This window comes from Equus caballus, chromosome 5, assembly GCF_041296265.1.
Source record: "Equus caballus isolate H_3958 breed thoroughbred chromosome 5, TB-T2T, whole genome shotgun sequence".
Taxonomy (NCBI): domain Eukaryota; kingdom Metazoa; phylum Chordata; class Mammalia; order Perissodactyla; family Equidae; genus Equus; species Equus caballus.
In genome coordinates this window covers 86,325,800-86,469,978 of record NC_091688.1, presented here as the reverse complement: position 1 = coordinate 86,469,978, position 144,179 = coordinate 86,325,800, and positions in this window count along the sequence as shown.

Below are 144,179 nucleotides of genomic sequence, written 5' to 3'. Positions count from 1 at the left end.
CAACATAGTCTGTTATGTTGAATAATATGAAATTGCCACACTAGACACCATATTCTCAAAGAAACTTTCCCTAAAACCCAGGTTTGACCGTGCATATCCTGGACTGCCGTCTATATTCATGAGTTCAAAACTTGTAGGGTCTCAAAACCATCACTACTTGTTCTATCTCATTCTCAAAGTTGCTTCAGCATAGGAAGCTTGTTTTGTTTCATTTCTAGCATTGCTCAAAGAAAATAGGGACTGTTTTCTTATAAAGCATACGACAATAGAAAATATATATCTAGGGGGCCGGCCTGGTAGCGCAGTGGTTAAGTTCACATGTTCTGCTTCGGCGGCCCAGGGTTCATCTGTTCGGATCCCGAGTGCAGACATGGCACCACTTGGCAAGCCATGCTGTGGTAGGCATCCCACATATAAAGTAGAGGAAGATGGGCACGGATGTGAGCTCAGGGCCAGTCTTCCTCAGCAAAAAGAGGAGGATTGGCAGCAGATGTTAGCTCAGGGTTAATCTTCCTAAGGAAAAAAAGAACATACCTAGAAGACCTTTTATTCTTGCAATTTTATTGTATAATTACAAAATCTAAAGATGGATGAAAGCCTTAAAAGATATGTTTTAGTTTTTACCTGCCCTATGACAATTCTATGATTAAGGCCCAAGTAGGATGGACAAGAATTTGAAAAGGAGGATCTCCTTAATTATTTTTCATACACCGCCATCCACCTCTAGTCTGGATGATTTATCTTCTATTGCATACACTCAGTCCCCCACTGAGTTTGATGTAATATCAGTGCAACTTCTCATGGAGCAGTGTGTGGTTTTTGTGGGTCCCTAGAACCAACCATTGACTTGTAAGTCTCCATAAAGCTCTACAAAGCGTCAGCTACTCTTGAACAAAAGGCATTGTACCTCCGGTGTCCCTGGAGAATGACTGCATAAACAAGCCTCTCCTGGAGATCAGCATGCCATTGAAATACAATTTGTACCTGGTGGCAAAAGTTGCAAAAAGTCAATACTTGATGAAGGAGAACTTTTAAAATCCTTGAAACAGCAGAGTGGCTCAAGGCTATTTGTGTATTTGCAATGGAAGTGTAATCCAGCGGAAATTGCAGGTACTTACCGACTAGAGGAAGCCAGCTGTGATACTATTGAACAAATCCCTCTCTCCCACCAAATGAGCTGTTAAGAGAACAAACAGAACTGGTAAAAGACTAATAAGAACTTTGAAAAAAATCTTCAAAAAAGGTTACGCATCAGAGTTATTCTGGAAGGTGTAACAATTACAGAAAACTTGGTGATTCTACAATGTACATTTCAGACGCTTCATTCTAGGTTTGGGAGATGCCTGAAGAGCAAAAGCTGTTTGTGTGCTGAAAGAAACTTTGGTGGGGAAACATTAAACTATACAAAACTTATTTATTTAAAAAAATTGGAAACAAGCATGTTTGTTAGAAATACTGCATTTTGTGTTTTTATAAACCTTATGTTACTACCATCTGTAACATTCTACTTTTCTGGAATGTAGCTGGTTTAATTTGGAGTTGATGTTAGTTCACTGCACAAATTTTACATGTAACGCTCTTTTATGTGTAGTTCTGTCGGGCTTCGGGCTAATATTTCATGATTCCACGCAAACAACAGAAAAGACATCTTGTCCCTTAAAATGTCCAGGACACTCAGAGGTAGGATATATTCAAGGAGTCTGAAAAGATTAGAAATGTATCAATATCTAAAAATATAAAGAAACACTTAAGTTTTAAATTTACATGTTGATTTTTTTTAATTTGGTAAAGGGATAACGATTCAAATAAAAATTTTAAAAATATTCTAGCTCCTCTGGTGTGTTAATTTCTGCTTCTAAATAAAATCTCAAGGCAGTGAAAACATCCTTTGATTGTATCGCGAATGTACAGCAGAACCATTTTAAACACTTAAATTGCAAATTGTTTTTGTCTTAGCTAATTGGTCACTGGTTAATTTTTTTCTTTAAATTTGACTGCTTTTATTGAATTGTGTGGTATTTATTGAAATAAAAATTGAATACGGGAGTTCTGGAATTCAAAAATACTTTGATACAGGAAGTATAAATCAGAAAAGGCTCAAGGCACAGATCCCTAATAATTTGGACATGGTTTCTCTGGCAAAGTCAGAACAGTTGAGAAGTAGAGTTGGTTTGGATGGGGGATAATAACCTCAATGAGGGCATGTTGAGCTTGAGATTTGGGAGGGATTTTCAAGTCTAAATGTCTCAAAGGAGCTGGAAATACGAACGTCGAAATTAGTAGAGGGAACCGAAGCGGCAATCAGAGTTGCTATTTGTTAGTACAGACCTGAAGTCAGAATCTTGCGGAAAAAAGAGCTCCCTCTGTTGGATAGGGATTCATTTAAAAAAGAGAAAGTAATAGAGAATGTGCACATTTAAAGGAGATGAGGAGGAAAGAGAAAAATAAGAAACATTAGAGAGAGAACAGTTGGTGGTTGCTGTGAAAACCATGAGGAAGAAAAGATTCAATGAAAGGAGGGCCATGATCACAGTCCAAAGGTGAACTTAGTGGAATGAAGATAGAAAGAAATTGGAATAATAATGAGTTGTTTATGATCCTCAAGAATCTTTCAGTAAAATGGTGGTGTTTCCTTTCTCTCAAACTGCTAAGTAGAAGTCATGGATTTATTAGGAGCAGACGTCTTTCTGTAGAAGAAATACAGAGAGGAATGCCACTTTTTATAATTCTGTCTTGTCTTGTTAAAAGGAGTATACTTTTTGACATTTATTGGTAAATCGTTTCTAATATGAGATAAGTCTTATAGTTATTGAGTTGTTTACTTTCACACACAAGGATAGCTACCTGGTTCAAATGCTATTTGAAAGTAAGCTACGACTTTTTAAGCATTTTTTTATTTAAAAAATTGAAAGTGAGTGATAAAATTGGTATCACGAGTACATAGACATGATTTTGTGAGTTGAATTTGCCCGGTCTTTCAAAGGAGTAATTTAATTTAAGATTTTACTCAGAAAAGTAGTGAATGGGTAGTTGAATTTATATTAAAAAAAATTTCAAGAAGGCATGGCTTCAGATAATATGTCTAAATTTCTTAAAATGAGACCAAGTGATGACATTTTATAGATGATACATATTTTCTTCTAAAATTTTCCATCAGCTTCTCTTCATGTCATATTGGCTGTTATATCATTGTTCATTACTTTTAATGCATGGAATACGTAGCTGGTGCTAACATTTTTTTGCTATAATTTTAGAAAGAAATAAGAAATCTTAACATTAGTCGTGGTTCCATAAGGTAAGGCTGAGAGATACAATAGGAGTGATTTTTTCCACCACAATTCCCTTTTATATATCTTTTCCAAAGAAGACATAAGTTCTTATTTAAATTAGTGCTTTATAATGTAGATGAGGATGTATGTTTTATTCTACTATTTTAATTTTTAAACACTCTGAGGTTGTTCTTCCAATATAATGTTATAGAAAAGCCTCAATAATTTTCAAAGAACTACCCAAAAATTTTGCTTCCATGATAATTGACGCATACCTTAATCATTCCACTTGACCATCAGCCCCTTGAGAAATGCCATGTCTTTCACTTATACAAGCTCAAAGGCATACCCAGTATCTATTTGCTATCCAATAGATACTCAATATTTGCTAAGCCAATCAATGAAATGCTAGATGTTTGTATGTTATGAACATATAGACATATAGAGATATAGACAGATAGCCCACTACCACAGTAGAATTTCAATAAATGTTTATTGAATTTAAACAATCCATTTTAAAAGTATCACACAAAGCCACTTTCCCTTCCTACTTCTTTACCAAAATCCCTGCTCCCATCCCTACAATACGTTTTCCTAGTTTACTTCTCAACCATTATTTTATTTATTAAGATGATATTCTATTTAATTTGTTAATTCACCATATCTGAAGCAATTTTTAAATACTGACTATAATCTTTATTGAACTCTGAAGATAAGCCAAACCTGAAGAGTAGAGAGGCGTTAATAAAGGATTAGACAGGGAATCTCACACTTGGGCCATGGTCTCTGATCTGCTAGGAAGGATGTTTCTCTTCATTGGTCCTCGGTTTCCCCAGCTGCAGACATGAGAAGATTGTATGGGGCCTTATTACCTATTATTGCATCAAGTTTTAAGAAATAATAATAACGATGATGACAATGAAACAGTGAATTCTCAGTAGAACTTTTGCCAATAAAGTTTAATAAAAATTGATTTTAACTCTACCCTGTAATTCGTAGGCCAAATATTTTATTTTCTTTTAATTTTTTCTCATTGAGTGGAAAAGTTTTGGACACAATTTCTTCTAAAATGCTCTTGATAATTTAGCCAGCATGTATTTGATAAATGACTTATGTTTCCAATACTAATTATGGCCGGAGACAACATTATAGGTAAGTGTTTCAGATCTGAAAACAAATCAAATAGAATGTAATTTCTAAATAGGTTTATCTTCCAAAAAGAATGAATTACTTTTTACAGTTCTGTCCTTTGCTTGTATTGGAATGTGTTGATTTATATTTGGTCTTATCTTTCTAAATAGAAGTCTCATAATACAAGTTAGCATCATGTTCAGAGAGAATTACAAATCTCATATAGCTGTCTAGCACTTTCAACTTTCTTAATGTGCTTTCACACTTATTAAGTCATTTCATTTTCTCCAAAAGACATGAGAAGTAAATAGAGCAAGTATTAATTCTGTTGTTCATAAAACGGGGAGAAGGAGGCACAGTACCCATGAATAATTGCTCTGAATAAAGCAGGGAGTAGAGTCTCTCTTGACCTAGAGACTCTCAGTCCCGGGTCCTCGGCATTAACTCCAACTGAAACTGTTAGAGTCTGTTTGCTCACAAAACTGGTGTAGTTGGAGTGGTCAGAGAGACGAATATATGCAGGTGTTGGAGAACATGAGACTCTGGGGAATTTCCAGGTATAAGAGAGGTCCAGCAGTCATCTGGGAGGCACCAAAGGTCATCGTGCTGTGAGCATTAATATTTGAGGTCCCTCATTTGTACACATAGATGAGAAAGGCCTGGGAATATTGTTGGTGACAATTGCAGGCCTGGATTTTTGCTTATGGCAAATCTCCCTGTCTTCAATTAATGGTCTCACCATAAGAGAAGTTCTCTTTTGTATAGCTATAAGAGTCTTTTTATTGTAGAATTTTAAAGAAGAAAATAATAAACACATTTATCCTGAGTACTCTCTGCTTTTCTTTACAAAGATGATATAACCAGTTTAACCAAAGTTGACAGCAGCACAGTGGGTCTTGGCCATCCAAAATTTTAGAGTTGGCTATTGAATCAGTTCCTAGAGGTTGCTTATGTAAAGCTCATGGCAACAGCAGCCCATGAACTTTACACCTCATTGTGCAAAAGCCTATTTGGAAATGTTAAGCCTTTGGCAAGATATAGAATCACTAAATCATCCTTGCATGCTTTAGAAATTCTTGTTCATGAACAGAACCAATAACAACACTGTGTGCCATATTTTCATCGTTGAGACTGTGTTCGTTAAAGGAAATAGCCATGTCCATATCCTGCAGGGAACTATCTTTAAGTTTCTATTAAATAAAATGGAATGTTGAGAGTTTCAACAATTTTACTGATGAAATAGCTAGAATGAGGAATGAGCAATTAGCATTATCAAAATTCAGAAAAGAGATTCTGATCACACAGTATTTTCTTTTATTAGCAGTATGATAATTAGAATTGGCTTTTAAATGTTTATAAATGTATATGATACATGTTGTGACAAATATCCCTGTTTCATATACAACCATCTGGAGGGGTGAAAAAAACAACGGTCTTTGGGATCACACATCCTGGGCTTTTGACCATGGTTTAAGTCATCTTTACTCAGGTCAGATTTGTTGAATGCCTACTGTTTCAACAGGCACTTTTTCAGCTACCCAAATTACAGCAATGTGCACAGAGACACTGTTTAGCTGGGGCAATATATGCTTAACAAAATAATCCCAGAAATAATTTTATAATTAAAATATAAGAAATGATTTGAAGTATGAGTACATGCCACTATATATAGGAGACCTAAAGGATACAGAAATTTAGATGATGGGGAAAATTTGCCAGATAAAATACAGGACTTCTGGTTAACTTAGAATTTCAGATAAATAATAAATAAATTTTAGTATAAATGTGTCCCAAATATTACATGAGATACAGATACTAAAAATTACATATCATATATATTGTTATATATTAAAGTTATGTATGTATTTCCATATATTCCCTCTCAAATTTGCCAGCCCTAGGAAGGGAGTGCTGATCTCTAACCCTATGCACATGTAGGGAGAGTCAGGAAGGACCTCTTAGAGAAAGAGACATGTAAACCAACCCTAAGGGATCCATGACACTTGGCACAGAAACAAGGGAGGGAGAAGAATATTCCAAAGATATGAAGTGTCAGATGGAAAAACGCTCAAAGTCCAGAAGCACATGTTATGTTCTGTGGGTGAAGAGAAGACAGAGCATGGAAGCATAGTGTGCTAGAGGAGAAAGCTGGTGGACAGGGGGACTGTAAAGACCAATGTGGCCAGGTCATCCAGGCCTTTCCTAACCTGGACTGACTCGCCTCACTCCTCTTAGCCTCCGTTTTCACATATGCGTTCTAAGAGTAATGGCCCAGGAAGGAGTTGTATGCATGAGAGTGGGCGTAGAGCTGACACCAAGTCCAACACTTGTTGACTATTTCTCATAATGTGCATGCTTGCTGTAACTCATCTTACTACCTATGGAGACCTTTGTTTTTTTGCTTTATGTAGGATGATTTCCACTAGCTTTAATTTTTCCCTAGCTTAAGGACTGACTTTTAAAGGTATCTACTCTTGCTTTTGTAATTCAGTTGCCTGCTGTATTACTCTATTAAATCTGAAGTTAGGAGCAATTTTGCCAGTGGGTATATACGTATCCTGCAAATGATTATTTTTGGGTTCTCTACTTTCTCTCAGGAACATATCTCATTCCCTAATAGCAGCCCCAAATATTTTTCTCCTCTTTTTCTATTATATGGAGAATTTTAAATTCATTCTTATTTAGTGGTTATTTTGTAGAGCACTTTGAAATATTTTCTATGGTTTTAGGCTAAAATGGCATCATCTTGAGGGAAAAAAAAGTCTCCTTTCCTAATATCTTGGCCTCCTCCCTCAACTGCTCACCACCCCAGAGACAACTTCTGTCTAGTGCTCCGACATGCTGATTTTGAGTGAGCACGTCGGCCTGGGAGTGGCAGCACTGGGCCAGAACTCTCAGTGATGAATGTCAGCCCAGCAGCCGTGGTCCATCTGCCAGACAGAAGGCTAACAGGCAAGTGGCAGGGAGTTCACAGGCTTGGAGGGGCTTGTTAGCCAGAGTTCAGAATTCTCATGAACATCTCTCTGCCACTCCACAGAACAGCTGCAGCCTCAACAGTGGGAGTCATCACATTGATTTTTCAAAAAGGTCCCCCTCCAGAATTTAATGTCATATTGCACTGTTAAACGCCCTGCATCACAGTATATTATTATCCATCATACTCCATGCTCACCATTTGTTGCAAAGTTGCTAATTTGGCCAGAGAATATTTCACTTATTAGAATGAGTTTTTTCTCATTCTCTTCTTTTCTCAGAATTTGTCAGTTTTCCACTTATAACTTTCCTTTATGACTCAAACACAGTCTTTGCTTTACGCCAATGAAGTTATTAGTCCATTTAAATTATACTGAGAAATAAGTGATCTCTTGGGGAAAAAAGATTCTAAGAATTTAGATTAGACAAGAGAGATCTGCTTATAATATATTTGATCCACTGGATAAGGGGAACATGTATGCATTCATTCAACAAGTACATTTTGAAGATCTAGCACGTGTCTGTTCTTGGCACTGGAGCTAAAACGGTGAACATGACAGTCCCTGCCCTTACATAGCTTGCTTTCTGCTGGAGAGACAAACCAGAGCTTTATAAATAAATAAGACGCATAGCATAATTTCAGGTAGTGGTAATTGCTATGAATTAAAATAAAAGCAGGGTAAAGGAACTCTGACAGGGGCAGTGGAGGGGGCAGCTATTTCTGATAGGGTAGCCAGGAAGGCCCTCCAAGGAAGTGATATTTGAATTGAGATCCAGAGGCATTAATGTGCCAGGAGCACATACAAATTTGGGATGTTTGGAGGATTAACATAAAGAATGTATGCATAATTCTGGGTGCACAGCTGACAGTAGATAAACATTTGTTGACTATTTCTCATAATGTTCATGCTAACTATATAAGGGTGAATGGTATTCTATGTATAAATACAGCAAATATAAAGAATTGTGCAAGTTGAGTTCTCTAGGAAATAGAAGGAGAAAGAAATAAGTGTGCAAAAGTTTTATTAGGAGTATTCTTGAGATCAATGCCAGTAGAAGAGAAGAAAAAGAAGCAGGTTTGGACAGAGGGAGAAGTTGGGCGCAACGAAGCCTGGATGGGAGCTCCAGCTAACCTTACAGGGAGCTCTAAAGATGCAGGCATCCTCAGAGCTGTTGTGCCTTAGAGCAAGAGGTCTAGACATTTATCTCTCCAGGCGGATCAGTCATTCGATGTGGACTATCTCAGGAAGGGATGTGACCCTCTTGGGCAAAGTGGCTCTCTTTAGCCTAGACAATTCCCTAGAAGGGCTGATTGAGGCTGGTTGACCAGTAGCACTCCCAGCAACTGGGTGCTAGGAGATAATTCTCCATGGATTTCTCACCTTCTTTAGGAGCAGACGCACTGCATTCCTGTAAGTCCTTCAGGATCTGATCAGTGCAATACAGATTCCACCCTGAGGAGTAAGTAAATAAATATCATTTTGGGAACTCCTGGATTCCTTCATATCAGACATTCAAATTCTATATAATCAATTGATTTTATGTAATCAATCTCTTCACCTCCTTGGCATAATAATATGAAGATCTTAATCTACCAGATGTGAACCGTTGTGTAAGTGCTTCATTAATTCACTTAAGCAAATGTTTTTTGAAATGCTTGAAAAAGTGTGTGCCTTCAAAGAGCTTAACCTCTACTAGAAGAAGCATATATAAAGCCAACTTACTATGATCTATAATGCAAGATCCAGTGAACTAAGAGGTAAACAATAAAGTATTTTGAAATATAAAGCATAAAATATCTTTTAAAATGAAAGGCATTGTAATTAAATAGAGGAAATGTTGAAATGTAGAGGATACTCAAATTTTCCACTTAAAGTAGAATTTTGGTGCATTAGAATGGGCAGAAGTCTTCCAATTTGAGGCAAACAGGAGAGCTGACCTGTAAACATGAACTACGGTGGTAAGTAGGCTGGATGGCTGGGGAGAAAGATTGTGAAGGGATGTGGTGAGAGGTAAGATGGAAAAGATAATTTATATTTAGACTGTTGCAAGCCTTGAATGTACTACTGAAAAATTTAAACTTGATTCTCCAGGCTGGTGTCTCAAAATGCAGTTCACAGGGCGCCTGCATTAGGACTTCATGAGATGCTTGTTAAAAAACTCAGACTCTCACATTCCATCTCATACCTTCTGAAACAGAATCTCTGAGACTAGTGCCCTGAAATCTGTAGGTTTCTTAAGCTCCCCATGATAGTAGAGCACCTCTGCTTTAGATAATGGGAAACCACAGGAAACTCAGTTATCTTCCTGCATTACTCTATAAGATTTGTGTGGGATTTTTCTCACATGTTAAGCGTTAAACTGAAACATTCCAGGAATTATGACCTCAAAGCATTTCATTTGAAACAATAAATTAGTAATTTAATATACTCATATTACTTTTGCCCATTTCCATTAATGCAGAACAGCCCAAGAACTTTCTCCTTTTGCCAGGGAGTACTCAGTTTTATAAGATGCTCAGAGATTGCTGTCAGTCTCATAGACGCTATTCGCAAGTTCTTAGTGGGATGTTTTCCTTTCTTCTAAGAATCATTTTACACTAGAATACAAGAAGCATCCTTGGGGCCCTTGGAGACTTTGTTTTCTGAGTTGTAGTTATAGCAGTGAGGTTTTTTTTTTGTTTATGATCTGTAAATTCCCTCCCAAATCTCTGATAGGTTTCAGATCCCTTAGCAGCCAGTCTAATCTTTTATTTTCCATTTATAAGTCAACCCAATAATTTAAATTTTTTTCCTAGGAACTTCTTTCTCTTGTTTCAGCCACAAGCACTTGTTTTCCACCTGCTTCGGTTTAGAAATCCCTTGTTAATATTTTCTTTTATCTCAGCCTTCTTTTCCTTAGGAACTTGTGTCAAGGCCAAGCACACTAATGGTGATGTGATGTATTTTATAAAGCATATCAGATTCCTCACCCTTCTTATTTATTAGTAGTAGAATTGTCACAGCAGTAATGCAAATGGTATAAATAACAGTGCCTCCCTTCCTCATTTTTTCTCCCTCAAATTATATCTGACTGTTTTTAGATCTATTCTCATGTTTTATTTCCCAAGATTTCCTCTGCAGCAGAAGAGGAAATTATTACTTTCCTTTAGCAAAACAGTCCTACCTGGATGCTAGTAAGATTGAGGAATTTCCCTTAAAGCCGTGCAGTAAGGAGTTGGGTGAATGGGGAGAAGTCATCTTCTATGGCTGTAAAGGTATGGTAGGTCCAAAATTAATAAATGGATATTTCTAGTTTTTTCCCCAGCTTCTAAAGGAGGTTCCACCTTTATCAGATCCAACACGCTAAAAAAATTAAAAACAAAACAGTTTGGAAATAACCAACAGAAGGGAAATCAAAAGTGAGAGTTATGAAATTAAGAATGTGGATACAGGGCCGGCCCGGTGGCGCAGTGGTTAAGTGCACACGTTCCGGTTCTAGCAGCCCGGGGACTGCCAGTTCTGATCCTGGGTTTGGACATGGCACCTCTTGGCACACCATGCTGTGCTAGGCATCCCACATATAAGTAGAGGAAGATGGGCATGGATGTTAGTTCAGGGCCTGCCTTCCTCAGCAAAAAGAGGAGGATTGGCAGCAGTCAGCTCAGGGTTAATCTTCCTCAAAAAAAAAAAAAAAGAATGTGGATAAAAAATGTGAGAGATGTTGGTTGGTTTCTTTTTTATGTTTTTTAAGGAAAATTTAGAATAGAGAAGTAATGGATCCTCTATGCCTGTGAGGGATATGGATGGAGGGAAATGATATTTTTTAAATGTTGCGTGATATATTTCCCCTTTATTGTGTGTCAAAATTCAATTAAAAGACTTTGAAAACAATTGATTGCTGGTGGTGGATGTGTGAGATTGTGATTCTGCTCTGAATCTGGGCCACATGGGTCTCTGGATTCACAGCTGTTAAAAAGTGAAACTTATGGGGCTGGCCCCGTGGCCAAGTGGTTAAGTTCGTGCGCTCCGCTGCAGGTGGCCCAGTGTTTCATTGATTCGAATCCTGGGCGCGGACAGGGCACTGCTCATCAAACCACGCTGAGGCAGCATCCCACATGCCACAACTAGAAGGACCCACAACGAAGAATATACAACTATGTACCGGGGGGCTTTGGGGAGAAAAAGGAAAAAAATAAAATCTTTAAAAAAAAAAAAAAGTGAAACTTATGAGGTAGTTCTAAGCAAACAGGCCTTGCACATTAGGAGAAGACAAAAAACTGTCTGCATCTATGTCCCCAGAAGAGGCAGAGAAGTGGTTCATCCCTGAAGCATGAGGAATGACTCTTCCCAAGGATGGCTGTTCTAGACTCAGACTAGAGCGTGACGATTAGGGCCACAGGGACAAGTCAGTTGTGCTGGAGGTGGTGATGGGACCAAATGATCAGAGATATGGGATGCAGCCATCAACAGTATTAACAGTACAGAATGGCCTGTCTGCCTGAGTTACATGACTCTTCTGGGCATAGAGGAATAGGGAAGTACTATGGCAGGTTGGTGGGAGGTGGGCAGGTCAGAATTCTAGCTATTATATTCTTAGAGAGTTAGTCATAGACTATTGGTTCTGTTGCCACCATAGATGTTATTCACGAGCCCTCAGTTGTACTTTCTCAGGCATTACCTATAACACAGAGAGCAATCTATACTGCCAAGCAAAACAAACTTCTGTGATTCTCTGGAATCTTTCTGTTAACCTTATGTCTCTGTTCCCCTTGATAGGCAAATTTCAATGAAGCATTCTCTGTGGATGTTGACTCCACTTCCTTGACTCCTCTCTCCCTAACCCTCTATAGCCAAACCCACCAGCAAGTGCTGATGATTTTGTCATGAGACTCCACATGAAATATATTCACTACTGCTGCCACCACAATTCACTCCGATGTGGGCTACTGCAGAGCCTGAGACTGCTCTTCGGGTGAATGATGTAAGTAGCCATCTAGTTTGCTTGCAAGGAGAAAAAGCATAATAGTGGAAAACCTGAGTGCCAGCTCCCTTGAGAGTTGTGTTTGTCGTTGTAAAAGCATGAAAATGTAATTCTTGTTTTATACGTCAACCTTGCAAGCTTGGTTAATGTGAATTTGCCTTCAAAGGTCTATCCATTCCTAGTGAACAAAAAATAAAACAGATTTTTAAGCCTGAAAGATTTAAGGTGAGGTCCTGGACTGAGTGACTCACTAACACATTGTCAACAGGGGCATCAGCTAGTCTGCCTTCCCCCAGGGAGCGCTGTCCCATGGCTCCCTCTTGTAAGTTCTGCAGTTACAACTATGACTTCACCCTCTATTTTACTTATTTGACCAGGTAATTTTGCATGATAGGTGTTCAAATCACTTGATTGCTTCTCTGTTTACTTCAAAGAGCTCTTGCAAATCACTTCTTTCTTTTCAAAGATAATTGGTTGAATTTCAATAATGTTAAGATGTTATTAGACTAGACTTTGTGGAATATTCAAGAGTTTTGAATATTTCCCATTTCTGATTTAGTGAGGCTGATAATCGAGTCAGTTGCAGTGAAAACTACATCTTTATCTGAACTTAATATTCCTTAATATTGTGAAGGAACCAATCATTTGTAATGGCTAATATTTTCATCAAGTCTCAAAGTTTTCAAATCAATATGTGGGTGTTCATCAACCGCTATCACAATCTCATTATCCTTATTTTACTTGATAGTGTTTTTCCTCTCTTTCTTTTTTCTTTATTTGAATTTGCTTTTCTTAATTGAGGTGTTCCATATAGCACTTTAAGAATTTCTTAAACCACTCTGATTTTTAGTCATTACATTTTGAAAATATGTTAGTGCTCATTCTAACCAATGAGAAAATGCTGTTTCTCTTAAAATACAAAATTATGTCTGTGGATTTCCTAGAATTACTATTAAATGATTTTCCTGTAATATACTTTAGCAGAATGAAAATAAAAAACTTGAAGACTTCCCTCATTTTGTTTTTAGCTATTTCACGTATTCTTGATGTACAATATAATGTATGTAACTAAATGTTTCTTATCTGTATTGTTTTAGTGTATTTGTTTACTCAGGAGTTTGATAAAACTCTTCATTAAACTACATAATAACTCATTGAATTAATTGGATGTATATCTTACATACCATGGAGTAAAATGGCTTTCTAATAGAGCCATGGCATTAAGGAGACCCAGCTAAGGGTGACTTTTGAGCATAAGCAATCATCAACTTTTAAATTTCTTTACCTTTGAAATATTTTCAAAAGATTAATTAGCTCAATAATCCAACCATTTAAATTGACTGTAAGGTTCATATTACCTTGCCTATTTACTTATGGAAATCTTCTAGGTATAAATACTATTCTTCCACTATCACTTTCTACAATATTAAAATAATACTAAGTTAGTAACTTTAATTTATGCAAAACATTCTCTCTAAAAAATTAGAACTATTTTATAGTATCTTATTAATTCTTTTAACACTGCCATGAAATTTGGGATAAAATTAGTGACATTTATTGTCATCTTTATTTTATAGTTAAAAAAGCCAGATGAAAAAGGTAACTTAGTTTTTCCGAAATTAAAATATCAAACTGGTTGGGTGACAGGCAGAGAGAATACTGGGCTTTGAGTTCCCAAATCTTCAACCAGTATATAAGTTACAGCTTTGTTAAAGTCACTAAAGGTTTTTGCAAGTGGACAAATATAATACAAATACATTTTTTATTATCATGCATATGTGTATATATATCATGTATGTATACATATATGTCCTGTTCCATTGCTTTGTATTGCAAAATTTGTGAAAACGATAATGTTCAGGAAGCTTAACACTGTTACGAAAAATAAGCATTTCTCTATCTGTCATCTATCTGTGTGTGTATGTATTATTAATGTATGTATCCCTCTGGCTTAACTGTAAGTTCTTGGAAACTCTACAACTCAGTGAAAAGCCACTAAAAGAAAAAAGATTTTCACTCATTTTAATAGGGAAATTATGATGCATTCCATCTGCACAAAATTCCCAAATAATTTTTGCAGATGTAAAAATACATTGAATGAAAAATAAAAACAAATAATAAACAACAATTTGGAAGTAAATTCAGTCTGTGCATAATATAGAATATAGTGAAGGTTGATTATACTTGTTCTGTTTCTCCTTTCTGTACTATTTTCATCATAAGTATTTCAACTTTTGGACAGTTCATAGTTATGCATTTCAAGATATAATTGTTGCCCAGAAAAACATTTTTAGGTAAAACTAAAGACTAGGCATGAGAAGGCTTTTAAACACTGAAATTGTGGACACTCAACAGCTAAAGTAACCATAAAATACACAAGGCAACACAATTTGGGTTCAGCCAAAGATGGTATGTCATTCAAATTTATCTCCTTTTGAATACAAATTGTTGTTTCAAGTAAATTGATGAATGTATTTTTGGCTGAATTCAAAATGTCAAACAATCACTTATTATAGCATGTTTATTTCCTGTTGTGCGTGTGTTTGAAAAGTCATAATAATCCCCCAAATAAGTATTTTGAAGAATAGTATAACTTTTCACGAGCCAGTTTATCGAAAAGTTATCACTTGAATGCTCGCTATGTGAAGTCAGTCAATATTTCTCATATTCAGCCAATAGACCTTATCATTCTAATTAACTCAGAAATCAAACTCGTCTTAATTGATTAAGGTGGGACTCTAGGAGAAGAAAACATAGCATCCCATGGCATGAATCCTGGCTGTATTGTTTAGAAGAAGCAGGGTGGGACTAAAATGCAAAATGCCCAGTGTATAAAGGGAAAGTGATTCAGCCAGAATGGCTCTAGTTGGAAAGGCATAGCATTTAACACAGTTTGATGTCAGTGTTCATTTATGCTGCTAAGTTATTGAAAGTCATCATTCTAGACTAGTGATAATCAGCTTTGACTGACCCACAGTTTCCAAGGTTGGAAAGTGATAGTCTGAGTAAATAGATGTTTTCTTCAAATTTATGAAAGAGAATATGGCTCAGAGCACAAATCCAATCATATTTCAATGTAAGCAGTGACTCTCTATGAGAAAGAGACTTCCAGTTTTCCTTAGCGAGTAAGGTCAGGCAGTGATGCAAAGGATTTAATAGAAGTTATTCAATAATAATCTGAAGAGTTTGTGCAGCTGACCCAAAGAGGCAGTCATCCAAATAACTATTTGGTGCAGACAAAGAAGGGTGCAGGTTAAACAAACCAAATTTCAACTATTAGACTTTGTTACAGGGAGTGCGCAAGACTATTAAAGAGTCATTTACTCAACTGCCCAGGAACTTTTGCTTAGAGCAATTGTCAGGTTAAGTAAGTTACTGCTGGAAAGCTTTGCACGGGCACAGCTAAGCACATTAAGGCAGAGGACTGCTAGACTTTTTATTTCTGGGTTTCTTCTGTTGGGTAATCATGGGCCTAAACCAAAAACATTGTTTTCATTTTATTTAATAGAAGTCAACAAACTTTCTTCCATGTTGCTGCACAGTATGATTTGTTTGAAGATATGTAGAATTTTTACCTTCTAAATATGTTATTGAAATCCCTGTTTTATCTTGTTCTTTTTTTAACCATAAAATATTATTTACATAGGGACTTTTTCTTTTTTCTTAAAAAAAAAAAAGCTTCTACTATATACTTCCCTCAAAAGTGCCTCTCAATTAACACTAAGTTTAATCATTTAAAATTATTATAATGGGGGCTGGCCCGGTGGTATAGTGGTTAAGTTCACATGCTCTGCTTCGCTGGCCCAGGGTTTGTGGGTTCAGATCCCGGGCACAGACCTATACGTTGCTCATCTAGACATGCTGTGGCAGTGTCCAACACACAAATTAGAGGGAGATTGGCACAGATGTTAGCTCAGGGACAATCTTCCTCACACACACACACAAAATTATTATAATGAACTTTGGCATTATAATAAACATTAGTATTTACTATATAATTAATGTCCAATATGTAAAGAGTTTCTTAATACAATATTGAGTAGTAGACTCAAATGTCGTCTCAGAGTTAGGTTGACTGACCTTCTATTTGTATCCATCTCCTCACTGAGTGGTCTTGGAGATGTTCCTTAACCATCCCATGCTTCAGATTTCTCATCTACAAAATGGAGATTATAATAATACCTCCATTATAGAGTTACATCAGACTTAAGTGAGTTAATCAATGTAAAGGTATTATCAAAGTTTCTGGTGAATAGTAAAAGCTCAATAAATTTAACTATTACTAGCATAGCATGGATGAATGTATTTCCACAATTCAACTGTGGAAGAAATACTAAATTTTTAAATTTTCTTAGATCCATTTAATTTTACACTCTGAGTCCTCATTCCACCGGAAAATGGAAAATTTAGCTTCATTCAATCATGAGGATTCTCTCCACTTATGAATTGTGCCAAGATGCCAAGATTCTAGGATGATTGGTAATATTGGGAATGAATTAGGGATACTTGGCTCATTATCCATCATCTGTCCACATACCAATGAGCCACCACTGTCCCATCCAGTAGCATCCATTCCTCTCCACTATTCTGCTGTGACCTGTTTTGGGCAGAGGAATCTTTGGCAAGTCTGGGATACCCAGGCCTAGTTCACTCCCTGATGAACCTTTCAGGGTGAATGCTTTCTTTGAGTTCCTAAGACATATTTCACCCAGTGGGACTTATAGATCTCACTCCCTCTTCTTCTCTAGTCTTGGAAAGTCCTTAAAACAAACACCTCCCCCCCACCAAAAAAAAAAAAAAACAAGCTATTACCAGCTTGAAAGAAGAAATGAAAAAAAATTCAGAGAAAAGCATAGATTGGACATATCTAGAATGTCTTTCAACATTATTTTAAAATAAAATTAAATAATCATTACTTTTAAGAAACTCTACCCTTTGACCACGTTCTCATCTACCCAGCACTCCTTATTCTCTCCTTATAGTTAGAAATTTACCAATGAATTTTTCACATGGCGTAACAAATGACGTCAAGAAGTCATCCATTAGTGAACGTTACGTGACATTTTTTGTTACTGTTCTTGCCTTAGCTCCTACTCTGCTCCTTGCCTCCCATTCTACCACCTCCTGTTGAAGAAGAATAGGTAGAATGGCTATTTGTTCTAATACAACTAAATCTAGTATTCTTCATCTCCTTATTCTCTATTGCCAGAGCCCCAATGGTGCTGGAGTAGAATGAGCTGGCTTCATATCAGATACAGCAAATGAGAGAGAGTTGTGCCTGCTGTAATAAAAAATGTTGACTATATTGCATAAAGAGAAACTTAAAATGCATTCAAATAAGCTGACATTGGGATACATTTATGATTGATACCTGTTAAAACCTGTTTCCAGAATATAACTTAAACTTTCCTAATTTTAGAAAAAGTTTTCAGTACTGGGTTGTAGAGCATTACCTCTCAAAAAGAGTTCATCTCAATTCCACCATGGGAAAGGGGTGTCGAAGTCCCTAGAGAAAGACACATCAAATGTGATTGTGCTCCCAAAATGAAAAAAGTGTAAAATTTCATATAAAAGTCTTTTTTCTGTCATTGGAAGAATTTTACCTTTGAGTTGACTGAATACATTAATAATAAAAGAGTTTGCTTTATGTTTATATAGGGGCTCAATATTCCCAAATTTTTTCTAACTCCTATCATTTGATCTTTGTAACACCTCAATGAGCTAGGCAGAGAAGGTATTAAAATAATCAATTTTCAGATGAGGAAATCCAGGCTCAGAGAAGCTCAACCAGAGATCTGCCCAAGGTTATAGAGATCATAAGTGCTGGGCCCAGAACCTCAAATCTGGCCTTTTGATTCAAGCCCAATACTCTTTTCCTTTATAACCTGAAGACAGGTTATAAATCTGGGGTGGCAAACAGCATCTTCTTTGCATGCCAACCCTGCTAAATTGGAAAGTATGCTTGAGATGAGACTTGAAGGACACAAAGAAGATAGCCAGGTGAGGGTAGGGCATTTCAGGTGGAGACAACCAGATATATAAAGACCCAGTGCTATAGCACTACATATGGCATTCAAAGATCTCCGAGTATTTCTCTTTAAACTAAAAATGCTTCTTTATTTTAAAATGATTTGCTTTGCCTTCCGACTCTCTACTGGAAAATCCTCCTGTGATTATGCCAGGCTCCTTTGAGCCTCACCATGGCTCCCTACAGCTGGGTCTCCACAGTCTTGTCAGGCCTCTGGATCATTTATTCAGAGTTACTGCCAGGTTAACCTGATGGCAGTTACCCAGTGATGTGTCTTTCTAGAAGTTTGTTCTGGATAATTAGAGAAAAGCTTCATCATGTCTAGTGACTGACTATGAAATATTTTCTGGTTTTATACCAAAATCATGAACAGGATGAATAAACCTCCTTGGTAATGAAATTCAAAATGGTGCTATTTAATTAAAATATTTTGGAGATAGTCCCATATTTTCAATTAGTAATTTATGATAGTGTGTCTCTGATGAAAATTTACAAAATGATAATTTTTATTCTTATCTTGGCCAACATTATTTTGCCCTTGCTTTGTTTCATGAACTTTTTAAAAAATGTACATGAATTACCTATATTACTTATAATCTTTATGATACCACACATTATCATTTTATAAATGAGGTAAATTAAGACTAGAGATAGGAAATGATAAAGTCACAGAGCTATCAAGAGATGGAACAAAGGCTTACAAACCCATGTCTTTCTGTCCTTGGATATGAGGACTCTTAACCACTATCTCTTGCAGCGCGGTTACTTGACTTTGAAGGTAAAATGAGGAAAGCAGGATGAAAAAGAGTTTGCATATACACAGCAGTGCCACCAACACTTTCCATAGAGAAAAATCACCTAAGAACGGAGGAAAATAGAAAGTCTTTGCTCAATACATATCACATGTATTAGCATATGTGAACAGTGAAGTTGGTTGCATTATATTCATCCCATTTCTCCAATATTTCTTCTGCTAACTTTGTTTGTAATGCTTCTATTTCATATTCTGACCCAAGAATTGTTTTAAATCCTGCTCCCAAGTTAGTCCTTTAGATAATATTTGCTACAAGAACATGGTGGAACTTCGATGAGAACTTTGATGAGAAAAAAACTGCCCCCATCAACCTGTCTTGATTTCAGTAAAGAAGACTAGACAGCAGAAGCTTATGTATTCAGACTCTTTTTGACTTTTTCTAAAGGCTTGGTGTTGTTTTCCCGCAACTCGCTATTGATCTGGTTTCCTTTGATTTCCAAAATATTGCCTGACAGAAGATTACCAATATGACAAATTTTCAGGTCAGCATTCAGATTTCTTCCTCTGGTGAAGATCTTCTACCGTGTGCGGGGCTATACTGATTCAGAGGGATCGTCCAAGAGCTATAATGATTCAGAATCGCTCACACAGCTGCTTCTGCCAAGACAGAAAACAGGGTTTTCAACGGATGATCACCAGATGATTATCTGAGGGATTCCGGCTATGTTCTAACCCTGATGAGCAGAATGGTGCTCAAGAAAACGTAATCTGTTTGCCCTAAAGTTCAGTATTTGTTGTCTTGAACTGAACATACTGATCGCTTTGGAGTGTCAGATTAGTAAGTGAAGTACTTAACAGAGAACTTATCACAAAGTATATGATCAAAATTTCACCCCGTTCCCTTCTGTTATTTCTTTAATTAAACCACTTGAGAGGCCAGCCCCATGGCCTCGTGGTGAAGTTCACATGCTCCGCCTACGTGGCCTGGAGTTCGTAGGTTCAGATCCAGGGCGCTGACATACACACAGTTCATCTGGCCATGCTGTGGCAGCACCCCACATAGAAAAACTAGAAGGACTTACAACTAGGATATACAAGTATGTACTGGGGATTTGGGGAGAGAAAAAAAAGAGGACGATTGGCAACAAATGTTAGCTCAGAGCCAATCTTCCTCACCAAAAAGCATACCTTGAAAAAAGAAAAAAACCACTTAAATATTTACTTTTTGGGGAAATTTACGTGGTGTCTTCTCTATAGAAACTATTAAAAGTATGCTTGCTTTTGATTGGCCCCTTGATATAACTGTAAAAATAAACTACTTCTCTGTTTTAATCCTCTGAGCCTTTGGAAATGACTGGGTCGTGAGTTCCGTCAACTTTAAACACTATCACGCAATTTTAATAAACCGTACTTTGGAGCCAAAATTAAGTGCTTCCTGAAAATAGGTTATTATAAGGTAGATGAATTCGCTCTGTAGAGATGTTGGCTTCCTCTTGACCTGAGAATCCCTTCGTGTCTTAATTAAGAGCAGCTCCATAAGCACTAAGAAAGGCTCTCACAAAGCAAAGGAGAATGCATTCCTTCAGGATTGCTAGTTTTTGGTCTAGGGCTTATCCAACAAACCATTTTCCAAGTGTTTATTAAATCAAGCAAAACAGTGTTTTTCACACGTTGTAGTGCCTCTAGAATCAAATCAATTCAAAATAGATGAGGAAGGGAAGTGTGTAAATCACAATTTACATCGAGAAATTGATTCCTTTCCCCAAATGAAACCATGCTCGCTGTCAGAGTGCAGGGACATCAAAGCAACTATGAACAATGAGAGTGAAAACTGGGGTTTTGAAATGGAAATTGAACTTTATTGCTTCGCTTATGGTGTGTAGGATGTCACTATGGGTTAAGAACAGTCTCCCTTTCTGATTTTTCGCATCAGAATAAATTAGTAATTTTATTAATTCTCATTGCTCTTTAACTATCTTTATATTTTCTTATCATGTGATCTTTCAAAAATCTTTGAGGCTTCTAAGAGAAAATCAAGAAGCTTTAAATTAGTGCTGGTTTTTGTTTTGTCATTTTGTTTCGATGTTTTATAATAAAAATCCTTCATTCTATGGGGTCATAGACTCACTGAGTCTAGCCAGCTTCAGGCCCTGTTATACAATCTATGCAGCCCTGAAGAGTCAAGTGTGGTCTTCTTCAGGGCTATACGTTTTTGACATGGCCCAGTGATGTGCAATTTATAAATAAGTTGTGTAATCTATATTCCAAATCCATTTGCAGACATTTTTAGAACTGTAATTTTTGTAATTTAAAGATTATAAAAGATATCTTATGAAATCTAGTCATGAAAAGTGATTCAAGTATTTGTGTTTTGAATAAATAGTAGTGCCTTATTTATCTCAGCATCTGAAAAAGAATTTGTTGCCATATTTCATTTTGGTGAAATAGGGTCTTCCATGAGGTCTGACAGCAAGGGTAAAAGATAACTGTGTTTTGAAGTTCATGTTACAAATTTGGTCACATTTGCTGTCAATCCACATAGCAAATAAAAAATGTAGTCACTAGCTGAGTGGCTTTTAAGAAAATGCACATGTAATATACAAATTGCATTTTGTAATTATATTTGCATACTATTTTTAAATTGACATGTTTAAGTGTGAGTATCAAATATATGGCAGAAGAAATTTTCAAGAGTAAGTTGGCATTTGAAAATATATCATAAAAAAAGAATAATATTTGCTCATGATAATCTAGATAGGTATATGGTATTTTGTATAGTTTTACTATTTTTATTGCAGCTATGATTTGTCAAGGACAATCATATATGGTTCTGCATGCTGTTTGTACATCTTCTATTTTTACCTCAAACACACCCTCACCCAGCTCTGTGCCCAGTAAGACTGACTGTATCGCCTACATCAAACTGGCTTATCCCCTTGTATGGCCTACCTTACCCACTGATTTCCTGTTTGGTTAAGTAAATGAGAGTCTTCAGCCAGAGATCAGATGGAAGGAGCAAGAAGTGGGTCCGTTTCTTCTCTGTGGCTGCATCCTTTGACCACAGGTAGAAACTCCGGACAGACAGCTCTCTCCTCACACCTCCCTCTCCATTTCTATTAGTGTAGGCTCTCTTCTCCGCATGAGGGCTACATATGATGACTGCATCCAGTGCTCTGAGACCCAGGGTATTGCAATATCTGTTGTGCTTTCCCTACATCCTACCCATACCTTTGTAAATGGTCCCTTTATTATACTTTCCACAAATTATACAACTTGAGTGTGTCACATATTTCCTGCCAGTACCCAGACAGATACACATTCTCACACAGAAGGTGATAGAATACACTTGAGTCTCCCCTAATCTGTGTCTCCATGGACTGCACAGTTCTTTGATTCTAGGAAACTGTGGATATCCGTATCCATTTTGGGATTCCCTCCGTCAGCTCCATGGCCCCTCCCTCTGAGGCACTGATGATCTCTCCTAGAAGCTCTAGTTTCATGGCTGTTGCTTTGCTTCAGGCCTTTATCAATGAATTAAGTCCAGTTCAAATGCATCCTCTTCCATAAAGCCTTACTGGCTATTCTCCCACTCAGTGCTCCTAGACGGAATTACATTCCTCTCCTTGGTCTTATGTTTGTAGCTGTGTGTTTAAAACACCAAGAAGCAGCAGTCGCATGCCCTAGAGTGTTAGAGCTATGTCCTTACATGTAGGTTTCTTGAAACCAAAGACTTTCAGCAAACACGTATTGAATATCAGACAAGAGGCTATGCTAGATGCATGGGGACAAGAAGAAAGGTGGTAATTTGAAGATTCACAGTTCCTACCAACTTTCTCTAAAAAAGAAGCCTGTCAGTACCCATCACTTAGATCCTTTGATAGTAGTTTTCTCCCTATGCAACTGTAATCATATTACTATATTACTCCTGTGGCCACTAGTCCCCACCCCCACCAAATAAAACTCACAAACAACTGCTGATGTGTGACTTAAACTTTAATTTCCTTAGTATCATTTGGGAATACTCAAAGAAAGGGACTCCAGTCAAGCCAGGTTTAGTTTTCAGTCCACCATTATCACTTCGTCTAACGCCTCATCCCATTGGACTACTCAGCATTCTGTTCCATGCCCTGTGCCTCTCCAGTTGCACCCATTTCTTTTTTCTTATCTCGCCCTTTGCCATCATTTCCATTTGTAAGAGGAAGGGTGTTCCTGTCAAGGTCCAATGCAAATGCCAACTCTCCCACCAAATCTTCCAACTCCAATAAAAGATAATCCATTACTGGAGTTTTCCTTTTATCCGGGTTAATGGCATGCCTATAGTCTTCCCAATTAGACTCTATCCTCCTTAGGTGAAAGGATCAAACCTCTTCAGACTTGCAGACTGATGGTGTCTAGTAGAGGGCCTCCTTTGCACATATATTTTGAGCTCAGTAAATATTTCTAAAGTGAAATGACTTACTAATGCTATAATTAAACTTAGCGTGACCTTTCTTCGGAAGGCAGAAGTAAGTTAGCTCTCCAGCACGAGGGGTAAACATAAAGTTAGGTGAGTTTGCAAATTTTAACCTTATTAGTTTTCATTTACATTGAAAACCGCGTTACTTTAGTTTCTGCCTCTGACAGCAGACTCTGTTTAGCTGCCATTTCTTCTCTTGCCAAGTAGAATTACTCTCAGAATCTGCAAAAGACAAGTTACACGGGGTTATCTCTTTTACTCCTTTGAAATTTTTCTTTCATTTTCAAAAAATAAAGGTTCCAAAATTTGTTGTCCTGCTTTTGAAAATAATTATGTATTTTAGCAAAATCTGAAAAAAAAATGTACTTGAATGGGATGGAAATATCCACAATTCATAAAAAAAGGATTAGCTTTGGCCCAATTATTAAATTTTAAAAGTATTAAAAGGGCTTTTTTTAAACATCTAAGGATGTACTTTTTTTTTCAAAAATAAATCTCCAAAGCTACCCATGGATTTATTGAAATATTTATGATAAAACGAAATCCAGAAGCTTTATGTTGGTGGCATCAGAAAGAGGTTGAGTGATAGGCATGATCTGATTCTTAGGGTGAATTATTAAAAATATATTCTTCTTTACAGATCAAGAATTGAAAGATCAAGCAGCACAGTTCAAAAGTTGAAAGAGATTAGATAAAAGATGGGTTGTGCAGAAGAACCCAAGGAAGAGATGAAACAACTAGTGAGGTGGTCACTGAATTTCATTGCACCACATATGTGTGAGTGAAAGCTGACTTTTTAAAAAAAGAACTATTCCTGTGTGTGATTAGTAACAAATATTAAGTTTATAATTGTCTTGTATAAACAAAACAGGAATCACTTAAAATACTACTACTTTTACTAACAAAATAAATATCTAATATTTTTGAACGTTTATCAAAGGTCACATATTTCATTTAATCCCTATAAGATCTCCAAGAGGAAAACACTATTATTGCCCCTATTTTATAAAAGAAAACATAGACAAAGATTTTGTAATTTGCCTAAAGTGCTGTAAACATTTGGTATGGGGTGGCAGGATACTTCCTCCTGGTGAACCAGTCTTTCCTACACCTAATGGATGTTGGAACTGAAAACTGGCAAGTCTGGAAAATAGGCGAGGGATCATGACAGTTTCCTTAGCCGCCTGATCACCCAATTTTGACTTCTTTTGATTATTTAGCTTGAGACTACTTTTGTTGGCTGTGATGTGGGGTCAGTGAGCCGAGGGTCAAAAGAAAGATTTCTTAGACTCTTAAGATCTGGCAGTAGTGCTCTTTTATTTAGAGAATAGAATAGCATGGGGAGAGGACCCATGGGCAGTCAGAGCTTCTGCTGCCGCTGCTTCTGCTGCCCCCGCTGGCATGGGGACAGGGCCCATGGGCAGGCAGAGCAGCTGCTGCTGCCCCCGCTGGCATGGGGCCAGGACCCGTGGGCAGGCAGAGCTGGTGTGTGGGGACAGGACCCACGGGCAGTCAGAGCTCCTGCTGCTGCCCTGAGTTGAGGGTTAGGGCTAATTTTATAAGGCATGGGCACGTGACTTATTTTTACCGGAAAAAAGAAAAGATGATGTAAAAAGTCATTAAATGATTTCAGTGCAGATGGGGTCTGGTTATTGTGTGGTTATATAACTTTAGATATGACTCCGGCCATATAGATAGGCATGTAGGTGAGGATGCCCTGGGCTTCTCTCCCTGGGGCAGTCCTAATTCATACCATAAAAAAAGTCCACTGGGTCATATAGTTCGGCATGTAGGCCAGGTCACCTTGGGCTTCTCTAGCTGGGGCAGCCTTAATCCACATCAGCTGCTCATCTTCATTGCCCTTGCATGCCTTATATTCTATAAACCATTTCCGTAGCTGTCTGTGAGTCAGCACTGCCAGCCCCCTACCCCGCCTCTACCACTTCAAACTGCTGCTCATTAGGATAACTGTACTCATCTTGCTCTGACAGTTAAGCATTCCTCCCTAGCCGCTATTATTATTATTTTGCATGCTATCATCCCTATTATTATCACAAAGCCCAGTTCTTCAATAGCATCTCCTATAATCAGTCCTGGTCTAGAGACAACAACTACCACTGAGATTCCTGGAACACTCCTTAATAATTTGATGAATGGAGTGTCCTCTTGGACCTCTTGTGGAAAATAGTTGGCTGGTGGTATTTCCAGCCTTAAATGTATAACTCTTCTGGGATACTCACTTCTCTGAGCTTTCTGACCACTTCCTCCATTATTTTTCATGCTAATTCCTGCATTTCTACTTCACTTTGTATTGGTCATGACTTTCTCACAGTTTCTAAGAGCCATTCCAGCAGGGATTTTGCACCATCTCCTGGGGATCTTACCAAGGAGTTAAATGCTGTGTCAGAGGAAAGTGCTCCCATATTGATAAACTCTCTCTTACCAAATTTACGTTCCACCACCGCCTCTCTGGACCCAGAACTCACCTGATCTAAAAGCAACCATACTTCCCCGGCCTCTGCAGGTATATCTCGGCTAAGTGCTTTAGCTCTTTTTGGGTGTAGTCTCTTTCCTCCCTCAGTAGCTGCATCACATCCCCAGCTGAGTTATATTGTACCTTGGTCTTATTTATTAGTCTGGTGATCAGGAGAGGAGGTGAGAGTAAATCCTGGGGAGTATGCACATTGTCTTGCAAGACAGAGTCCTTTGACTTGTCTTCAACTGACTGTTAGTACTAGCCTTTAAGAGGAAAACAACATGCCGTTTCTGGTGGCCCAGATGGTTCAGCAGAATCTGAGAATTAAAATTTTTGAGTGTGTTGATCCAGATGTTCCCATCTCAAAATGTCAAGTTCCACTGTTTCTTAATCAGGGCCCTGACTTTGGCATAACAGACATGCAGAGTCAAAATTCAACCTTCTCTGGGGCTCATCTACCCCTATAATTAAGCTCTGGGCCTACTCCTCAACCTTTTCATTCTTCCATCTACAGGAGATGAGATTCTTTTTATATGCTACTTATGGCAATGCCTGGGGAGGGACTCAGCTGTGAGCCATCAGCAGTAAGTGCTGCTGGCAACTAACAGAATGAATGTTTAGGTTCGGAAGATGGTAATTTGAGCGATTAGTCACAGCATCCACCCGAAGGGAGGGTTTCTTTTTTTTAGGATAGTGAATATTTAAGCATTTTAAGTATTGATGAAAAGGGTCATAGTTGAAATTACAGACAGTAGAAGGAAAAGCATACAATGCAGTTTTCCGAAGGATGGAATAAATGGGATCCAAAGTTTATGCAATAGCTTTGGCCTTAGATTGAAGAAAGGACACCTAATGTGTTGAAACTAGAGGTAATGAGGAAAGATGAGTGTAGATGCAGGAATGTTCTAAGGCTTATTAGCAAGCAGCAGGGTGACTCTTATCTGACGGAAATGAAGAAGGAGTCAGAATTATCTTTTAAGAAAGAGCCACTCACCAATGGTGATTTTAGGAGAGTGGAGAAGCCTTGGAAAGCTTTTATCCACTGATTTTTTCTTTTTAATTGTGTTCCTGCTATGTGTTATTGTGGATAGTAGGGAAATGGTTTCTCCAGAGAAACATGGTAAAACTGATAGCTACTGTTGAAGGCCCGGATGAAATTGGTGGTTAAGAATATTTTGTTGAAGAATTCTCCCCTCTTTGTGGCTTTCTCCAATAGTGCTCAGCTGACCCAGAGTGGCATGGAAAAAATGCACACTTGTGTGAATTCAGGGTTGAAATTTTGCCATGTTAGTTTAATGAAAGTAGAGTTGCCTGGGTATTGGCCAGAATGTTATAAAACTGAATTAGAAAAAGATAAAACAAAATAAGATCCTAATGGATTGATGCATAATATAGAGTCACAATTACATGTTAGAATGGCTGCACTAGGAAGAGTTTAACACATGACCTGGAAATAGAAGAGGTCACTTTTGAAAAGTGATTTGGGGGCATGGGTGGATTTGGTCACAAGATCTAAGGTGACTCTTGGAGTAGATGGTAGAGAAGAAGTAGGGAAGTCATCCAGTTGAGGAAGTTAGAGAATTCCTTGCCATGTAATCAGATTCACACTATTTTCTGCCATGACTGGTCTCTTAGCAGTATTCAACACTGTTAATACATTTTTCTTGAAACATACTCTAACCTTGGTTTCTGTGTCATCACATACAACTGGTTTCTAGAAGACCTCTCTTTTCTATTCTCTCTCATCTTTGTTATTTCTTCCTAAAACTGGCTTTCAATGACGTTAATAAGCTCTTGCCATTCAGTCCTCTTCTCATGCTATCCTCTCTCACAAGGTGATCTCATCGACACATATGGATTCAAGTACATCTATATGCTGATGATTCTCAAATTTATTTCTCTTGTCTAGTCATTTCCTGTGAGCTCCAGACACATATATCTAATTAGGTCATCCGCATCTACACATAGATGCCTCGTCCTCTCTTCAGCATCTTCAAAACTGAATTCCTGATCTTCCCCATGAAATTGGTCCTCTTCCAGACTCATCTATTTAATTAGGTCATCCACATCTACACTTGGATGATTCGTCTTCACCTTCAACATTTTCAAAACTGAATTCATGATCTTTCCCACAAAGCTGGTCCTCTTCTAATTTTCCCTTTCAAAGCAAACAGTACTAGCATTCACTGAACTGCACAACCTGGACATCTAAAGTCGTTCTTGACCCCACCCCCCTAGTTCCCCATGTCCATTCAATCACCAATTTCTGTAAATTATACCACCTACTCTCTCTTAGAAGTCTTCACATCTATCTCTATCCCCTGCCACCAGCCCATTCTAGTCTTTCTCGTGAAAAACTGCAATAACCTCTTAACTGATATTCCCTATTTATCTTACTTAGGTCCATTGTGATCATGCAAATTTGATCATGTCTCACCTCTGCTGGAAACCTTTTAATGACTTCTCATTACTTTTAAGAAGTAGACTCAGGCCCTAGGCATCTGGCCTCTGACTTTCTGGTCATCATCTTATGCTTTGTGTTTTGGTCATTGTGAACCAGTCTTTTTTTTTTCTTCTGTGTTATCCCGGCTGGACTTTATTACCATTTCCCATCCTATCTTGGGTACATTTCATAAACTTTTATTCTGCCTGGAGTTTACCTAGTTAAGTTTTAACTAAGCCTTTCACGGCAACTGAAATATCACTTCAGGTGAACCTTCCTTGTAATAACGGAATAGGTGGGAGCCCCCAGTTATAAACACTTAGTTTATAACTAACTCTCTTGTTCAAGCACTTTTCACAATTTTAAGTTAGTAATTAGTTATTGCTAAGATAAGTCTCCCTTTTAGACCCTGAGTTTCATGACAACAAGGCCGTGAGTACCTTTTCTTGTTTCTATACCCCAGTGTCTTATACAAGGATTTATATTTAGTAGGTGCTCAACAAATACAGACTGATAAAATGAATGGACAAACAAATAAACTGTCTAAAGCTCGGAAGAGTGGCCTGAGCCTAAGCTCAGTAACCAGCAATTATACCAGAGGTTCTCATGCTTTTTCCTACCGTGACACAGTTGATAAATTTCAGGATATTCACATCAGCCAAAGTGGCTAACTGTACCTGTACATTTCAAAAGAGGAGTGCGGCATATTGAAATGCTTTTCCTGATTCTTCTCCTTTTCTTGTATTCATACCCTGCACCTAGTGACTTTGCAATTCCCCCCACTAGCATGGCGTGTGCTTCCCTACCCCTTGATTCTGGACTGAGCATGTGACTTGCTTTGACCAATGGGATATTAGACAATATATTACAAGCAGAGGTGTAAAATGTGTTGTCATGGTCATGTTTGTCCTTTTGAATTTATGCCATCTTTACAAGAAGAACAAACCCCAAGTAACCTGCTAGCTTCAGAAAGATGAGATACACATGGAATAAACCTGTCCAATCAACCCCCAGACCTCCAGTTGGAAGGAGAACTGCCCTGCCAACTTGCATACTCAGGAGTATGAGAATCAACGTCTTAAGTCACTGAGTTCTAGTTTAGTGGTTTGTTACTCAGCATCATTATAGCAATAGCTAACTGCTACAATCAGCATGTAAGAATTTTGGGTACAGAGAAGGCCAAGGAAGATTAATTTGCAGAGGCATCCCAGATGCTTCGATGTACCTTCTACTTGTAGTAGGTGTTATGTAACCATCACCTCTTCCCTGACAACTAACCTACTAGTGCCCTAGGTTTGAAAACAGACATGATGCCAATTGAGTTCATGGAGTAAATATAATTATTCCAAAAGAATAAGAAAAGAAGATACATAAAGTAAATTTCAAGGCACACCAATATTTAAGTTTGGTCAGAGTCAGAGAAATTTTTCAAGAAGGATAGAGGAAGGATAGTAACTAGAGAATAAAAGGAAAACTGAGGCTCTGGTTCTTCCTAGAAGATGGTCAAATAGTAAAATGGAGAAAGTATATAGAGAGGTTTTTCATAACCAAGTGTTAAAATTATGTTCTAGGACACCACCAACATTAGCAAGAGAAAGTAGATTTTCTTGCTGTTTCAAAGTGTGTTTTAAGAATGTACAGGATGTGAAGAATCTAATACCTACTCTCCAGAATGAAGCCAGGATCCTGGGAGAAGGATAATATTATTGAAAAAGTCTGAGGGAACTGAGGCAAAGAAGACCATGTAGGAGACTAGAGGGAACAATGACCCCAGCATGGGGGTCCATGGGGCTCATTGCATTGGTGAGAGGAAGTGTGGCACAGCAGTAAGGCTGGGCACACAGCTTGGGTTTCTGTCCTGGTTCCACCACTTCACAGGCTATGTGAGTTTTATTACCTATTAATTTATGACATGGAAGTACCTACTTCTTACAGCAGTTTGAATATTATGTGAGCTAAGACAAGTAAAGTGTTTAGATTTGAGACATATAACGAATGTTCAATTGTTGCTAGCCTGTTATTACTATGGGCCTGTTAAAAGTGTCAGAGACTGGTGATTTTTAGCCAATAAGCATTTCCTTTTTCACTGGATGCAGAATTAGTTTTCATTTCCAAAAGCTTCTCACAGTTAGGTGTGGAAGTGTGTACAGTTCTCGCCAAAAGAGTGCATAGAAATGATGCGTCCAACTTAAAGCAAGGCTTTGAAGAAGTAGGTTGGCCTACTGCATATTCTCTTTGCTTGTCCATCATTGGATTACAGATGACAATGAGACCCTAGGGGACAGAAGACTTACATGAAAGGAGAAGCTCAAGCTCCTGAATCACCACGTGTTGAAGAGATACCAGCCATCCAGGAACATCCACCATGTACTGTTATGAGTAAGAAATAAAATTTTATTATATTTCATCAGTTATATATTTTGGAGAGTATTACTGTAGCCTATCCTTACCTAAGAAAATGTAGTGAGAAGAAATAACAAAAAGCTTTATACCATGTTCCAGATTCTGATAACTCACATATTCTCTAGATATTATGGACCTAAAAGGGTTGGCATAATTCTAAGCAATTCACACATCATTTGTCACATGGAAACAGAGAGGACACTGCCCCTCAATTTGCTAATATACACATGCACCCACATTGGATATTTATAATGCACAGAAGCATGAAAACTTCAGTAAAGAAAACTACAGTGTCTTTCAAATTTATTTGACCAAAGAAAACCCTTTTGGTAGCACTTGTATAAACATTTTTGAAGACATGTTTTGCAGGTATCAGTTTGGATGATGTGGGGAATAGCCATTTTCAAGCACGCTGGGTAAGAGCGTAAACCGACAAAGTCTTTTTGGAAGGTAGTTTGGTAGTGTCTATAAAAATGTTTAAATTGGTAATTCCACTTCTTAGAATCTCTCTTAAAAATTAAAAACTCTTAAGAACATGAGTATAAGGGCTGTCAGTGCTAATATGTTAGCAACAACATGAAAACCATCTACATTTCTGACATTAGAGTACTGGTAAAAGATCTTAGGTTAGATTCATACTCTATGATATACTGTAGAATTAGAAATTAGTAAGCTATACATCAAAGAGAATGTAAGCTTTAAGTGGGCAGGAATTTCTATTCCCTGATGTATCCCCAGCTAATTGAAAAAGGCATAGTACATTTTAGCTATTTAGGAAGTATGTGGTAAATAAATAAATTTAATATGTATTTTTACGAAGACTTATCTATGATATATTGCTAAGAAAAAAACAATTAAATTCCAGGATAATTCATGGGGAAAGATCTAACTTATGTTCAAGAAACAAACGTAAAGAACCAGAATTATACGTTAAACTGCGACCAGAGGTTACCTCTGAGGTGTGAAATAGGAAGGGTGGAGATTAAGGGGAAAGCTTCGGTTATATTTCATATGCTTAGTTAGCTATTGCTTGCCTCTTTTAGAACAAGCATATATTCATGCATCACTTAAAAAGTCATCATGGTAATTTAAAAACCATTTGAAATGATAACCTAAAGGAGGACATTTATATTTTGAAGAAGGAATAGTAATATTAGCTAAAAATCTACTGAGTGTTGCTCATGTGCCAAACACAGTTTAAATACTCTAGGTGTATTAACTCACCTATTCCTGGCTCATTTAATCCCATTAGAGAAGTGTAAGTAATATCGCCATTTTACAGATAAGGATACTGAGGATAAGGTACTTGTCTGAAGCTGCATAACTATGGAGTAGTGAACTCAAAATGCAAACCCAGGCAATCATGCTTCGGAATCCACCATCTTAACCATCCCATTAATGCTTTGTTTAAATAAAGTCAATATTCTGAGCCAATAAGGACCTGATTGGAAGAATGATAAAGAAGAGAGTGATGATAGGTCTACGAAGGTTGATAGCAACTCTTGAAATCAAATGCTGAAGTGTTTGGATTTTTTTTTTTTTTCAGCAGAACAATATGACTATGAGCTCCTTTAAGGATGCTGATGGTGTTTTTGCAAAGAGAATAAGTGTGGAGTGCCTAGAAGACAGCAAATAAGGTCAGGTGATCCTGACTAATGTATAAGTGGAGCAAATGGATAGAAAAAAATATTCCAAAACCCATTATTGAAAACAAAGGTGGCCACGTTTGGCAGTAGATGATCTTAGTGCTGATGGATAGAAATATCCAAACTGACTGAATTGTGTATTTGCAGTAATGTTGCTATTAATAACAATGGCAAGGTTCAGAAAAGATTGTTTCTTCAGTAAAGCTGAGGTCATTGGGTCCTCTAGCCAGGCCTAATTCACATTCCAGGTACAACATGAACTTGAACACCTCTGAAGCATTGCTCCTTGTCTTGGCTGGGAATTCCCCTTCCCCTCCCAAACTGGCATATTCCTACTTATTTTTCAAGGTCAAATTCAAGAGCTATCTCTTCTACAGAACCTCCCTTGAATATCCCCCAAGGAAAAGATGAGCCGTTCCCTCCTCTATGTCTCTTTGTTCCTTTAATCATCTTTCTCCTATCACACCTATTATGTTGCCTTCTTGCGGATTATTCACATGGGCATCTCCCTGGATAGACACTATATGTTCTTCAAAAGTTAGAGCCTTGTTTTTATTGGATCTTTGTTTGCCAAAGACCAGCACAGGGTCAGGGAGAGTAGGTGTTTATGAAGTAGTAACTGAAAGAATGCATGCGTTTTAATATATTTATTTAATTATACCCTCAGCTTATTAAAAATAATTAAGATGTCTTACAAATTTAATAATGAAATAAAAAACATGCTTGCTAAGCATTGAACACTTTATGGTGGGCATTCTGCTAAATTATATGTGTGTGTGTCTGTGAGTGTATACGTATACACACACTATCTCATTTCACTGTCAACCCATCTAACTTTACCGTTTTATAACTGAAGAAACTAAGGCTAAGAGAGGATAACTTGACCAAGGTCAAACAAGCAACAACCCCCAAAGTCAAGCTTCACTCTTAGGTTTGACTCTAAAGCTTATGATTTTATTAGGAGAATATCAGAAGCCATGAGAAAGACAAGTGAAGGTAAGCGTAAGAAGAAAAAGTCTACTGATTAAAGCAATGTGATCTCTACCACTGGTCTAGCAAAACACTGATGACTCTGGCACACACAGTGTGCTAGTTCAAACTTCCATGCCAATATTTCTCTAGAAACCAGGAATAAACCAAAGACTGTTGGTTATAGCAACACTATCTTATTCTTTATGTTTATGTTAATTTTAGACTCATTTCATTCATTTCAAGATTTTATTTCTTATATGATTCAGAAACTTGCCTTTATTTTGTCCAAGAGTAGACATAGTGCTAAAATAACTTTAGACATCTTATTTCCAGATTGCAAAAATAGAAACTCTAGCTGTAACTCATCAGGAAAAATAATATTCTGTGACTATTAACCATTACCTTTGAATTTAGAAATGCATCCTAAGAATCAGTCATTTGAAGCTGATACATTCCAGGCAACTTCCTATGTATAATTTGTCAATGATTTTGTAGGAGAAAATATTCTTAAGAAGAAATGACTGATATGAATTCCTTTTAAAGATCAGTGACAGCCAAGATCAGATTGTCTAACCTCCTAATATTTCATATTTAGATAGATATTCTATTTGGATAATGAATAGGATGAAGAAAAATTTTCTAGAACTCGGAGTCTTTAATCATCCTCTTCTAACATATTCTAAGTTATTCAGGGAAGTATTTAGGAGATGACTATTATTAATTTGCTTAGTTGATGACTGAAGTAGCATGGATCCTGCATAATAGAGTTTTTCTTTAACTACCACAAACTTAGCTAGAGATGCATCAAGCAATTTGAGGTGACTCCTCCCCAGATTGGTTGGGGTGGGGGGGGCATGTGTATTCTTATATTTACGTAAGAATTGATCACGAACAGCTGATGTTCCATCTGCCTCTCATAGAATGTGCTTTAAAAAAGATAGCAGAGGGGCTGGCCCCGTGGCAGAGTGGTTAAGTTAGGGCGCTCTGCTGCAGGCCAGCCGGTGTTTCATCCGTTCGGATCCTGGGCGTGGACATGGCGCCGCTCATGCAGCCATGCTGAGGCAGCATCCCACATGCCACAAGTGGAAGGACCCACAACTAAGAATACACAACTACGTACCCGGGGGCTTTGGGGAGAAAAAGGAAAAAATAAAATCTTTAAAAAAAAAGATAGCAAAAACTAAACAATCTGCTTACTGGATAAGGAAGTGGCTGACCTGATGCAACAATAAAAATTGATCCTGGTTATTTTGCCAAGCATTAAACATTTTGCAAGTCTTTCTGCTGAGTTGCAAAAAAAAAAGAAAAGAAAAAAAAACGATTTTATATTAAATTTTGCCTTTGGGCATTATTACTTTGAAAGTAATCCAGATATTCTGTTTATACTGGAAGGGTTCAGTGAGACATAGTTAACTGTGAATAGAATTCAAAACAATAACTCTGGAAAAGCACCGTTCCCTTTGGTCAGAGGCTGTTGTTTCAGCGGTTATGCCGAGTCAATCAAAAAGAAGAGAGAGAGAGAGAGAACACCAACTGTGAGAATGGAGCTGTCAAGCTGATTGACTAGACAGCAATACAAAATTTGAAATGTTCTATATCGTAAGGTAAATACTCAATTTTTATCTCAGTGTTGGCAGAAACTAAATACAACAACTTGAAAATCTTATGGAAGTGCCGTTATTGAGAAATATAAAATAACTAAATTACCTTTCCATAAAATTGAAAACAACAGAAATTATTTGTCTAATGGCACTGTTCCATACTGTAGAAACCTTTTAAGAAGAGTGTACGACTAAATTGCAGAACTGCATACACGCTCATACCAACTGCTTTTTCTACAAATTTATTAAACAAGTGACTTGTCAAATCCACAGATTTTGTTTCAGTTACAAAACAAAATTGTGTTTTCTGTGAATTACACGAACTTTACAGAAACGTTTTAAACTATAAAAGTGAAGCAGGAGACAAAGCTTTCCCCCATTGACTTGAAGAATAAAATTGAAAACAACAGAAAATACAATTTGCGTTTTATTTATTTATGTTGCAAAGTACTGTTAAACTTCTTGTGAACTGGCCTCAGCTAACTTTTCTCGTGATGCCAAGAAATAAAGCATTAGAGGCATGGGGCTGGTGGGCCTCTGATGATTTTCATCCTTCACCAGTAGTGCTGCCCAGCGCAATTAGTCAACAAAAAGTTCAGTGAACTATTTTCCTATTGTTAGTATTCCTTCTTATTCTTCTCTTCATATCTTGGCTTACCATCCATTTTCCATTTTTTTTATTTGGCCAATCTAGATTTTGATTAGCTTATGTTTTGAGAATTTAATTAAAATGGGTTATCTCATTACACTGTCCATCACTTTCTCTGCTTACTGATAGATTTCATTGTCAAGTCAAAATGTTTTCCTTACTGTATTAAACATTTTTCATTTACTCTTTTAAATTAAATATAAAATAATCTTCATTTGGCTTTTTCTGTTCTCCTGGCTCATTTCCTATCTCTTCAGTTTGAGTTCTTTATATAAAATTACAATTTTGGTTTCAAGTTAATTCGTATATAGAATATACATCTTTTTTCCCACTTTTTATTTCATCCATATGTGTCAAATGTCACCTGAAAACACATTTTGTTCTGTTTCTTGTTTTACAGGTTCCTGTTTATATTTCAGTATGATTGTAAAAATATTTTAAAGAGCATATATATCCTTCTTTTTTCCATTTTGTGGTTCAGTATGTTATTTACTCTTTAAAGTATTTCTCAAGAAAACATGCTTGTTATTGTTATATCATTACCCCAATTGATGTCTATGTGGCCACTGAACATGTCAATCCAGTGCTCAGTCAACCACATTAGAAAGAAGCTGAAAAAACAAGTCTCTACAATTCACATTCGCTGTTGAAAGAATTGTAACTGAACATTTGAAAAGATCTCTTTGGCAAGGATAGAAGTTAAGAGATAATACTTTATCATTTAAAATGCATTTTTTTATTCACTTGTAGAATACCATGTTTTCTCAAATTCATTCCTTGCATATTTTCTTGGAGAACTATGAAAGTTTTAAACTGGCAATCACTTAGTATCTTGTAGAAATTTAACTATTTATTGCAACTCTGCAGTCTTTCTTTCAATGCATGGAACACTGTACCTTATTAAATACATATCATTTATTATAATAATTGCATTATATGTAAGTATATGTAGTTATTAAATATAATATAATTGATTTCAGTAGTTACTCACTAAATAAAATCTGCAACGCCATTTTCAATACCCTGTAAGTTAACTCGCAAGAACTGAATTTCCTATGGAAAGCCTTGCCAACTCCCCTGTTCTTTGGCTGTGGTATGGTGTCTTGAAAGTCCTGGGAATGAAAAAAGCCTGTCTCTGCTATTTAGCTTCGTGATCTTGAACGAAATATTTGTTCTCTCTGGTCTCAGTTTCCCATTTTATAAAAGAAAAGATTGGATTAAATTATTTGAAAGCTCTTGATACCTCTAAAACTTTGGTGACCTTGCAGTTCTATCTCCCTTTTTAGAGATTCCTGATAAAACAACAATTTTGGGGGGAATCTTAAAAACATGTCTATTAAAACGTGCACAAAGAATTCCCAGTGTATGGGAGAGAGGCATAAGCAAATAATTTTACAAAGTTATCATGCTTTACTTGTCAACCGTGGCATTTCAAATTAGTACTTTATATTAAACTGATAAATATAGTTATTTTCGTCTGTGCTTTTCATGTGATAATCCATGATTCTTTCAATTTTGTGAAGACTTTAAAGTTTGTAGTGTGAAACTATGATTAACCAAATAATGTCACCAAATTATTCTCTGTCTTTGCTCTGAAAACTCATGTTGGCTGCTCTTGATTAGAAATGGAGATAAAATTAATTGCCTGATTTTTGATAGCGATTTTAAAAGCTTAGCAGATTTTATTAGCTCTCCAAACAATGCCTGTGTGAGGCAGTTTGCCTCTTCTTTCCTCCTTCTCCCTGTCTCCCTCCCTCTTTATAAACTGGATCTGGAACAGTGGATTGACAGGTGAACACTGGAGCCAGAGGAGCTGGTGATTTTTCTTTCACAGAGTCCGTGTTCTTTTTAGCTTGGCTTATATTCTAATAACAAGGAAAAAAGTCAGCATTTCACATCCCAAGAGCTTGAACTTCCTGCCCCGCTTTGACTCAGGAAAGAACATCTCCAGGCCAAGTGTCCTCTGGTGGCGTATAAGCATCCTTACAATTTTGATCACATGGTTTGCCCTGCAGCCCCTTCTCCATTACCATTCCATGATTAGTAAATGCACAATGTAAAAGAAACCTGCCAGTGCCTTGAAGTGAAATCTCAGAACATCATAACAGATCACGCTGAAAGCAATGTAATAGAAACAAGTATTCAGGTCTGAGGAAATAAGAGAAGTCAAACACCACGAAGACTGGGACAAGGATCCTTAGTTCAACGCTTCAGCAGCCAGCTCTGGTATGTGGGAATGTAAAAGAGGGTGGTATACCTTTTGCTTTGAATGTTTCACCAACTGATTCCCCTGGCTGCCTTCCCAGAGTCTAGGAGTATCATAGTCCCCTAATGAAGGCTTCGTTGCATTCTTTTGAACTGATTCCTGCCAATATCAAAGAAGCACAGCAGAAACAAAAACACTGCTGTAATGTTAGAAATCACAATTGTTAACTTTGAAAGGAAATCTTACTATGTAGGTTAGAACAATATCCATGTGGTTCAAGTAGTAGACTGATGAATTCACTGGGAAGGCTCTCTAATCAATGAAGTGGCTGGGAAAGAATACTACTCTTTGTCCAGCTACTTATTTAGAAATCTAGAGGTCAATTTGAATACCATGATGCCATGTTAAGTATTTTAAAGCATTTCTTTCTTGCAGGAGACTTTATAGAGGAATGGAAATGCAAAAATGTAAAAAAGAAGCTAGCAATTTTTATTGTGTCCTTTAAATAAAGTTGAAGTATATGAAACACATAAAGAAAAGAATGAAAAATTCTAACAAGGTCGTGCCATTTCTTGAGAAAGATAACTTAAACCGAACAATCTCGTTTTGAAGATTTGTCACATCTGGTAGTCAATAGTTATTGTAATATCTCAAAAAAAATGCTGACATTAAACTTGATGTTTCTGGATTTGAAATGGCCTTAAGAAGCTAGGAACAGCTTCTTAGAGTACATTCTTATTCTAGATTTCTCCCTCAGAGGCTAATTGTTGATGTTATTAATAGTTGCCTCTCCCATTTTTAAGACTTCTTTCAATCTATTTTAGAGTCTATAACTAAATTATCTTATCATGTCCATCGTTTACTGATAAACCTGCCATACTCAATACTTTTTAAATGTATTATACTTGGTGGAAGTTCTCATTCTATAGAAATTACCAAATTTACAAAGTAGTCGCAGATTTCTAGATCTGCTGTGGTGTGAAACAGATCACTGCTCAGTGCCTCGGTTTCTTCACCTTCACACATTGAAGCAGGTCATCTAAATCACTTTATAATGACCAGAATTAATGCCAACTTGGTCTCAAATAAAGCACAACAGCTTTACTTTTAGGGTGAACGTATGAGCAGGCAAAGTTAGTCCTCTGCCCTCCGCTCTGAATATGACTGCCTTTCTTTAGCAAACGCTCCTCAAGGAGACTTTGCAGCATTGAGTGTATCTCTCCAAACCAATCCTCCTTGGTAATGACCTGTTAAGTGCTTATCTTCTCCACATTAGCCTTGAGCTCCATAATGAGAAGGACCATGACTCTCTCTCGTTCTTTCTTTATTTGTAGCCCCTCATACCATCCCTGATACATTATGGATTCTCAATAAGTGCTTGTTAAGTACATGAATGAATAACTGAATGCATGCAATGATGCTTAGAATGACACAGAGAAAATATGCAAACGCCAAACTTGTTTCAGTAGGCTGCTTCCTTCTCTTTCCTTGACAACTGTGTTTATATTAAGCTTCAGCTCATCATAAAACCAGAGTGCAAATCATCACACTCAACAAGATGACAAAGGTGCATCTATTTTGAAAATAAAAAACAAGGAAATTGGGACAGAAAAGCTTTCTTAGGTGTGTGTAGGGCTATTTCGAAAAGAAAATAACATTGCTATTATTGCAGACTTATTAATGTTTGCAGTAGTCCTGATTATTCTAACGCAAACCAAATGGCATTTAATTTGGGAGAAATTGCTCAGGACAAGCAATCTAAAGAGGCGAGAAATGGAACAGACTTTCTTTATGCAGTGTTTGGGATGTGGTTAAATTATTTTAGGATGTTCAACAGTGTAGTGCAAATTCAAATCCTGTGGGCAAAGCTAAACAAGCAATCCTAGGCAGCTTAGCCACTTAATCTTTTGGTGTTCAGTCTGTTGGGTCTGAGCTGTGAAATGGCTCCTGTGGCTTTCATGTGGAAAATGAGAATGTTCTGTAACGGCTGATGTGGGAATAAAGAAGTAAATACAAGGAAACTCTTACAAGCTCTTAATATTAACGGCACTAAGTAAGTGTAACTAACTGCATTAAGTTATTGATTTATCAGGGCTTGACCAAATACTATTTCCCTTTGTCCTTTTTGGGGACAAGGACAAAAAGGACAACAAAGTTAAATGAGCCAGTCGTTAACTGAGTTACTGGTGAATGTACTAATTCTTCTTCCAACTGTCTTACGAGAATGTCCAGGGGTCCATTTATAATAGCTGGAAAACTAAGGCTTATTGATCTTGATCATCTAATTATTAAACTATCAATAAATATATCTTTCTAAGGAATTTTGTATAGTTCTACCTACCTAATTAAGGAAATACTATAGGACCATCTGGGCTGAAACCCCAAATTTCAAAAAGGTGCACTATTACATTTTATTTTCCCTTTTAAAATATCACTAAGTTACTTTAACTCTAGTTTATAATGATGGAAAAGAAGCATAGACTTTCCCATGGCTAAATGAAATAAACTATTAACTGGTAAATAAACAGTAGATTGGTGTTTAGGGATGAAGTTGAACACGATATATTTAGGACGTGCAAACGACACTTTGATTTTGGTCGCATTTGGGTGGGTTCCAGACCCTATTAAAACGGACAATGAAAGCAACTTTATTTACTTAGCGATGTGAAGGGTGTTCTAGGGGTCTTCTCGGTAACTGCCAGACTCAGAGGAGCTGCAGGATCGTCTCTCGAGCTGGTGATTAGACTTTTGGACCATTTTAAAGGATGCAGAGGGAGTTTCTTTCTAAGTTTCTAAGGCTTTTAAGCACAAATCCCAATTGTGAGCTTCAACACACTTGAATTCTGATTACCTTTTCAGTCCCTAATTACCCAAGAATCAGGTTATAGGCAAGCACTGTTAACAACAGCAAAACCAGAAAATAGAGTATATGGTTTCCTGTCTGAATAATGAGCTGCCATCAGCATATGGTCGTCGCAAACACAAATTATTAAATTATTTAGTGTGTCGGAAATACTCAAACCTCCCCCCACTCCAAAATAAAGCAAAAAACACAACAAAAAAGCACACAAACGAGTTCATCTCCCTAACCCTGCTCTCTTCGTAAGACTTCGACATATTTAGGCAGAAAAAGTCAAGTCTTTCTAAGTGTCAGATGCTAACATTAACAGGAAGGTTACTCATAATGCACGTTTGTAAAACAGGCCTTTGAATGGCTTGTTTAAAGTGCTCCATTCCTAGTATAATCCCTTAAAGCAAACAGACATTCCTATCATATCATTGTTTTTTCTAATAATCATACTGAAAGAATTTCCCCAACTGGATTTTCTTGAAGGTGGGGACTGTGTCTTATAATTTTGTATATCCTTCACAGAATATAGGAGAAAGTCAATGATAATTTGCTAGTTGATCTAAAATAAATGTATGTCTGAGTATTATTTATCCACAACTCTGATTATCCTCTTAAAGATCACAATGTAAAATGTTAGGTTTTGAGATGATAGTTTACAAATTACAACCAGGGGTAGAATTTTCTCTCCCAGAGGGAGGTTTATAAAAGAGTGTAAGTAAGACTTCTTTTTGCTGTTTTATTATTATGGAATATTGATATTTCCCCCAAAATATACTTATTCATTCCCATAAAAAAAATTCCATTTTGTCAGCCTATGTACGTTCTCACTTCAGTTTTTCTTATCTTTTCCCATTGTGGCGGTCTTGGCATATGCAATGTTTCCCAGACTTTAGCTCACTGAATACAAAGGCTTTAAATATATGTTGTAAAAGTCTAATATATTTTAAGACATTGATTGAAAAATTTTGGAGGAATATTATATAGAAGGATTGAATAATTATCACATTAATAATTTTTAAAAATAATTAATATTTTAAAATTATATTCTTACGGTTGGACAATTATCTTCAGCCATTTTCTTGATAAAGCATTGCTTATTTTCTCAATAACAACAATGAATAAAATAAATTTATTCTCTTTCTCTACTGGCTGTTTCTCAATAGCACACAACTATACTGTTAAATCTTGCAATTAAAAAAAAAGAACAAAATTTTCGCCCTAGTTATCCTTTGAATTACCACCTATTTCTTATCTTCCATTTTTTGTTTGCAAAATTCCTAGGAAAATGTGTATTGTGGCTGCTCCAATTCCCCTCCTTCCATTCTCTCTTGATCCCATTCCATTCAGACTTTGGCCTCCATCACCACAACCAACTGCTCATTTCATGGTCAACACCATCCTCTATAATGCAACAGCCAATGTCATTTCTGATCAGGTTACCTCTGTCTCTGACATGCTTTCTTCACTTGGCTTCTGGGGCACCATGCTCTCCAAGTTTCATCTTAACTTTCTGGCTGATTCTTCTTGGTCTCTCTTGCAGATTCCTCCTCATCCCCAAGCTCTTAAGCTTTGTCTTTCGATAGCTTCTCTTTTCCATCAACACTTATATCTTTATTGAACTCACTGAGTGTCATGGATGGGTGTAAATACTATCTATATGCTCTGGATTCTCAAGTATTGCTGCAGCCTTTACCTCTTCTGTGAACTCCAGACTCACATATTCTGTGACCTATTTGACATCTTCTCATGTGTACTCAGCATCTCACACTTACCATGTGCAAAGCTGAAATCTTACTCTTCTCCCACACGCCTGCTCTTTCAGCAATCATTCCCGTCCAGTTAATGGCATCTCTACTCTAGGAGCTTAGGCCAAAACCTGTGAATGCATCCTTCACTTTCTTCATATCTCACACCCCTCATTCAAAATTTGAGCAAACTGTGATGGCACAACCCTTAAAAATATCCAGAGTCTGACCTTTCCTACCACCTCTGCTATTACGATCCTGGACCGGACCACCGTGATCATCCTCCTTGGATTACTGTGAGGACCTGCTTGCCTGACTCCCTGCTTGTGCCCTTGTCTCCTATTTTAGGTTTGGTTCCCTCTCAGGAACAGATCTTGAAAGACTATTTGAGTACTAGTACTCTATTTGGGAGATGATAACAGGAAACACCCACAGAGGAGTACAGAAATGAGAAAGAGAAAAAAAGAAGAAAATGAATAAATGTTTATTATTGAGCAGGTTACCACAGTGGGCCACAGGGGTTCCATCCCTCTGGTGAACTCTGAGAGACATGCAGCCTGTCCCATTGGCTATTCTGCAGGGCAAGGCAGGGTCCACTTTACATTTCCCTTCAGTCTCACAAGGATTTGAGGGGGCTGTGAGGCTCAAAGAAGGTCCTCAAGCAGAGTCAGAGGCAGGATCAGCTGCACAATTTGCAGGGCCAAGTGCGAAATGAAAATGTGGGCCCACTTGTTAGAAAATGGTTAAGAATTTCAAGGAGGTGACAGCGGAGCATTTAACTGGCTCTTCTGAGGACAGTGCCCTATGTAACTGCACAGGTTGCACACCCATGAAATCACAGGTGCTGGCAGTGGGATGCGTTGGGAGAGGGTGCATGGGAATGATGAGTTCCCAGGTGATATGAGTGGGTTGCACTTAAATTTCATCTACAGTTCTGATTATTTCTTTCAACTGGACATCTAGAAATAGAATTATTAAGTAAAAACATATGAATGTGTTTATGTCTCCTGACATCAATTGCCAAACTCTTTCCAGGAAGATTATACAAATATTTCGAATAGTAGCTGTTTACTATACTCTTACTAACGTTAGATGTTATTCCTCTTTATTTATATAAATTCAGTGGTATCAAAACGGTATTTCAAAATAATTTTTACTGTGCATTGTTTTTGCTTCAAAATGATGTAGAAAAATATTTTCACATATGTTTGGCTATTTGTATTTTGTATCTAAAATTTGTACGGAAATGCAAGGGAGCCAGAAAAACCAATTTTAACAAAGAGAATAACATTTTTGTACTTATACTCTTTGATTTTAATACTTACTATAAAGCCACAGTAATCAAGACTGTGTGGTATTGGTATAAAGATGACATCAATGGAAACAATGAACATTCAGAGATAGACCCACATGCATACGGTAAACAAAGTTTTGGCAAAAGAGCCAAGACAAAATAATGGAAAAAGATAATCCTTTCAACATATGGTGCTGGAACAATTGAATATCCATATACAAAGCAACAGCAACAACAAAATTTGACCCTTAGCTTAGACCATATAGAAAAACTTACTCAAAAATAGATCACTGAGTTAAAATAAGACTGAAAACTATAAAACATCCAGAAGAAAACATAGGAAATTTTTAGAGATCTTGGGTTAGGCAAAGATTTCTTAATAGAATATAGAAAGCACAAACTATAAAATAAAAAATGAATAACTTAGACTTCATCAAAATTAGTATAACCTTTAACCTTCCGAAAATAATTCCAAGCAAATTAAAAGAAACATTGGAGAGTAGGAGAAAATATCTGTGAAGTGTGTATGTCATAAGAGATTTTTTTTCAGGCATGAAAATTTTACAACAGAATAGTAGAAAGACAAGCTATCTAATAAAAAACAGGATTTTACAAGACATTGTCAAAGATGTATGGATTACAAATAAGCAAAATAAAGATGCTCAACATCTTTAGTCATAAGACAAATGCAAATTAAAATCACAGTGAAATACCACTACACACCTGCTATTATGTCTCAAATTAAAAAGATTAACAAAACCAAGTGTTGGCAGAGATGTGGAGCAAATGGAACTCGCATATATTGCTGGTGAGAAGGTAAAATTGTATAGCCACTTTAGACAATGTTACCACAATTTCTTAGAAAGCTAACCATACCATTATCACATGACCCAGAAATTCCTCCTGAAGAATTTATTGAAGACAAATAAAAGCACATGCTCACACACAGACTGGACCTCAAATGCTCATAGGAGCTTTTTCATAATAGTAAAAAAACTAAAAACAATCCAAACGTCCTTGATCAATTACTGAGTGACTAAACAATTTGTGGTATATCCACTCAATGATATGCTACTCATCATTAAAAAGGATACTGATAAAGATGCAACATGGATGAATCTCAAAGCAACATGCTAAATGAAAGAAAGTAGACACAAAAGATTATATACTGTATGATTTTAAATACGTAACCAATTATTTTAGCAGCAGTATCTTTTCCATTCATTTATGTTTGTGTTATGTTTATTTCAAGACTCTTGTTATCTGTTTTATTGATCTCTGTCAGTTTGTGTGCCAGTAACACTTCTTTAATTACGTAATTTTGTTTAGGTTTTAATACCTTTTGCATCAAATCCTCTCACGAGATTCTTCTTTTAAAACTTTTCTGAGTCATCGCGAACAGCTTTGGCTTTCAGATGAAAGTAAGACAATTTTACCAAGTTAAAAACAAAAAGATGACAACAACAAACAAACAAACAACTTCCCTCAAATGATTCATTAGTTGAAGTTGTGATAAATTGCAGATTACTTTAGAGGAATGAAGATCTTTAAAGCAGTGAGTCTTTCAATTATGTTGTATAGTATGTTTCTCTACTTAACCAGGTATATTTTTAGGCTTTTTAGGTAACATTAGTTAGTATATATGTGTACACTAATTTACATATATGTAAATTTCAATGCTATACATTGCATAGTTTTCATATATACATATGTGTATATACCACATATTTTAAATTGAGATCAACCATATTGATTTTGTAAATTTTGTTGAATTTTTCCTATTACATTTTCCAAATGATTATTTGAACTATATAGAAAAATTTTTGGCTTTTGTATATTTATTGTAGCCCTAGTTAATCCAAAATATTCTCTAATTAATTCTAAATAATATATTTGTTGTTTCTTTTGATGTATGTCATTTTATCTAAAAATGGTAACAATTTTTATTTCTTCCTTTCTAATCATTATAAGTCTCGTTTCTGTTACCGAAGTTATTGCATCGGCAAAACATTCAGAACTTTGGTCTTATTCATGATTTTAATAGTATTACTCATGATCTGCATTTTTCTGAAGGTTAGAGAAGATGTAAAGAAGACTCTGTATCATGCTAAGAAAGTGTTAAGAATGGGTGATAGTTTTTATCCAACATCATGTTCTCAATGAGCTAGAAGGGTTTGTCCAGGCCTTGGCACTGACAAAAATGATGCTATAGACATGGAGAGATTTCCTTCACTTTGGTTTTCTACTGAAGAAGAAAAGAAGCAGTACAAAGAATGCACAGCACTTGGAGGGAACGTGTGAGTGGACGTAGCACTGCAAGGTCTTCCCAGGTCATCAGAGTGAAGAGTTGGTGGCCTTGGAGGAGCTCAAAACTAGAGGCTTCTAAGTTGGGGGTGAAATGAAGCTGGGACAGGGAGAAAGCAGGCATGTATGTGCTCAGTTCATCCTATTACCACGTAAAGAAGATTCTCTAGGCGTTATCAATATATAGTTCCAAATTCTAGTTCTTTTGGGTCACTGCTCTTCCATGAGTTTTCAGCACAGTAGATCTGGCCATAGCCTGCCACAAGAAACTATTAAAATGCTCATATTCTTTTTAACCTATTTCTATAATGTATTATATTAATGTATTTCCTTAAAACTAAATGAGATTTTCATTTTTGATATTGTCCTTACATGGTTAGGGTGGATACTGTTTAATTTGTAATCTAAATATTTTATCAAGGATTTTGACATCTGAAGCATTTTTACTTTAAGATTGCTAAACTTTATCTTGTTTTGGTTAAAGTTTATTTTGGCAAGGATGCAAGGATCAGCATTAGGGTTTTTCTAGCTTCTGAAATGAATTTGTGGTTTTTCATTTATTTGATGCTGTGGAATAGATGGTAGGATATGGGGAAATACCTATTTCTTAGAACACTGAAACTGGCTGAGCCGGGAACAGTTTTGTAGATATTTCTTTGATAATGTTCTCAGTTTCTTGCATGGCTATTTATCTTTTTAAGTAGTTTGCTTTTCTTGAATAGACACGTATTTCATAGAAAATTAATCTGATTATTGAAATTTTCAAATTTTTAACATATGTTTTGAAAAACAAAATGTATGATATAAAATGATTTCCCCCTCTATGTTGCTATATTTTCTTATTTATAACTTACCGGGTTATGTTTTATCTTTTCTAGGTCACTAATATGTTTTCCTCTTTATTATTAGCTCTGTCTTATTTTTCCTTGCAATTTTGTTGTCCTACTCTTATTCCTCATGTCTTTAATTGAATTCTAAACATTGACTTGAATTATATTGTTTAATAAGTAAAATATTAAATGGAGTGTTTTGCCTGTTAAGAAAAGTCAATAACATCCCAGACCTTTTGTTGTCAAAGTGGTTTATTTTCATTATTTTCCGCATAGCTTACAATTATATTTTTAATTTAAAAAAGCTTTTTTTTTTTTACTCAATGCTATTAGGAAAGTTGTTAGCCTCCCTTTTATTTATTTGTGTATTTGTTTCCATTTTTGTTTTAATGACGTGGCAGTTATAAAATATGGTCTGTACTTTTCTATCTTGTAGAATTTTCCTCCTGGTCTAGCCTACGGCCAATTACTATAAATGGTCCATGGAGCCTTCTAATGAAGATATAATCTCCACATTCCTTAAAGCTGAAAAATTTGTCAATTCATTAGAGCACTTTTCTACCTAAAATTCTATTTTTCTAACATTATAATCCAGGATTAAATTATTTTTTCCCTAATATCATTCATATCTTGTCTGCTGCCATGTTAACCATAAATCTGCTGATTATCAATTATAAACAGGGACTGTACATGGATCTGAGCCTGGACCTTCAGGAAAGTCTGTATCCAAAGGGTTAATCTATTGGATGTTTTTCCTATCCCTTTATCATTCAAATAATAAAGGGCACAGAAACAAAGGAAAAAGGTCAGAAATCAAGATTATCTGTAATTATCTTCAGTTCGTCTACAGCATCTATGTTCAGGTGCAGAAATAGAATACCGGATATTATTTGATATGAAAGGTAACATCTTAGAGTTTTAGAAATTTCTATAAGAACTCAATTCTGAAAAACATTCCTTCACAATGCTCTGCAAACAAAAAGTGGAATAGACTAGAGTGTATTAATGAGACATAGCTTCATCCTTTCAGTGGGTCAATTCAGTCTCATAGAGACGTTAGAAAGTTCACAGTCTCGACAGAGTGTTTTTATCTTACATCATCTCATTTGCAAAATAGATCTCATTAATTACATAGAACGATAACAACAAGAACAAAACAGTAAATAAAAAAGGAAGCTCTTCTTTTGTTTTAAGTTGTCTTGGGCAATCAGCTATTTCCAGTGACTGGTTATGTAGTAACAGCTACTACCGGCATCAATGATGAGACAGTGCAAACCCAAATTTAGAACATTCACGCTGGAGCTCAGTGATGAGACAGTACCTGTCCAGCATAATTTTCATATCTACCCAGACAGGGGTTTGTTTTTTTAGTTTTTATGTTGGAGAACAATCGTGAAACTGTTATAAAAAGCTCCTGCTGCTACTTCCGAGGTAGCTGTGTTGTAGTAAAAAAAAATAAAGCTTTCGAACTAAAAGGCAGGTTTAAGATTTAGTTCTGATGCTACTAACAGTTTGACATTGAGAAAGTCGTTTAACCTTTAAGTTCTTGTTATGTTATTTGTAATATGAGAAACTTTTGGAAAGAGACACTGAAACTTAATGAGAACCTCTTCTTTTCTAGACACAATATAAGGAGCTTTGCATACTTTGTCCTATGTAATCTACATCCTAATCCAAGTATTATGTGATTGTTTCCAGTTTGGAGATTCATAAATTAATGTTTCCGGAAGTCAAGAATGAAGCCTGAGGTCACACAGCTACTAAGAATTTAGTTACAATCTGTGGTCTGTCTCTGAAACCATGCTCTTTTTCTCTAAAAGGTGTGATAAACATGTCTGAGTTTATGATCATTATTTCAGCAATGAAACTCTTTGTATAGGATTCAAAGCGCACTAATCTTTCTTCAAATTCTTTTCTCATATGATTCTATTCTCTGGTATTCTGGAACATAGATAGTTGAAAATCTCTGAGGAAAAGCACTAAATAAATCTAAAATATTGGCAATACTATTACTTTATAACATTCATGTACCATAGAAAATTATAGTAACAGTTGTCAAAGTGAGACTTTATTGACTGTAAATGGTTTGGACCTGTTAAACTTCTGGTGTGTAAGATATTTCCTGGACTGTGGAGCTCCAAAGAGACTGTGATATCTTATTTCAATTCCCTACAGGTTCAACCCAAGACTTAGAGACTTGGAATTTAAATGCTATAGTGTTTGGAGGCTGCTTCCTCAATTGTCCTATGCAGATTATAGCTGATCTAAGAGTGTCAAATGATGTGCAACTCCTCTAAGATATCAGTCTTAAAACTTTCAAACCAAAATAAATCATCTGTGAGCTTCTTTTCCTCAGAACAATAGAGTAACAGGTACTGCATTTACCATCCTTCTGTAAATAGCTAGAAAAGATAAACAGATATATGGAGAAAGAGTGGTAGAATTTATAAACATGTTGGCAAATAGGAAAGAGTATTTTTCATGTATGTTTTCTTCTTTTATCAGATAATTGACCTCTGAAAGCAAAAACATTAACGCACTGTGATACTTCTGACAATTTTAGAAAAAGATGTGTGACAAAAAAGGAACAAAGACTAAGAGCGTAAAAACAGAAGCATATGATTGTGAGGTTCTTATATACATGTGAGGTGGTTTAATATTGTTTGAGAGAAGGCTGTAAAAGGTAAAGATACATATTATAAATTGTAAAACAACCACTAGAATTTTAAAAAAAAGATAATGAATCAATAGAATAAAAAATATGCTCAATTAAGCCAGAAGAAGTCAAGAATGGAGTAATAAAAGGAAAAGTAATAACAGATAAGATAAATAGAAACAAATATTAAAAAGGAATACTTAAAATCAACTTTATTGAAATTTAAGACCATTAAGTGTAAATGGTCTAAACACTTGAATTGAAAGCCAGAGATTTTCAAACTGGGTAAAAAACAAGACTCAGAAATTACTCCAAATATGAAGATAGAGAAAAGTAAAGGAAGGAAAATCATATATCATATAAATATTAATTTAAAAAAGTTGGAATGACTATTTTTTCTTTCTTCTTTTTTCTTTTTGAGGAAGATTGACCCTGAGCTAATATCTGCTGCCAATCCTCCTCTTTCTTCTGAGGAAGATTGGCCCTGAGCTAACATCTGCACTCATCTTCTTCTACTTTATATGTGGGATGCCTGCCACAGCATGGCTTGATAAGTGATGTTAGGTCTGCACCCAGGATCCCAAACCGGTGAATCCTGGGCCACTGATGCAGAGTGCATCAACTTAACTGCTACACCACTGGGCTGGCCCCATGACTATTTGAATATCAGACAAAATATATTTAATACAAAAAATATTACAGAGAATAAGTATTACAAAGGCTCAAAAAGATACATCTCATAATAATAAAGTGGCCCATTTATCAAGAAGACAAAATCCTAAATGTGTATGTAACTAGCAACAGAATTCCAAAATAATAAAGCAAAACTTACAGAATTCAAAGGGAAATAGACACAAATATAGTAGGAGATTACAATAATATCTTTTAGCAATTTCTAAAACAAATAGAATGAAGACCAGTAGGATTATAGCAGCCTTGAACAACATCATCGATCTCTTCTACCAAATTGAAAGTTATACAGCAGTATATCCAATAAGTGCCAAAGATTCAAATTTTTTCAAGTATACATAGAATGTTCACCAAAGTAGACAATTTTTTGGAACGTAAAACAAGTCTTAAGAAATGTAAAAGCTTTGACACAATACAGCCTATAATCTCTGTCCACAACTGTATTAAATTAGAAATTATAAGCAGTAAGATACTATATTTGGAAATTGAACAACACAGTTTTTTTGGGTTTTTTTGAGGAAGATTAGCCTTGAGCTAACATCTGCCACCACTCCTCTTCTTTTTTGCTGAGGAAGACTGGCCCTGAGCTAACATCCATGCTCATTTATATGTGGGACTCCTGCCACAGCATGACTTGACAAGCGGTGAGTAGGTCCACACCTGGGATCAGAACTGGCAAACCCCGGGCCCCTGAAGTGGAATGTGTGAACTTAACCACTGCACCACTGGGCTGGCCCTAAACAATCCCGTTTTAAATAACTCATAGGAAAGAAAAAATCTGAAAGGAAATTAGAAAATATTCCAAACTGAACGAAATGAAAATACAGTATATCAAAGTTTGTGAGATACAACTAAAACAGTGCTTAGAAATTTAGAATTTTTAATAATTACACAAAAAGAAAGTTTAAAATCAGTGTTTAAGCTTTCACTTAGGAGGGTGAAAATGAAAAGCAAATTAAATCCAAGCTAAGTAGAAGAAAAAAGTAATAAAGATAAGGGCAGAAATCAATGAAATAAAAAATGGACAAATAAAAGAGAAAATCAGTGAAACAAAAAGCTGATTTATTAAAAAGATCAATAAAAGGATAAACTCTTATAGATAGAGAGAGAACACAGTAACGAATGAGAAACCATAACTATTGCTACATTTAAAAGTGAACATGAGAAATGAACTTACGCTAATACATTTTACGACATACAAGAAATGGGTAATTTCCTTGAAAAACACAAATTATCAAAACAAACATGAGAGGAAATAGAAAATCAGCATAGCTTTATATTTATTACAGACATTCTATTTGTAGTTAAAAACTTTCACATAAGAAAATCCCAGGCCTAGATGGCTTCACTGGTAAATTCTATGAATCACTTAACAGGTAAACAATAACCTTGAACAAACTTTATCAGAAAATGGAGAAGAAACATTCCACAACTCATTTCACAAGGCCAGCATTAACCTAATACCAAAGTCAGAAGAAGACATTACAAAAGAGGAGGAAGAGAAGGAAGAAGAAGAGAAAAGAAAAGACAAAGACCCATATTCTTCCAGAACCAAGATGAAAAAAACCCTAACAAATGTTGTCAAATTGAATCCAGGAATAAATGAAAAAGATAATAAGTCATGACCAACTGAGATTTATCCTGGAGATGCAAGACTGGTTCAACCTTCCAAAATTAATGTAATTCAGCACAACAGACTTAACAAGAAAATCCATCTGATCATCTCCATAGAAGCAGGAAAGCATTTGACAAAAGTCAACACCCAATCCCAATAAAACTCTAGAGATAGAAGTAAACCAGAAATAGAAGTAAACATTCTTAACTTGATGAAAGATACTTATGAATAAGCCTGTATATAACATTTTAATGTGGAAACAAGAAATATTTAGGGGAAGCAGCCATCATGTGACCTACCACCCCTCTCAGGAATTACCTAATCAATGCCCTGGACCTGGAACGTTCTTATATAAGGCAGTTGGGTGCTGAGCTGTCACTTAGCTTCAGATTCTGTTTTTTTTTTATTAGGAGAACTTTTCCCCTGTTCTTGGGATGCAGTTAACTTCCTTGTATTGCTTGAATGCATGCATTATGCGGCCCCGGAGCAGCCCCACCGGTGTAGCTACCTCTCCAGAGGAAAGGAACAGGGGCTTCACGTGCAGCGCAAAAGGGATGTGAGAAATCCGTCACCCTGGGTCAGCTATCTGGAGGAACTCAGTGGCCATGGGAGACTGGCACAACACTGCAGATGCTGATCTTGCTGTTTCTAGTCTCTTCTTTCCATGAGTAAAGCATTGTCTCTACCAGTGCTTGTGTGTCGAGTCCTCGTTGGCAACTTCGAACCTGTACAAGATGCGGGGGGCCAAAGTCTGTGGGCTCCTTCTTTTGGTGGTTGGCATTGTTGTGTTCTTCTCCATCCACCACATGGTGGGAATCCTCACTTGGGATTGGTACATGGATCTTCCTGCTCCACAAAACGCTTAATGGGGAAAGACTGAATGCTTTGTCCCCAGGATCAGGAACAAGCCAATGATGTCAGCTCTCAGAATTTCTATTCAACACTGTACTGGAAGTTGTACCCAGTACAATAAGGCAAGGCAAGGAAATAAAAGCAACCAGATAGAAAAGAACATAAAACTATGTATTTTCACAGAGAAGATGACTGTAAATATAGAAAATCCTAAGAAACATTCACAAGAAAACTATTAGGATTAATAAGTGAATTTTAAAACTTTGCAGGATGCAAAATCAATAAACACACAGCAATTGCATTTCTATATACCATCAGCAATTAATTGCAAAATAAAATTTGAAAATATTGTTTGCAGTAACATCAAAACTATGAAATAATTTAGGAATAAATTTAGCAAAATATGTGTCAGACCTGCACACTAAAAACTAGAAAAGAGAAATTAATGATGACCTGTCCATGAAATAAAGAACTCAATGTTTTTAAAATGTCAACTGTCCCCAAATTGAGCTATTCATTTAGCTCCATCCAAAACAAAATCCTGGGCAGGTTACATTGAAGAGTTTTGATAAGCTAATTATAGAATTTATATGGAAGTGTAAATAACTATAAGAAGGAAAACTGCTTTTAAAATGGAACAAAGTCTTTGAACCTACACTACGTATAAAGGACAGTAATCATGACAACCCAGTACAGGCATACGATAGACATATGGATCAATGAAACAGAGAGAGAGTTCAGAAATAGGTGCATATAAATATGATCATTTTTTTTGCAGCAAAAGTTTTAAAGTAACTCAGTGGGAGAAAAACATCTTTGTAACAATGGGTGCTGGAAAAGTAGAAATCATATAGAAAAATAATCAACCTCAACTCTTACCTCACATTAACCACAAAGTTAATTCAAAATGAGTCATAGCTCTCACTGTAAATGCCAAAGCTACCAATCGCCTAGAAGAAAACATATGAGAAAAGCTTTGCGAAATTGGGATTGGCAAATATTACTTAGAGAGGACATAAAGGGCACTAAATATCAAAGTAAAAAAGTAAATTTGATTTAATAAAAATTAAAAACTTTGCTCTTCAAAAAACAGCATCAAAAAAACAAAATAGAAAGGTCATGCCGTAGACTGGGAGAAAAAGTTCACAATATATATTCTGTACAACTCAATAATAAGAAAAATTCAATCCAGTTTAAAATAGGCAAAAGATTTGTGCAGACACATGCAAAAAGCAGAAATATGAATGGCCAACAAGCATATTAAAGGTACTCAAACATCACCAGTCATTAGGAAAATTCAAAATAATTCCACAAGGTTAAGCCATTGCACACTCACTAGAATTGCTAAAACTTAAAACAACCTAACAATTCCACCTCTAGGTAAGTATCCAAGAGAAATGATATCATATCGCAGTAAAAACTTTTCATAGCAGCTTTATGATTTTAGCCCAAAACTAAAAACAATCCAATTATCTAATAATACATGAATTTGTAAATATGTTAATTCATAAAATGAAATAACATTTGTCGTTAAAAATGTATAAACTGCTTTCAATAGATGAATTGATAAACAAACTGTAGTACGTCCACAAGGTGAGATATTATTCAACAGTAAAAAATGAGTACCAATCCACAAAAAGACATAGAGAAGTCTTAAATGCATATTGCTAAGTGAAAAAAAGCAGTCTAAAAAAGCTACACTCTCTATGATTCCTAAAGTATGATATTCTGGAAAAGGTGAAACTATGTAGACAGTAAAAAAAATCAGTAGCTGCCAGGGATATGGGGGGAGAGAGAGTGAAAAGGAGAGACAGATTTTCTTGGAGCACAGGGGACTTACAGGACAGTGAAAACATTCTGTGTGATACAGTAATGGTGGGTGCACGTCATACATTTGTCAAAACCCACAAGAGTAAACTCTAATAAAGACTAGGCACTTTAGTTAATAATGATGTATAAACATTGGTTCATCAATTGAGAGAATGTACCACAGATAATAGATGTTAGTAATAGGGGAAGAGGGGAAGGGGAGGGGCGGGAGGAGAGAGGGTGAAACGTTATGCTGCACACAAGAAGCCAGATATAAAAGAGTGCGTAGTCTAGGATTCCCTTTACATGAAGTTCAAAGCAGGCAGAACTAAATTACAGTGGCAGAAATCAGATTACTGATTGCCTATGGCTAGTTGACTGCTGTGTGTGTGTGCATGTGTGTGTGTGTGTAGTTTATCTGCAAAAAGCAGAGAAAGTTTTTAGAATGACGAAAATGCTCTATATCTTGATGGGGTGGTGTTTACACAGGCATACACATTTGTCAAAATTCATCACACTGTATATTAAAAATGGGCACATTTTTAAGTGTAAATTATACCAATGAATGTATTTACAAAATAAACAAATGAACAAACCATCCAATCGACAATAAACAAACATTAAAAAGTCATTTAGGTCCATGACAACAAGACTGAGCAACTAATTCTTGGGCTGTCATCCCAGGCTCATTTCATCTAAATGTCTTGTAAAACTCTCAATCAATGGACTGTAAGTAGATATCATCAAAGATATAGATACTCCAAAGAAAAAATATTTCCCATTGGTCACAAGGCATACTTGATGTGGGTAGATACATTATTGCAAATTCAACCTGGGTAAAAACAAATTAAAGAGGAAATTATCCTGATGTTATGTCAGAGGTGTCAGTGCAATCGTTCAATTATTTATTCAATATTTATTAACCACTCATTCCATGCCAAGCACAGGCATTCATATTCTTTGTCCTTAAGGGCTCACAATATACAGGGTGAGAAAAATGAGTAAACAGACCACTATAACGCAAATGTTAGAAAAAAATAGGCCTTCCTCGTGAATGATGGAGAGCAATATGGAAAACATGCAGGCTTTTTCATATATGATTTGATTCTATCCAAATATTGTCCTCAAAAAATTACCTGTCCAGAGATAGAAATATCAAATTTTAGCAAAATTTTGTGAATTAAGAAGACATTGTGCTAAGTGCAATATGAATTATGTAAAAATCTCAGATATTTAAATTATCTGAATAGCTTGTTCACATGATTTCTAGATAACTATATTAGTTACAATACTCATGGTTTCACTTTAAGATTTTTGAGCTTTATTGAATAAAGTTGGATACATAAAACATATCTGTAAAGTTTGCCAAAAACTCATCTATGAAATCTGTTGCTCTAACTTCTGATAACTATATCTATTACTCTGTCTATAACCATGGCTACAGTGACGGCCACAGAGTGTGTGGGTGTCTTACCTACTTGGGAGATGTGTTACTTCCTCCTCTCCTGTTATTGATTAAGGTCTTGAAAAATGTTGAAGTTTTCGCTTTCAGTAGTTTCCCTGTACTCATGGAAGAATTTCTATGCTAGGCAGTCCCTCACTCCCCTCAATCATTCTCATTGGCATATACCAGTCGAAGGCTTCCCACTACATCTGGCATATGTGAATGATCCTAGAGGGGTATATGCATGTGTGTGTGTGTGTGTGTGTGTGTGTGTGTATTGTCCCTACACATTGTTGCACTCGATCTAACAAAAAGCTACTTTGGAGCATAGTGATCAAGCTGAAAGATCCATCGTGAGAGGCAAACAAAGATCACTGGATTAACAAAGAACTGAATCTATATTTTAAGTACTGATGCTAATTTGCAATTGACCTCAGTTTCCTCAGATTTCTTCCACACATCATCCTCAGGAAGAGTGTATATAATCCAGTGATACTACAGGTTATAAAAATATGAGATTGCAGGAATTTTTCAAGCCTAGCGTTTAACACAAATCTTCAACAATATTACTTACCGGCCGGTGAAACAGTTCAGGTTTTGTGGCTGAGAAACCAGGTGTGCAATTCAAAAGACTCATGATAGAATTTATAAGAAAGACACTTCAGGACGCAAAAGAAACCATTTCTTAGGCATTAGCTAAAATCTAAAATTAAAAAAATCCTGTCATTTTGAAAGACAGGATCATTTATGATAACATTCCCCCTGAGGTCACTCAGAAGCCACAAACCATGTGAGTATACAGCTTTCCAGTAAACTCCTCACATTATAAGTAAAATTCAGGAGATGAAAAATGATAGCAGTTGCCAGGTGGGAAGGTGGAAGGTGAGCTGTTCAGACCTTGCCTCTCCTAGCTGAAAGGCAGTGGAACCTGGTTTCATGTGATCGCTAAAGTCGCCTTTAGTCTTTAACACAAACATGTTCGTAGTTTTGGTTCTATCTGTATGTCCTACGTGTTTTTAAGAGTCAGGCAAATTGTTTCAAATTCTTAGTTCTTAGAAGAGATAACCTAAGTATTGGCCTTTTGAGTGTTAGTCTTCATAAGGACACTAGTTCTCTTAACCGTTTGAATATATGTTGTATTCATACCACTGCTTTAATGCCAAATACTTCACTGTGCTGTTTTCTAAAAACGAGGCCATTGTACAATGACACAATTCAGTGGTCAAAACCAGGAAATTAATATTAATACCATACTAATATTTATTCTGAGGTTTTCATTCAAATTTAGTGGAGTACCAATGATGGTCTTCATAGCAAAATGAATTTTCCTAATTCAGTATAAATCTAGTGTCACATGTTGAATTTAATTGTCGTGTCTCTTTCATCCGAACCACTTCTTCAAAGTACTTTTGTGTTTCATGATCTTGACATTTTTGAAGTTTATAGATCATTTACTTTGTAGCGCACTGTTCAGTTTGGCTTTGTCTAGTGTTTCCCCACAGATTCAGGATAAGCGTTTTTGGCAGAAATGCAATGGATGTGACGTGTACTTCTCTGGGCATCATATCAGAAGGCACATGACGTCACTCTCCCAGTACTAGTGATGTTAACCCTGGTCACGGTTAAAATAGTGTCTACCAGGTTTTTTCCTCTGTTAGGTTATTACTTGTTCCTTTGTAATTAATTTGCATCTTGTGGAGAAATACTTAGACACTACGTAAATTTCTCATTATCCATCAAAGTTTCACCCACTAATTTTAGCATCCATTTATGATTTTTGCTTGAAATAATTACCACTATGGCGGTTGCTAATTAGTAATTTTTTTAATTCTATCACTTCTGCTTATTTTATTACATGGCATTTTACTCCAAGGAAAAACTGTCCTTCCTTTTATTTATGTAAGTATGGTCTTATGGATTCCTATTTTTTTCTATGAGCTATAATATGTTACAAAGATTATTTATTTGGGTGCTTAAAATGATCCGGGTCTGGTCATTGGGAACACCTTCAGCCTGACTCCTGTTGCCCTTCTGATATAGCCTTATCATTGTTTGAGCAATTGGTTACTTTCTTGCACGCACAGATATTCCAGGCTTATTTTAAATATCCTAGCCCCAGCCATGGAATTAGGATTAAGATTTCCTCAGGAAGGTCAGGTTTTTATTTTTTTTGGCACTTATTAGTATTTAAAAACCAAATTCTGGGCTTGAAGCATCAGTCAACCTTTAAATGATCTTTACAGACTTTATGTGGGCTAACACAACAGGCGAGCATTCAGCGGCATCTCAGACACAAACCAAGTCTATGCCCACTTACCAACACTTTTCCATGGGCCTTCCCTAAGGGCATGAGGGCATTATGATAAAAGCTGAGAGCAGGAAAGGAAAGTTGAGAGGGATCAGTCTTGAGGCGTTGCCCAGGTATGATGCAGCCAGCTTCTGAAGGCATGGTGCAAGACAGAGACATCTAGAAAAGGCACTATAAGTTTTTAACTACACAAGACAGGGTACATAGCTGGAAGGTTGAGAGAAACCCACCTGAGACCATCTGTGCTTTCACCTACAAAACAATGGGATGGGCAAGAGAACTGAAAGAAATCCCTGTGACTCTGGATTTTCATCTCTCTGAGGCTGGGGCAGGGCAAGAAAACTATGGGAAAATTACCTACGTGTTTTGCATCTTCACAGGATATGACAACCGCCTCCAAATACAGAAGTAGGACAGTAGGACAGAGATATCTCCAAACTGGCAGAAAGCCTGGAGAAGGCCTGGAAAGCAAAAAGAAATCTCCGCTTACTCAAAAAGCTGGCAACAGGAGTGAAAAGCAGAGAAAGAGAGAATGAGGCAGAAGAAATATTTGAAAAGATAATGGCCAAGAACTTACTAAACCTGAGGGAAACATCAACTCACAAACCCAAGAAGATCATCAAAATCTAAGTGTAAGTACAAAGAAATAATATTGGCCAGAAAACAATGAAATAAAGAAAATAATAAAACAAAGAAAATTTTAAAAAAATGCTGATAGAAAATTAAAACAACAATAAAACGTTAAACTAGAATTCTATATCCAGTGAAGATGTCCTTCAGATATTAAGGCAAAATGAAGCTAATTTCAAACAGACAAAAAACCAAACCAAGATAAATTGTTTCTCCTTGACCTGCACTTTAAGAAATATTAAAGGCAGGTGTAAAAACAATGTTACCATACACAATCTTAAATCTATAGGCAGGAATGCAGAATACCAGAAAGAGTGAATATTGGGGTAAATATTAAAGACATTTTGTACCAAGTCTGTTTTTATATATATTGGCGGCCTTTGTGATTTAATTATTCTTGTGTTTTTGTATATTAATGACCCCCAACTTGCCATACCTCCCAGGATTAATGCACTTATCTAGTCCCTCCCCACATTCACTCTTGGCATGGCCATGTGACTTTCTTTGAACAATTAACAAAGATGGCATAAGCGAAAACTTCCTAGGAGCTGGCACATAGGGGCTAGTCCTCTTAGAATGCTTCTTCATGGAGTCCAGCTTCATGTTGTAATGAAATCTGATTAGACTCCCAAATGATTAGAGGTTATGTTGAGGCATCGTCTCTTGACCTGAGAGGTGAGAGGTGACCTTGGGCACTCCAGCTCCAGCTAAACTCAGATGAATTCAGGCATTTGAGTGGCCCAAACTAATATCACAGGGAGCAAAACTGTCCAATTGAGCTCCAAATTCCTGACCGACAAGAGTGTGGAGAATCAGCGAATCATTATTGTTTTAAGTTGCTCACTTTTTTCTGAAGTAGATATATATCTGTAGAAATGGAATTACATTATAAGATTCTTATCTTGCTCGTGAACTAGTATATGTTACATAAGGTAGACTGTGAGATAGCATAAGGATGAACATTCTAATCATAGGTAACTACTAAAACTACAAAGAATTTCAACCAAAAAATTAAGGAGGAGATAAAATGGAATCCTGAACAACTCCCAATTAATTCTAAAGAAGGTGGAGAAGGATGAACAAAGAATAAACGGGACAAGGAGGGAAAGAAAACCCAAGACAGTATACTTGAACACAAAATGTCAATTATTATAATGCAAATAAAGGACTAAACGCTCAACTGAGGGTAGGGAATATAAGATTGGACAGAAAAGAAGGCCTCATTTAGATTCTGTTTTCAAGAATTAGGCGTGGATGACAATAAGACATACATTATTTAAACATGAATAAAACTAACGTAGTAGTTTGTTGGAAACTTGTAGTTTAAAATACTTATAAGAAAAGAAGACAGGCTAACAATAATGAGCTAAACATCCAACTTAAGATGCTCGGAAAAGTAAAAAGAAGTTCAAAGAATGTAGAAGAAAGAAAATAATAAAATAGAAAAAAATACATTAGAGAGAATCTAGTATGTGGTTCTTTGAACAACTAAAAAATTTACAAATCTCTGCAAGACTGATTTAAAAGAGAGGAGGAAAAATAAGCAATATTAGGAGTGAAAAGGATTCAAAATAAGTAAAAGGAAACACTTTCAAAAAGGGAGAAATACTGTGAACAACTTTTGGAAACTTGTTCGAAATGAAAATTTTCTAACATATTATAAATGACTAAATTGAGCCAAGAAGATACAGAAAACCTTAGTAGACTTATAATCATTAAATAAATCTCTCATTTAAAATCTTACCCTCAAAAATAAAACAGACTTATCTGAGACTTCTAAACCTATACTGACAACTAAGACAGTATGACATTTGCACAGAGAGAGAGCGGAACCTGTGAAACACAACGGAGAACCCTAAAACTGACCCCTTCAGAGTAAAATTGCAAGGGAGGAGACTAAAAGCCTGAGCTCCAGGCAGCGGGGTGAATGATATACACAGTGGAAAGACCAACATTTTGAATCAGACAAGATGGTTTGGAGTCCTAAGCAACCTTGGACGGGCCCCAGGTTCATCTCCCTCAGTTCCTTCAGTTATAAAATGAGATGATAAATACTTTTTAAAAAAATTATTTTATTGAGGTCATGTTGGTTTATAGCATTGTGTAAATTTCAGGTGTACGGTATTATATTTCAGCTTCTGTGTAGACTGTGTTGTGCTCACCATCAATAGTCTAGTTTTCATCTGTCACCATACACATGTGCCCCTTTGTCCCTTTCACCCTCCTCCCACCCCCTTCCCTCCTGGTAACCACCAGTCTGTTCTCCTTTTCTATGCGTTTATTTGTTTGTTTATCTTCCATATTTGAGTAAAATCATATGATATTTGTCTTTCTCTATTTGGTTTATTTCACTTAGCATAATACCTTCCAGGTCCATCCATGTTGTCATAAATGGCACTATTTTATCTTTTTATGGCTGAGTAGTATTTCATTCTATATATGTACAACATCTTCTTGTATATATTGAGTGAAAGGGTTTGAGAAAGAATAAGTACTCAATACATTCCTAAATAGGTATTGTTAGTGTAACTACACATTAAAAAGAAAGATGCTGTATTAAATAGAATGTAGGTAGGGAAAGAAATTCACATCTATGACTATATTCTTTCTTTATCTATGCTTTTTTTTTTTTGTTCCTTTATGTTTTTGAAGTCAAACTAATTTAAAAAAGTCAAAATTGGCAGAGTAAACCTAGATTTGGTCTGTAAGACTGCAACAAGTTTTCTCTCTGTGTCCTTTTTCATCTATCCCTTCCCTTCCTTGGTTCCTCCTTCCTTTCTTTTGAAAAGAGTGGTTGCCATAATTTTCATTAAAACCGTGTGGCAAGTCACGTTATGAAAGCGTGTCTCAGGCAGGGACAGAGGGACTCTGAGGCGTCTCATAGGCATAGTACAATCCAGGAAGCTGTTTTATTGCTGACTTCTTTACGTCTTCAAATATTCCCAGTCGATAGTTGCGATAATGACTTCCAACAGCTATTTTTAATTAATTAATTTTTTGTTTGGATTTTTAAAAACTACGTCTTTTGTTTTAAAAGCCCCAGGGCACAAGCACATTTTCAAAAATCTTTAATTAGATATTCTAAACAACCAACAGTAACGTTAGTAAAATGAAGAGGAAAAATTAAGCTTTCAGGAGAACTCTATACCCCGTAGACAAACTATCTTGCACGTTGAGCTCAAGATCAGAAATTGTCAGCTTGCTTAAAATTCAATACTGGACACTTACAGCTGTGTCACAGCAGCCTATGCGATAATGTTAGGTTTTTGAGCTATTCAGCAATTCTTGAGGTCCTAAGAATGCCAAATGTTCACGTGCCACTATTTTGACAGAGTTATAGAGACCCTAAATTAACCTTATAAAGATATTCTTGTTTCTCCGTGACAGCGATAGATCTGACATCTTGTGACTTACCATTATCTGCTTTGCAAGTGTTACAGCTTTCTGAACTTTTTCTAACAAGCTGAAGTAGGGAATTTTCAGAATACACCCAAATTATATGCAGTAATATTTGCTTTTGTGAATAGTAGGTATGACATTTCTGCCAGGCAGTTAAATATGCCATGGTGAGATTAATGAGGTAATGTCTAATAAGCTTATTATTACTATTATGTTCCTCTTTGGGTTAACAAAATGGACTAATGATTCAGCCATATATTGTTGCAATTTTTTTTCACATTACTTCACCTTCTCATTTTCATTCCTGCTAATTTTCTCTTTTCCCCTGGACTCCCATCTAATACATAGAGAATGAAGAGAAAGAAAGAAAAAAAAGGGAACTAGCATATGTTTTGCACTTATTATAGACAAGGACCTACGCTTGTTTCAGCTTTATTATCTTAATCCTTAAAAATGACTCTGTGAGATAGTCCATAGATTCTTCTTATAACCAATGAAACAAATAAGACTCAGAGAAGTTACGGCACTCTCCAGTGCCCCACGGCTAATAACTGGTACAATGGGAATTTGAGTCCCAGATTGTGAGACTGTAAAATGTTTATTACACAGCCACTCATTTCACAGCCTCTCTTTATTGTGCAATATCACATAGGGTCTCAAACACTTAAATCTTGTGGATCCTGCTTTCTGACTTTGAACATCAGAAAACTTTATGCAAAGAAATAGTTCACACTTCCCATATGCCAGGCCAGGTTTATCCTCTAACAGTAAACCTTTGAGATTGATAGTGTGAATAGCACCTTCATTCTAAAGATGGGGATAAAGAGGTACAAACAAGTAAGAAACTTATCCAAGGTTGCACAGGTAGTAAATGTTGGAGCCAGACCTGATCTTTTAACTATCATGTAACATACTGCCTCCACTATATATTACAGCAGAGAGATAGTTTTAAAAGTGGCCAAGAATTTTAATTTACATTTCCAGTCACATTATTTTAATTATAACCTTTCTGATAAGAGTTATAATAACATGGCATCCAGGCTGGGTGGCTCAGAGTGGCTGCAGCCTAATCCTCACACAGAGCATCAGAATGTGTGGTATTTTCTTCTATAATTAAGCTCATGTTTGAAGCTGGAAAAGCTTTGGAAATTCAGGTAAGTCTAGCTAAACATACGTCAAAAATAGCTCCAAACTGGCCTGATGCCAGAAATAGAATTCCATATTTTAGATTTTAAAATTATTCCCAGAATATTATTACCCCAAGATATTATCAAGCAAATGGAAGTAGGTTCAATCTTTCCAATAATAAAATAAATATTTAAAAAAAATTTTAAAGTTATTTTCAATAAAACTAATACTTTGTAAATTATAAATATAAAAAGGCCCAATAGCTAATGATAAATATTAATATTTTGGTGATTTTTTTCTCTTTTTTTATGGACAGTTTATAGTGGTGAAATTACACTAAATGTGTTGTCTTGTTTCATCTTTTTCAGTTAGGGTCCTAACATATGGGTTTCCTTCCTTGTTTAGTTATCTATTGCTGCATAACAAAGTTTTTCAAAACCTAAGAGCTTTAAACAGTAAAAACTAGTTGTGTCAAATTTCTGCGCATCAGGAATCCCTTGTTTAGCTGAGTGGTTCTTGTTCAGCGGGTCTCTCATGGGGTTGCAACCAAGATGTCCACCAGGACTGAAGTCCTTTGACCACTTCACTGAGACTGGAGGATTTGCTTTAAAGATGGCCCACTGACAGGCAGGACTGTGTTGACAGTGTGTGTGGACCTGTGCGCCAGGAGGCTTATCAGCAACAGAAGACCTGTGCTTCACAAACAGCCACATAAGGGATTGGCCCCGTCTTCCTAAGCCTGAAACAGTTGGGTGCTCCAGGGCCTGGGGCCAGCCCCACTCAGCTGAAATCCTGAGAGAGCTGATAATAGCCTTGCAGGCCAGAGGCCTACAGCAATTGTAAGGCCCTGAGTCTAATAACCAGCCACGCTGGGGCCTACTCACAGAAAAACTGCAATAGGAATGTGCTATTAGACCTTTCAGCCAACTCTGCTGGGGCTTCATACCAGATAAGGTGACTGAAGGGTCCATGGCAGCCACACACAGCTGAGAATTACAACCAGCTGGCCAAGGAGACAGCCTATGTTCCCTGAGCACCAGCAGCAACAGAAAGACATATGTAGCCCACACAGGGGTCACTCCTGGAACATTTGGAACAAGTGGTAAGAGGGAAGCACACTGCTGGGCCTCAAAAGGCATCCTTTACATAAGGCCACTTCTCCAAGATCAGGATACATAGCTGACTCACCTAACACACATATATAAGCACAGAAAAAGAGGCAAAATGAGGAGGCAAAGGAATACATTCCAAGCAAGGGAACAGGAGAAAACCCCAGAAAAAGAACTAAATGAAACAGAAATAAACAATCTACCTGACGAAGAGTTCAAATAAAACGTCATAAGGCTGCTTACTGATCTTGGGAGAAGTAAGGATCAACTCAGTGAGAACATCAACAAAGAAGTGGAAAATATAAAAAAATGAACCAATCAGAAATGAAGAATACAATACTGGAAATGAAAAATTCACTAGAGGGACTTGATAGCAGAGTAGATGATACAGAAGAACGGATCAGTGAGCTGGATGAAAGACTAAGGTAAATCACCCAAGCAGAACAGATAAAAGAAAAAAGAATTAAAAAGAAGAACAGTCTGAGGGAACTCTGCGACAATATCAAGCACACTAACATTTGTATTGTAGGTGTCCTAGAAGGAAAAGACAGACACAAAGGGGCAGGGAGTCTATTTGAAGAAATAATAGCTGAAAACTTTCCTAACCTAAGGAAGGAAACAGACATCCAAGTACAGGAAGTACAGAGAGCACCAAAGAAGATAAATCCAAAGAGGCCCACACCAAGACATTGTAATTAAATTATACTGTAATTGAAATGTCCAAAATTAAAGGTAAAGAGAAGCCTAAACCCTTCAAGAGAAAGGCAACAGGTGACAGACAAGGGAAACCCCATAATGCTATCAGCTGACTTCTCAGCCAAAACCTTACAGGCTAGAAGGGAGTGGCATGATATATTTAAAGTGCTGAAAGGAAAAAACCTACAGCCAAGAATACTCTACCCAGCAAAGCTATCATTCAGAATGTAAGGAGAGATGAAGAGTTTCCAAGACAAGCAAAAATTGAAGGAGTTTATCACCAAGAAACCAGTTCTAGAGGAAATGATAAAGGGACTTTTGTAAGTGGGAAAGAGAGGAACACAAATAGGTATAAGAAAATAATCCAAAAAAAAGGCAATAAAATCACTGGTAAAGGCAAAAAGACAGTAAAAATAGCAGATCAATCACCTATGAAGATAATATGGAGTTCAAAAGACAAAAGTACTAAAGTTACCTATTTCAGTGATAAGAAGGTAATGGATACCCACACACAAAATAAGAGGTTAGATACGATATCAAAAACATAAAATGCGGGAGGAGGGGAGTAAAAGAGTAGAGCTTTTAGAAAGAGGTCAAAATAAAGAGACCATCTACTCAATGTACATTGTTATATACATAGATTAATATACATGAACCTCATGGTAATCACAAACGAGAAACCTATAATAAATACACAGATAATTAAGAGAAAGGAATCCAAACATAATGCTAAAGAAAGCCATCAAACCACAAGTGAAGAGAGCAAGAGAAGAAAAAGGAACAGAGGAGAAGTACTAAAACACCCAGAAACAAAATAACAAAATGGCAATAAGTTCATACTTGTCAACAGCTACTTTAAATGTCAATGCACTAAATGCTCCAATAAAAAGGCATAGCGTGGCTGATTAGATAAAAAAAAAAAACAAGACCCATACATATGCTGCATACAAGAGACACATTTCAGACCTAAAGACACTCACAAACTGAAAGTGAAGGTATGGAAAAAGATACTCCATGCAAATGGCAAATAATAGATGGCCCACTGACAAAGTCGTTGGCACAAAGCCTCACTTCCTCACTGGCTGTTGGCAGGAGGCCTCAGTTCCTCCCTATAAAGATATTTCTGCAGGGCTACTTAAGTGTCGTAGCAGCATGGCAGTTGGCTTCCCCCAGAGTGAGTAATTGAAGAGTCCAGAGAAGAAAGCCACAGTATCTTTTATGACTGAGCCTCAGAAATCTCACTCCATCATTTCTGCACTCTCCTTCCGGTTGCATAAATCAGCCCTATCTGACATGGGAAGAGCCTACATAAACATCAACACCAGGATACAGAGACAATTGTGGCCCAGTGTGGATTGGTTATGATGCAGGAACACCCAGGTCTTGACAAGAGACTCTTGCCTCTCCTAAGTCTTCTGAGAATTGTTATTTCTCACAAGTGTACTACAGCCTACCACACCCCTCCTTCCTTATTTCTTGGGATAATCTAGTACATTATCCCCCAAAGGACTGCCCCTAAGGGACCACCAAATTGGAGATGGGGTGGGACCTTTGTCCTCAAGGCCTTTTGAGTCTCAGTGTATCCCTAGCAATTGCTTAGGAAACTACAGAAAAGGAAAAGAGAACTTCACCTCCTATTTCTCTCTTCTCTTCATCCTAACCCTCTCAAAACAAGAGAAATAAATTCAAGAAGAGGCAGGGTGTATGGGTGAAAGTAACTCAAAACCTGTATGTGGGCGTCCTTTGGAAGTGTTCAGTGAAATCACAAACGATATCCAAATATTATGTATCAACATACTTTGGCACTTATTCTGGGAAAGAGGAACGTATCCGTCATTTTGTTGCTTTAAAATCCTCGATTAGAACATCTCGGACTGTGAGGATATGGAAAGAGAAACAGAGAGAATTTATAAACATGGCAATAAGGAAATATTTTCCCCTTAAATCTATTCCCAATGCTTTCTTTGCAGCAAATCACTTGGCAACTCTCTGAATATCAAGCAAGAAACAGACATCATGATATCTGTCACAGACATATTAGCTTTGATCTATTTCATAACCTTGCATTGATCAAAGCACCACAGAAATTTAGGTTTACTTTTGCAGAAACAGCTAAAGGGACGTTGGGTCAAGGCCACTTGCGAAATAGCATGCATTGCTGATAATAACTATTTCCAGTCAGAACTGTGGACTTGTTAAAGGTATCTAGTTCCAAGTAAGTTTCTAATAAGAGGCAGTATAAGGATAGAATCCTCAATCTTACTATCAGGGCCTTTGCAGTTAAACATTTGAGTTCCTGAAACATGGTGTTTGATAATAACTTGATTGTTTCCCGTTTCAAAACTCTATTATTATTCAAAACTCTCTAGTATCAGAATGTTAATGCATACATGTCAATAGATACCAGGGCTCCAGAAATGGCTTTCACTCCAGAAATCCAGGAGAGGTCAATGGACCCAAGGAAACTGGGAACCTTAAGGCAAATCATGAAACACTGAGATCAGTTTTTTCTTTATTTTATTAAATTTTCTACCTCTGATTTTATTTTTTTGCCATTTTTCTGCATTAAATCTGTAAAATGGTATTTTCCTGAGAAAGAGATAGCAATAATAATAATTGCAATCACTAATACAGTGGCAAGTATATGGTAGACGCTGTTCTAACTGCTTTACATCCACTGTCTCATTTAATCCTCCCAAAGCCCCATGATTTTTAACCCCACTTTACAGAGGAAGAAACCAAGGCATGTAATCATTAAGTAAGTGGTCCAAGGTCACACAGCTGCTAAAGAGTGGAGCTAGGATTCAAAAGATGGAGAGTGTGTCCAGAGTCCACATTCCTAAGCCTCCCTTTATGCTGCCTGTCAATTACCGAAAAAGTGAGACGTATCAAATGTGTAGCATTCTTGGGACCTAATTCATGTGATGATGGGCAAAATGTTCCCGCTGACCAAATAGTAAATGCCTTTTTCTGTCATATTTAGAACATTTAGAAACACTTTGGACAAAAATTATGTATTTTAGGCAAACAGTGATGCATAGGAACATAACGTCCTTCTCTTAAGGACCAACATCCGTAATGTGGGTACTTTGTGCTGTCTTCTTGACCACCTGCCCAGCTACATACATCACAGCAGCAGAGGGTTTACTCGAATGAAAGAATTCTTGAACCAAAAATAGTTCATGTTTTCTGTTGTAGCCTTTTGCATGAAGTCAATAATTTAAAGATGAATGCCTTTTTGTTTTTGTCAGAGCAGCCTAGGGAAACTTCAGTATTAGACAGTACTTGGATTTGTCTTCCCTCGGATTCTGAACTTGCAAATGAGGGCAAATACACAAATCATTACATTTAAGAGAAGACACATCTCAGATGAGTGTCATAAAAAATGGAAACTAAAAGCTCATAAAAATGCTAATGATCATATCTTTCCCAAATGCTCTGGTTTAGTACAAAGTTTCTTTTTGATAACACTATATAATGCTCTCCTCCCTCTCTCCTGTTAATCTCCATTTCTCGGTGTGAACTTGGAGCAAATTTATAAATCTATAAAAAGATACTCTGAATTCTCTTCCAAATATAATACTTAGATAATAATGCAATTGTTGTGCAAAGTAGCATGCTTTGCTCATTAGCAATGAACTCAGACATGAATACTCCCCTGTACCAGCTCTTTCCTCACTCCCATTACATTTCTCCGGCAACAGTGTCCATGAGCCTGCCCAGCATGGGCAGCAGAGTAGAGGCCAATTTCTATGTGCCTCCATCAGTCTCCATCCGTTGCTTACAGTAGAGTTCCTTGCAGACATTGCTTAAATACCAGACAGGGAGAATTGTTTTTTCTAATTGTGTGGCTGTTGACATCTTTGTAGTTATAAGGCTGAGTTCTCTTAAGTGAATAAATAAGTCTTGTGCCCTTAGGTACCGTATCCATTGAGAAGAAATCTACAGCCTCATCATTTACATGCAGACTAGTTCTACCTGTTGTTTGTGTAACATCCATTGACCAAAGTCGAAAAACAACTCAAAGTAATCAAAGACAGATAATTAACTCTGAAGCAAGGGAAAGTCAAGAGATGATTTGTATTGATTCTTAGCAATAAGTCTTTTCCCTAGAGAACAGGTATTGTCTTGTTTTAAAGAGAGAGAAATTTGCTAATCCACAGTTAGCCTAGTTTTTAGCATAACCTCCCATACCTGACATCAAAAAGACAAAATGACCTGATCTATTTCTAAGTCAGATGATAAAATGAAGTATCCACTAACAGAATAATGGAAAGCTTCTCTTTGAGGCTGTTTGACCTGCTTTTATCCAGCAAATAAATCTGTCAACTACACTTTAAAAAGCTACGAAAATGCAATGGCAGAATAATAATTACATAGCAAACTATGTAATATTACTTTGCAAAATTGAGTACAGAGATCTATTTGAACTTCATATTTTTACTTTAGGCCAACTTTTGTTAAAAAAAAAGGACTTAGCACAAAACAACATAGCAGTTGAAAAATACTGAATGTGGTTGTGTTATGTTTCCAAAAGATCATCGGTGACCTTTATCAGAAAGCGTTTTTGCACGAATATATGATTCTCATTTTGTGATTTTTTTTTCCTTGTTCTGTTTCTAAAATCAGAAAAACTGTATGAATCAGACTTATTGAGTTGTCCTGGTTAAGGCTGACATGAAACTTAGTTGGAGATTTAAGTTCCCAAGTATTAAGACAAATGCAACAAGCTCCTAAAACGAAAACTAGGGGAAATATGGTTTCTATGACTAGAATTTGTTAGTTGGAATATTAAATATGTTTTATATAGTCAACACATGGCAATCTGTACACTCTCAGATTTCTCCTGTCCTTTGACTGGGTCTGTGATTTTCTTGTTCCTTTTGTGCTGCTGGGTCATATTTTTCCCGTTTCTCTGTTCTTTCCTAATTTCCTAAAGATTTTCTTCACTTCCTTTCTGGAGCGACACAAAACAGAGCTTGTTTGCTTGCTCTCTGATTGACCCAGTCTTATATATTGAGCAGGCATCTGTGGACATTAAAAATAGAGGCTGTGGAGGCTCTTTTTTTTTTTTTTTTTTTAACCTGAACACTATTATTGTGACTTATGGATGGGTTTGTAATGAACTCAGTTGGCCTCAGTTGGTAAACTTACCTGGATATAGGACTCGCCAACAGAGCAAAACAAAATAGCAAGCTAAAGCCTGCATTTAGCGCATATGTTATGTTTTGTTGAAGTGAGTTAGAGGAGTCTCAGCAAGAAATACCATAGAGAGTCTTTAACTTGTGATTAGGCATGAGGTAGCACTGGCTGGGTAGCGTTCAGTCCATTTGGTGGGAGAGCAGCTTCATAATGGCTCCAATGATCTATGACCCCTAGCAGTTCCCTCCCACATCACACCAGGGATGATCTGTGTGCCCAGTGCAATAGGGCAGAAGTGACAGTGTGTCACATCTGAGATTAGGTTATAAAAAACACACTCTGTCTCTCTCTCGAATCACTTCCTTTGGGGAAAGCAAGCTGCCATCTGATGAGCAGCCTTATGTGAGGCCCACATGGTGAGAAACTGAGGCCACCAGCCAACAGCCACATGAGCGAGTTTGAAAGTAGATCCGCCAGACCAATCAAACCTTCAGATGATGGCATTCCCAGCTGACATCTTGACTGAAACTTCATGAAAGACCCTGAGTCAGATCCACACCGTTTCTAAGTTCCTGAACTCCTGACCTGAAGAAACTGTGTAGCGTAATAAATGTTTGGTTTTTTAAGCTGCTGGATTTGGAGATAATTTGTTACACAGCATTAGGTAGCCAATACAAGGACTATTGCTAGGAGCATGGGAAAAGGGTTTAGTTCCTTAGCTGTGGAAATTGGCAGGACAGTGTTTTAAGCCACCAACTAAGTGGGCTGTGCCCAGGGCAACAATCAGTGCAAAAGAAAAGCAGAGTCACGGGTCTAGCTTCACATCCCACAGTGGAACCAACATGTACCAGTTGCTAAATTAGTCTTTATAAATACATTAACTCATTTAGGTTGACTCAAAACAGTTTGATGAAGGAGCTTTATTTTCTCATTTTTGCACGTGGAGAACGCAAGTCTCAGATGGTCAGTAATTTTGAGGGCACACAGATATCAGGTGACAGAGCAATGCATTAATTCAATCCTCGTTCTGTTTAACTTTAAAGATTACATCCTTAAACTGGCATGGTTTGTAGCCTTGATAGTTGTTAGCATTTACTGAGCCACGATATGTGCCCACTACCACACCACCTCTCTTCATCTCTGGTAAAAAATGAAAAAAGAATCTCCTCTAATCCTAAAACTCCCTGCAAGATATTGCTTCTGTAAATAAACAAATAAATGGAAAGGGCCTTTTTAGAGTGTAAGTATCAGCAGGAGAAAAGGAAGGATTTTAAGAATTCATCTCGTTTCCAAGACTCTCCCCTAAGAATATCTCCCAGCTACATACTTATTTTGTTATTTCTCCAAATTAAAGACTCTCATGCTGCCGTTAACGCATTTATCAGAAGGATTAGTTTCTTTTCTAAACCATTCACTCTGCTCCTCCTTTCCATTAGCTTGGATGATGAAACATCATCTGGGTGCCCTCTTTGGAGGGCAAAAATTTGAGGAAAAAAGCAAGCAAACTTTTAGATGTATTCTGAGAACATTTAGATTGGAAACTCTAACGAAGCCATGCCCTAGCATCAAAGTATCAGGAAGATGTTCTTAACACTAGGAAAATGGTTATCAGCATTGAAGGAGAAAGGAAAACAAGAGAAAGATGTACACATCGATCCAACTCATGATCTACTGACACTTTCTTTTCTGGCATACTTGCTATTTAGGTGAGATTGCTTACTGCTGGAACTGAAGGAAGACATAGCCCATTGCATAAGGAAGGTCGTCTTAAGGGACAGAGATTAAGCATGTCTTCTACCCCATTAAATTTTTCTGAAAACTCCACCTCTATTGAAAACAGGTATTTTGCAGGAACCTACGTATGTTTAAGTTGAGAGAGATGTGAGGTGAAGGGGTTGCAATAGATTCCTCTCATTGTGGAGAAATCACTTTGTGATGCAACAGACGCATACACAAACATGTACACGCACATGTATTTCTTATTTCTCTCCCTTTTTCCTCTCTTAACTTTAGAAGTGGTTGGCTCTATTCCCTCAAAGTATACAATGCAGAGACGCTCACAAATTGTCCACAGCTGGAACACATTTTCTCTTGGCTATGGTCAAATAGGTATCTTTACTCTGAATGGGGAAATAGATGAGACCCCTGTCATGCCTGACTTGAATATTTACTTGGTATTGACCTAGTTCCCTTAATTTCAGTGTCTGAGGATTAGATACCTTGAGTATCAAGATCTTTTCCCCTCCTAATGTAAAAGTGACCTTCTTCTTTCTAAATGTTCTTCCTTGCTGCAGTACATAATGGATCCATGCAACCATAAACTTTAATAACTTCAGAGGCACATGCAATGGAAGCAAAAGAAAATGGTTTGAGAAAGCATAACAGTAATAATTCCACATCCAGGCTTCCATATGATCAGTGTTGACTCTGGTTATATTTCAGCTTAATTTCCCAAGTTGTTAAAACATTCTTGATTGCTGTCGAATGAGTCTAACCACCTTACTCTTGCTTCTGGTCCCAAATTCATCCAAAGAATGTGTTTTTGATGAGTAAACATTTATTTACACTTTGCTTAAGCATTAGTAACACTGAAGTTATCAAAATGTAAAGTTGGTTGAGAACTTAATAAACATCCTGGATATCTCAGGGTAACATACTTTGAGCCATTTTAGGGAAAGAAAACATGCCCCAATTGAGGAAATGGAAAATTAGTCCAAGAAGTGAGAGGAATGTGAAGGAGCATATCAAATATAACTTTTTCTGATGGTACTTTAAGAGATAAACAGGAGTAATGATTATAGTGGTCACGGATGTTGATGGTAATACTCTCATAAATTTATTATGAATGACTCAGGTGCAAGTTAATCTTTTGATTTCTAAACTTTCCTGCAAATTTTTCATAACACTGCATATTCTTCCACATACCAAAAATGCAAATTGCTCACATTCCAAAGTAGCCTTGCCAATATGCTTTGAAAAAGCTCTAGAACCCAGAAGTGCTAATTCAACAAGTTTCAAAACTTTGCAGCAGTCCTGTAACTGGTCTGCTCTCCCATCTTACAAACGGGTTAATTGCATAAATGCTCTCTCAAATTAACCAAACTGCTGTGCTAGGATTTAAAATTAGCATTATCCACTTTAAAAACTAACTCCATTTTGAAACCTAATATGTGTCTAATTCTGTCATCCATTCACACTTCTTCACACTCTTCTATTCCTTTTTCATGTCATAATATTATTTCTGTGCATGTCTGGATCCACTCCAATAGATTGCAAGGTCTTTTGTATGCTAGTTATCTTTATATCTTCCATTGTAACCAACAGAGCATTTAACGCTGAAAATATGATGGAGTCCTAAACATGACAGCAGAAGTAATCAGCTTTATAATTGTAAAGCAGGACTCATAATTCCATTTGTACCGCAGCAGTGTAAACATCACATGTTTTACATCCAAATAGAAAGCTAAATAAAAAACATCTAGGGTCCTGGAGAGCTTTCTTACAGGCCCAACATATTGTGCCCAGGTCTTTGCCATGTTACTTACATTAAACACATTATTTATAAATAATGATGATATGATAAATATATCGACAGTAGATAATACTTATATAGTACTTAACTGTATGCCAAGTACTGTTATAAGTGCTTTTAAAATATTAATTCTCATGACAACTCTATGAAGAAGGTATTATGATTATATCCATTTAACAAATGAAGACACTGAAGCACAGAGCAATTGACTAACTTGCCAGTCATGAAGGTAGCACATGAAGGACCCCAGATTTGATCCCACAAAATCTTGCTCCAGAGTCCATGAATTGAACTTATACTATACTGATTGAAAATGAAATAAACAGGGCATATTGGCATCATCTCTCCAACTCATCAGCTTAGTTGTTCAGTGTCAGAGGATCATTGTCTCTCATCTGCATGAAGAATGTTTATAATGCAGAACAGAGACAGAAAAAGGAAAACATCACTTACCATTGGCTTTTCTCTTCTACATAAATGTAAATACAAATATCCTAGATTTCCTTAATTCTGTGCTGTTATAGGGAACAATTCTTGAGTTGGTTTGGTCTAGCAGAAGCTGGAAAAAGAGTACCTTTTGGTCAGAAGACAGACTAAAATGCTTTGCCTCTCTGTACAAATTTCTTTTCATCCATGATTATTTCCCAGCTTGCACTTTAAAATATATCTCTGTCTATTCTCTCATCACTAAAATCTAGTGTCTGGAATAGACAGATAAAGTAACATCCTTTTACCAACTGGAACCTGAGCAGAGAGAATGCCCATTTGAGGGAGCCAAACTTTTCCTAGATATCTATATTTGCTCCTGTGAAAAAAGAGAGACTATTATTAACAAACAAGCAAGCAAATCTTCAGATATTTAGCTAGGTCTGGTCAAGATTAACCCTTGATAGATACAGAAAATCTGGCTCTAGATGCACACAAAACAGATTCAATTGATTGTACTTTTGGTGTCCTCATTTTTTGGAAGGTGAGTAAAAGTTAATTGAGCATTTAAATCCATTTGCTTGGCTGTAAGTGTGCTTATTATGCTCCAGCTGGATAGCACATTGTTTAGTGAGTACTTTCTTTGCATTCCTAAATCAATTTCTCTGTTAGGCAAAACTCAATGATTTACCTGCTGTCGTTAATGCACTGAGAGGTCACATAAGCATTGCGTGAAGTATGCTCCCGGAGAAAGCAGATCCTTTCTGCAGGATGTCATATTAGGAGAGGAGCTTGTAAGAGCATACCTCTATTTCATACAGCATCTGGCATTCACCCCAAGTGACCACAGGACGCCATACTTACGGGAAGGAGGCTATTGTATTAGCAAGTGATTTATGAACTCCATCTAGGATTTAGGCAGGAAACATCCTCTAATGCAGGAAAAACAAAAGTAAACTTTTGAAATTGATTTTAAAACAATCAAATCAGGTCAAAACCCACTACTTAAGCTCATCACTTTAAAAATAAGATTAATAACTTCTTATTGACCCATTCAACACTATTTCAGATACTGGGAATAAGATAATGAATAATAGTCAATTAAACACACGTTCTGACCTCAAAATGCTTTAAAATGAACTGACTATAAGAGTATCTGATTTTGTTTTCTATTTTTCTAACTATTAAAGGAAAAACATGTATTTCAGTAGAGTAGATATTTTACAGGCATTGTGTTGGGTCAGATATATATATTATTTTATTGTTTCACATAGCCGTTTGTTGTGGGTGTCATTATCTTTATTTTACTGATAAGAGAACTGGTTCTTGGTAAGGTTATGTGACCTTTCTATAAAATTGTTGGGAGTGGTACTTAAATACCGTGAGCCTTGAATACCATGTTTATTTCCATTACATTTATACATGGCAATTATATTTATGCCTAAAGGCCCCTTTGTATCAAGGCCAAAGGAAAACTCATTTACTTTTGTTGTAGTTTACCAAAAGTGTTTTTCTAAGTAAACTTTCTTCTTGACACTGCCGATCACAGTTATGCCTTAAAAATTTGCGCTAGAATGTCTTGACCTTATTCGCATCTAAAATTTGACTATCACATTTCATTTTCAAAGGGAGATTTTCATTCTTATGTAGAACCCCAAAGCACTAGAGAGTAGATTCTGGTGAATAGGATTTTTGTTCATCATTATGTTGGCATTTAGAAGTCAGAGCTTGTATCTTTCTTTTAATACTGCAAATTTAAATTGCACCGTTTCCTGCCATGAGGAAAAGAGAACTGAATTGATTCTCTTGAACTTAACCCATATTTTCAGGTTTTCCAGGTCCACGGCTTAGCCTAATAAGGCAGAAATTAACTTTTAGATCAATCTCCTTTTTAAAGTCCAAAAGGTAATCATCAAATTCTGTTGATGTTTTTTCCCCATATCATTTTTCCAGGGCTGTATTTTCAATAAAATTCTTTTGTATTCACAAAGGTGCCAGAATTCTCTTCCTTTTCTATTAGATCTTATTTTTTTCCTCAAAAGATGTTCAGGAGAATGATAATAATAACTGGCCTCAGTTTCTGAGGACCTGCCAACATTTTTTTAGTAGGAATGTGATAGTCTAGGCCTACAATCATTTCCACATGTCTGAGATCTGAAACTGAGGGGAATAAGTGCCAATCCCAGTTGCCTTATCTTAATATTCAGTGAGCCGAGGAGGTTGCAGACAAATTTGCTTTCGATGCAGGCACTATCATACATCACAGCAATTTCTCAGCTCCTTCATCACACTCGCTCAGGAGTGTACTGAGATAGAACAGCTGTTTTATGCTATATCCCAAGCTGACTCAAAGAAAGATCTGTCTTTGACATTAGGGCAATTGAAGCCCAATTTGGAGTTTCTTAGTCCTTCTTGGTGGGAGTTAATATTTCTGAGGTCAGTTTGGTGGGAGATAATATTTTAGTTGCAGTGATCCTATCTTTATTTCTACTAAGTTTAATTTGTGTGATTCTGTTCTAATCTTTAGGGAAATGAAATGATCAACAGAATCTTTTTACTTAATCTGCAACTGTACCCCCATACACCTCCCTGGCCTCGCTTGTATAATAATGGTATTCTTGTTTACTTTGAATGTTCTGGCAGCAGAAAATATAGTCATCATTCCATTTTGCCTTTTGAGGATGCACACAAGAAAGAATAAACAACATTGAATAAAATGACATACTTTACAAGGCAAATTTTGTACAGTGCATAGTAAATTTCGTTGAGGTCACATTTTGCACTTCTATTAATAATAATAAGATTTGTGCTTCTAACTGAGCACCCATAAACTTAGTCTTTCATCTCAGTTCTTAAAAATATCTCAGTGTGTCAAAGCTGGCAAACTCTAGCGTTACTAAAATGCACCGTCTTATATTCTTTTGCTGTTCCCTTTCATGGTGATATTACATGCACTACCAAGCTTACTGCCTTGCATAATACTCATCTTTCTATGCATAAGGCTATAAAAAGGAATTTATTTTGCAAAGATGTCATAAACTCATTTGGCAGTTTATATCTGATTTAAATTAATACCTTTACATAATTATTAGAACCTAAGATGCATAATCCCTACTTCGCCATATGGAAAAAATATATGCCTCTACTGTTATAGACTTGATCGAGACAGTGTTACTTGAAATAAATACGCTTGAAAGCTGTTCTTAAGAAAATGAACAGCACTGAAGACAAAGCAAATATTTCAAGTTCTTCTCAACCTGAGCTGCGTGTCTTTCTGACTCAATGGAAATAGGAAACTCATTTGTCCTAAATTGAGAATACTTAATGTGTGGTTCTCTCCCTTGGGGAAAAGAGGGAATGTAATTGAACTCTGGGCCATGAATATGTTTGGGCTCCTCTAGGAGGGGTTGGTGGTCTTGCTTCCAGTATGGATTACTACTATAGAATCCCTACCCTCTCCTCTTTTCTGCCCTAGGTCAAGGTTCTCTGAAAATATTTTGATCTGGAAAGATACAAGTAATTATGTTATCCATGTTTTGAAAGCTCTATATGGTGGCAGAGGACAAATTAAAGATAATGAGAGGCAGAAATATTACTTAGGAGGTCTGAGGTTAAAATTATCACGGTTAAAAGCATGGCAGTGGCAGTGGAAATGGAAAAGGGTGTAAAAGTATGAAAAGAGAAGTAGGATTTATAGAAACTGGGAAAGCAGACAAGCTTAAAAATCTTAGCAATCGAAGGGATACTTATTTGCAAATCTCTGAGGCAGTTTCATAGGGTACCATTTATTTGGTATTAACTCTGGTCTACTTACCACTTGAAGGTTCAGAGACTCACATTACCAGCTTCACAAGGTCACTACATTAATACAGGGGGATGATTTAATAATTTGCCTTGAGAACTCCATCACAGAAAACAGATTACTCAATCACAATGATATGACCATTTTCTTCATGGGACTCCTGGCAGAATACAAAGACAAGTCATTTTAAGATTTCCTTCCTTCCTTTTTCCTTCCTCCCTTTCTTCCCTCCTTCTTTCTTTCCTTTTTCCCTCCTTCCTTCCTTTTTTCCTTTCTTCCTCTCTATCTCCCCCTATCTCTCTCTCTTTTTCTCTCTTGAGAATAATCAGTTTTGGAATTGGACTGGAAACCTGTTTCCCCATGTATTTTCTCCCAGTAGGCAATTCAAACCAAAAAATAAAGAGAACTATATCAATCAAAGACTATTGATATCAGCCATTAAATGGATTAATTACTTTCATAGTAAAATAGTATTGCCAAAGGAACTAGATTGCTAAACATCTTTTGGGTAGTCCTTGGATAGACAAACCCAAAATTTCTCTTGGTGATTCATTTTTTTTCTAGGCTTCATTGGATGCCATCCAAATGGCACAAAGATGATAGCAGGTTACTAGGAAGACTTCCAGATCTGGGAGATGTTCTGTCTCTTTAAGATAACCATGGCTATCTCTGATTTGATCCAACATGTGTCTCAAAAGCCAATTTCATTTATCTAAGCTCTTGAGGAAGGCCTCTCTGAAATAGTCGCATACTTGGTTCAAAGTACAGGTGACAATTAGTAAAGGTACAGCAAGATTTAAAGTTGACTCCAGAGTTTCTATCCCAAGAAAATCAGAAGAAAAATTACTTATCCAAGAAATATAATGTATTCAAGATTTTAACATGTAGATTTTTAGTGCTTCTAGGATGTCAGTGGTATAGATTTAATTTGATAGTTGGAAACAGTTCTGAAAGTACAGTGTCTTTAGATTAAAAGAGAATATTATTCATATTTTCCCCAGGTTTGTAGTTCATTGGCTCCTGCATGATGTGAGAAAGATCTGAGCTAGTGATATTTATTTTCAAATTGTCTACATAAAGCTGATTGCTTCATTTGGTTTAGGGGAGAGAGAGCTGGGGGAGAATGTTGACTCACAATCGTCTATCTCAAGCCCTGGTGATCTAAGGGCAAATTTTGCTTTATTTGCACAGTGATTAAAAATTTGCACTTGATTTCTTATAGATAAGCTGTATACCTTGAAGGTTGTCACAATCCCCCCATTTTGTGTTTGTTTCACTAATTTTTATTTGCTGCCTAGTTCCTGAAGTTATTAAAGATTATGACCATGGGAACAAGAAGACAAGGAAGACATAATTCCAGAAACAACACAACATTTTAGCAGAAGAACAAGATCTGAAGAAAGTGATTGTGAATCCGAAGAGGAACACTAGATGGATATTTTCTACAAGATTCAAAAGAACAGAGAAAGATGATGAAAAGTATGTAATCCAGCAGAAAACTGAATAAAATGAAGACCAAATGCAATATATTGAGAAAGTTGTTGGGAAGACGTTGAAACTTGAGAGAGAAATCTCAGAAGATGTTGAGGGAAGGAGGCAGAATTTGGAGGAGTGAAGAGTGAATTCAAAGAAGTGAATAGACAGTGAGTAGAGATAGACACTTTCAAGCACACCTGAGCACGCTCACAGTCTTTCACTCACACTGACATTTACAGCTCTATATCCAACTGTCTACTCAGCCTGGATGTCTAATTAACAACTCAAAGGAAATACATCCTAAATTAAGTTCTTGATTTTTTTCATGTGAAGTGTCCCACTGAAAATATCCCTCAACTCTGGGAATTGAAACTCCATCTTTCCCATTGCACAGATCAAACAATGAGTGGAAGAATTCATTGGGAGAAATGAAGACGCTTACTTCACTTATGAGACCTGAATTAATGCATTGTGGGATTAAAAAAGAAAAAACCCTATGAAGTGGCCTGCATGGAAAGTAGTATCCTCCAGGGGCAACCAAGCATTGATTGAAAAAAAAAAAAAAAGGTGAACAGAAAATTTGGGAAGAATTTGAGAATATGCTAGTTTAGTGACGATAAATCTTAACTTATAGAGGGTGAAAGAGTGAATTCACACTATGATATATGAAGTAGATCATATATATCACAAGTGGGTACACTTCTGTGCGGTCACCACATAGTAGCTACATACTTGGGCAATGTACTTAACCTCTATGTGCCTCAAAATCCTCATTATAAAATTGGGATAAAAATAGCCACCTCAAGGTTTGGTTTTGTTTGCTCTTTCTTTGTGTTTTTGACCTACCATATGTGAAGCTCTAAGAGCAGCATCAAGAATACGAAAAGTGGTGGGTTCTCAATAAATGCTAACTGTTATTTTCTTTGGCACTGAAAATAGTTCTCATGATTTTTTCAATTCTCTCATTCATCCGTGATCTCATCTTCATCTCAATTTCTCCAATGCTGATTATATATTTCATGCATTTTTTGCATTGTGACGTTTGTGTATATCACATTTCTTCCCAAATGTTGTAAACTCCTAGAAGACAGAGACTTTCCTTTCTTTGTGCCCTTTATTACCTAATCCATGCCAATGCTTTCAATCAACTGTTCTACTAACAGCCATCTTTCACTATTCCTGGGGAAAAGTTGGGAAATTATCTTCTAAATCCTCAATTTCCTCCATTTAATAGTATCTTGCAGGGCTTCTATAAAATAATTTCAAATGCCTTGCACAGTAACAGGCCCATATTAAATATTACATAAATGTCATTCCTATCTCTTCTATATTACATTCAATAAATAATTGTTGATGGTGGTAATGACTCTTATCTTCTAAGATCTAATTAGCATCTGAGACAGCATAGACAATGGGTAAAGAGGAGACAGATATGACTAGAGGAGCCTAAAGGAAGCTTCTATAATGTGACCCCATTTTATCAAATAGGAAGAATAAATGATAAGAAGAAACAGTTATTGTAGATGTGATGTGACATGTTTCATTATTCACGAAACCACCACATTTTCTTTATCCATATGATGTTTTCCATAATAGAATTTTAAATACAGGAGTATCTTTTGAAGAAAGTTGCTCTATTTTAGGATAATGACCAAAGTTTTGTCTCAGTAACAGCTTCCTCTTCCCTGGTCCCAAATCATGAAATCTGAGAGGTCAGTTTAATCCACAAGCCTTCTCTCTTTTCTTTGAACCAAGTGGCGAAAGCAATTGTGTTCCTTCAGTGGGAGAAGGTGAGCATCGCCTGCTGGAGAGGTGGTTTAGCAGCCCTGGCGCTCTCAAACTCACGGAGTTGTCTCCAGACAGCAGCTAAGGCAGCCTAAGTGAGAAATCCATTATAATAACATGCTTTCTGAGGAAAGGGGATTACAGGTAATTTTCTTTTATTCCCTAGCAACAGGGTTTTAATACAGTGCTGAGACGGTAGTTGAAAATCAAATACCTCATTGAATTAAGGTGAAAAACAGATGAATTGTCTCATTCCTTTTTTAAGGCTTTGGAAATGTGGAAGTTAGAGAATTTTTAGTGAGTAGTTTTTTGAACATCAGGTATGCTTCAATATCTAGAAAGCAGCCCCCACCCAGGTATGATTCAACATGAACAATTGTAAATTCCATGAAATTCATGTTAATAGGGTTTTGAAAACAGAACACTTGAAAATGACCACATATTCTAGGAAATACGAATTCCAATGAGCATATACTTGCACTTGCAATCACAAATTTATCGTATGAGTGAATTTCTCATTCTGAGGCAAGGCTAAAGATATTTAGGAAAATTATAGCAGAGATGTGGTTTTGTTCTTTTTTGCTACTTTTTCTTTGCTGTTTTGCCTGCCGATTGATGACTGGCTGCTGTCAACAAAGTTTATTCTCTCAAAGGCAACTCTCTCCTTATTGTCTGTAGCCATTTTATAAAATATTTGTTTCTAGAGTGATACTTGGGCAGCCTATACTGCTGATTGCCACAGATGGACAGCCTAAATTTCCTGAAATTCTCTCTATATTTACATACGCGGACACCTGGATATTCATTCAGTATAGACTGCATGTGTACCAGAAAGATCAGTGGACCAGGAGCCATATCCAACTTGACCACATCCAAGGAAAGTCACATATCTTTTTTGGTCCTTGATATTTTAATTTTAAAAAATTGGAGAACCTAGTTTAGGTAACATTTATGGTCCAGACCAGATCTAAAATTCTGTGTTACACACACTCCGCCCCACCCCCCAACACACACTCACACGCTCACCTTTGCTACCAGACAGTAGTTCCTTCAGAGTATGATTTGTAAGTTACTGGCACAGAGAAGATGATCAATACATATTTGTTGAATAATTGAAAGGAATCTGCACATGTGCATTTCGTTAAATTGCAGAGCTTACTAGGATACGCAAAATAACTCATTTTCTTCCAAGTCTTGTTTACACGCTTCAAAGCTGTGTGTGTAATTTCAGATCTTCTGCAAGGTGGAATGTTGATAAATTAAAGCCTGAAAATGGGTTTCTAATGGAAAAACCAATTGACCATTAAGTAGAATGGTGTTAGCAGTATATCCTCTAATGGTATATTTATAATGAATAGCTGATTAGCACTATGCTATGACTAGAGAGGTAAACCTTCTCTTTTGGCCCTTTCTGAGGACTTGTACTCTATGCTAAATTGTTTTGGAGCTTAGCTTTTCATTACTCCTGATTTTGCTGAGTGAGTAGAAACATGAAATTATATGGTTTTCATAGGAATTTACTCAGCTCATCTTTCATAACAGTGTCAACACACAGTGTTTTACTTTTGGAATCCCAAAAGTAACTAGAGAATGAGCTCAAATTTTTAAAATAAAATAGCATAAGGTTGAAAAGAAAGGTCCTCATAACTGCCTAACGTTAAGCAAGGCAAACAATATTATCTATCTGCAGAGGACAGCAAACATTCAACATAGTGTAAACAAAACTCCTGATCACACAGTAGAACCACAGGGGAGAAAATATTGACATCATAGTTTGGCCGAAGAGCATGTGGGATTCTGCAGGAATGGTGACGTATCTTTACTGCTGGTAAAGCTTAAATTACCTGGGCCAAGGCTTCCAAGTGCAAATGTCTCTTTACAAGTTTCAAAGGGACAAAAATAAGGAGAAAGAGGGTTATCTCAAACATATGGGCAAACTTCCTTCATTTCTGCTTATGAATTCCAGCATAAATCAAAAAGCCAATAGAAACCAATTGAAGTGGAACTGAAGCCAGATGGTGACACAGAGGAGAGAAGGGTCCTCAGCTGGCACTCACCACTACCCAACCATGCCACAATGACAACGCAGGGAGTTGTTGGAAAGAGAAATACTGTTTTTATCCCTGTCAAATACGATTTCAATCATTGCTGACTTAAGGCATATTACAATTTAGTGGAATTTCCAATGTGTTATTTGTATGGATTTGTAAATTGCATTCATTTCCTTATAATACATAAAAGCATATATTAAAATTTCACTAAACTTGTTTCTCATATGAGATAATACATATTATTACTAATATTTACACTCATCATTTTCCTTATTCACCAGGGAGAGAACAACAGCTGGGGATTGCCTTTAATCTATCAGATGTTATATCAGATACAAATACACAACCTTCTGAATCATTTCATCAGTTTCCGAAAGAAGAATATAAACATGAGTTATCATCTGTCACAATAGTTTTAAGTGATCAAGCCCTTGCAAATGATGAAAATTAAGCCATTAAGCAAAATTATAATAAAGGGGAGCATATGATAAAAGGATCTTTGTGTATCCTGCATATTCTGCAGCTATAATGGAATTTCCCCGAGGGTAAAGGACTGTATTTTATCATGTCCTCAGGGCTGTCTAATATTAGGTATCTATAACCCTGGGACTAGAAATTAGGCCTGAACCCAATAGAATTGTTGAAGTTTCAGTGGCAGAAATACATAAACAACATGAATGTCAAATCTATTACATTTTTCTTAGAAACAGTCAATATTGCCTCAAGTAGGTGGTCTTTAATCAGTTATATTTTCTTTGTGCAAAAAAATTTAAAAAATTATATACATAGGGTATAGAGACACAGAGCTAAGGGAGAGTCAAAGTCAAAGTCCAAGAGTGTGCATCATTTTCCCTTTACCACTTAGTTGTCTGATCCCTGTCTTACTATTTTGGGGAAATGTGTGTCCACTGAGGAGAGTTGGGTAATAGTATAAGCACAGCATATCCTCATGACTAGCAATTGAGTTACTTGAAATCAGAATACAAAGTTGAGCATTTGACAGCCTCTTCTTGATTGCAAGGAAAAAAGGCCAAAGGCTAAATTTCTTTCCAATAAATTTCAAGAGTACCTGGGGAATTGACAGTGTCCTGAATCACCCACACTCCTGTGGCTCAAGGGAAATCAGCTAGGTTTCGTGGTGACTGAAATGTATTTTTGGAACTGGAACAAGCATTCAGGACACTATGAAGGACTCAACTAAGTAACCTTGCTGGTGACTCCTCTGCCATTGTCGGCTGTTATTCCCTGTACTGTTTCTATTGTGTGTTTCAAGAATACCTTTCTGTGATCCGTGATACAACTGCATTCTATTGACATTCAATCATGCATTCATTCACCAAATATTTATTGAGTATCCGTTCTTATGCTAGATACAAAGGATATATGAAAGCAACACAGACTCAGTCACTACTCTTGTGAGCCTCAGAGCCCAGTGAAGAAGAAAAGTATCTCAACGTAATTCCACAGTAAAGATAATGCTGTGAAAGAAAAGTATAGCTTCTAGGAGAGCAAGTAAAGGTGCTTTTTACCTTGTGTTTTCTACATATTGTGCTTCCTGCTATCTCTTGGTTCGTTCTTAGTGGCTCCTTTTTGGGATTCTACCTATTAACCATGATTCATTATTCTATCAGACAGAAATTGATTGATTGATTTGGTCACTGTCAACTTAGAGCATCCATTTTGGGAAGAACAAATATTGCCAGGATGTCTCAAAAGCCACTGCATGCCTATAAGATTGCTGACTCTGCAAAAGGCACTCATTGTGTTCCGGGTGAAGGGGACATGTGGTAAAATTGTGTGGATCTATTTATAAGGAATTTCTTGGAAGGGCTGTAGGTGAAGCAGGGATCCTGAGTCTTCCATTTGAATCGCATGGGTCCTTTGTGTGACCTAGCCAGCACGGGAGTACACCATCCTATTACCTGTTTCCAGAAATTTCCCTTACAGTCTATTTAAGTTAAGATCTATTCCGTAGACAAAAAACCCACTTGTAATTTGAAAAGGAAAAATTTAATTAATTTAATTTAATATTAAGAAGCGTTCAATTAGTAAAAGGGGAAAACCTCAAAGAATACAGGGATAGCAGCCTTAGGGAACATCACTATCTCCAGAGCTGAGGGAGAGAACACAAGGAATAACAAAATTGGAAGTGGGCTCTTCCTACCATCTAGCACAAAGCTGAAACTCAGACCTCTTCTGAGAGATGTGGCTGAGGCTCCCTTGGATAACAAGTTCAGCGAGGTGCCACAGGAAACCACTCTGGGATGCTGGTAAAACCTGCCAGGAATCCATCTAATGGAGTGGCCATGAAAATTACTAAGAAGCTGCTCGTTGGGAAGTAAGAAGCTAACTGGATAACTGTCCTCTGTGGTGCTGGTGAGACTCAGGGGCAAGCTGTCACCAGGATAATGGTGAAACTCTCCGGGGAGCCATGTTGGGGGGCCCCTCCAGCACACTTCACTATTATTATTCTGCTAGCAAAAGAGAGATGTTGATAGCTCCAGCATCATAAAGTATGGAAAGAAGGATATATTTGAAGTCCAGAAGCAATAAATTGATAAATAGTATACACTCAAAATTAAAGTCAAAGTTTTACTTTTCTTTGTTACCATGGTTTTCAATTTTCTTCTTGACTTTTGCGATCCTCTGATGAAAATTAGTCCTTATTTTATTTAACTTACATCTAGAAAAGTAGTTTATACTAAAATCATTTATTCAATGTTGTAGTGTCTGAATATAACTCCATGTGATAATACATAATCATGAATTCAACTATCTTGTAATATTACACATGCTTACCTACAGATTTATTAAATTTACACATCTTCATAAAATTTGAGAATTCGATTTAATTCAGAGTTTTCACTGCCTACTATCTCTTTATAAAGATGAAAAGATTTAAAGATGACCCTGTTCTCCTGATTGTATAAGTAAGGAAAAAAATAACCTTAACAAAACGCAATTTTTTGTGTATTGTAGTATTCAGTCATTTGACACACATTGTTTGGCCACCTACCAGGAGTCGTGCAATTTATTATGGTTACAAAATATGAAGGCATTAGGGAGGTCCCCTGGAGATTGCAGAGATTCTCTGTAAAACTGAGATTTGAATTGTGCTTTGAAGTATGGAAGTATTCTTCAGTAGCCAAATCTAGGGGATAGAAAGGGATCAGTCAAAACAGAGCAACCTGAGCAAAGAACTGGAGGCGAGTGTAAGAATTGTTCCGTTTGTTACGTTCAAGTCATAGCCTTCAGTATCTTCTACCTAATGGATTCCATTGTCCCTTCGGTCCCCTTTTTAGTTTTCCTATGCATTACAGTTAAATTAGTCTCTGCACAACAAAGTTTAGATTCTATTATTATTGCTCAATACCTCAGCACCATCAAACCACTGCATATTGGAATAAGAATAAATGCCTCCTCCTGTTTTTCAAGGCCGTCCATGGTAAACCCCCAACTCACTCTTCAACTTGTTATCCCACGACTCTCCAATGTACAACTGATTTACTTAAAATACCATTGATTGTATGCACTCTTTCACCTGGAGCATCCTTTGCAATTCTATCAAAGAAAAGCTACAGCCATTTTCCCAAGCCTATCTTAAAAGTTAACTTTTCCATGAAGGCAGTTTTTATCTCCCAACAGATGAAGTTACTTTTCTGAACCCTGCTATGAGTAGAGGTAGACGAAGGTTTGGTAAGATCAGTGATGAGGCCTGTGTTGTTTTTACATCTCAAAGATAGCAATGAGGTTATGGAAAAGCTGCAGGACTACAGAATATAAGATGTCTGGTCAAAGTATCGACTACTAGAAAGGCTCAAATACTATGTCAGGAGAACGCCTTTACCTACTGAGGAGGAAGATACGTCCCAAATCCCAAAATCAAATAGACCAAAAATAAATAAGAAATTATCTCTTGAATCAAACAATAGCCTGTGTATTCTAATATTCTTCTCAGACTTTCTAGAAGTGAAGGCTACCCTCTTCTTGTCAACTTCAAAGGTCAGGGACACACCCCCATAGTATCCTGGATTCCCTTATGAAACTTCAGTAGAAAAAGAGAAAGCCAGAAGCAGATTTATTGTCTATCTAGAGTTGCCTGATTATTTATATCTCTTCGTTCTTTCAGGGCTTCAATGAATAGTAAATTTGCAGTTGGCATCTATGCTTGCACTCCAGGTGCTATAAATCTAGACTGAAAGATCCCACATTTTAGTTTTTTAATGATCAAATGTTGGCAATCTTAAAGTCTTCTTAAAGAAGGCTGTTTTTGTTATACAAGGTAAAAACTTATTATGAATATTGAAACACAAGTAATATTCCAGATGTGTGTGCAGACAAGATTGGAATAGGAGAATAAAATGGTATGGAAGACCATGACCCCATTCTGGTTTCACTATTTATTCCCCCAAGTTGTCTTGGCACACGGTTAAAATGTAGCATCTAAGGAAGCAAGATTCCTTGTGTTGGAAATCACTCCTTTTGAAATAAAGACCGCTGTGGCAAAGCGGAATCATATGACTCTGGGGTCGCTGATGACTTGTCGTGCATGAGGCATACTATATACCTCTCCCTTCCTTTTCTTTCTAGAGAGTTGGGCTTATTGTATTGTAACTGATTTTTCTTTATAATATGTCAAACTGGCATTTTATTGATGTAGGTAGTGGTGTAATACCATGATACTTTTGATGCAATTTTATACTATAGTGGGAATTGAGGGGAGAGTGGCCAGCTTAACAGTTCTTTTTTTTATGTACAAATTTAATATAGATTTGCTTCCCTTGGTATTTGATAAAACAACATGTTTAGGTCACCAATAAAATAACATTTTGAATTTTTGCTGATTAGCCTCTGTACCTTTTAAACTTGACTTGAAGAAACTCTAGCTAGTCATTTAAAGCAAAATATAACTCCCCAAATCATAACCAAAGAATAAAATAGTGTTTTTAGTTTTGGTCTTGTAGGATGATCATTCTCACTCCTAGTTTTACGTATTAGGACTTATTAAGAACTAGGAACATTATGGTATGTAAATTATACATTAATGTCAATTATGGTGAATAACCCTTTCCCTGCTTATTGGAAATATCTATTTTCTTCAGTCTTTTAAAAACTTAAACTCTTCCATGTTAAAAGCAGTAATTAAATTATTTAAGCTCAACTGAAGGCAGCCTTAGGTTTACAGTTGCGTGGGAAGTTTTTGATATCAACTCACCACTAGCAAAGCATGGAACATTTCAAAGTATTAACAGTTAACTGCTTAACGATCAACTTAAAAGATCTGGCTTTAAAAGTACATGCACAGACATTTATTGTCTCCAAACCTGGCATCACACAAGTGAGCCCAGCTTTTTATTCTTTTGCTTTTCACTCAGGGCACCTTTGACTATGAAGCCCATTCATCACGGTCACCATTGTCTGGCACTTTAGAGATCTCACTACCAACAGGAGCAGCAGGAGACTCTGGTTTTAGAAGAAGAAACGGTTCCAAAATCATTTTTAAAGAAGGTGAGCCATTTAAAATTCTTTGTATTTTGACTTGTTCTATATTAGTAACAATGTCAGTCACACTATTGTCGATGTGCTCCGAATACATACTTATTAAGAGGCAGCTAAGACATTAGAAGCTATAACTCTTAAGGTTGGCCTCCTTTTTATTCTTTTGCCAAAAGGCTGTGACTAAAAGGCAAGGGGACGACTTTAGTTGTGCTGGTCTCCACGGCATCTAAAATTGATGGGCTAAGCTGAGTCCAGGGAACAAACTGGGAAGAAGTCTGGTACTAGTAAAGATACCTGGTCTCTCCATAATTCTGCAACTATCAAACTTTGAGTTCCAGCAGGAAATTTTAGCAGCTGATGACTTACAAAAGTCATTTTAAATTACACATTTTATTTCTAAAGGTGAGTCAATATAGTTGTCAGGCCAAAGAGACTCTCGGGCAGGAATATCTGCATGTCTTTTGCAGGCTTTGGATAGCTGTTTTCTGATATCCCTTGATCCTTCTGATAGATTAGGCTGGGAAGAGAGGATGTGGCTATTTTGTGATAATGTTTTGCTGTCTGAAGTTAATGGAAGAATGATTTTTTTCTTTAACTCAGAAAACAGAACAATGAGCATAATGCAAGGATTTATTCAGAATTGTTGGATCATAAAATTAATCCTGAAATGGTCTGTGGTCCAGGAGAGACAAACTGAATTAGGGGCCAGAAGGCCTGGGTCTTATTTCCTGTATTGTCTGACCGGCTGCAAAAGCTGAAAGGACTGGGTTTCCTGGCCAGCAGGATCAAGATAGGAAGTTTTGAAATCTATATCAGTTATATAATCATTCAACTCCATGCTTTGCTTTGGTTCTGCATAAATTTGACCTGACCAGAGATAAACGAGGTTGGTAATAGATTGCATCTTCCTTTGAGCACACACACCATTGAGAGTAACTGCACATGGCATGCAGCTCTATGGTGGAAGTTATCTTAGGATACCTGCATCCCTCTATAATAAATTCGTGTTGAAACCTGGTCTTTTCATTCAAAGCACTTCGCACAATTGTACTTTAAACAAAAAAAGCAGTGCAATTGTTTGTTTAGTGTCTGTTTTCCCCACTGGGCTCTCATTCTAATATACAGGGAATTATACCAGTTTCACTCTCCCCTGTGCCTAGAACAGTGGCTAACATCTGAGGACTTAATACATATTTGTTCTATGAATAAATTAATAAATAATAAATTTAAATTGAAAAGCCTCAAAGTCCCAATGGCCTTAACTTTGGGATCCAGAAGAAGGAGGAAAACATAAATGGAGAAGGGGAAGAGAATGTTGGCATTTTTTCCTTTGAATTACAATGAACGGATAAAGTTATTACTAAAGTCATTTTATAAACATTTGTTTGTACCTGATTAAAATACTCAGATATTTTTTATAATGATACCAGCATATTTTAATATAGCCAATTTAACTCAAATTTATAGTTAAATGCAATAGTATTCTATAGACTGGTCCTTACACTCATATCAAGAAAGAGATGCACGGCTAAAGGATGACAGCCGTAATAAAAAACAAGGCAATCTTTAGAAATCTAGACGTTGAGTCAGAGAGATATGGACTCAAAATCCTAGTTAAGTTATTTTAGGCAGGTTGCTTAACTTTTTACATCCATAAAATTTGAATAATAGGATGTCGTAAGGATAAATTTAGATAATACGTGCAAAGCACCTATCATGATGCCTGGTGCATAGTAAATACCCACTGCATATTAGTGGCTAATATTATCATAATTATAATTGTACTTTTTGTTATTATTCAAATATTCCGAGTCTACAAAAGTGAGTTCTCTACTATGCTCTGTAGAGCTCATTTTCTGTGAACAACACAGTTCACATAGCTTCCATGTCGTGTTTGAAGATTCCCGTCATCTTCCATCTGTTATTGAAATTTGGCTGTCTCTGAAGACTACAGCTTCCCCTGCTCTCAAGTGGAGGCAGCTTTGCTCCCATATCCCATGTGTCACAAAGGTACCCTCCTTGATTTTCAGCTCTAATAGATTTCCTCACTACCTGTCAAATGCCACTGTGTCAAAGAAGCGCATGCTGTCACGCTGTAAGACTCACTGTGCTTCCTAGTGCAGTCATCCACTGCCTCACCATGACTCCCATCATTCATTGGAAGTTTGTGCAAATGGCCCCTTGTCTTCCTCTACCAAGGACTCCTGGTGTCATTCTTGGCAATTTCAAGAATCACAGAGGTGATTCATCTAATACTGACTTCAGTTCTTTGACTGTATCACCAATCATCCTTTCCTCTACCCAAATTCGTACATCCAATCCCATGGTCATACATTAAAATTTGCCATCACTAAAAATGGGCTCACTTCTAAATGCTGAAATTCAAGCATTCTACATTCTTGCTACCATCTCATGTTTTTTCCTACCTTCTTTTCTCTCTGAACTCCACTGTAATAATTCTTCAACCACACAGGGGCTCCAATTTGTTGTTCCCACCACTTCTCCTCCATCTATTCTTTGTCCACATCTCCACTTCTTTTATTTATTAGCTTAAATCCCATGGCCCATGATTAAAATCATTGAAATGTCAGTCTTGCAGATATTTTTATCTCTAAAAGCTTTTTCCACTCCTCACTCATATCTGGTGGTCAAAATAATTTTTAAAAAATCTCATTTCAATGAGAAAATAGCAGTAAAAAGAAAATGATCTCACATTCCTATCACTAAATCTGTTACCCACATGTAGTCATTTTTTACATTATACCTTCAAGCTGGACTCCAGCCCCTTCTGTCTGACTCAGAGACTTTGCTCTTGAAATTACTTTTTCTCTCTCCTTTACTACCAATTTTACTTTCTCTGTTGGGTCATTTCCAAAAGGGAAAAAAATACTGAATGGTCTTATCATTGAAAACCCCTCTACTTCCTGCTACCCTCACAGCAGGCTTTTGATACGAAGCTCCTTCAGTGATTGGCTTATGGTCTCTGACTACTTGTTTGCCTCTTAATTCCTTTATTAATGACTTGTCATCAGGATTTTGTCACCACCATACCACTGAAGCTGCTCTTGATAAGGTCATCAACAGATCCACTTTCTGTAAAATCCTGTGATCAATTTTATTTCCTTGTCATGTTCAAACGCTCAATGGCAATGGACACATATATTTACTCCTTTGTTCTTGACCAGTCAATCCTCATTCACTTGACTTCTAAGACACCAATACATTTAGTTTTCCTCCTATTTCATTGGCTGTACCAAATTATTCATTCTTGCATCTCCTCCTTTCCCTCACTTGAAATATTCTCACGTCCAAGGCTCTCTCCTCCTCTCTACTTCTCAATACGTCCCAGAGCAATCCCCTCCACTTCTGCGTCTTTGAATACAGTATAATTTTATGCCAATTCACAAACATTTATCATCATCCCTGAACTACATATGTGAAAAGTCCTTCACATTATATATAAACAGAATTTCTGATGACTACCTATTTTTGTGCCCAAATCTGATCCTCCTAGCTCTTCTCTAGCTTAATAAAAGGCACAACCACACATCAGTTGCTAAGGTAAAAACCTTGAGTATTTCCTTTATTTCTCACTTTCCTCAATTCCCCTTATCCAATAAATCAGCAAGTTTTGCAGGCTTTATCATCTAAATACATCAAAATTCAATCTTCTTTTTACCCTCTACACTGTCTGGATTCTAGTGCAAGCAATAATTATCTCTTGCCCGGGCTAATATATTAATCTTCTAATTGGTCTTCCTATTTCCTTCTTAACTCCCATAGTGTATTTTTCACAAAGCAGTTAAAGAAATGTTAAAAAAGAAAACATCATGTCCTTCTTCTAGATTCTACATCTGCTGTTCATTGTCAAACCAAATCCCTGAAAGGCTTCCCATCATTTTATAGATAACATAGGCAGTCTCCAGCATGGGTTGCACAAGCCTTACGTTTAATGATTCTTAATACTTTTCACTCACTCGGTCGCCCATTCCAATAACATGGATATTGTTAATGCTTCTTAAATGGGCCAAGCTCATCTCTACCTCAGGGCCTTTATACTGACCCACATGTAATGCTCTTCGATAGATTCTCACATGATTTTTCTCCTTCCTATCATCTGAGTCACTAAAATGTCATTTCCTTAGAAAGGAATTTTTTTACCACTTTACTTAAAGTACCTCCTCCATCCCCAATCATGAACAACCCCTTTATTGTCTGCTTTATTTTTTATAGTAGTCAACATCGTCAGACTACACACACACATGCACACACAGAGACAAAATACATACTAGCTTATTTATTTCTTCCAATGGAATTTAAGATTCATGAAGGAGGAGATTCATTCTATTCAATTCTACAACTTCATGGCCTAGAATAGTGTCTGCTACATTTTGGATACTTCATAAATAATTGTTGAATCAGTGACTGGAATCTGTGATAAAAATAAATTACATTGAAATGACTTTTGAAATGTCTATCCACACAGTGGATTAAAACAAAAATGAGGATGCAGAGTAAAAGTTGTGATTAAATGACACTCTTTATTGCACAGAGAAAATATTTTATTCTTATTCGTTGAGGGTTTTTTCTTTTTAGAAGACTGCAAGGAATATAAGCTTATCCAATCAGCTTGCTTCACTGCCAGCCATGGTGATCCTAGAAATATCTACTCAGAGATGATCTTAAGGGTTTCAGAATTGCTGACTTTTTACATACCTAGCAAAAGGAAGTATATGTTTCATTAGAGGCAGTAACGAGAAAAAAGGATTTGAATTCAACAACTCCACCTTTGTATTCAATTCAAATTCCTTTGTCTTAATCCTCTCTCCTTGGTAAAGGGGCAGTCTTTGGGGGAACTGGCCTGGTGGTATAGTGGCTAAGTTCACTTGCCCTGCTTTGGTGGCCCCAGGTTCAAGGTTTCAGATCCCGGGAGCAGACCTACACACTGCTCATCAAGCCATGCTGAGGTGGCGTCCCTCATTCAAAATTAAGGAAGATTGGCACAGATGTTAGCTCAGCAACAATCTTCCTCAAGGAAAAAGAGGAAGATTGGCAACAGATGTTAGCTCAGGACCAGTCTTCTTCACATGTGCACACAAAAATGGGGCAATCTTTGGGCATTGAGTCACTGCCCAATTTCCTTGAGCTCCAACTTAACTGGGAAGAAGCTTCGTGGCCAATTTATAAATCAATACATATTAAGCATCTACTATGTATCAAGTATTCCCCAAGGCGTTAAAAATCTGCAGTGAACAAGATGGACTCCAATGTTTCCAACATTCATTAAGTTAACCCTTTACTGAGGAGGCCATTCATTATCAAGAAATTGCAGGTATGATGGGCCTTACAAAGGGGAATTACAAGGTGCCATGTTCTGATAATCTTTTCTAAAATAATCCCTCCTCAATTCTCGATGTTCTAGATGCCTCTGGCTTTACTGCTGCCAGCCTGCTTTCTCTTAGCATTGCAGGATCATGTCTTCTCCTCTGTCATCTTAAAAGTTCTGGGTTCTGGGGTCCAGCCCGGTGGCACAGTGGTTCAGTGTGCACGTTCCACTTCTGCAGCCCGGGGTTCACCGGTTTGGATCCTGGGTGCAGACATGGCACCGCTTGGCATGCCATGCTGTGGTAAGCGTCCCACATATAAAGTAGAGGAAGATGGGCACCGATGTTAGCTCAGGGCCAGTCTTCCTCAGCAAAAGGAGGAGGATCAGCAGCAGTTAGCTCAGGGCTAATCTTCCTGAAAAGAAAAAAAAAAGTTCTGGGTTCCCTGTTCATGAGGAAACTCTTTTCACCGGGGGCCACTTGTATTCCAAGAACTCCAACCATTAAAGATCTGAAAAGTCAGACCAAAGTTATGTTATGGTTTTGGCATCCTGGGAACTCTTCCACCAACCCAATACCTAACTCCATCTTAGAACCAAGAATAATGTATTTTTTTTTTATTAATGTTATGATAGATTACAACCTTGTGAGATTTCAGTTGTACATTTTTGTTAGTCATGTTGTGGGTATACCACTTCCCCCTCTGTGCCCTCCCCCCACCCCCCCTTTTCCCTGGTAACCACCGATCAGATCTCCTTATCAATATACTAATTTCCACCTATGAGTGGAGTCATATAGAGTTCGTCTTTCTCTGACTGGCTTATTTCGCTTAACATAATACCCGCGAGGTCCATCCACGTTGTTGTGAATGGGCCAATTTTGTCTTTTTTTATGGCTGAGTAGTATTCCATTGTGTATATATACCACATCTTCTTTATCCAATCATCAGTTTCTGGGCATGTAGGCTGGTTCCACGTCTTGGCTATTGTAAATAATGCTGCGATGAACATAGGGGTGCAACAGACTCTTGAGATTTCTGATATCAGGTTCTTAGGATAGCTACCCAGTAATGGGATGGCTGGGTCATAGGGTATTTCTATTTTTAACTTTTTGAGAAATCTCCATACTGTTTTCCATACTGGCTGTACCAGTTTGCATTCCCACCAACAGTGTATGAGGGTTCCTTTTTCTCCACAACCTCTCCAACATTCATCACTCTTGGTTTTGGATGTTTTTGCCAATCTAACGGGGGTAAGGTGATATCTTAGTGTAGTTTTGATTTGCATTTCCCTGATGATTAGCGATGATGAACATCTTTTCATGTGTCTATTGGCCATATTCATATCTTCTTTTGAGAAATGTCTGTTCATGTCCTCTGCCCATTTTTTGATCTGGTTGTTTGTTTTTTTGCTGTTAAGCAGTGTGAGTTCTTTGTATATTATGGAGATTAACCCTTTGTCGGATAAGTGGCTTGTAAATATTTTTTCCCAATTAGTGAGCTGTTTTTTTGTTTCAATCCTGTTTTCCCTTGCCTTGAAGAAGCTCTTTAGTCTGATGAAGTCCCATTTGTTTATTCTTTCTATTGTTTCCCTCAACTGAGGAGTTACAGTGTCTGAAAAGATTCTTTTGAAACTGATGTCAAAGAGTGTACTGCCTATATTCTCTTCCAAAAGACTTATTGTCTCAGGCCTAATCTTTAGGTCTTTGATCCATTTTGAGTTTATTTTGGTGTGTGGTGAAAAAGACTGGTCAATTTTCAGTCTTTTGCATGTGGCTGTCCAGTTTTCCCAGCACCATTTGTTGAAGAGACTTTCTTTTCTCCATTGTAGGCCCTCTGCTCCTTTGTCGAAGATTAGCTGTCCATAGATGTGTGGTTTTATCTCTGGGCTTTCAATTCTGTTCCATTGATCTGTGGACCTGTTTTTGTACCAGTACGATGCTGTTTTGATCACTGTACCTTTGTAGTATGTTTTGAAATCGGGGATTGTGATTCCGCCGGCTTTGTTTTTCTTGCTCAGGATTGCTTTAGCAATTTGCGGTCTTTTGTTGCCCCATATGAATTTTAGGATTGTTTGTTCAATTTCTGTGAAGGATGTTCTTGGGATTCTGATTGGGATAGCATTGAATCTGTATATTGCTTTAGGTAGTATTGACATTTTAACTATGTTTATTCTTCCAATCCATGTGCAAGGAATGTCTTTCCATCTCTTTATGTCATCGTCAATTTCTTTCAAGAAAGTCTTGTAGTTTTCATTGTATAGATCCTTCACTTCCTTGGTTAAGTTTATCCCAAGGTATTTTATTCTTTTCATTGCGATTGTGAATGGGATTGAGTTCTTGAGTTCTTTTTCTGTTAGTTCATTGTTAGTGTATAGAAATGCTACTGATTTATGCACGTTAATTTTATACCCTGCTACTTTGCTGTAGTTGTTGATTATTTCTAATAGTTTTTCTGTGGATTCTTTGGGGTTTTCTATGTATAAGATCATGTCGTCTGCAAACAACGAGAGTTTTACTTCTTTGTTACCTATTTGGATTCCTTTTATTTCTTTTTCCTGCCGAATTGCTCTGGCCAGCACCTCCAGTACTATGTTGAATAGAAGTGGTGAAAGTGGGCACCCTTGTCTTGTTCCTGTCCTCAGAGGGATGGCTTTCAGCTTTTGTCCATTGAGTATGATGTTGGCTGTGGGTCTATCATATATGGCCTTTATTATGTTGAGGTACTTTCCTTCTATACCCATTTTACTGAGGGTTTTTATCATAAATGGGTGTTGGATCTTGTCGAATGCTTTCTCTGCATCTATTGAGATGATCATGTGGTTTTTGTTTTTCATTTTGTTGATGTAGTGTATCACGTTGATTGACTTGCGGATGTTGAACCATCCCTGTGTCCCTGGTATAAATCCCACTTGATCATGGTGTATAATCTTTTTGATGTATTGCTGTAATCGGTTTGCCAAAATTTTGTTGAGGATTTTTGCGTCTATGTTCATCAGTGATATCGGCCTGTAGTTCTCCTTCTTTGTGTTGTCCTTGTCAGGTTTGGGGATCAGAGTGATGTTGGCTTCATAGAATGTGTTAGGGAGTTCTCCATCTTTCTCAATTTTCTGGAACAGTTTGAGGAGAATAGCTATTAAGTCTTCTTTGAATGTTTGGTAGAATTCTCCAGAGAAGCCGTCTGGTCCTGGACTCTTATTTTTGGGGAGGTTTTTGATTACAATTTCTATTTCCTTACTTGTGATTGGCCTATTCAGATTCTCCATTTCTTCCTGATTCAGTTTGGGGAGATTGTAGGAGTCTAGGAATTTGTCCATTTCTTCCAGGTTGTTCAATTTGTTGGCAGATAGTTTTTCATAGTATTCTCTTATGATCTCTTGTGTTTCATTGGTATCTGTTGTGATTTCTCCTCTGTCATTCCTAATTTTATTAATTTGCGATTTCCCTCTTCTTTTCTTGGTGAGTCTGGCTAGGGGTTTGTCAATTTTGTTAATTCTTTCGAAGAACCAACTCTTTGTTTCATTGATCCTTTCTATTGTCTTTTTTGTTTCAATATCGTTTATTTCTGCTCTTATTTTTATTATTTCCCTCCTTCTACTGACTCTGGGCTTTGTTTGTTCTTCTTTTTCTAGTTCTGTTAGGTGTCGTTTGAGGTTGCTTATGTGAGCTTTTTCTTGTTTAGTGAGGTGAGCCTGTATTGCGATGAATTTCCCTCTTAGGACTGCTTTTGCTGCATCCCAAATGATTTGGTATGTCGTGTTCTCATTTTCATTAGTCTCCAGATAAAATCTGATTTCTTCTTTAATTTCTTCAATGATCCATTGTTTGTTGAGAAGCGTGTTGTCTAGTCTCCACATTTTTGCACCTTTCTCTGCTTTTTTCTTGTAGTTGATTTCTAGTTTAATAGCATTATGATCAGAAAAGATGCTTGATATTATTTCAACTCTCTTGTATTTATTGATGTTTGCTTTGGTTCCCAAAATATGGTCAATCCTCGAGAATGTTCCATGTGCACTTGAGAAGAATGTGTAACCTGCTGTTTTTGGATGAAGTGTTCTATATATATCTATTAAGTCCATCTGGTCTAATTTTTCATTTAATTCTATTATTTCCTTGTTGATTTTCTGTCTGGATGTTCTGTCCATTGGTGTTAATGGTGTGTTGAGGTCCCCTACTATTATTGTATTGTTGTTGATGTCTTCTTTTAGTTCTATTAAGAGTTGCTTTACAAATTTTGGTGCTCCTGTGTTGGGTGCGTATATATTTATAAGTGTTATGTCTTCTTGGTGGAGAGTCCCTTTTCTCATTATATACTGTCCCTCTTTATCTTTCTTTATCTGTTTTGCTTTGAAATCTACCTTGTCTGATATTAGTATAGCGACACCTGCTTTCTTTTGTTCATTATTAGCTTGGAGTATTGTTCTCCATCCCTTCACTCTGAGTCTGTCTTTGTCTTTGGGGCTGAGGTGTGTTTCCTGGAGGCAGCATATTGTTGGATCTTGTTCTTTGATCCATCCTGCCACTCTGTGTCTTTTGATTGGGGAGTTCAATCCATTTACATTTAGAGTGATTATTGAGACGTGGGGGCCTACCACTACCATTTTGTGTCTTGTTTTCCGGTTTTCTTCAGTTTCCTTTGTTTCTCGTCCCATGGTTTAATCTGTTCTGATGTAGAGCTGCTACTCTCTGTTGTTGTCCTTCTACTTATCTCCTCTGCTCTTGGTTTTGTAGCCCCTTTCCTTTTTTGGATTTTTCAGGAATGAGGGTTTTCCTGAGGATTTCCTGAAGAGGAGGTTTTGTGGCAATGAACTCCCTTAATTTTTGTTTATCTGGGAAAGTTTTTATTTCTCCATTGTATTTGAAGGATATTTTCGCTGGGTAGAGAATTCTCGGCTGTAGATTTTTGTCCTTCAGATTTTTGAATATATCATTCCACTCTCTTTTAGCCTGTAAAGTTTCTGCTGAGAAATCTGCTGATAGCCTGATGGGGGTTCCTTTGTAGGTTAGTTTCTTTTGCCTGGCTGTCCTTAGTATTTTCTCCTTGTCGTTGACTTTTGCTAGCTTCACTACTATATGCCATGGAGTTGGTCTTCTTGCATTGATAAAGTTTGGAGATCTATTGGCTTCTGTCACCTGAAGATCCATCTCCCTCACCAGATTTGGGAAGTTCTCAGCCATTATTTCTTTGAATAGGCTTTCTGCCCCTTTCTCCTTCTCTTCTCCCTCTGGTATACCTATAATCCTTACGTTGCATCTCCTAATTGTGTCTGATAATTCTCGGAGAGTTTCTTCATTTCTTTTTAGTCTTGCTTCTCTCTCCTCCTCTGCCTGCAGCAATTCTATATTGCCATCTTCCAAATTGCTAATTCTTTCCTCCATATTATTGGCCCTACTGTTCAGAGCATCTAGATTTTTCTTAATCTCCTCTATTGTGTTCTTCATTTCCAATATTTCTGTTTGGTTCTTCTTTATCGTATCAAACTCTTTTGTGACATAGCTCCTGAACTCGTTGAGTTGTTGGTCAGAATTCTCTCTTAACTCATTGAGAATTTTAATGATGGCTGTTTTGAAGTCATCATCATTTAGGTTATATATCTCATTTTCTTTGGGATTGTTTTCTGTGTATTTGTTACTTTCTTTCTGTTCTGGAGATTTAATGTATTTTTTCATATTGCTTGATGTTGTTGATTTGTGCCTCCACATGGAGATAGAGTTTAGTTGCTCCTTTCATTTGTTTCAGCTGCTGCGGTGGGGGAGCAGCTGTTTATACTGCACCAACCAGGAACCCTGTCCACAGTTGCTAACTGGACCTGGGCCCCTCCTCGTAGCCACAGTGGCCCTTTGGATTCCCTCCTCTGCCGTGGGGGCCGTCACAGGGGGGCTTCAGGCTGCTGGTGCCTAGTGTTGCAGCCCACCTAGATGTGCTCTCTCCTTGGGGTCTGCAATGGTGTTATGGGCTTTTCCAGCGGCCAGGCGTGGGATCACTTATATTTGTTGCTCCGTTGCTGTCGGCACCCACAAAATCTCACTTGTCCTCTATGGGTTGCAGGAGAGCTATTGGCATCTTCTACAGTCTGTGGTTAGTTCACCTAGCTATGCTGCTTTTGCCCTGGGGTCTTCCAGCCTTGTGGCTGGCGGCTGGGTGCCTTCTACTGGTGCTGTGCAGAGGCTTTCCCTAAGGCTGCTGTGAGCCTGTAGGGTTCCCCCTAGGCTACGAACCTGGGTCTCTGGAACTCCCCCCAGCCCTCCCTCTCCGAGATCTCCGGCTATCCCTAGTCCCACGGGGCGGGCAACGGCAGCTGGGGGTGGCCCCACCCTCTGGGATTCTCTCTGGGCCTCTCCCGGAGCTGTGAATGCTGGGCGTGGCCCCTCTGCTAATGGCAGACAGAGAGTTTTGTCTGCTGCCTGGGCGGAACTCCGGAGCTTCCCCTCCGGGTCGCAGAGCCAGCCTTTGAAAGTTCCCCCAGACCCGGTCCACTCCAAGATCTCCGGCAATCCCTACTCCCACAGGGCGGGCAACGGCAGCTGGGAGACCTCCGTACCCTCAGCGACTCTCTCTGGGACCCTCTGGGCGCCGCGAACACCAGGCAGGGTCTCCCCGCCAATGGCGGGGAGAGACTCTCCCCGCGGGCTCAGGTGTGCAACTCCAAAGTTTCCCTCTGCATTTAGGAGTAATTGCGGGGGGTTTAGGTAGGGTTCTGGTCACCTGTTTCCACCGTCGCTCCTCTGTTGTGTGCTCGCTCCTGCCCTAGATGTGTGTAGATCCTCTGGGGGCATCCGTTGGAAGAAAGCCGCTTGCAGGTACTAGGCTGCTCGTCGGGGTCGGAGAGTTTTCACCTATTTCCACATCCTCCCGGAGGAAAGTCCATCCGCCTTCTGATGTATAGTCGCGTGGGTATCTCAGACATCCTGAGATGCTGTCTGGATATCCTTTGTCAAGCGATAAGTGTCCAAATAATTGTAGACTCGAAGGGGGAGAGACAAAGAGGACTACTCATGGCGCCATCTTGGATCTTCCAAAAAAAAAAAAGAATAATGTATTTTTATTTATCATTGAATGCTCATCACCTAATAGTGTCATCATCCTATCTTCCTAATTGGCCATTGCCAATGAGACTCAGGATACCACAGCTTTCTTGAACCAATTCCCTCAACTCCAGTCATTAGACCAGAATGGACCACTGTTAAATTGTATGTGTATCAACTTTATATTTTCCAAAGATTATGAAATAAAGACTTCCTAGTGAATTTTATGAAGCTACAGAAAAAATATGGAAGATGACAAACTATTTCATTATATTTACCTTAAGTAGGAGCAAAAGTGTTTAGGAGCAATATTAAAATGGACTACGTATGTTGTGAACATGTGGCTGTGTTATATCATGAATGGCAATTAAGTAAGAACATATAGTCCACTTTTTCATTTGAACATTTTAAAGTAATGTTGTTTTAAAGATTTTATTTTTTTCCTTTTTCTCCCCAAAGCCCCCCAGTACATAGTTGTATATTCTTCATTGTGGGTCCTTCTAGTTGTGGCATGTGGGATGCTGCCTCAGCGTGGCTTGATGAGCAGTGCCATGTCCATGCCCAGGATTTGAACCCACGGAACACTGGGCCGCCTGCAGCAGAGCACACGAACCCAACCACTCGGCCATAGGGCCAGCCCCCTAAAGTAATATTGTTTTAATATTTGATAGATACAGACTTTAGAGCTTGAAATAAGGGAGAAGTTATGTTTGCTTCTCCTCTTTTATTTTTAGACATTTTTCCAAGGCCTTCATGACTTGTTGTTTCTCAAGGTTAACATATTCAAACTAATATTCTCACCAAGTATTTGATTTATTGAAGTACACGTAGCCTCGTCCTGAGTGGAATTGCTGAACCTATTCTTGTGTACATTTTCAGAGCAAGTGTAGTGAAGCAAAGCAAAAATTGTGTTTCTTTTGTGAATGTGAATGCCAGCTCTCCTGGCAGAACACTTAGTTTCCAAGATGGATGTGCAATTGACACTGGATGGAGCACACAGAAGCTTTTTACCTTCCTACAAAGTAACTAAACCACATTGTGATTTTAACTTATTTCTATATCTCCTTTCACCCAAGGTATTGCAATCAATAGACTGTAAACAGATTTCAGATTATCATGTGTCAAAATGGGATTGAAAATAATTGTTTTGTTATTAATGAATTAAACCAATTATTGGCACCATATGACACAGACTAGCTGAAAAAGTAATATATTCTTAGAGACCTTAGTTTACTCTAAATTAATGTACTCATGATACATATTTTTAAATGAGTGGTTGGATTAAATATTGAGAAACATTAAACTGTGATGCCAACAGAATACATTTGGTCTATAAAATAAAACAATTATCAAGACCTGTACAAATTGTGTAGCAATACATTTTTATTTATTTTGTAGATTTAGATCTTATCTCCTAACTCCAATGTTTTAAACACAAGGATCGTTGTTATACTTTTTATGCATTAAATTATTATTCTGAATTCTCATTATTTTTCAGAGTAACTAAACTTTGCAGAGACCTTCACCCTTAAGTCACAGGATTTTTGTGATAGACTTTTTATTAATTATAACTAAAATAATAATATTTCCTATTCTCTGAGATTCTCAAGTACAAATAATGTGCTTGTTCTATCTCTATTAAGTAACGGATATCACAAGCATCATCATAAATACTAAATCTTAGAAAAGAAACTCCACCTCTTTATGACATGTATTAAAATTCCAGGTGTTAGCCCAGTTTCTCATTGTGGTGCTTTTGTGTACTTTGATTTTTGATGTATAATTGCTTTAAATTATAGCTTTACCGTGTTTGACAGTTATCTCTTCTAAAAAAGGTCCTGTTATGTGACACTAGTTTGTCTTTTTTTAAACATTTATATTATTCTAGAGTTTGCAGAAAACCTCAAGATTCTGAAGTTCAGTACTTTCCTGACATAAAACCCAGTGCTTGCATTCCCTAATAAAGCCAAAGGCTCACAGTCTTATTTACTCTAACTAATGAGGGAACTCTTCTTTAATGTGCCAAGATCAACAAATTGGATCTATTCGACTACACGAAAAAGCAGATATATCTATATCTACCTGGAATTCTCCTAAGAAAAACCTATTTCTAACTCATCCTATTATCTGAATTGTTTTTTATCCCTTTAATTTTCTTGGCTGAACTGCTCTGCAATTAATCTCCCTTGATTCAACCATATCTGTTCAGGTTTTTCACAACCTGACCTTGAATACTGTTCCTCCAGCTTTTACTACACATGTTCCACCAGGCAGGGTTTTGTCCATCTTTATTTTATATAGTTTATATTATGAGAATAATAATTATTTTTCGTTTTTCTAATATAAAATCGTATAACATTAGATGTGTTTTGTACACTGCCTCTATACCTATCCCTGCTTCTAATCCCTTTTGTTAACAAAAGAGCAAGATTTTTACCTCTTTCTATATCAGGAATTGACTTCAAATATCTCTGGTTACGATCATCAGTCATTAAAAACAGTCCCACCTTGGGGCCAGCTTGGTGGCGCAGTGGTTAAGTTTGCACACTCTGTTTTGGCAGCCTGAGGTTCACAGGATGTGGACCTATGCACTGCTTGGCAAGTCATGCTGTGGCAGGCATCCCACATATAAAGTAGAGGAAGATGGGCATGGACGTTAGCTCAGAGCCAATCTTCCTCAGCAAAAAAAGAGGAGGATTGGAAAGAGATGTTAGCTCAGGGCTAATCTTCCTCAAAAAATCCCGGCCCCACCTCACCATTTTTTCTCTTTTCTCTCCCTCAAAAACATTTTCCTTAAGTATAAATCTTTATTAAAAGTTTCCATACACTTTTATAAGCAATTACCAGGGCTATGTAGAACAGATTTATGAGAATTTCATCAGTCACGTATAAGTTGCTTAGAAAACTAGTGGGTTTATTTGTTTGAAAAGACTCCTAAAAATTAATGAAGACTTCGTGAGAAAGAAAATGTCAATATGATTAACCTGAGTGGTAATATTTGAAACTATGTACTGGAATTTTCTAGAAATTCATATCTCAGTAGTTCTGCTTTAAGGAGTGACAATTCCACCTTGACACTATAAATAAATAGCAACACTTCAAAGCTGATTGAGAGAAAGGACCAGTAGAAAATGACTTCTACTTTATAAGAAGGGTGAATACTCAACTTGCCCCCACCTGTGCAACATACATATGCACGCTCAAATTTCGGAAAGAATACTTTATTGAATATTGCTCTTGGATAAATTGCATGTGTTTTTCTCAGTTCAATATTCTCCTAAAGGAACAAACAGGGTTTAGTTAGCTCTGTAATACTCCTGACTACATTTTGCTTCTTTTTCTAAATAAAATGGCCAAAATTACAGAGATCGCTATCAAAACATCAAAATTGGAAGCTGTGAAATATGTAATTAACCTACATGCATCCATTTACAATGGAAGTTTATAGCATTTAGTTATCTAGATGTTTGTTTTGAGTTTCACTTTTCCCAAAGGATTTTCCCTCTATGAATTCGATGTTGATATTCATCTAGAGCAGTACTGAGTAATGGTGGTATGTGCTTTACATGTTTTCTTTCCAGACAAAGTTTATGAGAATCGTGTTTCTAAGTTGAAACTTCGGAGTTTTGAGCAGTAATTTTTCTGTATGTTGAAGTGAAACCAGAATTTTTTGTGAGGAAATCTTGCAGCTGCCCACTCTAGTTCCTCTGCAACCATTTGTGCAGGTGAGGTTACTACAGGAGTCCTGGAATAAGCTCACAAAAGGATAGGAACCCTGCCTTCTCCTGGGTTGTTACATGACAAGCATGGTGTACGTGGAGTTCAGTTTTTCTGGTTGCATTATGTAACCATGAATTCATTGTTACCTTCATCATAAATTTATCTGTGCAACGAATATTCCTGGAGGAATTCACAGAAATGAAAAGTTTATTTACCTTAGGAATTAAAAAATACATGCGGGCCAGCCCTGTGGCAAGCAGTTAAGTTCACACACTTCACTTCGGCGGCCTGGGGTTCATCAGTTTGTATCCTGGGGCGGACCTAGGTATCGCTTATCAAGCTACGCTTGTGGCGGCATCCCACATATAAAGCAGAGGAAGATGGGCACAGGTGTTAGCTCAGGGCCAATCTTCCTTAAGAAAAAAAGAAAAATATATGCACAAGACTCACACATGTAAATTCAGATTCTCTAATTTTGGGATAGGGATAGGGAAATCCTATTTTTCTTTTGAAATCCATGGTTCATTCTGAAAAATAAGAGAATTAAGAACAATTTTCTAGGTACTTTCCATTCCTGAGTTATGTCAGAGACCCTCAAATCCCCAATTGCCAGAGCAAGCTGCAAATTTGATTTTTAAATTTTTTAGCAGCCGAAACTCTGAGGCTGCATCTGTTAGAATAGTGCCAGCCACCCTTCTGGAATCTGTTGAGTTTTCCTGTATCCACTGGGCTCCGGGGGAGCCCTTGAGCATCACAATGGTACAGAACACACTGCACGTTGGGGTACTTCGTTACATGTGATAGTGTCTAGATGGGTGTGGCAACAACGAGATTCCCAAACAATTCCAAGACCCTCTTCCCATTGGATTCAACTCTATTAACACCCCTGCAAAGCCTTCCCTACTTCCTCTGATGGTCATCTGACTCTGGTGCTCGCAGTGTACCCTTTGAATCTCTATTAATAGCTTTTATCATTCTGATGGGTCAGAGTTAGTCGCGTGTTTATTGGTCTCTCCACTGGTTGTTCCCTAGAGTGCAGGACATTGTCTTTTCAGCACTTATACTCCCAACAGCATCCAGCATGGTGCCTTTCAAATGGCTGTGCTCAGTGAAAAGATGTCTCTAGAACCCAAATATGAGAGGAGTTGAGGGAGCATGACTGATATTGCTCAGTTCACAAAGTAAATATGTGATCAGGGATAACAACTACCTTCTTGTATTAGTTTTCTATTACTACTGTAACAAACTTAGTGGCCAAAAACAACACAAATTTATTATCTCGCACTTCTGTAGGTCGGAAGTCTGGGTAGACTTGGCGGATTCCTCTGCTTTGGGCCCCATAAGGTCAAAATCAGTATGTCAGCTCATATTTATTTGGAGGTTCTAGAGGGAAATCCATACCCAGGCTCATTTAAGCTGTTGTCAGAATTCAGTTCTTTGCAGATACAGGCCTAAGGTCCAAGTTTCCATGTTGGCTGTTGTGGAGAACCTCTCTTAGCTCCTTAAAACCACCTCCTTTCTTTGCCATGTTACCCACCCCCCTCATCTTCAAACCAGTGAGCCTGAGTCTTTCTCATGCTTCCAATCCCTCTGACTTCCCCTTTTTGATGCTTGTGTTCTGTCTCCAGTTGGAGGAATTGCTTTGCTTCAAAGAGGTTGCATGATTAGATCAGACCCAGATAATCCAAAATAACCTCCCTATTTTAACTACATCTGCAAAGTCCCTTTTGATATGAAACATAAGATATCCACAGGTGTCAGGGAATAGGCTGTGGACATATTTGGCAGGGGGTAGGAATGGGCACATTCTGCTTATTAGCTTTTGTACACTCATTAGCACCCCACTTTTTCCCTATCCATTTTATACTTACTGCTCAAACTCATAAATAATCTTGACATCGGGTATCACTGCTTTTAGAGCTGATTTGACAAGCGCTGAATCAAAAGGTGGGTGAGAAGACACTGCTTTCCAGAAATTCTGTATTTGACCAGGAACTCACTGCCACAGGCTCTTTTCCCTCCCAAAGACACACTGACACTTCGGAACTAGTTTTCTTCTTCCTTATTCTTGTTCCTTATGAGTCATACACCCCATGAGCCAGAATACCTTGGTTTCATGTTTAATTAACTCTGAGCTCATAACTTGTCTTCGCCTTAGAAACTGGAGAATATTCTTCTCCATTTATATAAATGGTCTTTCCTATTAACTTACAAGAATGAGCATGAGGAATTTAACATGTGTGATTCCCCACAGATTTAAGTTGTAATAGGTTTCCTTAAATTCAGAAAAATAATGGCATATTCGAGGTGTGTTTTCATAGAGTTTACTAAGAGAAAACAATGTACATTTAAATCACAACTTCAAGATTTGTTTCACTTTTAAAAGAGGCAACTCTCTCTGAAAATACAGTAGTGTTTTGTGCTGAGGGCTGAAATACTAAAACACCTCCATTTAAAATAAAATCGTAATCATCTTAAGAGCTGCATCTGATCACATTCACTTCTCACCCAAAATCATGTCGTGTACAGACGGCAGCAGTGATGTAGTGTAATAGATGTTGAGAGTGTTTGTTAGATACCGTTGGGGGCCAACGCTTTATAGCAGCTGTAGTCCTTTCTTGGGAGCCCGGCTTTAAAAATGATTTCTCATCTATTCAGACAGGTTCTTTTGCAGAAAGTCTCCAAAGACTATTTCATTATCCTACCTTTTCAATGACTTTCCATAAAGGAATACAAGATGTGAATCTGGCTTTTAATATGTACCATTTAAAGTAGTTATCAATGACACATTAGTCATTCCATCCAGTGCCCCTGTGAGGTAGGTGAGTGAGTAATTACAGGTGACCTTCAGACAAGCGAGGATCTAAAGTAGCCTTGACGCTTTCTAAGTAAGGGGCGTTTGGTCTGATGAGCGAATAAGCACTGAGTCCTTAGCATGACATCTGAGAGATCATTAGGAACTTGTAACTAAAATAAACCTTGTTTTCTCCATCACGATAATGGGTTATTCTTCTTACCTGTTATGTGGGATTTTAGATTTTTCTTTCCTTATTTCAAGATTTATCACTTAATGGGTACATTTTCCTTTAGGAAAGGACACAGAGTGGAGCTATCAGAAGGAACGATGTTTAATAAAAAGCCAGGACATTTTTAAAAGTAGAGAAAAATGGATTCTTATTTCCTAATCCATGACTAATTTGAAAAAAAAATTATTTCCAAGCAATTCTAAATGTTTAATCCTGGTTTATAAAACTGACCAGCTCAATTGCCTTGAATGAGTAATTTATCCTGTTAGTTACCACATTAAATCTGTCAAAATATGAGATCACAAGCAGTGAATGGAAAGATACTTGTCATCCATCTGTGCTCCTTGGATGCCTGTATAGAGAAATGGCTTAACACAGATCTGTTGAATAACAATGTCAAATTTTTTGTATTCTATTTTATTCAATAATCTCTTTCTCTCTCTCTACTTCAAAGTGTTTGGAAAGATGAGGTCCCTGGTCCATACAGAGGGGGAAAAACAGGGGATTCTCTGCCTTAGACAGACTTTCAAGTTGAGCCACATTCAAGAAAGCAAAACAATTCAGGCAGTAAGGGGTTAAGTGCTTGTAATGAAGACCTCTATCATGATAGTTCTTTCTCTTTTGTGCAATGCCAAAAAGAATGGTGGGAAATATATGCTCACTGACTTATTTGATATCTTTTCTTAGTTTTTCCATTTTCACATTTATTCTAGCCTGTTAACTTTATTTCTTCTTCTTTTGGGTTATCTCCCCCATTACTCTCTTCCGTAGCATTTTCTCCACTTGTCATTTAATTAACAGGAGACACCATGATAACAAATGTTCATCTTTACCAGACTAATTGTTCTCTTTTTCTCAGACATAAAAAACTAGATAGGGAAAAAAATATACATCAATTGAGTTGTGAAGGTTAAAAACTACTCACTTTTCATCTTCTCATTTTCCTCACGCTTGTTTTCCTATTTATGCTTTCAATGGCCTTCTTTAATTTTATTTGTTTTTCTGTTCCTCAGAGATAATTAGTAGCTTGTCATTTTTTACGCTCAGCTTACAAGGCCAAAATCTACTTCATAATTAGTGTGAATAGTTTCGCCAAGCTGAACAGTCCTTGGGCATCACTTTGGTTAGCGGCTGGAAGCAGATGGTTAAGAACTTTATTCGGTATACAGCAGAATCAATATGGTGTTGATCTAAATTTCTTTATTGTAGCAACACCTGAAAGCAAGTTGCTACTTAAGGCAACAGACACTTGTAATCAGATCGTCAGTATTTGCAACAACTAAGAGGAATTGAATTGCTTGACTCAGAAATTGCATCATTTATTAAAGAGAGGTGACAACGTTACAGACGTTGTCTTTCTACCCTTTCAGAATTGGTTTGAACTATATTAGGAACAACTACAAAGGACTGACAGGAAGACCTTTTATCATTTCACTTGGAGTATACTTAAAAGATCAGTTTCCTCAATCAATAAAATCTCATATTTATACATTCATTCATTCACTTACTCACTCATTCAACAAATATTTCTTGGGCTACCACCGTGTTCCAGGGCACTGTGCTAAGGACTAAGACATATTTTTCCTGCTTCAATGATCTCATGTGTACCTGGAGTGAGGGGAGATATGGGTCAAAGTGAAAACATATAATTAAAATCCAATGTTGAAAAACTGGTACAGAGTTGTGTACAAGCAACAGGTAACACAAAGGAGGAGTTGGTTGTTACCGATTCAAGGAAGAATGGAATTGAACAAGGCTAACTGAGAGGCTCCCTCCTCTGGGCACTGCTGAGTACCCTTGAGCCAGGCCCAATCTATCTCTGGATTTCAGTTATCTTATGTGCACGATGAGGGTATAAATCTGATAACAGGAGCAATAGCTAAATTTATCAAGCACTTACTATTTGGCAGGTAATGTTCTAAGAATTCTACTTATATAAATTGATCATTTGTCCAATCAATCTATGAGACAGGTACTATATGCTAATTTTATCCACATAGAAAAAGAGACCCAGAGAAGTTAAGTAATTTGGGCAAAGTTGCCCAGTTAGCAAGTTGTAGAGACAAGATAATACTATTGACTTTTTCTTCTCTGAGTCCTAAGTGAAAACTCTTGCCATGGAAATTTCCAAATTTGTTTACTAAGAAAGCAGCCAGAGAAAATTGACCAAGCTTAATATAAAATAAAATGGAGTTTTCTTAAAGCAAATTTATTGTTTATATGCTTAAAAATAAATTTTAAAAATCCTCCTTTAAACAAGCTTGTATTTAGTTTCCATGGAATCCATGAACTTGTGAGGAGCATAGTGTACTTTTTGAAGTCAGATGCTTACATTCTTTTAAACATCTGACATAGAAGTTAAAGCAGAAGACAGGACGACTTGGTTGAGAGTGGGTGGCACAGGCAGAGTGGAGATTCCATGGAGAAAGTTTATTGCCTTAGAAGATTTTTAAAGGCCCTTCTTGAGTTAGTACATATTGTTTCTCCAGTTCTAAGTTCACCACACTAGGAAGAGCTGCTTTTAAACGTGCCCACTATCCCAACATTTTCTCTCTGCTCCAGTTTACCTCCTGGCAGTAACTACACATCGGGTGTCGCAAAGAAACTCAACACTGACAGGAAATATGTTTCAAAGTCATTTCCATCCCGTACTCTCCCGTCTGTAGTACTTCTTCCTTCTTAGTTCTGAAAAATGGGCGTCTTCCCATGGTACCTCATAGTATGATCAAAGAAAAAATAATTAGACTTTGCAAAGTCTTATTCAAATATAATGGTACAATTTAATTTTCCTAAGCCTTCACTCTGAGGGGCAAGCTCTGTGAATGAGAAAGTATTCAACGCTTTGTTGAGGATCCCCTTAGAGCTGAGCTTACATTGCTTTTAAAACCAAGTGAGTTTTGATATTTTTCATATAACTGAATCTGTTTAAAAAAATTTTTTAGGAAGTCATAAATGAGAGATCTGTAAATATATTAATGAACGTTAACATTCTTAAGGAAAGCTATATACCTTTCTGAAGAAAGACTCCCTTTCACTGTGACAGCTTCTGATGGGTAATGCAACTCAGATGAGTAAAGAAATTAATAGACTGAATGTTTTAATGGCACCATCCCCTTTGCACCCACCCTTGCTCTGCAGTAAATATGAGAGGCCGCTGCCTGACGGTATTCTTTTTGATCGTCTAGTATGAAAACAATTTATGACGTGATTCTATTAATATTACTTATTATTAAAATAAGAGAAAATCTTCAGAATACCAGAAAGCACACTTAGATTTATTTAAACTTGAATTTTAACATATACTTAAGACTTTATCACTACTAGAATAACTCTTTGAGTAATAAAAGATATTTTAAACCTAACATGACACGTTTCAATGGGATATTTTCAAGCAAATAAATACTGTCAATGTAAATAAAGATAACATTACACAGTGGATTTCAGTGGGGTTAATTGGCAATTCTGATTCTTTTTAATGTTTCAAAGTTTAAAATTTCAATTTAATAATGTCATATTTGTAATGCACGTTTACATTCACAATTTATAAAGCATTTGACATGGTCTTTTTGTTCCTTAAAAAAAGGCTCTTAACGGCAGTGAGGCATGAATCATTACTTTCATTTTAAAGATGAGTCATCTAATGTTGGAAACATGATGTTCCATGCTCAAGCTTCTACAGATAGGAAGTGGTATAACCAGCTTATGTTCAGTTTAGTTAGAAAATAGAAGGAACAGTGGCTAAATTTTAAAAGTAAGAAGGAAGGAAATAAAGAAGGGAAGGAGGGAGGGAGAATGAATTTAGAATTCTTTTAGTTACAAGTAACAGGTAAAGAAAAACAAACCTCCAGCTAGCTTAAGAAAACTGAAGACTTCATTTTGTAAGTGCTCAAAGGCCTCACACAACTGAGGAACGTAAAGGCCTTTGGGTCTTGAGGACAATTAGGATAAGTGTAGAAATGCCACCAGGAATCTTTTTGCATATGTTGTTAATGTGGGAAACAAGGCTGTCAGCAGTTCCTTAATTTTACATCTTAGAATCAATCATCCCCAGAAGATTGACTTGATTCCTCTCTTTCTCCAAGGGCACAGTTCCCAGGGAAGAGACTCACTGGCTCGTTTTCAGCGATGTTGGAACCTCAGTCCCACTCACTCTGGGCTGAGAAAGAAGAGGAGGGGAGCGTTATGATCAGCCCAGTTTAGGCGAGATATCTACTCCTGAACCAATCAGCTGTGGTCAGGGGTCTGGGGCACCACTAACTTGTTTGCTCTTGTTCCAACATGTGAAGGTGAAAGAGAACAGTTGCCAGAAGAGGAGTACCAGGCAGACAGCCCCATAGCATTCCACTGAACTTCATTCGTTTATTTAATATTCATATAGCTAATATTTACTGAGCAATGTCTATGTGCCAGACAGTGTTCTAGACTGAGGATACAGCAATGAATAATATAAACACATTGAACCTGCAGAAAGCTTGCATTATTTTCCTTAAAAAATGCTTTGAGAACTTTATGGCAACTACTCCTCTTATTTTATCCCCACCTCCAGAGAATTTAAAGTATCTAATTTTTTTTTTTTAACTTGGGGCTAAAATTACTTCTTCGACCATTCAGTCTGAGCCCAGCATGAGATCTGGTTTTGGATAACGTACTGCTGCTCTTGCTTGGTCTCAGGCTGAAGTAGGCCAGGAATTCCCAGGTTTTAACTTTAGTCCTTTTTATCCACTTTTCCCCTTAGTTTTCTTTCTTTTATTTAGATAGCTCTAGTTGTTCCTCAAAGGAGCAATCTATTTTTAATCCAGTAAAGAATAGCCTTGGAGCCCAATTTGGTAAGACTCTATGAGACTTTAACACTGACCTTGCATCCTGCGGGGCCTCACATGCCAGGGGCTCAGAAGTGCCTGACTGTTTACTAGGGATTTCAGCTAAGCTTCCAGGAAGTGCAGAGTGGACGAGGAAACAGTCAACAGGCTGGCGGGTGGAATATCACTCATGGAGGGCTGACATCTAGTTTTAATTCTTGAGAAAAAAACCCTAAAACCACCAGCACTGGGTAAAGGAAGTGCTGCATTTTCCCGGGCTCTACCAAGCATAATTAAATGCCATGCACTGTGCAGCGTCCTGGGACATCAAGGCACTAGTAGCAGAGTGGGGACACTTTGGGAATGGCACTCACTCAATAAAAAGTGAGATGAGGTCCTAGTTTAGCCAAGAGGAACCAGAGAGTATAATCATCTGTAAAAAGATTTCATTTGATTTCTTACATTGGGCAAATGGGAATCTGATGCCTAAACTGTCACCTATAGAGAACTGAAGAACTATTGAAAAGAAGAATAAAGAATGCCTTGGGCTAACTCCTCATTATTAATAATTTGTTAATATTAAAGATATTGAGCATTCAGAACAAAATTTTCTTAAACAGAATTTTTAACAATGTACTAAAGAAACCTCTGCTAATCTTGCTAAATTGGTGATTTTCAAAATGCCTGAGATTACTGTAACCTTGGAAGTAAGTAATTTCTAAATCAATTACATGACAGGGTGTAAATGTGAAATAATATTAAAGAGACAGATATTGCCATTGGTCAGTTTGAGATATTCTCTTGTTCATAGTGGATATTATAAATATGTTTAAATGGATTATGTTTTATGTCTTATATTTTGGTAAGTTATCTTACTTCTTTTGACAGCTGAGGATGGAGCATAAAATACATAGGACACTCATCAGCTTTTTAAAAGGAGGCAATAAAAATGCTACACTGGACAAATTATTTTTTATTTGTTGTTTGTTTACTTTTTGGTGAGGAAGATTGACCCTGAACTAATATCCATCGCCAATCCTCTCTTTGCTTGAGTAAGATTGGCCCTGAGCTAACATCTGGGCAATTTTCCTCTATTTTGTACCTGCGACGCTGCCACAGCATGGCTTGACGAGCAGTATGTAGGTCCACACCTGAGTTCTGAACCTGCAAACCCCAGGCCGCCAAAGTGGAGTGCACAAATTTAACCACTATGCCACCAGGCTGGCCCTATTTTTTATCTGAATGGAAGTATTTCCACCTGTATATACAACATACTTCAACTCTACATATTATTATACTCAAAGAGAGAGAAACAAGAACTTGTAAATTGCATGCTGCTTTGCATATGGAAGATACTCAAAACGCTCATTTAAATGAATTGCACTGAATTGTATAATGAGAATTTGTACACAGTAGGATTTTTTTGACCCAAATATCCCTGAGAGTGAAAGTATTTTGCAAGTCAGTCAGCATCTCTGCATTCTGAATATAGCCAGAAGATTGATTGTCTACTCAAAATCATCTGCATCACACCCATGAAGTATGTGTTTCTCTGTGTGGTATTTCTGTGTTTTTCTGTAAGTAAAACACTGTAAAATAACCACAACTCTTGTTGCATTAGAGATGAGGTTGTCACAATCATTCTAGTTCATATCCAGTTGATATTAAAAATAGGGTTTTTCACAAGGTAAGCAACAGGGAAATTACATTTCCTGGATTCAGGTCCCCTGCACAATTTCCAAGTGATGTAGCATCAGCATGAGGCAAGGAGTTCGACTTGATGACAATGTGTTTGCAAATATATTAAGGGTGAAATTTCCAGCACCCTGGATGGGATTTGAGATGCATTTCTTGCTTATCAAAACAGTGGATGTTTGTCTACAGTCATGTCTCTTGGCAATATGATGAAAATGAGTCCAGCATTTATCTTTGTTCCTCTTTGGTTTAAACTACCAATCCCTCTCCCACACGAACACCTATTCAGATGATATTTTAAGTGCCAAAAGGACACATTAATTAAATGGTAGAGAATGGATGCTCCAGAAAGGATGTCTTTCATACAAAAACTTCAATAAGGAGTCAATTTTGAATACTGAGAAGTCCCAAATGAAGTGCAATATAAATTACAGCAGCTCATCAAAACCAACACGCATCTCAGAAACCATTCAACAATTCTCCATCTCATAGTCGGAAATTAAATTCCGTATGTTTTTCTCTAAGGTCTGGTCCCAGTTGTCGTATATTTTTGATGGGTAAACATTAGTGGGATATTACTTTATGTAGCATACTATTCCTATGTTTTCTACAATTCTGTTTTATTGTTAACTTTTTGCACTTGGCAATGTGTATATATGTATATAGTAATTATATATACACAATAATATATAATAGTATATAGTATATACTATATATAATATTATATGGTAATTAGTATATAGTATTAGTGTATAGTAATACTATATAGTAATGAGTTCAAGGGCTACTGTTTTCTAAAAATAAAACTTATGGTCATGGTAATCTTTCATAGGAGAATTTCCTGAAATATTTTTTCATTCAAAAAAAGTAAATAAAGCAAGTTTAAGGACATTTTCTGAAGATTACGGTGATTCTAGAGTCTGCCGACAGCTTTAGTGCACACAGGTTTCCTTAGCTAATGCATATTTTAGAGAGACTAATAACCTCTTTTCTTGTTTTGACTTTATCTTACATTATCTGATACTGTCTGTGCTTTTCTCCTTCACGTAGTCTATTTCCTTTACATTGCGGTGGGTCTGCATCAGTAATAAGAAAAAAAGAATCAAAGCAAAACGTGTTTTTCCACCTTAAAAGTAACAAATAGTTTTTCTTCCACTTCACTTGATTTTGCTACTTTTGCTGAAAGAAATTTGAAAAACCACCAGAGAAATTTGTCAGCAAAAGGAAGGACCTGTCGAACACAGAATTAAAACTTTGATTTGAAGATCTGGTGGTTTATTTTGAGAAATGATCATGTGTTTGGGACCAAGTTGTAGTACTGAGTGGGAGAAAGAAGAGAGCTGAAGAATTCTGAAAGTATTGCAAGACTTTGGAAATGAGTGGAGGTGGGAATGAATCCATAAACAGATACAAAAGAAAATAGCTAAATAGAAAAAAGAAGAGTGAGAAAGAGGTCTCATGTCTTGAGGATATCACTCTTCATTCCACTTGGTGTTCACAGCCCTGAATTAAGGCTTCTCTTCTTCTATAAAAGGGAGCAAAATAATTAGCATTGTTTTCTTGTTGTTGCTGTTGTTATTTTTCTCTTGAACCAGAAAAACCTGGGTTTAGATTTTAGTACTTTTTACTCCATGTGTAACTTTGGGGAAGTGAGTCAATCTCCTGAATGCCCACATTTCTCACTGGTAAGTAGGAGCTAAGAATACTTACATTGCAGAGACATTAGAAAGAAGAGAAGTAAGATGTAGCTAATGCTGGGCACATTTAAAAGTCTAATGAAGGGCCCTCCCGGTCATGTAGTGGTTAAGTTAGCATGCTCCACTTCAGTGGCCCCGGGTTCCCAGGTTCAGATCCTGGACACAGACCTCGCACCACTCATCAAGCCACGACATGGCAGCATCCCTCATAAAATAGAGGAAGATTGACACAGATGTTAGTTCAGGGCCAATCTTCCTCACAAAAAAAATTACAATATAAAATAAAAGTCTGATAAAAGGAAACTATGCAGCTGGTACAGTTCTATGGAGGATGGAGACCCAAGTGAGAGCTGAAATCAACCTGAGGCTGGACTCCTCATCCCAGGCTCCAACTCTCAGTCAAATCAGAAGGAGTTGATCATTGGTGAGATCCTGGTCCTGGTTGAGAAAACAGACGGGTAGAGAACACTGACCTGGAGTCAAGGTTAGTTCCAATGGTGTCACCAATCTCTGTCTGTAGAGCCAATGTTGAGAGCTCTTAGAGGCCTAGGAAACATGAGTTATAGCCTCGGGCACAGGCAGCCAAGGAGAAAGTCCAGCCTTTAGAGCACATTGGGTACATATCATCCGGGAGCTCAAAGGCTGAGGGTGTACACAAATTGATGACGGTCACCAAAGGCAGAATTAGCAATAAACCTTTCCCTGCTGGGAAAAACAAGCTTTTATAAAGAAATACAGCATATCTAACGTGGCCTGCAAGCCCTTCCATCATCAAGCTCCAGCCTACCTTAGTAACTCTCATCTGGAGCCATTACCATCTTTCTCTCTGAGCTTCAATCACACATCCTTTCTTTAAGTCACTCAGCATCTCGTGCCTTCTACTTAAGCCTTTTTGTTTATGGAGCACTTACAAACACCTACACAACTTCAGATCTCATTTTAGTGTTACTCTCTTAGGGACTCTATCTACCCAAACACCTAACCCCTGCCAATATAATATCTTATAACCCTGTACTTTTCCTCCTTGTCAGAAATAGTGACGTAATTAAATGACTAAGTGTCTAATTAGTGATGTGAATTTTCTTAACTTACTGTCTTTTGAGGAGAGAGACTTTGTGTATCACATTCAGCCAGTGCTTACATCAGTATGGCAGCTTGCATCAGATGAGAAATTAATAAGGATTTGTTACATGACTCAAGTAATAATCAGACAGACAGACTTAAGAGCCTTAAGTCTAAGACTTAAAGCCTTAGCAGCAATAGACGAAGATCAGAAAAATCCATTACCTGAGACAGGAGAGAAAGGGAAAAAACAGCCTAAATGGAGAATTACATAGAATCTCTACCAGTCTACTCAATGCTAGGAGTTTATCGATCTATTAGTGAAATATTCCAAAGCTTAAAAGTCCTGCGCTAGAGGTAGGCCGATAACAAATGAGATGAAAAGAATCTGTTCCTAGTTAGTCTTTATGTTGTCTTGCTTCTTTTCAGCTAATATATTGGTGATTGTCAATCTCTGATTCAAATAAACTTTAGTTATAATAACAATAGGCATCTGAACTGGATAGAGCTACCTCGTTAGTCATATCTTTGAAAATAACAACGCTTAATATGAATGTCAGGTATCAAGTAATTTCATTTATTTTCTCACTTAATCTTATTAACCCTCTGAGGTAAGCATTATTTGAGTTTTGCAGCTGAGGACATTGAAGTTCAAAGAGCTTAAGCAATTTGTCTGAAGTTATACAGCTGTTAAGGAGCAGGGCTGAAATTTGAACCTGCTGTGTGTTATTGCAAAGCTCACGTTCCTAAGCTCATGCTATACTAGACCTAGTACGACTGGGGCAGGACTGAGTGGATAGTTTTGTCAGTTTAATCAAGATCTTATAAAATGGTATCTGAACAGGGACTTTTTCTATGTGTCAGAAAGGCTGAATCTTACATATTCGCTTCAAGAATCTGCTCAGGAGGTCAAGGTTTTATCTATACGATTTTCCTTTCCTTTATTACTTTTTCAAGTAAATAAAATGAAAGGAAGTATATAAATAGTTTGAACTAGCTTGACAGGAAATAGACTTTGTATAAGTACATTTGGAACAAAATTGAAGAATTTCCAAAGATGTTAACAGATTGCACTAAAGCTTGGTATGCTAGACAAAGTAAATCTAGGGAAAAACACACACACACACACACGCACGCACACACACAAAATCTAAGGCAAATCTAAGACATGTTAGTTATATTTCAATTTATTTCTTTTTCTGTCTTCTTGTCTGTCTTTATAGTCTGGCTTCTTTCATGTTAATTATATTCCATCTGCTTCTATTCTTTCTCTTTAATTTAATACAAATAATTTTCAGATTGATATCTTCCTGTGTCTCTTTCTACAATAATGGTTTTCCAGATCAAGCTTCCATGTTTACAGACTTGGCCTCTCTCCAAGGCTCTCCCTATACATTGCTATGAATTTACATAGTCTGCCCCTTCCTGCCAAATATTGAACTAGGTTTTGCTAATAATTATGCTTGCTTACAATTACATAACTTTCAAGGAGACTGCATTTTGCATTTATTTCTTGCTCACGATCAACTATCAAATAAATAGTACTCTTCATTCTGCAGTAAAGAGTTAGACAAAGGTGAAGGAGTAGATTTCTGGAATATTTGACTTTTTTACACCCATCAATTTTTAAGAATTATTTTACTGGAAAAGTTTACATAAAGCAAAATGCACAAATCCTTAAGTGAACTTTAAGAAGAGTTTTAACAAGTGTATACATCTGTGTAACCCACGCCCTATTAAGATATATCCATCACCCCATAAACTTCCTCCATTTACCTCCTCTATCAATCCTCCTCAAACCCCAAAAGTAAAAACTTTGCTGATTTTTTTCACTCTAGTTTGCTTTTTCTAGAACTTAAATAAATGCAATCCCATGCTAACTACTTCTCCCTGTCTGGCTTGCTTCCTACAGCATAATACCTGTAAAATTCATCCATGGTGTTGCTTATAGCAGTAGTTCCTTAATTTGTATTGCTGAATAACATTCCACTGTATGTATATCACAAATTGTTTCCCATTCTCCTGGTGTTGGAATTTGGATTGTTTCCATGTTGGGGCTATTAAGAATAAAGCTTATATGAACATTCAAGACTTTTAGAGAAGATAAGTTTTATTTCTCTTGGGTAAATACTTAGACATGGGATTTTTGGGTCATGGGGAGGTGTGGAGATGTTCATGCACCTTTATAAGAAACTACTAAAATGTTTAGATTCCTAGTATTGGTGTATAAGTGTTCTGCTTGCTACACATCCTTGTCAGCACTTGGGGTTGTCAGTTTTGTAAATTTAGTGATTCTAGTAGGTATTTTGTGGTATTTCATTGTGGTTTTAATTTGCATGTCCCTGGTGACTGATAATTTTGAGGTCTTTTTGTGTGACTATTGACCAGTTGTGTATCTTCCTTTCAAAGTGTCTATTTTAATTTTTTATCCTTTGTTTTCTAATTGATTTGATTTATTATTATGCAAGGAGTTCTTTAAGTGTTATAAATATAAGTTCTTTGTCAGATATGTGTATTTTGCAAATATTTTCCCCCAGCCGGTGGCTTGCTTATTCATTTTCTTAGGTGTATTTTGATGGGGAGAAATTTTTAATTTTAAGAAAGTCTATTTTATTTTTCTGTAATTATTGCTTTCTGTGTACTATCTACAAAATCTTTGCCTACTTGCAGATTGCAAAGATATTTTCCTTAAGTTCTATTCTAAAGCTTTATAATTTTAGCTTTTCCTCACTTTTTTCCCTGAATAAAATGTTACACTTTGAGGTGGGTTGCATGGGTACCTGATGGATGCTATTTTCATGGCTGTTATAATCAATGAATCATAGTACCCCTAACTCATTTGCAAGTACTGGACTGTATTTTTCCCTCTCACCTTCCTATTCTAGAGGGAAAGATTTAGATAAATACTGTGTATAAGTTAGACTCTAGCCAGAAAGGGGAAACCACCTTTACCATTTCAGACAGAAAGAATTTAATTCAGAGTTGGTTATGAAGATGTTGGAAGGGCTGGAGGAGCAAAAGAGGGGAAAGTAAGTTTATTTGAAGATTAGTGACTGTGGAAACAAGAGTTGGAAGAGCAAAAAGGAAGCAGAAATTTCCCAGCACCTGAGATCTTTGTGAAACTCTTATCTTTTGAGACAAAGATCTAGGAGCTGCCTTCCAAGACCTCTGCTACTGCATCCACAGTCATTCCTCCTGGTCCTGCTCCTCTGCTGCCACTGATGCCACTGAAAACAGGAAAGAAGAAGGAAGTCACTCCTCTTTTCCTCCTTTCTTCCAGTGTCCTATCAGTGCCTTTCATTGGCAGAACCTAATCAAAAACAAGTTGTTACGGGTGCCTGGGAAATATAATCTGTGGATTTACAGCTACAAAACTACAGAGTAGAATACATAAAGACAAAGATTTAGTTAAAAGCACAGAAGCAATTGGTCAGCATATAAATCATCGAGTCCCATCTCATGAAATAGCTTTTTAGGCTGTAGGACTTTAAATCCACACTTTTTGTGTTACTGCAGATGACCAATGGGCGGTGAATATTTGATTCAGGCTTTCTCATGACTCCCCTAAGATTCTATGCAATCTGTTTTGGTCATGAACCAAACTAAAATCTCAGTAAAATACTATTCTTACCCTTGCTTCTTCCACAAAATATAAATCAGGACATAAATTGAGAGCCATCTGCTGAGGAAGTCCTGAGCAAGCAGGTTCCCAAGGTCCACTCTCATCTATATTCACAACTCCAGGGTTTCTCTGAGGTCATTGAGCTGCTGACTGGAGCAGTCTCACAGCCCAACGTGGCCAGAAAATGATTGTGAAAGACAAAAATTACACCACAAAGAGCTCTTTCTATATAATTGCACCAAATAATACAAATGACAAGGGTGAACCAATTGAAAACATCCTGGAGAAGAGAAGCGCTCTAGAATGGTGGCCTGAGGAGCTTTGTAGACTCTATCCCCAGAAAAAATAACTATACCAGGTAAAAATTAAAAAAAAAAAACAGGTCTCTGGAAATCATCTTAAGCAAATTGAGATATGTTTATCAAGAAAATCTACTAAATCTTAGTAAGAATGGTGAGAATCTATGGAAGTAAAGCTATGGCAAGCTCCTTTTCCCTATCCCACTCAGTGTGATGAAAGTCTTACACAGGGTAGGCACAGCCAAGAAAATGGGGTTCCCTAAGGGGTGTGACTTTATTTGGAAAAAAGTATAGAATGTTCAGTTTAAAGGCACTGTCAAAACAATGGAGATTTTAGCAAGAAGAACCCTCCTGGTGTCTTAGCAAGCCTCAAAGACTACTCCTACAAAGGAGTCAAACATTAATTTGATCAGGCTGGAACAGTTTATGCTCTAGTGCATGGTTGTAAATAAGAGAGTTAGCAGTTGGTGAGGCCTAACATCTAGGTGTGATACCATTATAGAGAGACCAGCCAGAAACTTACAGGGAGATAAGGAAGATCAGGGAAAGAAGCAATTGAAGAGCTCAGATAAAACGACTGGGATTAGGGGAGGCAGTCATGCCCAAGGCTAAAAACTGTGAGGAGCAGCATTGCTGGCTGTACACTGCAGGAGAAATGAACCATGCCCTAAAATACAGGAGGAAATAAGTGACGGAATTGAAGGGAGAAACAAATAATTAAAATATATAATAGTTGAAGACTTAAATAGCCCACTTTCAATAATGGATAGAAGAAATAGGTGGAAAATAAACAAAGATATATAAGATTTGACCAGCACTATGAACCATAAAGATTTAACAAACATCTCCAGAACACTCTACCCAACAACAGCAGAATATACACTTGTCTTAAGCACATATGGAAGATTCTCTAGGATAGACTGGATAGTAGGCCATAAAACAAGCTTCAGCAAATTTAAAAGGGTTGAAATCATACAAAGTGTATTCTCTGACCATCAGAAAATGAAATTGGAAAAAATAACAAGAATAAACTGAGGAAATCCACAAATATGTGAAATTAAACAATGCAGTTCTAGATAACTAATGTGTCAAAGAATAAGAGACATTAGAAAATACTTTGAGATGAATGAAAATGAAGAAACAACATATCAAAACTTAAAGGATGAAGCTAAATCAGGGCTTAAAATTATAACTTATATCTGTAAACACCTTTATTAAAAAAGAAAAAAGATCTCAAATCAATAACCTAATTTGCCTCCTTAAGAAACTAGAAAAAGAACAAACTAAACCTGAAGTAAGCAGAATGAAAAAATTAATAAATGTCAAATCAGGAATTAATGAAATAGAGAATAGAAATACAAAAAAGAATCAACAAAACCAAAACTGGTTATTTGTAAAAAATCAACAAAATTGACAAAAATTTAGACATAACAACCAAGAGAAAAAGAGAAGACTCAAATTACTGCAATCAAGAATGAAAGATAAGACTTCACCATTAACATAATAGAAACAAAAAGGGTTATAATAAAATACTATCAAAAAGTGTATGCCAAAAAAATAGATAACTTATATGAAATGGACAAGTTCCAGAAAAACAAATACAATCAAAACTGATTTACAAAGAAAGAAAAAATCTGGATAGACCTATAATATAGTAAAGAAATTGAAGAGATAATTTAAAACCTCCTTTAAAAAAGGCCATGCCCAGATCCTTTACTGGTGAATTACAACAAAAATTTAAATAATTAATATCAATTCTTCACAAACACTTCCCAAAAAAAGGAATAGAAGATGGCCTTCTAATTCATCTTATTAGGCTAGTATTACCCTGATACAAACACCAGACCGAAAAATTACAGGAAAAGAAAACTACAGACCAATATTGCAAATGAATATAAACAAAAGAATCTTCAATAAAATACTACCAAACTGGATCCAGCAAGAGCTAAGGGATTATGCACAATAAGCAAGTGTGATTTATCTCAGAAATGCAAAGTTGTTTTAACATCTGAAAATCAATTATGGTGTTATGCCATATTAATAGAATAAAGAATAAAAATCATATGATTTTCCCAATAAGTGAAGAATAAATATTTGACAAAAACCCAGGACATTTTCAAGATTAAAACACTACAAAAACATGGAGTAGAAGGGAAATTCCTCAACCTGATAAAGGACATCTACAAAGGACTTGCAGGTAATATCACACTTAGTGGTGAAAGTTCACTGCTTTCTCTCTAAGATCAGGAATAAGACAAGAATGGATGCTCTTGCCAGCTCTATTTCACATTGTACTGAAAGTACTAGCCAGACCAATTAGACAAGAAAAAAGAATCAACTGCATCCACATTGAGAAAAGAGAAGGAAAACTATCTGTATTGATAGATGACATGATCTTGTATATAGAAAACCCTAAAGAAATCACTAAAAAAACTATTAGAACAAATAAACAAGTTCAGCCAGGTTGTAGGGTAATACAAGATCAATATACAAAATCAATTGTTTTTCTACACACTAGCAATGAGCAATCCGAAAATAAAATTAAGAAAACAATTTCATTTACAATAGTATCAAAAATAATTTTAAAATTTAAGAAAAAATTTACAAAAGATGTGCATAAGGTGCATTCTGAAAACTACAAAACTCCGTTGACAGGAATTGAAGACCTAAATGAATGGAAAAATATTTCATTTTCATGAATCAAAAGGCTTAAATTGTTAAGATGGCAAGACTCCCCAAACTGGTCCACTGATTCCATGAGTTTCCTATCAAAACCCCAGCTGGCTTTTTCAGAAATTGATACATTGATCTTACAACTTATATCAAAATAGAAGAGGCTCAGAATAACCAAAACAATCTTGAAAAAGAAGAACAAAGTGGCAGGAGTCACACTTCTCAATTTCAAAACTTACTACAAAGCTACAGTAATCAAAAGGTTATGCTACTAACATATAGATTAATGTTAAACATATAGATTGTTCTAATGTTAAATATATATACATATAGATAAAAGATAAAAATATAGATTATAGAACAGAATTGAGAATCCAGAAATAAATCCTTACATTTATAATGAATTGATATTTTTTTTAAATATTGGCCCTGAGCTAACATCTGTTGTCAATATTATTTTTTTCCTTCTCTCCAAAGCTCCCAAGGACATAGCTGTCTATCCTAGTTGTAAGTCCTTCTAGTTCTGCCATGTGGGACACCACCTCAGTATGGCCTGGCGAGCAATGCTAGGTCCACTTCCAGGATCTGAACTGGCAAAACCCTGGGCTGCTGACACAGAGCATGCAAATTTAACCACTTGGCCATGGGGCCGGCCCCTGATTTTTGAAAATGGTGCCAACAATCTAAAGGAGAAAGAATAAGCATGAAGATGGATCCTTTCCTGATGTCACCATAAAAATTAACTCAAAGTGGATGCTGGTCCAGTGGTGTAGTGATTAAATTCACACACTGCGCTTTGGCAGCCCTGGATTCAGGGGTTCAGATCCTAGGCATAGACCTATGCACTGCTCATTAAGCCATGCTGTGGCAGTTCCCCACATACAAAAAATAGAGGAAGATTGACACAGATGTTAACCCGAGGACCATCTTCCCCACCAACAAAAGTCAAAAAAAGAAATTAACTCAAAATGAATCCTAGGCCTTACTGTGACAACTAAAACTATAAATGCCTAGACTAAATTTAGGAGTAAATTTTTGTGACATTGGCTTGGGCAATGATTTCCTACATACAATGACAAAAACACAAGCAATAAAAAAAGACAAACTAGACTTCATCAAATTAAGTAACTTTACATTTCAAAAAACACAATCAAGAAAGTACAAAAATAGCCCATAAAATTGGAGAAAATATTTGCAAGTTATGTACCTGATAAGAGATTAATATCCATTATATATACCTATATAAAGAACTCTTAAAATTCAACAATAAAAAACAAGTAAACCAATTTTAAACAGGGGGACATTTTAAATATGCATTTACTCAAAGAAGATATAGAAATGGCCAATCAGCACAAGAAAATATGCTCATGTCATTAATCATTAGGAAAATGTAAATCATAACTACAATGAGATGCAAATTCATACCCAGTAGGATGACTAAAAACCACAGGAAAAAACAAATGTCAGTTACGATGTGGAGAAATCAGAATACTCATGTATTGCTAGTGGGATTGCAGAGTTGTACAGCCAGTTTGGAAAACATTCTAGTTGTTCCTCAGAATATTAACCAGAATTACCATAGGATCCCCAGCAATTCCACTCGTGTGTATGCACACAAAAAATGAAAACATATCCACACAAAATATTGTACGTGAATATTCTTAGCAGCATTATTCATAACCGCCAAAAGTAGAAACATCCAAAATGTTCAGCAACTGAAGAATGGATAAACAAATTGTGACATACCCATACAATGGAATATTATTTGGCAATAGGAAGGAATGAAGTACTGATTCATGCAACATGGATGAAACTTGAAAATGTTTTGCTAGAAAAGAAACCAGTCACAAAAGACAGCATATTGTATTACCTTCATTTGAAATGTCCAGGATAGATACATGCTTAGGGACATACATTAAGGTATGGAGTTTTTGGGGAGTGATGAAAATATTCTACAATTATGTAGCAGTGACCACTGCAAGAGTCTATGAATATATTAAAAACCATTGGCTGTACACTTCAACAGATGAATTTTAAGGTATTTTAATTATACCTCAATAAACTTTTAATAACAAACAAACCAGCAATAAACACCTGGGGAAATTCCATCTGATTCTCTAACATTGAAATGCTTTCCTTGGCTATTCTCATTTACATAAAAGCTTATAAGAGCCGTCATGATGATAAGCACTTTACATATATTTTAACTTAATAACTACAGCAACTCTACAAAGTAGTCACGAAGAGTGCCACATAACAACGTTTCAGTCAACAGTGGACCAGATATATGATGGTGGTCCCACAAGATTCTTATCATATAGCCTAGGTGTGTAGTAGGCTATGCCATCTAGGTTTGTGTAAGTACACTCTCTGATGTTCGCATAATGAAAAAATAGCTTAATGACTCATTTCTTAGAATGTATCCCCATCGTTAAGGGACACACCACTGTATATTATTATCCCTGCTTTGTAGATGATGTAACAAAAACTGAAAAAAGTTAAAGTTATTTATTAAATTCACATCATTAAGTCTCACAGCCAAATTCTTGTTCTTAAGTGTGATTCTGTACTACTCCCTCCCTCATCAAATATGGCACCTAAATGCTTCTGATTATAAAGGGCCACACCATCGGGCATTGTGCACAATTTCTATCCTCCTTGGGGGAAATTTCAAAATTCCAGATTAATATAGTATTGGTAGTATCACAAAGGGGATTTTAGCTTGAAAACAGTGAGTTTGTAATATTAAACAACACACAGATTGCTTGTTAGCTCTAACTTTGGGCGTGAAGGGAGGTGTGATACGAATGTCATTAAGTCGCAGTGTTCTATGTTTGATCTTCCTTTTCAAATATGACAACTCATCAAATGAGATTCATATCTAAAATGTCTTTATGGATTCTGCTTTTTTATTTGTGCAATGCATGTATGGTGTAGGTTGTAAACATACAGATCATTGTATTGAATTCAAGTGAAAAGAAGACATTATAAATACCAGCTAATGACATAAGGAGGGATGAAAAATGAATCAACAGATCACATTATGTATTCACTCTTCCAAGGTTGTAAACAATTTGGCCTAGGTTTACTTTTAAGTAGGATTATTCATTCATAACCCGCAAAAGTTTTATATTATGGATTCAAGGGGATGCCCAAATTATGCAGACCAATTGTCTTAGATGAAAAAGTGATGGTTCAAAATATGCTTTCTCCAATGTCACAGAACTAAGCAGAGACAGAACCAGAGCTAGAATCTAAATTTCCTGGTTCCCAGACCAGTTACAATGCTGCTGCCTCCCATTTAATCCCTCTGGACTCAGAACATTCATTTAATGTGGGTGTACAGCCTTTATTTATATTTAACAAAGTAGGAAAAATATTGTTATCAAATATTGGAGTAAAAGGAATGTTGGTTAGTCAACATTTTATGAAGATTTATTAATTTTGTCCCAATTGGTCTTATATTTATTTACATTGGTTTCCTCCCTATTTCTCTAGAGAATAATCTGTCTCTGCTCCCTGTCTGTAGCCCCAAAGTACAGAAGTTTATTTTAGTGATAGTGTATAATTAAAGGCGACAGTTAAAGTTTAGGGAAAAGGATGCTCTAAGAGATCATTGGGGCAATCAAGAAAACAAAATGATAAAAACCTAAAAAACAACATTCTCACACATATAAAGTAAATACTTCACTTAATAATAAACTTTGAAATTTAAATGGAACTCTCTGCTTTTTCTAGAAATAACACTAAAATTTTAAACAACCCATTATCAAATATGACAGGGCAACAGTTACTCCTGTAATATGACAACATTACTCTTTAAGTTCTTGGAGCAGAGAGAATACTATCAAGAGAAACTGCTTATGTTGCATGTTAGACTTTTTGGCACTAATTCTGGTTGGCTCTGGCATCAGTCCCAAATTACAGAATTGACTAGGATGTGACATTGTAAACCCTATTTTCTATAATTTCTAAACTATATAACATTCCTTTAGTTGCTACTTTCTATCTGTCGATATATTGTTTCACATTTTGAACTCTTTCTCTCTTTGTTTCTCTTACTTCTCAATTTGAAGGTGCCTAATTGATAATCACAAATTAGTGGAATATGCCTCTGATATAACCTATAATCTCTTATTTATTTGATTAGTATCAACAGGCTCTATGTTGTCTTGAGACTAATCCAATGATAATAGTTAAATGGAAAAACAACTTCAGTAAAATAAAAAGACATTTTAGCAAGCTATCGCCACCCTATATTTCAGGTTCCCAGCTACTTTCCCAAAAAGGAAGAATCATAGGGCATCGTTCATTCGTTCATACATTCATCATTCTTATTACCCTTTACCCAAATCCCTAAGATTCACATGATCTTATATTTCTTGTCTTGCTTCTCACTATCGCCTTCATTAATGTTGAAATCAAGTAGTATATGAGCAGAAAATGTGTATGCTGAATGTTTTCCAAGACAGATTTAATCATATGTATATATGTCATATGTATAGACACAAACATATATTATATATATATAATATAATTTTATTTTTCACTAAAGTAATAAATGTTCTTTGTAGAAAGTTCTGGAAAACATATAAAATTATTTTAATCATCTAAACTTCCACCACTTAAAATTAACCAATGTGAATACTTTTATTTTTGTGTAGCCTAAATAAATAAATATCTGAAATAAAGATTATATGTTTACTCTCCATTCTCATCATAGTCAACTGAAATTGTGCTACTTGCCACAGAGTCAGAGTAACATAAAGATCATTTTCTAACAGAGCAGCCAATTAACATGATGAGAAGTCTAAGGGCAGCATAGAGCTTGATCTTCATGAATTTGAAGTGGCATGTTTAGTTTAGACAGATTAATTAAAACAACCAGGTACATGTTGTTATCACATTTGATTCACATCTTCCAGTATTAAGGTTGTATTAGGTTTATAAAATGAAGAATTAATCCAGAGAGGTGCTAATTAAATGTAAATAAAGGCCATTATGAACTTCTCAATGGAACTCAATTGGTATTATTATATTAAATAAAAGTGGTGTCAATCAGATGCACAGGTGCATGGCTTCCCCTAATTTTCAACTTCAGGTCTTTCAAAGGACCATTATTAACTAGATAAATTTAATTAAATATTCATAAAAAGGTTTGCTGACCATTTTCGTGGACAGTGTGGAATATGCTGCAACATAACTATTTATTCCCTCAAAACAAAGATTTGTTTCATTGACAAAATGACTTTAGACTATCATTCATATCAAGCTGTTCAGTTCACCCAGAGAACTCCTAGAGTATAATTTCAATTGTGGATCTTTTCCAGGATAGTGATCCAAGTATATTTCACAGTTTGCAAATGTATACTATGAAACACGCTCATATTTTCCTTTCTCATTCAATTTGGTTTGAACATATCTAAATGTCTATAAGTATTAAAAATAAATTTCCCATGTTGACTTAATAAATATATGATGCCAAATTCCATGAAAATAAAAAAAATATTTAAATGGTACAATTCTAGCCTTGAAAATGAGTGCTTCTGAAAAATATTTTTGAAATATTATGATGAACATTACTCATTAGCTTAGACTGAATAGTACTATAATCTGTTATTCTGCAGAAATGTAGAAAATTATAATTACAATTGTTGTGTGCTGACTTTAACTACTGTATATTCCTTACACCAAGCATATGGTTGATTACAATGTTGGATGAATTTGAGATGTGTAGATTGCCAGTTCACATATCTAGGACCCAAACTCTTAAATGCTTAAATCTCCACAAAACTATGACCTACTTAGTTAGCTGTTGGTGTCAGTCAGGTTAGAGTGTTTTGTTTTATTTAATTAATTGAGCAGCTTTCCCATTTCTTACATTAAAGATTTGACTCCTAAATAATAATTTTAAACATATACATCCAAATACTACTACTAGCTGGTAATATTGTAAGTTCTTAGCAAATGTTTTGAATGTAACGTAAAAGATACAGATTAAACTGTCTTCTTTCAAGGAGCTTAAGTTTCAGATAATGAGACCTAAAAGAAAAACAAACACACAAATGAACAAGAAACAATTGTGATGCAAATAAAATTCAATACATTATTAGAAAACTGAAGACATTACATAACTCTACATACTAGCAAGAAATCTTATCTTTGTACTGTGTTTCCTCTCTCTGAAAACAGAGTTAATTTTCTACGTGTGTTTTCTCCATGAGTTTTAGGAACTGAAATAATAACATCATGTCTTATTATTGGAACAATATATCAAAAGACAAGCAAATATAAAGCTAATTCTCTGTGGAATTATACTTTCAAGTTGAAATTTACATTAAATTAACTTATTGTTTGAAAGGTTATGCACAATGATATTTTTGCCTTTAATATTATTTGACTAGTGTGTGTTTACCATGCTAACTATGCCAACAAAGAAATTCCGGAGTATTCTTTCTGTTACATAGTTTGAAGGATTTTTCTCAGTGAGATAAAGTAATAGGTTTAATTTCTTCCAAGGCTGTAGGACATTTTTCAATTAGATTTTAAGCCAAATAAAACTATCAATAGCATGTCTCTAAACCCAGGGCTGGAGATTTTGGCCAACACTTGAGACAAGAGAGAGGTCAGGTGTATTGTTTCTCCCAGGCCTTCTGTCTTTTCTAAACCGTTTATGAGAGCTTCACTAGATGAGGAAATTCCTCACTCGATGGCAATTCTAAATCAGAGAATTTTAAAACATGATAATAATGTCTTTCAAAGATTGTAGACGTAGTGGAAAGCAAATTATTTTTGATTTAATTAAATCTAGCTATAAACTTTGTTCCTGCTATGTACTAGATGGGGGATTTCAAGCAAGTTGTTTAACCACCTTTAAAATGTAAGAATAATTATGAGTATTGTGAGGATAACATGTAACTGCCTAGGATGGTGTCCAACATACAAAGGGTGATCAATAAATGGTATCCATATTCTTACTTGATCAATGTATGAAAAGCATTCAGTGTTTTTAGAGAGGAGAATTAGATTATAGTTACATGCATATATTGTTTAAAAAATCTTCCCAAAATATACTATAGAGGAGTCAATTCATCAAGAAAATATAACATTAGTTAATATTTATGCACCCAACGTAGAGCATCTAAATATATAAAGCAAATATTACAGTTCTGAAGGGAGAAATAGTAATACAATAATAGCAAGAGACTTTAATACACCACTTTCAATAATGAATAGATTATCCAGACAGAAAATCAATAAGGACATATTAGATTTAAACTACATATTAGATCACATGAGCCTAACAGACATTTACAGAACATTCTCTCCAACAGCAGCAGAATACACATTCTTCTCAAGCTCATATGGAACATTCTCCAGGATAGATTTTTTCTTAGGACACAAACAAGTCTTATAAACTTGAGAAGGTTGGAATCATATCAAGCACCTTTTCCAATTAAATGGTATGAAACTAGAAATCAACTACAGGAAGAAAACTGGAAAACTCACAAATATGTGGAGATTAAACAACATGTTCCTGAACAACCAATGGGTCAAAGAGGAAATCAAAAGAGAAATCAAAAATTATCCTGACAAAAGTTAAAATGGAAACACAACATGCGCAAACTTACAGTATGCAGCAAAAGTAGTTTGAAAAGGGAGATTTATAGTGATAAATGCCTGCATTAAGAAAAAAGAAAGAGCTCAAATAAACAACCTAACTTTACACCTTAAGAAACTAGAAAAAGAAGAACACACTAAGCCCAAAGTTAATAGAAAGAAAGATATAACAAAGATAAGTGCAGAAATAAATGAAATAGAGATTTAAAAGACAGAAAAGATCAAGGAAAACTAATAGCTATTCTTTTGGAAAGATTAAAAAGATAGGCAAATTTTTACCTAGAGTTATCAAGAAAAAAAGGATACAAATAAAATTGGAAATGAGAGAGGAGACATTACAATTGATACCACAGAAATACAAGGATCAAAAGAGATTAGTATGAACAATTATAAGCCAACAAACTGGACAACCTAGAAGAAATGGACAAATCCAGGCCAATATACCTGATGAATAGAAATGCAAAACTTCCCAACAAAATACTAGCAAATTTATCTTTCAACAGCACATCTAATGGATCATACATCATGACCAGTGGGATTTATCCCTGGGATGCAAGGATGGTTCAACATACACAAATCAATACAAGTGACATACCACATTAAAAGAATGAAAGATAAAAATCATACAATCATTTCAATAGATGCAGAAAAAGCTTTTGATAAAATTCAATATCCTTTTACAATAAAAATTATCAATAAATTGGGTAGAGAAGGAACATACCTCAACATAATAAAGACCATATATGAAAAGTCCACAACTAAGATCACACTCAATAATAAAAGATGGAAGCTTTTCCTTTAAAATTAGGAACAAGTAAGGATGCCTATTCTCACCATTTTTATTCAGCATAGTACTGGAAATCCTAGCCAGAACAATTACACAAGAAAAATTTGTCCAAATTGGAAAAAAAGAAGCAAAATTGTCTCTATTTGCAGATGACATGATATTGTATAGAGAACACCCTAAAGCCTCCACTAAAAATCTGTTAGAACTAATAAACAAATTCAGTAAAACTACAGAATACAAAGTCAATGTACAGAAATTAGTTGTATATCTATAAGCTAGCAAACTATCAGATAGAAAAACTAAGAAAACAATCTCATTTACTACAGTATCAAAAGAATAAAATACTTACGAATAAATTTAACCAAGGAGATGACAAACCTATACACTGAAATCCATAGCACATCAATGAAAGAAACTGAAGAAGACACAAAAAAATGGAAAGCTATTCCATGCTCACAAATTGGAAGAATATTGTTAAAATGTCCATTCTACACAAAGTTATCTACAGATTCAATGCAATCCTTATCAAAATTCCAATGGTGTTTTTCATGGAAATAGAACAAACAACCTCATAATTTGTATGGAACCACAGAAGACCCTGAATAGCAAAAACAATTTTGAGAAAGAAAAACAAAGCTGGACGCATCACACTTCCCGATTTCAAACTATAACACAAAGCTATAGGAATCAAAACAGTACGATATTGACGTAAGAACAGACACATAGATAAACAGAACAGAATAAAGAGTTTGAAAATAAACCAATGCATATATGGTCAATTAATTTTTGATAAAGGAAAGGATATACAATGGAGGAAGGATGGCCTCTTCAATAAATGGTTTTGGGAAAATTGGACAGCCACATGCCAAAGAATGAAACTGGACCTGTGTCTTACACATACACAAAAATCAACTGAAAATGTATTCAAGATCTGAACACAAAACCTGAAATTACAAAACACCTAGAAGAAAACATAGGAAGTAAGCCCTTTGACATTGGTCTCGGCCATGATTTTTTTATATGACACCAAAAACACAGGCAACAAAAGCAAAAATAAACAAGTGGGATTACATCAAACTAAAAAGCTTCTGCACAGGAAAGGAAACCATCAACAAAATGAAAAGGCAACCTACCAAATGGGAGAAAGTATTTGCAAATTATATATCTGATAAGGGGTTAATATCCAAAATATATAAAAAACACATACAACTCAAGAGCAAAAATACAAAAAGTGCAATTAAAGAATGAACAGAGGAACTGAGTGGACATTTTTCCAGATAAGACATACAAATGGTCAACAGGTATGCAAAAAGGTGCTCAACATTACTAGTGATTAGGGAAATGCAAATCAAATCCACAGTGAGATATCACTTCATGCCTGTTAGCACGGCTATCATCAAAAAGGCAAGAAAAAACAAATGGTGAGGAGGATGTGGAGAAAAAGAATGCTTGCACACTGTTGGCAGGAACCTAAATTGGTGCAGCCAGTACAGAAAACAATATGGAGGTTCCTCAAAAATTTAAAAATAGAACTACCATACAATCCAGCAATTCTACTTCTGGGTATTTATCCAAAGGAAATGAAAACAAGATCTCGAAGAGATGTACTCTCATGTTTGTTGCAGCACTAATCACAATAGCCAAGATATAAAAACGACCTAAATGTCCATGAATGGATGAATGAATAAAGAAAACCTGATATAGACATATACAATGAAATATTACTGAGCTATGAGAAAGAAGGATATCCTACCATTTTCAATAACATGCATGGAGCTCGAGGGCACAATATGGTTATAGAGAAAACGATAAGCCCAAAATGGTGTCACTAGTGTTAAAGCCTATGATAGAAAACCTAGATCTAATACCTAAGCTAATTATAGTTTCAACCTCTCCTAGAAATATAAATGTTCATCAACCAATCTGGAATTTTCTGATAAATACTAATGAAGTACTTCTCAGAGGAAGAAGAGGCAATCTGCCTGATAAAACCCTTGCCATTCACTTCTCCCCAAAGAGATGTCCTGGCCCCAAAGAATCCTTTCTTTCCTTTTGCTATTGCTTTCTTGCCCCACTGTCCTTCTGCCTATAAAAATCTTCCATCTTGTACAACTCCATGGAGTGCCTATCTAATCACTAGATGTGCTGCTGCCTGATTCATGAATTGTTTAATAAAGCCAATTATATCTCCAAATTTACTCTGTTGAATTTTGGTTTTTAACATTGCTGAGTAATATAAGTCAGACAGAGAAAGACACTGTACAAAATCACTTGCATGTGGAATCTTAAAAAAGCCAATCTCCTAGAAGCAGAGACTAGACCGGTTGTCACCAGAGAGTGAGGGTGGGGGAGTTGTTGGTCAGAGTACAAACTTCCAGTTATTAGATGAAAAAGTTCTGAGGCTTGAATGTACAGCATAATGATTATACTTAATAATACTGTATTATACACTTGAAAGTTGCTAAGAGCAGATCTTAAATGTTCTCACTACAAAAAAGAAATGGCAATTATATGACGTGATAGAGGTGTCAGCTAGTGCTATGGCGGTAATCGTTTCACAACATACGTGTGTCAAATCGACACACTGTATACCTAAAACTTAAACAACATTATATGTCAATTGTATCTCAAAAAAGTTGGGAAAAAAGAAGAGAAAACCCAAAATAACGACAGGCAGAAAGTAAGAGTTTCTGCACAAGGACACAGGCATAGGAAACCCAGCGTAGAGAAGCCAAATTAGGGCCAGGGTGCCCATGGCCAGGAGAAAGCTTTATGCAAGGGGATTAACAGAATGTGAGTAATCTTTGGAACATTCACCAAAGCATCCACCAAAGAATCCAAGGGGGTCCAAGGAAACAAACATAGACTCTTTTTCATCAATACATTCATTTCATATATTTTTATCACTAATGGGGCTAGCATAGTGTGAAACTATAGAAGTTACTAATGTTTTATTATTATTTGATTAATGAAAAGAAATACGCTTGGCTACAGTGTTTGAGACTGCTGTTAGACAAGTGTGACAAAGAAGGGTGGATGGTGAAAGAAGTTCTAGTGAATCATGTGGTTCTAGTTCTTGGGGTAAAAGGTCAAATGAAATTTATGAAACTGTTTAAAACCTAACTTAAATAGGAAGAAACTTTCTCACTTGACCTTGAGTATTTGTACTTAATGGAGCTTTTCTGAGCATTTGCGTAGCATGATCCCTCCCCAACCCCAAATCGTATTATTTAAAATATCGATCATTTAATCAGATCCATCTCATTCACATAATATACGTACAATGGTCTGAAGTAGCCCTTTGACTGGCTATGATGGGTCCTCTGCCAGAGTGAGTTAATACAAGGAGGAAAGTAAATATTTGGAAAGTGGGAAGTAACAGAGACTATATCACTCAACTCACACTATTCAGGATGTTTTCTGTTTTTAATCACATTAATTCAAAAGTATTTTTTAAAATCCTGGCTTATAGCACATGAAAAAATAAAACCATGATAAACCCTGACACCCAAAGAAAATGTTCTAAATAGAAGAGACATAAGAAATATTTTCACTGACTATTATTGTGGGGTTTTATTTTGGGAGTAGGTAGATAGGCAGAGGAAGGGACTCTGGGGCCAGCCCCATGACCAAGTGGTTAAGTTGACGCACTCCGCTGCGGCAGCCCAGGATTTCACTGGTTCAGATCCTGGGCAGAGACGTGGCAGTGCTCGTCAGGACACATTGAGGCGGCGTCCTACATGCCACAACTAGAAGGACCTGCAACTAAGATATACAACTGTGTACCAGGGGGGATCGGGGGAGATAAGGTAGGAAAAAAAAAAGATTTTCCACAGTTCTTAGCTCAGGTGTCAGTCTTTAAAAAAAAACGAAAAGAAGGGACTCCACGTTGATTTTAATTAATTTCTATAAAATCAGAGTTTTATATTAACAATCTAATGCCAATATAAACTTCCCTTGTGCTAAAATAAGAAGTATTTTTTAGCATTTTGTAACATTTTTATATTAATAACTTGTTGAAACTTAAAATAAGTAGGCTTCATCATGCAAATTTCCATACACCAGTACACAGAAGTTTTCCCTCTGTGAATTATTTCTTCAGCGATTCTGTCTTTTCTACTTTTGCCTTCTCTGAGTTTTTCACAGTTCTTTTTCTTTTTCCAGTATTTCCAACAATACATACATAAAAACAAAACACAAAAGGAGCATATATCTATCTTGATTGACATCAGTCAAGATAAAAACATATTAAAATTTCTTCTTTGAATTTTGTTTCAACAATTGGACTTTGAAATAATTTATAAAACTGGTATGTTCCTATCAATGGTGTGGTTAACACCTGAATGTGAAAAATTATCACATTGAAGGGGATATGTTTCACAGAAATGTAACAGCAAAATATATATATTATGTTTTATGAGGAAGATTGTCACTGAGCTAACATCTGTGCCAATCTTACTCTATTTTATGTGGGATGCTGCCACAGCATGGCTTGATGAGCAGTGCTGGGTCCACGCCCAGGATCTGAACCCGTGATCCCCAGGCTGACGAAGCAGGGCACAAACTTAACCACTACACCACTGGGCTAGACCCAAGAGAAAATATTTTTCTAGTTCAAGAATAAAGAAGAGATTTAGTAATAAGCCATATTAAGTGAAACAATATAAATATTTTAAACAAAATTACTTTTTTGAAGAATGATTAATTTTTTTTTTTTAATTTAAGCAGACTCTTTGGCAATACAGTGCAGCAGTGAGCAAAATGGGTTTGGGGGTCAGGTTAACTGGCTCAGGTCCCTATTCCTTTATTCTCTGGATTGGTGACATTGGAGAATTTATTTTATTCCAATAAGCCTCAGTTAACTCATTTGGAAAATTTCAATAATTGTATTGTTATAGCTACACCATAAGATTATTTTGAAGATTGAATGGAAAGCACTTCAAATATGACTGACTTAATACTTATGGTACATTATTATTTATCTACAAGATTACTTAATTATTTACAAAAGGAATTTACAAAGCTAATAACAAAAGAGTCTGTGGAGTACAGTTGTATTGAAATTCTTGTTTGTGTATAGTCATCTTGAGGGGATAAATACTTCAAGAATTTTCAGAGAAAGAGATTCTAAAATATCTCTCAGCATTTTTTTTTTCCAGGGGTAAACCCTAATTTTACTTTCTGAATGAGGAAACTTCTATTACAGTACTACCTTGCTTAGCAAAGATGGAAACTACCTGATAATGATCTTTAACCAGGTAACTCTGCACACACTAGCATTTAGTGGTTTCACCCTGGAAAATTGGTGAGATTTTACTTTGTGAAATCGCAGACCATACTCTTTTTCAGTATCTGCTCTTACACTTTTCAAGGCTACTATCATCTTAAAAATAAAAAGTCAATTCATGCTATGGAGCTAGTGCAAAAAAAAAAGATATTTTATCCCTCCACAATGATAGGCATCCAAATAATTTTGTATTATAAGAAGACCATGTGTTTGAACCCCAGCTCCGTCACTTATTAACTACATGGTCTTGGCCAGGTTACTTAACTTGTGGGCTTTCATTTTTTCATCTGCAAAATGACGAAAATATTCTACTTGTGAGGTGTTTTGAGGATTAAATGACCATTACATGTGAGGCCAGAGAAGGAAAGGAAAGGAAGAGGAGGAAGAGAGGGAGGGAAGAATGGAGGAAGAAAAGAACAAGGGAAGAAGGAAGGAAGGAAGAGAAAGAAAGAATGAGAGAGAAGAGACTAGCTGATGAAGGCAATTCTTAACAAAAAAGGATGACTTGACAATTTTAGATTTTCCTGCTTTAACAAGAAGCTATGAGTACAGAGTGCCTTGCTGCATATTCCAGTTATATCTAAGAGGCGATCTATCTTTATATTGCTACTTTTCCCCCCTTCTCTGTCAACCACTTAGCTAAAGTGACTTTAATAGATCTCTACAACAATGAAAGATAGAGGAGAGAAAAATGAATAAAATTCCCACTAGGTAGTGAGGATGCTTTAAAAGGTGGTGATTCTAAGTGGAATGGGGTGAGTGGTATTGTTGGAACACCACTCTCAGCATGCAGAGGTCTACAGTGTACAAGTATCTCAACATTATCTCACCATATGACATCATTTATTCCTTTTTAACTCAGACAATTTAATAGTCTTCTTTACAGATTAGGATATATTTTTGCAGGAATGTTTACCTTTTGCACTTTTTCACTTAAGATGCAATTTTAGTGTTCAAAGAAATGATCCTGAGTATTGGGCAGTACACACAGACTTCTGAGCAGTATCACTTGGGACCTATATAGGAATTGCCCCACCTCGCGGCCTTTCAAATGAATGTTGAAGTAACAAGTGATCCCACGAGAGTGATGAGACCTTTGGATGAGACATCCACGAAGAAAAAATTCTCTGGATGATGATAGGAGGTTACAGCGTGGAACTGATTGGAAAACATGTTTGTAATAGAGAATGGTGTTTATATTATTTAACATTTGGGAAAACATTCAATTTTCAGAATATTTCTCAATGAACACAGCAAAGGCACTAACCAGTCAGAACAGACACTTGAACCATTAGGTCGGACACTCAACCAATTCGAACAGACGCCGTCCATACCAGAGCATTTGGGACAGATACCAAGCCTGAACTTACGATAGAGCTTCCAAGTTCATTTCATCTATTCCACGAGGCTGGAGGTATCCTGAGGTCAATGAGGTTAAGCCAGCCTGGCTCGTCTCCATCTGCATTGCATTTACCCTCTAATCCTAAGGAAAACCAGGACTATTGTATCTTTCACATGATTTACACCAGTATGAATCTGATGAAAATTATTAACCTGTTCTTCAGAAAACTGCACACCACATAAAGTTACCTACACTATTAGGGACAGTCAGCCCTGGGCTCATCTCTCAATGTGGCTTCTTACTTAGCTATGTAGCCTTCAGGAAGTCACTAAGCTCTCCCAATTACTGTTTTCTCATCTGTAAAAAAAAAGGTATTATTAACTAAGCTTTAGAGCTGTTCAGAGGATAACATGAGATAGTTTCTAACTTCTTTACTATGTCCAAACTCTCACAAATAAATAAGAAAATGTCTGTATTTAATAAAAAATTATTTATATTTGTCTAAAGCAAAATTAGTAATACTTTTTCTCAATATAATGTTCTTTGCATGAAATTCCTTTAGAAATTTTTTTCTTTTATGTCATTTCTTTTCCTTTTATAGCAATCATATTCCTAAACAGGAAATAATAGAACTGGATTGCTATTTTGACAGGAATGGAAGGAAATGTGAGGATCATGTATGTTGTAGCTTGTGATTGGCTAAAAGTATGAAAAATAATAGTTATACAGATTATAATGCAGCTCTTCATAAATACAGCTCTCGTTTACCTTTTCCTTTAGAATCTAAGAGATGTACCTGTCTATCTACTAAATGAGTAAGGAATTAATGAGATGTGATCACATGGCCACTCAATATTGACATGGAAAATAATGAAACAAATAACTGAGAAAGTTTATCGACATACTTTAGGAGCATTTCTTATTACTTTGGTGTTTTCTGAAACTAACATCGTTTTCATAATTCTTGTAACTCATAGCTTTCAGCTCGCAGAGAGCATGAATGTCTAATCGCTTCCTAGAATCTCACCTTGAATTTTGGTTGCCTGCTGGGATACAATGGCTGTTTATTCACAATCTAGTTGACATATTTTTTTGTTACTGCAAGAAACCCACACACAGCCCCTGTTTGCAGACTTTGGTTTCACATGTTTTATGTAACACCCACAACAAAGCCAACGTTGTAACTAAAATTACATGTCCCTCATTGTTTACTTGAAAATCTCTGTGTTGACATCAGAAGTTTACTGTATGGCTGGTCTGTTATCCTTGTAATGTGTAAACTCTTTTTTCATGTTGTTCAGCACTGACAAAAGCGGGCTTACTTCATTTTAAAACTATGTTCACTTCTGACTCTTTTAATTTCTCATTCTTGATTCAAATATATAAATAACAATGATTCCAATTTCATATGCTTCGGTGGTTTCTTAGTAGCCAGTAAAAGGAGCTGGTAGGTTTAATCAGCTATGTTGGATATCATTATCAAATATGAAAGTCTTCATAACCCCAGTGAGTTGCAGCAGAGCTTCTTCGAAGACTGCATAGCTGCCAAAAATATTGGAGGGAAGCTTCACCTTAAAAGAAGAATAATTGACTCAGAGCGCACATAAAGTCCAAAGATTTCACTTCTGTTTTCCAAAGGATTCCACGTCATTCAACAGTTCCTCTTTGCCTAAAAGATGAAGTCCATTCTTCCTAACACATAATACTAGATTCTTCATAAAATGGCACCAATGCAACTTTCCCTCCTCTGATTCTGCATTCTACACTTCAGTCCTGTGAAAATGCTTAAGAATAGAGTATAGAACAAAACAGACAAAATACACACCCTCAGGGAGCTTACATCCTGTCGGAGGAAGTGGGTAATACCCAAGTAAGTAAATATACAGAATGACCCATGGTGTTAAGCGTTGTAGAGAAAACTAAAGTAAGATGAAAGAAACAGATAATACAATGTGGGTGACGGGGTATTCTGTGATGTGATCAGAGATGACTTTTTGGATTAATGACAACTGATCAGAGACCTAGCAGAAGGGAGAAAATGAGACATGGCTATCTGTAGAAAGAGTGTTCCAGGCTGAGGAAGCCACAAACACATAGGTCCTGAGGTAGAGGGCTGCTTAGAGTGTTTGAAAAACATCAAAACAACTAATAACTCTAGGGAAGAGTGATGTGTGGTCAGAATGTTAGTAAAGTGAAGGATTGGGGATTTTGTAGGGGCTGAGAGGTCATTTTCAAGTCTTTGATTTTATTCAGGGATTTTTATTTGATTATTACTATTATCTGATTTTATTCTGGGATATTATTCTGGTATATATATTCTTTAATTTTATTATGAGTCATTGGAAGAGTTTGAGCACTCCAGTGACATGGTCTGATTTAGATTTTGTAAGGATCTCTTTGTCTACCACGTTTGGAATGGATTTTAGGAGACAAGGACAAAAGCTGGGAGAGTAATTAGTTTATTGCAAAGATCTGGGGGAGAGTTGATAGTGGACCCGTAGCTTAGGTTGGTAGAAGTCTAGGTATGATTCTTGTGCATCTTTGGCCTGAAATGTTGTTTTTAAACTGTGGCTATCTCCTTGCCCTAAACCTTGAGAAAGGTGCATTCATCCTTCATGTGGTCTTTGCTGATATTCCAGCTTGTTGCTACAAGTTCTGCTATGCTTGCTTAGTCCTTGATGCACTCTGATGTACGGTATTTACAACATTGCCTTGCACTTGCTTGTTAATGTGTTTGTCTTCCTGGTTTGAGTAAGAGCTCCACAAAGATATTGTGTTTCTAAAGAAATTTAAATTCCTTATACCTAGTACAAAGTATAGGTATACACTGAGCATTCTATATGTGCTTTTCAAATGAGTGAATACCTCCAAGTGTAAACTACAAAATACTTGAAGTCACTTTCTAATCCATAAATGGAAAAGCCACAGTCTCTTAGAGAAGGAGTGCCAACCTTATTCTCAGAAACACAGAAGAATATACCAAAGTTAGAGTAAGATATCTATCACTTGACCAGAAAAAGAATATGTTTCGGTGTCCCTCCTCAGAGGTCACAATGAAAATGTAATTCTGAAGGTAAGGGGATGTGCCATTTTGTGAAAATTCTCAGGGCCTTTCTACTTGAGGGAACTATGTTCCTACAGAGGAAAGAGATTGTCTTCATTTTTCCTCTACTGAGGCCGGACAAGGTGGATGAGCGGGGTGCTAAGTGGGATGCAGTGAACCATCTCATCAGGCTTTTCTCCAGGTTTCTAGATGGAGGCTTTGTGGTTCAGGTACCACCAGCATACGGTTACTTTTGTTTGTTGGGGGTTTTTGTTTGTTTTAATATTAGAGTTACTGTTAGTAAATTAGAGAAATGCTACAATCACAAGCCTTTGGCTAGTTTCGTACAACATCTTTGAATATAACTGAAGTTGGTGTTAAAATATTCAGAGAATTTGTAGCTGGTGAATGATCATGCTCAAAAAGTACTATTTAAAGGATTGACATTAACCACTAACTCTGTCGCCTTCAACACTCTAGGTATTTCCAAGGGCGTCACTGATACAAACTTCTCACAATATGTGGCAGTAAAAAGCTGGGAGGGTTAACTAATAAGAATCTTAAAAATGTTGTGAGGATGGAACAATGGGCTGAATTTAACAGGTTGGAAACTATTAGGGATAAATGCACAGCCCCATTTTTAGGTCCTAAAACCCAGTTGCAAAAGTGCAAGATGGGAAAAATAAGAGTAAGAAAGATATTTAGGAGCATCTTGACGATAAGCTTGTCAAGTAGTCAAGATTGTGATTCAATCACCAAGAATGCTAATTTGATCTTAGGCTACATAATGGAAATATAAAGTCCAAGAAGAGAAGTAATATTTCCCCTTTACTATGTACTGAAAGTCACTACATAAGGAGTATTATATTCTATTAGGCGTTATATTTTAGGAGACAAATAGTCAAAGTGGAACGCATTCCTAGGAGGGCAGTTAGAATGAAAAAGACTCAAAACAAGGTTACTGAGAATTAATAAAAGAAACTAGAAATTTTCAGTCTAGCGAAGAAGGAAAACCCTGATGGGGTGTAAGGTAGACCATGGGACATGATATAGAAGAGAAATTAGAGGATTCTGAGAGAATTATTAGGGCGGAAGCTGAAAAAAAAGTTAAGAAATAGTAATTTCAGGTAAATAAGACAAATAACTTGCAAATATTTAAAAATATTTCTACTTCAATGGATAACTTCATAAAGGAGTGACTATATCTTTATTGGAAATGTTCAAAGGGAGGTTTTTGTTTCAGATTTTTTTTTTTTTTTTTTAGCCAAGAGCAGAGAAGTGAAAAGGGGAAGCATTTCTAGGGTTATAGGTTGGGATGGATTTTCTCTAGGGTTCCTTCTGACTCTAACGTGCTATGATTTTGTTATTGCAATTTTATTATAATGAAATCCATTTCTCACAAATTGTTGGTGTGCCTTTTAGGTAATGAAGAAAATATTAACAATAATAATAATACTAGTGATAAGACTATTTATCATTAGTAGGTTCAAGGCTCTGTACTTATTTACTGTGGTTAAGTCTCACAGCAGTCTTATGGAATAAGCCAGATGAGACACTCAGATCCAGCCCTTATTATGTAACCTATTTTTTTACCCCCAGGCCGCATAGGTTTGTTTTTCCTTTTATGGGTTTGTGGGATCAAATGAACACAAATGGTCCTGAAGCAGTAACAATAATAGCTAACATGTACATGGTACTTACAATGTGTTAGACACTAGTCCAAGTACGTCATACCTAGGGTTACACAACAACTTCACGTTACAGATGAAGAAACCGAGGCACAGGGAGTAACTTGACCATGATCATATAATTAGATGGCGGCAGAACTGAGACTCAGCTCACAGAAGTCTGGCTCTAGTGCCGCATGCTTACACTCCACTCTATTTGAGTTCTATTAACTAGAGAAGACTTCTTACTTTTAATGAAAAAGATACATAATTACAGTAATAGTATACAAAGCAGCCAAGATAGGTCAAAGTGTCTAGACACCTTCTCAATCTGTTAGTGATTTAACTTAAATCTCCTTCTTCTAGCTATTGAGCATCAAAAACAATAGTCTAGCATCTGTTCTTTAGACTGAGTGTTTGACAGTAAACTCAGAAGACTGCACTGTGAGAA